The sequence below is a fragment of the Corapipo altera genome, unplaced genomic scaffold (assembly GCF_003945725.1).
Source record: "Corapipo altera isolate COAL_440 unplaced genomic scaffold, ASM394572v1 RXGC01000072.1, whole genome shotgun sequence".
In the NCBI taxonomy this organism is placed as follows: domain Eukaryota; kingdom Metazoa; phylum Chordata; class Aves; order Passeriformes; family Pipridae; genus Corapipo; species Corapipo altera.
The window spans coordinates 371,493-476,751 of record NW_020884943.1 but is presented as its reverse complement, the minus strand read 5'-3'; the positions used below and the strand labels follow the sequence as shown (position 1 = coordinate 476,751).

The following is a 105,259-nucleotide window of genomic DNA, read 5'->3' as shown; positions in this document are numbered from 1 at the left end:
CGGCGCGGCCCGGCCCGGCCGGCGGAGAGTCCCGAGCGCGCTCGAGCCGCTTCCGATCTCTGCCGAAGGCGGGCGCGAGAAGAGCCGATCTGTGCCGAGTCCGCTCCGATCGCGCCCGAGCCCCGCTCGCCGGCCCGCACGGAGACGCCCGAACGGGCAGCGCCCGAATCCGCCCGAAAGCGACCGAACCGGGCCGAGCGCTCCGATCGCACTCCGATCGCGCCCGAAGGCGGGGGGGCGGGGCCAGCGGCCGCGCGGGGGCTGCCGGGACGGCGGAGGACCGGGCGCGGGGCGGGGCGCTAAGATGGCGGCGGGGAGCCGAGGTGAGAGGTGTCGCGATAGCGACGCGACAGCGGCGGCGACAGCGACACGAAAGCCATTTCCGGGGGCAGGTGGGAGGGCTCTCCCACCGTGCGAGAGGGGACCTCTCGCGGGGGGACACGACCGGAGCGGCGCAGGGGCCCCGGCCGAGCCCAGCCCCGGTGCCATATCGCGACAGCCCCGACACGCTGCGGTAAATCCCCGTGGCAGCGTCAGCAGGGCCTTGGCGCTTGTGCGGGATGGGGAGAACCTCTGTCCGCGGGCAAACCACTGTCCTGAGCCCGAGAGACCCCCCCTGGAAAATCCAAACCTCGGCTTTACATCCCGAACCGCGGCATTGAGGGGCAGCTCCTCATTATTGGGCCAATTCTTTCAAAGGGGTCAGAGTTCTCTTCTAAAAATGTACATTAGTGGCCCGGGGAGACAGAACTGGTTTGGACAGGTTTGGGCACCCAAGCCCTGAAGGTTGCTCCCGCCGGGTTTGTGCAGGGAGGTGCCGGAGGTGCCGGCACCCGCAGGGCTGCGCTGCCTGCTGAAAGTTAAACCGTTCTTTGAGGAAAGGGGTCACGGTCCGGCTCCGGCACCATTCCCAGTGTCACTCACTGTCAGCTCTAGAATCAGCACCAGCCCCGATCAATAATAAAGGTGGTGTTGGCTAAAACACTGAACTTTTACGCTCTGGTGGTTTAATAATCGCCTTTTCCAGGGGTGCTGGGCCTTTCCCTGTGGGATGTCCCGGTCTCCCCGAGGTGGCAGCACATCCTCAGGAACAGTGGCTGCCACCCTGGCCCGGGCACTGCCCCCTCCCGGGAAAGGACGGAGGGAATCAGGGCTTAGAAATAAACCTGGGGAGCGAATTCCCTGAGGGAATTCACTCGGGGCTCGCTGTGTGAATTGTACCGGTGTGACCGGTGCTGCAGCTGCAGGTGTGGATATCGAGTCAACACAGAATCATGGAATGGGTTCGGTGGGAAGGGACCTTCAAGCTCATCCAAGGACACCTTCCACTATCCCAGGTTGCTCCAAGCCCCATCCAACCTGGCCTTGGACACTTCCAGGGATCCAGGAGCAGCCACAGCTTCTCTGGGCAACCTGTGCCAGGGCCTCCCCACCCTCACAGGGAAGGATTCCTTCCCAAAATCCCATCTAACCTTGCCCTCTGGCAGCTTAAAGCCATTCCACTGCAGTCCCAAGCTGGGCACCTTAACCAGGTGCCTGGAGTTCGTGGGGACTCATTTGGGCCCAAGTGCATGAAACTGTGGTGATGAGGACATGGGCCTCAGGGATCCCGGGATGAGGATGGGGATGTGACAGTGAAATGGCCTCTCACAGGTGGTTCTGCTCCCTCTGGAACAGAAATCCCAACTTTGCAATTCCTCGTGTGTCTGAGGCAGGCTGACAATATTAATGAGGAACTTAAGAGGTGCTGTAGGAGGTCAGTGCCATCTTGTTGCACGGGAATTTCATCTGGTTTTTACAGAAGATAATAAAGAAAACAGTGAAATGTGCTGGTTGGATCACTGAAAATCCTTGGTTTGGTTTCTGTGGGCAATGGGAACACGCTGAGGTTTGACAGGGAATGACTTTGTGAAGGGAACCGGTTTGGAGGGGCGGTGTTTGCAGGGATGGTGTGTGGAGGAGTGTTATTTAGGGGCACCCGGGAGTCCTGTGTTCTCCACAAACTTTCTCACCATTTACAAGCAAATGGTCCATTCTGGTTCCCATGTCTCCCTCCTTCCCGCATAGTTAGAGGGGATGAGGTGTCATCTGCTGGGAAAGGACAGGATGAACAAGTTCTGGATAATGCCTGTGCACTCCTTTAGGCTTTGAAGGAGCCTCAGGTTCCTCAGTGAAAGTGGCTTTTCCCAGCAGGGATTTCCCCCAAATTATTTTAGGCTTCATCTACTTGAAAAGGTTATTTTTGGAACCTGAACTCCAGGATCTGAGGAAGTAGCAAATGTTCCAGTGAGCTGAAAAAAGAGATCCCTACAGCATCCTGGTACTGTTGCTTGAATGTTTCTGCTGCACTTCTGGTAAACATTTAGACTTATTTTCTTCTCTTTATTTTCTCCTTCTCCGTGGAAAGGAAGAACTTCAGAGGTTGTATCCTTTCTGTACCATTCCTCCCTCCGTGTGGGAATCCTTGGGAAGGCTGGCTGAAGTGGATCCACATCTCCTGCCCAGGAAATCCGCACGGTGATGGGTTTGTGCTCCTGAGTTTTCCATCAGCACCATCCACAGGAAGCAGAACTGGTACCACATTTCTTCCACGGGAAGATGTTTCGTGCAGGTTTAGCTGGGATCTGGCCCTGCTGGGCTCCCACTCCTGCAGAAACCCCTTTAACCCCCTGCAGCCGTGGCAGAGGGCTGGAAGCCTCCTTCTGTCGTCACTTAACTCTCATTTTCTTAGGAAACAAGGCTAAAAGGTGGATTTATGGAGGGGTGGCCACACCCCCACGCAGCACAGCTCACAGACAGCTGACACAGCTCACAAGGGGTAGTAAAAGCAGCTCTCAGGGATACTTCCTCCTCTCTCATGGTAATTCACCCCACCTTTACTCCTGCCAGGATCCAGGTAACCTAGGAGGAGACACCCTCAGCTCCAGAGATTTCCATGCTTAGAACCTCTCTAGTAATTTTTTGCTCCACCTTCCTTCAACTGGAAAAACTCCCAAACCTGGTTCTGTGTTAAGGAAATGAGCTGCTCTGGGAACTGGAATCCATCCACGGCACGTGGGTGGGTTCAGGAGTGGGATGGGACGTTCCTCCAAAAGATGCTTGGGATGAAATCCCTGCTTGGAGATATTCAGAGGATATGAGAAGGGCTGGGGGAGAGAGGGGAGTGAATTAAGTCAGTCTGTTTCTTAGGGATTTGCCTCTCAGAGTAGAGCTCAGACAGATGAGAGCACGGCTTTTCCATGCTGTGGGCAGGAACGGGGCCTGGCTGCTGCACAGAGCCACCTCTTCTCCAAACTCCCAGGAATTTGATGGATTGGAGGCTGCCAACCCTCTGTCAGCTTCCTTAAGGCTGACTAAGAGGTGTGGAATTTGTCTGGGGCAATGTAGACGTGCACCCCCCGTTTCCTCAGGCTGACAGATACCCGACTACAGACCAAATAAAGTGCCTTAAAAAAAGGAACTAAAGCCAAGCCTGAAACAGCAAGCTTTTATCCCAGCTCCTGGTGTTTGCAGCCTCAAGTTCCTTCCTGCACCCTCCCCACAGGCCAGGCATAGCTGGGCCATTGAGTATAAAAAGGCAGAGCAGTATATTTTGGGAAATGGTGATTTTATGGAATAGCTCCCGTCTCCTCTGAGAATCCTTAACAGCAGTTCTCAGCTGTCATCGCTTCCCTTACAGATCCTGTTCTATGTAAATGGGATTTATTACATCTTCTACTTCTTGGCAACTCTTGCAATGATTGTTTACAAAAGTAAGTCGCAGGTAACCCAGAGCAGGCCTTGCTTGTGCACAGCTGGGATTTGCCCTACTCCTGCTGTGTTTTCCTGCTCCATTTACCCTGGCTTATTCTCCAGGTCAAGTTTTCAGTTATCCAGATGATTTCCTGGCTCCTGATCTTGCCGTGCTTTTCCTTATGGCCATGCTGGAAGTGCCTCGACTATACCTGGGTAGGTCATGTTATCCCTGCACCTTTTTGTGGAACAGAATCTTTAAACATGAATCATTTGGAAATAGAGTCTGTGTCAAAACATGTCAGTTTAGCAGGTATTTGGAGACACCTGCACCTCTCCCTTCACTCCTGAAGTCTTGGGCCAGTGCCAACACCCTCCTTTCACTAAGACAGAACAGTGTGAACAGCCTCCTGTCCAGAGCTTGCCAAAACTTCTTATAGTCCTTTTTTTAACAAAAACCAAATCACTGTTAAAATCTGCTTGATATTCCTAAGACGTTTATGCAGGGTGGGGCTCTTGAATCCAGCTGACTGGCTGTAGGGGGGGATTTATCCTGCTGCCTTAGAGCTCTCTGTGTATTTGCTTGGAGCCTGGTCCATGAGTAAAGGAGTGAATTTCAACTCTAATGTAGTTAAACACCAAAATCTACTGAGATGAGCCTGGAAATAGGCTGCAAGGAAGAGATAAGTGCAGCTTCTCCACACTGACAGTCCTTTGAAACAGGAATAGATTAGCAGGGAATAGAGAACTGTCTATATTGCCTAAGATGTGACAGCCAGGGTTGGACTCTGGGTGTCACCGAGGTGTCCCACTGAGCCGGTGGCCAGGGGGAGGTTTGATGGTTGATTAAGAAACTGAGTGATCAGAAGGACTGCAGCTTCAGAACTGATTCTTGTGGTAAGAAAATGTGCCCTGACTGTGACTATCCACTGATTGCTCTTTATTTAGATTACCTTTGAGTCATTTCTCTGTTTTGAAATGGACTGTCCATTGGTGTTCGATTTGCTGTTAATTTGCTGGCAGAGCCTTGATTCAGGCTGGTATTTCAATGTATTCTGAGCATCTGTAAGGCTCAGCAAGAGCAAGGTAATAACCAGAGCCCTTTTGAGCAGGAATATTCTGGAGCTATGGCCTGAGCTGCTGTCAGAAGGAATCAGGCTCCTCTTGGCCTTTTGTTTCCTCACAGGTTGCAAGGGAAACCTGAGGGAGGAGGAGGCTCCGCTGGCGCTCAGCCTGGGGCTCACGGTGGGCAGTGTGGTGCTGAGCGTGTACCTGCTGGCCTGGCAGACCTACGTGCTGTGGGCAGACGTGGTGCTCACGGCGCTGCTGCTCTGTGCCTACGGGCTGGAGTCGGGGCTCAAGGTCACGGCCATCGCTGCCTTCGTCAGCTGAGCCCAGCACATGGCCTGCCACACAGCTGTGGGCTTTCCTTGCAAGGAGTTAATTCTTTTGTATGGAGAAATTCTGTTTCAGTTAGAAATTTTCAGGGCAGAGATGTCCCTGTGTGGCAGGTGAGACGTCCTGCCCAGCCCCTCCATGACACTGTCCCGCTCGTGGCTTATTTATGGGCAAAGGATGAATCAGCAAAACCCTCGATGCTCTGGCATTCACCAGGGATCAATACTAAATACCCATTGCCAACACAGGACAGGAGCCAGCACATCATCCCTGCTGGGATGATGGGAGTTTTCATGGCACAGCAGCAACGTGCAGCCCAAGTGAAATGAACCAGGCCAGGACTCACTCCTGCCTCGCCACTCACACGGCCGCCTTCGAGGGCACAGCTCCTCTGCTGCTCTCATTTGTGCTTCCAGACCTCAGTGGTAATTTCCCTGACTTTAGTAGGGCAGAACCTGGTGTATCCCAGCGGGAGACAGTGGAACTGGGTTTTGTGCATACCCAGAGAGCTGAGCTGCAGGGTTTGGGCTGCTGTTCTTACTGACATGGTGTGTGAGGGGATGTTTGGTTAGATACGATGGCCTCAAAATGAACAAAACCATTCACTGCTCACACTGACTTCTGTCCTGTTTACAAGTCCAACAGAACGTTGGCAGGTGGATTCCTATGTGGTGTTAAACGTGTTGATTTCCACTATTCTGCAAAAATCACTACATTCAAGCCTTGTCTTTTAACTGAACAACTTGTGCAAATTCAGAGTTTTTTACTGTATCAAAAACATATGCTAATGAAAAGCTTGGGGAGTTTGTGGGGTTTTGAAGAAGCAGGTTTTATATTCAGAATTTCCTATTTTTGTATTTATTTATTCATTCAAATAAATAATGGTTTAGATCTAAGGAGTGTTTGAAGTGCAGAGCATGTTGTTCAGATCCTCGGCTCCAGCTAAGCCACCCAAAGGAAGACGCGGGTGAGCTGGATGTGTGTGAAAGCCTCTTCTGATCCTGATCCTGCTGCTGTGTGTGGGCCCTTCTCCTGTCCTGGGAAGGTCTGAGCTAATTTGCACTCATCAGGGGCTGAAAATTGAGGGGTGCAGGCCTGAGGCACCTCAGCTTATGCTGCTCTTTGCTTCCTGGTGGTGGTAGGAAGGAACAAAAGGCACTGAAGTTCCTGTGGAAGGGCCCAAATTCATCCCTTGGTCATTCAGTGGTTGAACTTGATGATCTTAGAGGGCTTTTCCAACCTTAAGGATTCCAGTTCCTAAAGGGGGCTTACGAGAAGGCTGGAGAAGGACTTTTCATAAGGGCCTGTTGTGACAGGACAAGGGGGAATGGCTTTAAGCTGAAGGAGGGTGGGTTTGGATGAGATATTGGGAAGAAATTCTCCCCTGTGTGAGGGTGGTGAGGCCCTGTCAGAGGTTGTGGCTGCCCCATTCCTGGAAGTGTCCAAGGCCAGGTTGGACGGGGCTTGGAGCAACCTGGTCTAGTGGAAGGTGTCCCTGCCCATGGCAGGGGGTGCTATGAGATGAGCTTGAAGGTCCCTTCCAACCCAAAGCATTCCATGATTCAACTCCCAGGCCAGGTAACAGCAGGTCCTGTACACATGACACCACTACAGTCACAGCCAAAGTACCCATTGGCACGAATCCCCTTGGACAGATCAGTCCGTGGCACAGCTGACCCTTTGCTGCACCCATGAAACAACATCTCAGCAGCAGAACTGGGCCTGAGGAGCACCCAGAGACTGAATCACCAAATGTTTCTGTGTTTAATCTGCCTGAATCGAGCCCCCACCTATTTGTCCTCCCAGATTTGTTTGGCATGATGGAATGTGCCATCACAAGCTTGTTACGAGGAGTGACCAACATTCCGAGCTGTCCCTGCCCCTTAATGAGCAAAACCCTTCCTGGACGGGGACAAACACCAGCACAAACTTTTCCTGGTGTTCACACCCGCCTTGCACAAAGGTCTGGCTGCAGAGCATCTGTCAGGCTCTAAAGGACACGCTGCCAAGTGGAATTTTTACCTGAATGCAGGTGATACAGCAGAGGGGGTCACACAGGTCAGCGTTGAGTCGCAGCCTCCACGTGACACCTTCCCAGGGTGACCACTGCAAACTAAATAAATACAAAACAGATGTCACAAAACGTGAGGCTCCCTGTGCTCCCTCCCCACTGCCCAGATGAAAAGCAAGGGTCAGGGGAGAGTGCCAGTGCTTGCTGATAGTCCACGGGGTAAATATGCACAGAGGATAATAACCATGAGTTTTGGGGCTCATTTCAGAGCAGGGCCTGATGGCTGGAACTGGGCAGAGCTCTGGCTGGCTGTCGGTGCCTGCTGGGGTCAGCTGGCACCAACCTGGACTGGCACCCTCACCAGGGCAGGACAGCCCTGGTGCAGTTTAAGATAAAACTGTCCATGAACTGTTTTCTGGGTACTGCTGCTGCTGACAGCCCTTCACTCTGTGATGAAGGATGAAGTCTGGAAGCTTCAGACAACTCCTTCATCTCGGGTATTTCCAGGCTTTCAATGGGAATTGTCATTATGCTGCTGACCCTGATTCCATGACAGCATCTCTCCATGCTGAGCTGGTACAAAGACTCAAAGTGAATCAGCTTCAGAGAGCTCCCCTAGTCAGGAGCTCCTTTCCAAACCGTTCCCACTGCTCAGAGAAGCAGGGAACACATTATGAAGCCATTGATGACATTTGCCAGACATAAAATCGCTGGAGCTTTTAATTATGAGGCCCAGCCCTTCTGAAACAGGACAAGCAAGTTGGATGCAAACAGCATTAAAAATTGAGAGGAACACACATTTTGAGGAGCTGGGTTTGGGTGGTGTTTACTTGACAAGTCTTTGTTCTCGAGCTATCCCAGGGGTGTCTGCCGCCAACCTGATTTAAAAGGCTGATCCCAAAAGGAAAGTCAGCCCCCTGGGATTTCCAGCTTGGAGATACTGGGAGATCGGGTGTTATTGCTCCATGACTTTGTAATGTCCCTCAGCAGGCAGGAACAACGTGCAGACAGACCCCAGCTGGAGCAGCCCAGTGCTCAGGGAAGGAGGGAGGCTGAGGATTGCACTCGGTCGGTTCCACACCTGGGAGCCGAGGCTGGAACCGCCACTGAACCATTCCATGATTCCACAGTCGCCTCTGGCCCAGCTCGACCGGCACCAGCTGTTGCAGGGAAGGTGTAATAAGCTCCGTTGTGGTTTCCTTCCCTGCCCAGAGGAAAAGTTGCCTCCCTGCTCACAGTTAGAGATTTGCTGCGGGCGCAGCAGCTCACGGTAGCCCTGTCTGCACTGTGCATGTGGAGCTGGATGGAAGGCAGTGCCTTAAAACAGAATCCTGCCAACTCCCTGTCTGCATCCCAGGAACGTGAGCCCAGCCCAGCAGTCCTACTGAAAACCCTGGTGATGCACTTCAGGGAGTGGGGATCTCCTGCACAAACCCTTCTGGCCGGGCTCCGGCACAGCTGACATTCCCACTGTGCTTCCCTTCGGTTGGACCCAATCCCTTCCTCTGCCTGGCAGTGTGGCTGGCATTCCCTAAATCCCGCATTTCCTAGGGCTGGCCGCGTCTTCCCAGTGCACTCCCCTGGGATCTCGGCGAGAAGGGTGCTGGGGCGCCGGGCGGCCGCGTCACTCCGAGCATCATCGCCGCTCTGCGGGGCGGAAGAGGTCGTGCTCCTGTCAAAGCGAGCTGCCAAATCGCCCCTGTCAGGCCGGGAGCTGGCTCTCCCTTCCCGCCCGGCTCCCCCGGCACATTCCTCCCGCAGGAACTCAGCCGGGCGGCTCCTCGGAGCGGGGCCTGGACACGGGCCAGGCTGCGAGCTGGGCACAAGCCCCTCCAAGGGAACAGGAGCAGCATGGAACTCACAAATGTCCAGCTAAGGAACTCGGGCTTTCCCCAGACGACTGTCCCGAGGTGGAAGCTTTTCCTTCCTTCTTTCCCTCGTGTCACAGTCACAGCTGTTTCTTCCCGGGCTGGTAACACGGGGTCTCTCTAGATGTACATGCCAGGGGTTCAACACACACCCTGGGGTGGGGTGGAGGCCTGCAGGCATGAGCACTTTAAAATACTCTCAAAAGCCCCAATTTTTGGGAGGACTGGCTAACCAGAAGGATCCCACCCTGCCATGGACATGTCAGTATGACACAGCTGATATTTTCCAGCCTAATGATCAGTTCATGAGCTGACCCCATCATTTTAAAAAATGTTAAATCTTAAGACAAATGAAACCGGGCACTACAAAACTATTTCTTTGAAAGTAAGAAGTCTGCCCACACATGAGACCGTTTCCAAGAGTCCAGGGTCCCTCTGGGCCCCAAACACAGGGTCTGCAGGGCAGACCCAAGCACAGCTTACACATCCTCTCTGCAGTTTGGCTCAGAAACTCCAGACTGGCCTTGCCAGCTATTAAAATTTCCCTCTGGCTTTTGAAGAGCAAGAGAAGAGCAACAAGAGATACTGTGATAAGACTGCAGCTTCTAAAAATCCTTCCCAGAGTGCCCAGGAACAACACTCACCTTGGCACAAGGGCTGGAGCTCAAGTCCTACCTCTGCCACTCCAGCAAGAAGCGGCTCTTGCCTTCTCTGTGCCCCACCTGGGGCCCAGGTGAGAAAGGGAGGGTGGTCTTAATCCTGACAACAGTGATAATGGGGCCTGGACATCCCCAGGGAGGGCTGATGGTACTGCAGTGGCACAGGGATGCTCCCTGCCAAGGCTGCTCCCTGCCTCACCCCTGGAAGTGTCCAAGGCCAGCACTTGGAGCAACCTGGGATAGTGGAAGGTGTCCCTGCCTGTGGCAGGGGAGTGGAACTGGATGGGCTTGAGGGTCCCTTCCAACTCAAACCATTCCAGGATTCTGTGGCCGAAAGGGTCATGTGCAGTTTCTCTCTGGCACACAAGTACAGGGGCACACAGTGTGAGAGAGGGGCCTGCACTAGGTCTTCATCAGGGATGGGGCAGCCACAGCTTCTCTGAGCAACCTGTGCCAGGGCCTCAGCACCCTCACAGAGAAGAATTTCTTCCCAATACTCAATCTAAACCTACACTCTTTCATGGAAGAGCTGGGGCAGGATGAGGGGCTTTATGGCCAGGTAACCCCAAGGAGCACAGTGCCATGGAGAGAGTACCCTGATGGATGCTCTCCCCCACATCCCTCAGTGCTCTGGGGACCGGGAGAGAGGGGACACTTTGCCCTCTCCCCCCACCTCCCGGCACCTTTCCCTGCTGCAGACATCAGGGAAGGGAGAGAAGGCAGGAGCGGCGCTGGAGGAAAACAAGCCGTGAGCCGGCGCGGAGGAGAGCCCTGGGCTGCACAAAAGGGGCCTTGTTCCCCCACGAGGCGATCGGGCAGCACGTCCCCTCCCTCACCGGCGATGGAAAACCGAGCTCCAAGCACTCCTTCACCTCCCCTCGCCGCCTTAACCTCCCCATTGGGTACAAAATGTTCTCGGGTGCAGGAAACCTGAAGTTTAACACGCCCTGGGCTCTCGGTCCCCTTGCCCAGGGAGTGGGCGAAGGCCGCACAGCCCCCGGCGCTCCTGGGGCCACGAGCCCTGGTTACACAGTAACCTGTTGCTCCGGGTCCCAGCTCCACCTCTCGCTGCCTCCACATCCCTCCCCTCCTCTCTGCTCTGCCAAGAAACCTCTGTCACCTGCTCTCAGACAACCGGGGCGAGCGGCACCGGGAGGAAAGGGCAGCAGGAAGCCACAGCACGGGGACCCCCAGGCCGGGGTGCCGGGTGGGCTCTGCCTCGGGCTCCCCTCCAGCGGCTGGGGCACTGGGATCGCAGGCTGTGCAGGGAGCAGAGGGAGCTTGGCTGCTGGAGAATGGCAGCAGGATTTAACTAGGAGGGCACGGAAAACTGGGAGAGAACACGCGGGAGCTGAGGGAACTGCGGGAGACGAGAGCGGCTTCTCAGCACCGGTGAGTCCCTTCTCAAACCCTAAAACTTCACATCCCCCTCCCCAACATTTATCCACTTCAAAAGTCTGGCTGATTCCGCTGTGGAGGGAGTGTGGCTGGGGAGGGGCTGTGGCTGGGAGAACTATCTGAGTAGTTTTCTGTTGTTACAGTACAAAAAAAGGTAAAAACCTGTACTTTTCCCAGTGTTGCGTTTTCTGGGTTTGTTTCCCGTCCTGGCGATTCCCCACCGGGAGAGATCCAGTAGGTGGCACTTTCTTGGCAGCAAAATGTCCATTTGGCACAGAACGAGGCTTTTTTTTTGTTGTTCCTAATTAAGTCTGGAGACGTACTTTTGAGCAGCTGTTTGTTTGCAAACCTCGAGGTTTCCTCGTTTTGGGACACGCGTGGAATTTTCGCCGTTCCCCGCCGGGCCCCTGGACGAGCCGCTGCTCTCGGTGGGTGTGCTCTCCCTGCCCCGAGCCTGGCAGGACCCACCACCCCGTTTGGGCACGGAGGGGAGCTCGGAGCGGCCGCGCTCCCCGCCGTGACAGCTCTGCCTCCCTCTGCGTTAACATCGGAGCGCAGCATTCCCGTCCCCTTTCACTTCTGTTGCCTGGAAAACGCCCGTGCAAACTGCACCCAGCACAAGGCTCAGGGACGAATGATGTGACTGCCACTATTTTTAAATACTGGAAATAACTGTGACACAGCACAGGAGTAAAATCCGGTGATTGCCCCGCTGTAATTAGGGCAACGGGGAGTAACGCTTGCGTTGCTGGGCTGCTCCGAAACGCTGCCACGGGGATCGGATCCATCGGCGGTTGCTCGTCCGGGAGCGCCAGCGCTGGGCTGGGATCTGCCCCTAAAAAGGACTTTTTCTTAGTAGAAATAATGACAGCCAGAGGCTCAGCCCCCGGCTGACACAGCAGGGACCCACGCAGGGCTTCGCCCGCGGATGCCGCAGCCAGCAGCACATTCCTGGCTCCATTTCCTTGAGTGATGGAGTTTTCAGTTGATTAAGAAAGAAAATTAGTCCTCCACAGACAGAAAGGGCAGGCAGTGGTGCTGAATCAAGGAGCCCTTTAAAGGAGGACCGGGAAGAGGGGCTTGGGATTCACTGTGGGAATGTGTCTGTGAGAGGCAAAGGTCGGTGCTCGGCCCGGTTTAAAACCGAGGCTTGGACGTGCTTGGAATGTGCTGGGAAACAAAACACTTTTTGTAGGGCCACAGAATCATTCTGGAAATGAAAGGTTCTGAAGAGACACTAATGCACCACAGGACTCAGGAGGTTCCAGTCCTTGTGGCAACAAAGGAAGGAGTAAAACAGGGAGAACAAATGCGTTGGCTTGTGTGGGCTTGAGAAACATCCATATGAAATAAGCCCGGAGTGTGTGAGGGACTCTCGGAGTATTATTCCCAGAGGGCTGGATCCAGGGGTGCTTTGGAGCTGTGTCTCTGTCACACTCTGTTCTCTCCCTTCCGTGCCAAGGTGTGGAGTGCTGGATCAGGGCAGGTTTGTGGCTTTGAGGAAGACTCAGTGTTTTTCTCCTTGCGTGGGGCTGGTCTGGCCTCGAGTCTCCTTTCTGTAGGTGCTGTCAGTGCTGCCCTTCCCCGGGGAGACGGGAGTGCACGGCCTCTATTGCTTTGGCAATAAAAATATCACCCTCTAAAAACAGTCAAACCTTATGAGCCTGCCCTAGTGACCCCAAGAAGAAGTCCACTGACTTCCTGGACTGACGGGGATGGTCTCCTGCCCTCCGGTAAAGCTTTATCAGCAGTGAGGTGTCTGCCTGGCAGGGCAGTGCCAGCAGATCCAGCACCATGTGACTCTGCCAGCACAGCCTCCTGAGACACCTGCTTCGGCCAAGGTTCAGCAGGTGCCCAGGAAAACACCCACCTGCCTGCCAAGGAGCTGCTCAAGGCTCCCACTCAAAGGGAGGGGAAGGATGGTACCTCTAGAAACCCTTCCATTTGTCCAACTACATTGTCTTTGCACCACCAGAAGTGGTGCCAGGCACTGTACGACGCCTGAGTGACACAGGACACGAGATCCAGGGAGGTTCAGGAGGCCTGAGATCACAGTGTGGCTCCAGATCTCCATATGCTCACAAGACCACAGTCAGGAACACAGCAGAGAGGAACATTAAGGATTTTCATGGAGCGGGGAGGCTCTGAATAGCATCTCTGTCCACTTGCAGAGGGTTTGAAATGTCAGGCTCAGGAAAAAATATGCTGTCACCTATCCCTAAAGTATTTAGTGTTCCTGCATCAAATGAGTATCAAGGAGGAGAGGAAGGGGATCCTGGGAGAGTTGATCCCACACACTGGTGTCATGCTGTTCCCACATGGACAAGGCCACCTCTGTGCACAGTCACAGGCAAGAGTCTGTCCTTTCCCAAGGCAGTGAGAGTTTTCCTGTCTCTTGGGCTGGCGACAGTACTGCCTCCAAAACTGAAATGCACACTGCCAGAGGGGTAACCAAAAAAGCCCTGGCGTTTTATTTCCTGATAATCCAGGTAAATTAGGAGGAATGGCAATTAAGAAGGGAGGGAAGGGTGTGGAGCTGAGCTGGACCGGTTTGGAGATCTTCCCCGTTCCCCTGCACTGCAATTCCCCAGGAGAGCCCAGCCCTTGTTCCCACTCCCCAAGTGCTCCCGAGGGCGTTACTGCAACGTGCTCACTGCCACTGAGGATCTGCTGAGGAACAGAACAAAAGCCCCTGGGAAGAGGTGGGGAGTCACAGGCTCTGCCTGCTCAGCTGCCCTGGGACAGGGCCTGAAGTGCCCAGACAAGCTGCCGGGGCCCTGATTTGGTTGGAAGCACCAAGTGAGGCTGGAGGTGCCTGTTCCTGCAGGCACAGTGGAATGAGGGGACCCTCACAAGGCAAGAGGGTGATGGCAGAGGCTGAGCTGCTCTGGCCCATCTGGCACAGTGTCAGACCCTGCTCGGGATGCTCTGCCCTCACATCCATCCCCGCCTTCGGAGCAGGGTCCAAACAACCCCTCTCACAACCATCTCCCACAAAGGTTCTCCTTATCCTCGAGAGACTGGCAAATACATCTCACATGTCAAAATCCTCATCTCCAGTGCCAGGGGCACATTCCCACATCCAGTCCACAGCTGGGTCTTCACCTGCTGAGCTATTAACCCACTTCTCCTTTCCCACTCCCTGGACACTGCCATGGTTTCTCTCAGCCATTTCAGCTGGATGGAGGAGCCGAGTGTCAAGACCCAGGGCAGGAAGGGGCAGGATGGGATTTTGCAACAGCCCCGGCTGTTGTGATGGGCAGGTGTGGCACAAATGAGCCCTCATGGCTCATGGGCCTCTGACCCAGCCTTGCCCCAGGTGAGGGCAGCTCCTTGCCTGGCTGGTGGAGCAGTAACACTCCACATTTGTGGGTTGGGGTCTTTCAACACCACTTTGGAACAGGCCAGGAAATTCTTTCCTATTTTTGGTTTCTGGTTGGGGCACTGGCCCCCAAAAGCTTTTCATAATTTGAACTTGTTTAAGTTGAGTCCTTCCTGGATCCTTCTTGGTTTTTTTTCCCCTCTGTCTTATCAGTCTCAACCTGTCCAGATTTATATACTACAAAGGTAAAGTGCAGCCCATCCGAATGGCAATAAACCAAAGTTCAGACCCCTCGGCTGGTTCAGAAAGTGAAATAGTGCTGCTGCTGGGACGGCGATTAAGATCAGGTGAACAGGCACAGGCTGAGTCAACACCACCCTCCCCCAGACTGTTTACACCTAACTTCCCTCTCGCTGAAGATGACCAAAAGTGGGAACCATCCGGGAGCCAAGATAGCTGGAATCTCTTCATGCCTTACGGGTGTTGGCTATCGGAACTGGAGCTGCCACCCAAAGCCACGCGTCCCCCAAATTCCCTCACCAGCAAATACAAAGGGAACCCCAAACCTGATTCATCTCACTGCTGTGGACAAGGCCAGTGGCTTGTCCTGGCCTGTCACTGCTCACTGCCATCATCAGGACTCCCCTGGGTTGCTCCTCATCCCACCGCTGCCACCAGTCACAACTGAGACGTGCGGACACAAAGTCTCCGAGTCCTCCCAACTCCTCCATGGCCTTTTCACAAGGGCATGGAGTGGCAGGACAAAGGGGAGTGGCTTTAAGCTGAAGGATGGTGGGTTTAGGTTGGACAGTGGGAAGAAATTCTTCCCTGTTAGGGTGGTGAGACCCTGGCACAGGTTGCCCAGAGAGGCTGTGGCTGCCCCATCCCTGGAAGTGTCCAAGGCCAGGTTGGACGGGGCTTGGAGCAACCTGGGCTAGTGGAAGGTGTCCTTGTCCATGGCTGGGGGTGGCACTGGACGGGCTTGAAGGTCCCTTCCAACCCAAAGCATTCCAGGATCTATAGTAAGTCAGGTGTGAGGCTTTCAGTGGTGACTGTATGCAGGCAAAGCAGTGACTCTGCCTTCGCTCTCAGTGCCAAGATAAACACAGAGGTGTCCATTTGCCTGAGCCCGAGACAATCCTTTCATCAGTAAATTCACTTCATAAAAACACCGGGGAGAGTAGGAGAGAGAAAGGTAATTGCACCCACGATATCCCTTAATAAATCACAGGCTGGAGCCTGCTCTCATTTCTGATACTGCTGCCTCTTAATTATAGCTGTGTTTGGCTGAGGAGACAGGAGGAGAGCCAGGCTCTATGCAGAAGGGAGCACTAATTAAAACCTCTTTTCCCTGGAAAGATATTTAACGTCTTCCTCTGGGGAAGAAGCAAATGGACTTGTCTCTGGCCATGCCTGTGGGTTAACCTGGAACACTGACTTTCACACAGTCAGGCAGTTTGTCCTGTTTTCAGTAGCTGATGCTCCTGGCATTGCTCCTGGGTTGAGATATTGGACTTTCAAAAGTCCTTGGAGAAGGAAGAGGAATAACATGTACCCAGGTAGGCTGTGCAGGTGTGGATGTAAGGTTAGGAGCAGGGGTGGCTCCTCAGTCCATGTACACTGACCACAAAAAGGGTTTTGCACGTTGTCCCTTGACATGTGACACAGGCAGGACCTCTGTGATGGGGAGGGTAATCCCAGACTGCACCCAGGCAAATCCTCTGATTGGAATTCATACATGGACTTTACAGGCTTGATCCATGCTCAGTTCCACATGAGAAGAGAGTCCCTCAGGCTGGCAAGGGGAAGGATCTTGTACCACCAGGCACCTGCACTCCAGCATCCCTGCCTGACCTTCTGATGGGTTTGGGACCGGGCCACAACAGGACAGGTTTATTCACCTGGAGAACACAAACCCCTCTGAACTGCAGGAGGGGAATGGTGCATCTGAGCTGTGGAAATGACAGTTGGCCCCACTGAAGTCAAAGGGCTGATTCCGTGATTGTGTCTGTTTATTCTATGTTTCCATGATTCCCAAAGGGAGTAAGTCAGCAATCTCCAGCTGCCCCTGCAGAGTTTCCACAGCAGGGAACCCAACTGGTGAAGGGAGACTCCAGGTGCATGCTCACTCCAACCTGGCATTCCAGCCAGAACAGGCTGGATGTGAAAAACACAGAGAAAATGTGGGGTTGGATTATTTTCCTCCTGTTTTGCAATAGAAGGGGCAGGGCAGGAGTGTAAAAGTGACATGAAAGGCTCTCAGAGTTAACTCCAGGACTGTCAGGTTTATTCTGGGTTGCTGCTGCTTGGAAAATAAGTTGATAAAGTTTCAGTAGCTAAAAAAAAAGGCAGAAAAGTTGCGGCTCCGTCAGAGGAGCTGCTGCACAGAGCAAGGCAGGAGCAGGTTCAGCAGGATAAATTGAGAGCAAATGTACCAGAGCTGTGCAGGTAACACCCAAGGTGTGGTCAGGCCATCAGCTGCCTGAGCAATCTCTTGCCATGGAAGCACCTCTTCCCACTGCTGCAGCTGCTCTGAGCTTAAAATCAAAGCAGGAAGAGCCCCTGTGTCTGTGACTTCAGTTATGGAAACTCCAATGCTCTTCAGCCTGGGAGAGGGACACTGAGGTGCTGCTCCCCTTGAGATCTGAGATACAGCCTGTGGCACAAGACGCAGAATGAGGGAACAGTTGCTTCCTGCTGACAGAGCTGGGGGCATCCCACGAAACCAGCAGCTGGCAAGTGTGGCAGGAACAAAAGGAGGTGGCTGAGAACACCACGCAGAGCAGAGCATGGAGCACCCTGCCACAGGCCATTCAGGATGGGCCAGAGTTTAACAGCCTGGTCAAATGCAGCTGGAGAAATTCAGGGCTGACAAAGGGCACCGAGAGCTCTTCACCCCCACTACTGGAGGCTGGGGAACTGTGCAGAGAGGCTTCCCGTGCTCCTGCGCTGTCTTGGCCTCTCCTCTGGGATCCACATGTGCTGCAGCCGTGTGTGTGCTCCCAACCTGCCCCTGAACAGGAACTGAGGGCAGGTGATGGGAGAGGTGATGGACCACCCCATGTCCAGGCAGCTGCTTCTGGCTCCTCTGAGCACAAGGGAGGATGGAAGGGAGGAGAGGAGCTCCAGCCCCAGTGACTGCTCTGTGGAAGGAGACATTGTGCCCAGGAAGTGAGAACTGAAACCATCCGAGCAGTCAAAGCCCTGCCACATGGAAACTAGACCAGACAGGTCCCAGAACATCTGATCCACACCTGGCATGAGCCTGGAGACACTCCTGCTCTCTGCTCCCTGCTCCCTGCCTGCCAAGACCTGGTGAACAAACAGTCAAAGGTGAGAAGGAGTCAAAGGAGAAGGCTGTGGGGGAGACCCGGGCTGCCACCACTCTCGGCAGTCCCTGTTGTTTCCCTGGAGCTGACTCCAGTGGGATCCGTCCTTGCCAAGTGCCTGCAGCTGCCAGGACTCTGCTCACAGTGGCCACGCTCCACTCCAGGGCCAGTGATGGGCACTCAGGTCCTCATCTTGGAATCCTGCCCTCAACAACTCGAGCTAAAGGACAACTTGGGTAGCTCAAGACATCCATGAGCTCAGCAGCAGGTCCCCGGGCACGACTCAGGGGCACCAGGAACAGCACTTTGTCCTTCCCAAAACCATGGATATTCCTGTGCTCTCGGGGCCACCTGCCTCTTTCTTCAGAACGACCTTCCCAGAATATGCCAGGTTCTCCAATGTGCATGTTTAGGCACAACCCTGCTTCTGCCAACCTTCTCCTGCTCCAAAGGTGACCCATAAACCTGTGGCTCATTTAAGGATCAGACCCTAAAGACAGGCCGGCGAGGAGAGCTCAGTGTTTTAAGCCCAGGCTGTGGAAAGCACCACCCCGGCTCTCCTTTGGCTGCAGGAGCATCCACGTGGCCTGTGTGGGCACCACCATGTGCCCACAGCCCTGATCCTTGCAAACACACCTTGCCCACGTGGCAGAAAGGGCTTTCTTGCTCCTTGCCCGTCCCCTCTGAGGATCACAAGGTCTCAGGAGGTCTCCAGTCCAACCCCAGGCAGGGTCAGCTCTGCAATCAGAGCAGGCTGCACAGTTCCCTCCAGCTGTTCTTGAAAATCTCCAAGAACGAGGCAGCACAACCTCTCTGGGCAAACCTGCTGCCCAGCGCCGAGGCTCCCACAGCAGAGAGCATCTCCTCCGTGTCCCCCCGCACAGCTTCAGCTTTGTGGCACTGGAAATCCCTGGGCCGAGCCCTGGGGCCACGCAGGAGTGCCCAGGGAAACCTTCCCTCCTTGGGGCACTGCAGGAAACTCATCTCTCCCTTCCCAGCCCTGGAATCACTCCGGTGCCTCCTAGCCCAGCTCACACTCCCATCCCAGACTCTGCAGGGACCAATTGTGCCTTTTCCTCCTCGCCCTCGGAGGAGATTAATTATTTTGTGGCAAGATTGTTAAAACATTTCTGCACCACAAGATTAGAAACTGCCATGTGAATTATTTTGATAAACCCAGCCTCACACATCCTTCTATTCTGTACGAAACAAAGGGCAAAGGGAATGGGTTTTATTTTGGTTTTGGAATGACCTCTCCAGGGACTGTTCTGGTTAATGGGTAACTGGATGTTCAGGCTGCAAAACCCTCCCGTGGCCTCACCCACAGCTTTACTAAAAGCCCAAACATCAGAAATCAACCCAGTGATTTCCTGTGACTGTGCATCTTGTCTTCTGACCCCAAAAGCAGAGCAGGGCTTCCCCCAGCTAGGTGTGAGAGTTTAGTTAAGTATTGTACAACAGAACATGTTTTGCAGCAGCACTGAACATTATGGTTCCTAAGGGAACTATCTGTGAGAATCCAAAAACCTCAGCGTTTTGAAGGTAAAACAAATAAATAATGGACAGCAAAACTCCCATTTCTGCCTTTCACAGGTGACTGGGAAGGGATAATTCACCATTTTTTCCATACAAAATTTTATCTACCATGAGATATATATGAAAATACCAACCACAGAAGGAAAAAGCTACATTAGGCTACTGCTAAAAATGCCAAAGTGCTGCTGTCACACCAAAAGCTGACCTGAACCCCCACACATTTCTGGGGGCCACCACTGAGCTGGTTAAACTGGTGTCAGCCTGCTTTCCTGCAGTGACACTTGGAGCCCAGCTCCCATGTGCCAAGTTTTAGCTCCAATGAATTGTTACAAATGGCCAAAAATATACAGACAGGATATGAGTAGGAAGCACAAAATGGGATGGGAAGAGATGGCAATGAATGTTGTCATGATTAGCCTAAAAAAGGCTGCAAAAGCCTTAAACATCAAATGAGATTTTTAAGAGATAAATCTCCTCCCTCAAAACTTCTGCCCCACCATCCCAGCAAAAAGCCCAGGGTGAGTTTTACAGCAGGAAATGAAAAATATTGCTGCTTCCCAAGCCCCAACTGCTGTAGGCAGAGATTTGGAAAGGGAGTAGGGGCAGAGTGGAATAGCTCCTCACTGGAATAGGCAGAGGGAGATGCTGCCTTCTCCCTTTTTACGGGGAAAGATAGGATGCTGTGACCTTCCTACACAGGGAGAGAAGGATTTTTAGTTCAGATTTCCCAGTTTCTTGGTTCAGATTTACCAATCATCATCTGACTGCAACCCCAGAGACTCTGAGCTGACCATGCTGGAGGCAAACTGAAGCTAAATGTGGCCCCAGAGTGGCTCTGAGCCCAACAACAGCTTTTCTCTGGTGTAGAAAATCTCTGATGGAGAAAAGCTCCTGGCACAGTGGCTGCTCTGCTACATGCCTGAGTTTCTGCCAGAGAAGTGAATCAGCATTTCAGGGAGTGACCACAAATGCCCTGCCTTTAGCAGGAGGTGGTGGAAAGGTCCCATGGATCTCAACACCTCTATTTGCTCACAAACCAGGCAGGATGGGGGAGTCCACTGACAAGCAGCACTCCCTGTGCCCCTCTTGAGAGGGTGAGGGACCAACCCTATCTCCCATCCACCCCTCCTTGAAGCACTGCAGCCCAGCTGGGGCTGGCAGTAGCCAGGCGGGGATGGTCGGGTGGATCATGGCCTGCCCGGGGCTACAGGTTGGGAATTAATGTGGAAAATTAATCCACCTGCCAAATTTCTCTGTTAGGATTAGAGGTGCCATAAAAGAGGAGAGGAAGCAGGAATGCTGAGGCTGGCTCGTAGGGATCGCCCAGGACTGAGGGGAGGGAGGGCACCCTGTACTTACACATTAAAGCAATGATTTAATGGACAATTAAGGCACTTGAGTGATTAACTGAAAGCAGTGCTGACAGCAAGGCCAAGCTCTTACACCTGTACACCCACACCTGGGCAGAAATGACTGATCCCCACCGGGATGAACCAGGACCACCCTGGGGTTATCGGCACGGTCCGTGTTGGACCAGGCAGCCTTGAAGCTTCTGGAAGAAGAAGTTTTGCTGTGGGTGCTTTGGTAAACACAGCATCACCTTCCAGCAAGGATGTGACAGCCCTGAGCTTTGGTCCTTGAAATTCCACCATGAAAAACACCCCTTTGCTGTGCTTGTCTCCATCAGAGCTGAGACACCACTGCAGGAAGCAGCAGGAACCCTCACAACTCCATCCCAGTTCAAGCCTATCCTCCTAGAATCTGGAATGGTTTGGGTGGGAAGGGACCTTAAAGCCCATCCAGTCCCACCCCCTGCCATGGGCAGGGACACCTTCCACTAGCCCAGGTTGCTCTGAGCCCCGTCCAACCTGGCCTTGGACATTCCCAGGGATGGGAAGTCCACAATCCCCACCAGTGCCAGCCTTTCACTGATCCTCCCAGCTGTTCCAGAAATGCCTTCAGGCTTGGAAAAAACCTCAGAGAAATATTCCAGCTATACAGGAGGTGCACATGAGGAACAGCTCTGGTGCCTGCAGCCAGGGACATGAACACACAGAGGTTACACACAGGATTTTGGTGTTTTTCCTGAACACAGAGGCAATTCAATGTCCTCCTCCAGCCTGGGCTGGGGCTGTTACCCATCCTGCTCTGGAGTATGACACACACAGGCAGAGTCACTCCCTGTTTTTACTGGCCTGACGTCCGAGTCCTGATTTCTACCCAGAGCAATGAAAAAGGCTCCCTTTCAATCCTTAGCACTTCTAAAAATCCCAGCTCTAACCCCCCGCTCCCAGTGATCCACTGCCCAAAGCACAGCTCCAGGACAGGACTCGGGATCATTTTTGGGGTGTGGGGTGAATAAGGACACAGGGCAGAGAAACCTTCAGCATGACAACCACCTTTCTTCCAGTGTTTTCTTCAGCAAACTTTCTGGGTACCAGGTGTGCTACACCCACAGGTCCCTCACGTCCTGCCCAGACAGTCCCACAGCCAGCTCCAGCCTCCCACAGCTCCTTGGCTCCCACCTCCCAGAAGCTGGGTGGTGCCAGGGACAGGCTTAGCTCACAGAAGGTGTGGGTACAAAATAAAAACAGGACAGAGGAAAAAAGTTACAAAATTCCTCACGACTCTCCTCTCTTCCTGGGAAGCCGAGGGAACGTGTCATTGTATTGGGTCTGGCTGGTCAACCCACCACAGTCATGCTGGTTTCTGTTCCTGGGGAGTACAAGTGACTCATGTGACACTTTCTCCCAGTCAGGTAGTTTTGAACTGGGGTCTTTTAATTTAACCATTTAATGAGCTTTTATACGAGGAACACTCATCTGTCTCCTTCCATTTTCCAAAAGCATCCATTAATATTTAACACACTATTTCTGGGCCTGGCTCTCCAGCTTTCTAAACTGCAGCCCAAGCGTGGATAATGCTCACCTTGGAACCCCTGGCAAGACACACAGCAAGCCCAAACCTGCTCCCTGTTTTCCCTCCACCCAGCCTCTGCGGAATTCCTCCAACAGAGAGGAAAAGCGTCAATCCAGGAGCTGTGACTCAGCACAGGGCCTCTGAAAACAACTCTTTCCAAGGGGTGGTGGAGTCAGCTTCCAGTTTTTTCCCAAGATCTTGGAAACTGTGGCTGTTTGTGCATTTTCCCTGGGTATTTATAGAGCAAGGGTGCTGTCTAGACTTGCTTTTGGTTGTAGTTCCGGGAGGAAGGTTTTATTTTCTGTCAGGAGTATAAAAGCTCCTAGTTTTTGGTTCAGTGCCTTCCTCTCCCACTCCAGCCTGTGGCCACTGAGGGCCTCCAAGGTCTGTCTGTGGATCACCTATGGACACACAAGGGTGTGTGTTTGGGTGGGCACGGGGTGCCTGCCCATGCTCTCTCCAGGTTCTCTGTGAATCTCCCATCAGGAGTTTGTCAATATTGGCACTTTGCTCCGTGGTGCCAGTTTGTGTTTCCGAGCTCCAAAGGCTCCATTTCAGCCCCCTGGGGTCCAACAGTAAATCCAGAGGGGACTCAAACAAGGGTGGTCAGTGTCCACCAAAGCTGGGCCAAGGGTGGCTGTAGGTCTGAAGTGCCTCAGTCCAAAAGAGCTGCTGCCATTTCTCCCACTGAAGAGGCTGAAGAACACTTGGTTCCTCTCTGCCCAGACCTGTTGGGCTGGGCTATATTTATCCAGGTGCTTGTCTTTGGAGAATCTCCACAATGTGAAAAATCCGATGTGCAGAGCAGGGAGTGTTCCTGCCAGACCCCTGGCAGGTCATACCTGGTGACTGTCACTGCTGTAACGTGGGACGTGCCACGCACACCCTGCACCTCCACACGCTCCACAAGCAACTAAAAGCAGGAGCAGGGTGGTTCCATCATTAGGAGGCTGGACCAGAGACCCATGTGAAGTTCTCAGGTCAACCACGGGCCCCCAGGGTTCATCTCACAAAGACTTTTAGAGATCTAAACTAGTTTGTGTGAATTTAGGACTCTTGGTATGACATGAGCAGCCCTGAGCACACAGATGCCCAAAAGCTGTTTTGTTAGTGGACTGTGGCCTTCCCAACCTGCCAGATCCTTCCAATGCATCCCAGCGAGCAGGACAGATTGTGGGAGCCAGTGGGATATTCCCAGGGCTGGGAGGGCTGTCTGGAGCAGGGAACAGTGCAGGACACACGGACCAGGGTGCCAGGGTGTCAGTGCTCCCTCTGCTCTCCTGTGGGTCTCAGCAGCCTGAGCTTTGCAGCTCAGCCCATCAGGCAGCTTTCTCCAGCACAACATTCCCAGATGGAAACACCCAGCAGCCCCAACAGACAGCGCTTTGTTGGCCTGGGAAGTGTAAAAGATAACATCGTGTGGTGCCCAGCTCGTGTTGCTCCCTGACGCTTTATGTTACTCCCCGAGGCTGTTGCCAGCCCAGCATTCCTGCCTGGCCCATCCCGAGGGGTTGGGATACGCTCACGGAGAGCAGCACCCGCCTCCTATCGGACCCCTCACCCCGGCAGGACGTTTTCATCACATGTATCTCACCCCTGCCCAAGCCCCAGAATCTCTGGGTGCAGAGACTCCCTTCCCCATGGCTGACAGGGAATTCGGAAGTCCTGTCACCCCAGGCAGATTTCCATGGGATGACTGATGGAAACACAGACAAGGTCTGTTAGAACTGGGTTAGAGCATGCTTGGAAAAACTTGCTATTCCTCCTAGGTCACTTAGCTTAAGGGTTTGGGGGTTTCACCGTATTTTAATTCTGTTCCAGCAAAAGCTGTAGTGTTTTGACCAGCACTTCCCTGCTGCTACAATCACTTCCTAATATCCTCTGATCCCAACAAACCCAATCTCAGTCTTAAAGGTCTTAGACCCATCAAGAAAAGCACTCACAGACACCAGATGTTGCTGCTATTGGCAGTGATGATAATAATAATAATAGCCATAAAAACCCACTAGGATTTCACATTTTCAAATTGTCCAGCTTTTACCCAAATCCAGAATTTTTCATGTTCTTTCCATGTCCTATAAGAACAAAAATGTCTGACCACAGCAGATAAGAGACAACTATACCTAATAAAAATAAAGTACAACAATAGCAGAAATCAGCCCAAAGAGGAGAAAGAGATATTAGTCTTTCCCCTCTCAAAGAGCTTCCCCACCCTGGGAGAAGAGGGATCAATGTCACAGTTCCCTCTTCAAAGAGACTCAGGGAAAGTCCAAACAATGCATGGCCAGCATCCATTTGCTATAAAAGCACAGAAGTGCAGCACAGACAATGCCAGGCTCCCGTCACGGCTCCGTGTGTCTTCGGGAGGATACTTGACCTCCAAGGATAAGACTGGCCGGAAAGTCAGGGAGTGAGGTTTCCTGTGCTTTAAAGTACAAGATGACTTCACTCACCTCCATGTCCTTCAGCACTGAGTTGTGCTGGCCTCCCTAATTCCCTCTGGGATCGCCTGTCCTGGGACAGATCACAGTGCCAGGCTTTAGCCGTGCAGTTGTACTTCCCTGTAGTCGCTCCAGTAGAAGCGACCAGAATGTGAGCCCGCCTGAGCTCCTGGAGTCCCTATCCCATTCCACACTGGGCAACAGTGAGCTGCCTTGCCTGGTGACACACACAAACACTGCCCTGCACCAGCAGAAGGGCAGGTGATGGTCCCAAAATTGGATTTGCTGAGGATGAGTCAAAGATGACGCCGGCACAGCCGCACATCGCACGGCAAAACCTGCCTCTCTCCTCCTGCCCTGCAGTGACCCCGCTGGGGGAGGAGGAAGCAGCCACACCTGCTGGGAGATAAGAGGGAGATGGGAACCCTCTAATCAGGGCAGGGAGAAGACAACATCTGGAAGAGGCTGCAGACTGTAGGAGCTCTTAGGGATGCTCCCATGGGGAGAGGGAACCTGGGGAACGCCAGCCACTAGCCCACAGCTTCATCTCTCCCATCTTTGGCTCTGCCCACACTGAAGGGGAAGTGCTCTCAGCCCCTGCCTCACCTTCCTCAAGCCCAGTTGTCTCTTGATTTAGCAAACTCATTATAAAGTCTCCAAGCCCTTAGAAACGTGCCCTTCCCCCTCCCAGTCCTCCAGCTCGAAGTCAATTAATATCAGGTAATTTACGCTGAATTAAAAGCTCTGGCACGAGGCTCTGGCCTGGTTTAACTTGGCCAGCACACACCACACCCTCCCTACGTCCCACAGCCTGGGCACAGCGGGGAGAGCTGGGCAAAGGGCAAGGCAGCAAAACAGCAGGAAAAACCAGAGAAAAGGGAGCCCAGCACGATAAGGACGTGCTGACTGGGCAGCCATTTACACTGCTTCTAGTTCCATGGCCTTTTTGGGACACAGGCACCCTGAAAGGGAGGACAGCCTTCCAGGCTAGCTTATCCTGCCTTCATGGGGGGAGCCCAGCTTATCCCATCAGTACTTTATTGACCACCACGAGATGAAGAATTGCCTCATTTTAGGGCTGGTCCTGCTTCACCCACAAAGCCGAGCAGGACCTTCTGCCACTGCCATGTAGGGTTTGACCAGATGGGTCTCTCCAAGAGCAGATCCCAGTTTTTCTTTTGAACAGAGTTTGGGAAGGAGAAGCAAAAACCAGGGTGACCATGGCTGCATCCCTGGTTCCTCCTGTTGCTTCACAGCTGGGGCCTGGGACCAGCTGTGAGCTCCATGGGACTCAAGTGATTGGGTGGTGCAGAGGAAAGAGAGCAGAGCGGGGTTTTAAAGAGCACAAGTTCCCTTTTCCAGGTACCTTATGCTAATGCACACGGAGATCTGGGAGATAGGAACAGTTTGAGGACTGTAAAAGGAAACCAGTAGACAGCTATTAAGGGAGGAAAAATTCACAGGTACCCAAGCCTGGGCACGGGGATGGGTTTTATTACACTCAGAGGGGTTGGCGGAACACCAAGTTTCTATTCTAAGGTGAATAAGAATTTAGACCTGTACATAAGTGTGTGTAGGGACTTCAGCATTGACCACAAGAGAGATGAAAAAGGAAGAATATACTCGCTCCAAAATGCATGTGAGAGTCATTTCCAGCAGTGCCTCAGTGCTTAGGAGGGTTACTGGGACAGTAAAGAGGCTGCGAGTTGTGAGGCCGAGCCCAAAATGTGCCGGGGTTCTCCGTTCACTCCGTGTGCGGCTTCACCTGAAGAGCTACATCTCCATAAACACATCCCTCTGGCAGGGCTGATAAGATCAGTGAGAAAACTGTCTCTGCCCTCACCTCAGGGTGAAACACATGGAGCAAAATACCACAAATGAGTGTTTCCAACACACGGCATAAAAACGGATACGTAAGGAATCTAGGGCAGGTCTGCTGATGATACAACAAGCCCTGCAGCAGAGGGGAAATCCCAGGTGGCAGGGATGACTCCTAAGTATTCCCTGGGGATTACACACACTTTAGCCTAAATCCAGTGAAGACCGACCCTTGAGAGGAAGCTCCACTGCCTGCCCCTAGCTGTCAGGGCAGCCCCTGGCACATGCCAAGCACACTCAGAGATCCCCTGGCAGGAAATCCCACTGAGGACATTGAGCAACTTCTTCCTTCAAGCCAACAATGAGTATTTTAAAGAAACCTTTGATTTCTGACAAACTTATCAGGAGGTGAGCAGGGTCCAACCTAGGCACAGAGGTGCCCCTGAGCTTTCCTGAAGTGAACTAAGAAACCTTTCAGACTTTGCCTTGGCTGCCCTTCAGCTCACACACTGGAGCAGAGGTGAAGATCTTGGATGCCAATACAAAGTATTTCCTGAGATTTTTTTATACCTTGTTTTCCCCTTCCCCCCCTCCCCCCAGCCTTGCAGTTCTGCTGTCAGAGCAGTGCCTGGATCTCTCTCACATCTTCTCCCACATTATTTATGATTCTCATCTGAAAGAGGAGGAAAAAAATCTGAACTGAGCCTGTCTGCCCCTCACCAAGCACTCAGCCACCTCAGCCCAATTTCCTCCATCCTTGTGCTGCCAGTGGAGCAGCATTCACAGTTATTCCACTTTTCTTTATGAGGGTAATCCCCTCATAAAGGTACTTGAACAGCTGGTGTAGAGCTTAAAATGACCACATAACAAAAGCGAATGGCACTCTAGGCATGACAAATGACTCGGGACACACAGCCACGAGCACACGGGCACAGGGACACGCTGGGAAGGCAAAGGTCACTTCAGTCCCTGTTAGACCTCAGGCAGGGCAGCACTGCTGGGGAAAGACGTGCTGGAATGCCACCGATCTGGGGTGTGCCTGGAAGGGATGGGCAAGAGCGAGAAGAGGAAATAGGTTTTGAGAAAGCATCCTGAGATGTGTCACCTCCAGCCCAGGTCACAGCGGGGAGAGGTGTCTGGGAGCAGGGGGAAATCCCCCCCGTGCTCACCCGACTGCTCCATCTGCTCGGAGACCCCAGCTCGGAGCAGGAAGGGCAGGATGCACAGGGATAAATCACCTGACAGCCTGTTCTATAACCACTGACCCTGTCTCTTCTGCTTCTGCTGCAGTTGCCCGGCCTGTGAAGCAACATGAGTCACAAGGGATCCCTCAGCAGCAACCCCGGCTCATCCAAGTAAGGATCTCCATGGTGGGCTTCCTCCACCACTCCTTCCTACCATCAGGGGATGCTCCAGGTGCTCACGCTTGTCCCCAAAATGCCTGGTGTTTCTTTCACCCTTCCTGGGCACCTCAGAACCTGGCCCTGCCTCACACATCACCTGCCTGTGTGCTGTGGTTTGATAAGGCCACATCAGGTGGAGAGAGGAGAGGGACACCAGGAGCCTCTTCAACTTCAGCCTTGGGGCTACAGCAGCCCAGGGCAGCTTCCCAGTGGAGCCACAGCCACCAGGTCTCTCCCTCCTTCCAGCACAGTGTAAGAGCACCATGAATTGCTGTCTGCCCTCAGGGGGACACGGTGACAGAGGAGAAGGTGTCCCTGTGCACCCACAGGCTACTGCTCCGTGCCAGACAGCCTGACCAAAGCACCTCAGATCCTGCTTGGATCTTCCTCTGCCAGAGGAAACGCTGTTATTTCCTGGCTGCTCAGTCCTACCCATGACCCAGGCATGGGGGTGGCCCTACATGGTGGTGCTTAGGAACCTGACACCCCAAAACCCAGCTGTTTGCACACAGTTCCGTCCTCCCACATTTTTACATGGGATATGTTCTATACCTGAGCACCTGCCTTCAAAGGGGTACATCTCCAACAGGTCCATTCAGAAGGGATCATAATCTTGGCTCTTACACTGCCTCAGGTTCAGGGGTACTCAGGCATAACACGGAGGGGTCTCCATTTACCTGGGCTGTTCCCTGGAACACCCCCCCTTATGGCACACTGGGAGCCGGGGTCCTTAAAGCAGCCCCTCTGGAAGCACTGTCCTTCCCAGGACACCGTGTGCAGGTAACTCTAGTGGGACAGGCCTGGCTGGGCTGCTCCATCTCCTGTTTCCAGTGCAGGGCTCAGTGACATGTCCCTGTGGTGTGGATAACAGGTAGGGTTGCACAGGGAGCGCCTGCACAGTCCACGAGGAAATGCTTTCCCTGGTAATTCGGAGATGTACCACATCCGATGGATGTGATGGGGAGGAAAGGAAGGGCTGGTCCCTCTGGGACAGCTGCAGAACTGCTGTGTGAAAGCTGATGTTCAAAAGATCTGGGAGCTGATGGTTGATTTGTACCCTCCTCCTTTTCCAGTGGCAGCATGGGCAAAGCTGACGGAGCCTCCAAGCTGAGCGCAAAGGACCTGTACGGTGAGTCGTGTCCACAAACACATCCCAAGTTTCCTGTAGCAAAGGCACCTCTGGAGAGCTGGACGGGCTGTTGGGGAGTTCTAGGCTGGAACTCAGCCAAAGCCACATGAATCCAGAGCTCCATACATGACAGGCTGGCCTGACCTGGCGGCAAAAACACATCTTATGTCTGTGCCAACACCTCCCGCACTGGGGACAGCTGGGATTTTGTGGGAACGGAACACTGCTTCCCCTCATCCAGATCCTCCCCAGGTCTGTTAGCAAGATCCCCTGATAAAGGACCTCACAAAAGAAAGACTGTCCTCAGCAGGTTAATGATTATCCTCTTCTAACTACTCAGTGAACCATGAAAACTCCAGTGCCCTTTGGCTCTTTGGAAGTGCAGGGAATGGGTACGATGGGTGTTTGTGCACAGCCCAAGAGGCAGCTTGTTCACAAACCACCACAGAGAACATTTACACACCAAAAACAGTTAGTCTTGATCTGAGCAGCTCTTTCAATGTTCCCCAGGGGAAGATCTGGCCTGTGGGGTGGGCTGAACAAGCAGAAAGTCTTGTGAGAAATCGCCTCCTTCGGTTATTCCCTGGGAAGATGGGAGTTGTCTGGGGGAACACTCGCAGCTCCTGGGGAGTCTGAGCCTGCAAACTCTTCCTCCTGAGAGCTGAGATTTACCCGGCTGATGTTTAATTGGGAATGAACAGGATGTGTGTGTTTCTCTTTGGAGATCTATTTGATCAGAAATCACCCTCAGCAGCTACAAGCTGCCAAGGTGGTTTGTTTGTCCCTGGGAAGTGACTTTGGTTGCCACAGGGTTTTGGCTGAAGGTTTATCCAAGTGGAGTAGCCTGGAGCAGTGTCCCACAAGTGACTTATCTCACTGGGGAGAAGTGGGATGGCAGGGGCTGTACTTAGTGTTAAACAAAGCCATTGGTAACTAACTTCAATTAGCTGCCAATAAATGAAACATAGGGATACAGGTAGAGCAGAAATTTGGGCTGCCCTGGATGCTGCAGGATGGGCAGGTGCCAAGTGGGGGAGATGGAAGGACACATGATAAAGAAGCTGAGCCCAAGGCTGATGGTGCCATGGCACTGGGAGCAGGGAGCACCCCAGGATGCCTCTGCCACAAAAACCAGCCAGGGGAAAGGCTGACAGACCGCCTTTAGAACAAACACAGCTCTCAAATAAGCACTTTTCAACACAGAATTCCATCTTTTACATTTTTTCGCATGAACACACCCCAAAAGCAAATTTCACCAGGGTTGGGACCTCTCTGACCAAATTCCAGCAAACCTTAAATGAGGACTGTACGTCCCTGGGCCAAATCCTCAAGAGGAGCAAAGCAGCTGCCTATTATTTCCCTGCCTCTGCTGGAGCACAGAACAAGCCCTGCAGGCATTCCCTGCACAAATCCGAGGCTGTTGGCCAGCTCAGCTCCTGCACCAGCATATCCAGAGGGATTTTGCTTGGCAGCACTGGAAGCCCACCCCTTAGTTCAGGAAAGGGCACTCAGCACGTGCAAAACAATATTTAAATGTCTTGGTCCCCTTCCCGCTCGGATCCTCCCTCCCCCAGCATTAATTTCTGCTGTGAGCTGGCACATTTGGGGGTAGAAGGCAGGCAAGAATTAAAATTCCAGGGGGAATTATGTTTTATAATGAAACAAATCACACCAAGCCGAGCTGGCCTTCATTATGTGATTATGATGCTGCTTAGGGATGTTTGGAGCTGACAAGACTTTCCATATTCCCATTTTTCTCCAGCACAATCAGGCTGGACCCTCAGTCTGTACACTGCCAGCCCTCCAAGAAATGAGTGCAGTGACTCCCAGATTCCCAGCACACAGGCATCCACTGCATTTAAAACTTGCTGGGTAATGATCACAGATGCTCCAATGCACACAGGTGTCTAAATATTATTTCTTGGTGAACAAGGCCTTGGATTTAGCTTTCCAAAGATGTTTTTTTCTACAACACTACTGGCCTAATGTGACAGGGGTGCCAAATGCAGGTACACAATGTTACCTGAGGGCCAAGGTGTCCCTGGGATCAACAGGGGCTTATTGGGAATATTAAACCCACCTCAGGTGAGATCCTGCAGAGGGATATTTAAAATCGTGGTGGTGAGGCTGGAGCAGAGCAGCAGCTCAAGGCTGTGCACAGAAAGGCAACTGGGTGATGAAGGTGGGGGATTGCCCTGGGGGCTCCAGGACATAGTGTGAAGGTCCTCACAGGACACAGGCTCGCGGCCCTGGTGTCACCCTTGGCCTGCTGAAATTGCCTTGGTCACTAGGTACATTGCCCACCACCGTGTCTTCTTCACTCTGGTGAGCACAGAGGGATAGGGAGAGATAACCAAAGGGAATTCTGCAAAGAAATTGGCTTAAATCCCCGAGATACCCTCCCCTGGCTCTATCCCTACCAGAGCTGGATATGCTTTCTAACTGGTCAGCCACCCTCAGTGGAGTTTCCCAGCTCCCAGGGGAGCAGGACACTCATCCTTTCCTCCCCCCTTAGCACAACAGCATCCCGTTCATTCAGCTCCACATTCTGGAAAGGTCTGTGGCTGCAGGAGCTGAGCCCCAGCTCAGCTGGCAGCAGGGGAATGGCTGGCACCTATCAAGTTGCCACCTTCCTCCCCGCACAGCCAGCGGCTGAATAAATGTTAATGCACCCCACAAATAATTTAGGTGGCTTCTCGGCTTACAGATGGATGAAAGCCTGGGGGGGAAACCAGCGTGGCTGGGGCAGAGCCCACGGGAGGGGCTGGCAGGAAGTGTTTCTGCCCAGTGCTCCCCACAGCAGCAAAGCCGCTGCCACCCCTTAGTGCGGGGTCTCAGGTGGGCTCCTGCAGGTGTGCCCTCAGCTGCTCCCACGGCTGCTCAGACAGTGCTGGCTCTCCGAAGGGATCAGGCAGCACAGCCAGGAGAAGCTGCTGAGCCCAGGGCAGTTCGATGTGACAGTGATTTCTCAGGGGGCTGTGGGAAGCAGCAGTTTTTCTGTTTGGCTCTGTCTGTCCCTGCAGTGCTCAGCCGCACCTCGGGAAAACCTGTGAGATCGGGCCCGCGGGGTACAGCCTGCCTGCTCCATGCTCAGTACACTCATTTGTGGGAAAGAACAGAACCTGACAGGGCACAGGGCTGGAAGAGGGACTGTGGAGGCTGAGTGAGGCTGCAGAGCGCGGTGCTGAGGCGCAGCCACTCGACACTGCACCCCCGTAACCCAAGCCAGGCCTCGGCGCCGTAACAGGACACGGGCCACCAGCACAAAGAGAAGAGCCACTTCCTGCCCGGCCTGGCCCTGGACAGGGATCATCTCCCTGGGGAGCCACGGGCAGAGAGGCTCCACAGGAGGCTGCTTGGCCCTGGCCAGGCAGAACACACCGACAGAGAAGGAGTAAATTATGTTCAGTGGTCACGAACTGACTCTTGGAAGTCTCCACAGACCCCCTTGTCTCCCAACAGGGGCTGCACAGAATGGTGCCACTCAGCATCGTGTCTTTAAAGCTTTCATCTCACTGGAGAGAAAGCCTGAGGTCCAGCAAAGATCCAGCCTCCTTGCCCAGGCCATTAATTCCTCATCTCCACTGCCAGCCCTGAATAAGTCCCTTGTCCTCCTGCACTGCTCCCTCAGGGCCACTTCAGCTCCTTTCTTCAGGTCCCTTTCCCACAAGAGATTCCAGGTTCAGATTACCCGGCTCCCCTCCGACGCTGCCGTGTGGGTGACCCCTTTATTCAAAGCCTTGGACATTTAATACTCCAACTGGAAACAGGGCTGGAAGAAAAATCGGAAGCCAACATTCCTGATGGTTCCTGCAGGTCAAACCCCAGCGGTGGGTAAGGCAGGGAACACACTGGCTCAGCTCAGCCCTGACTGGAGCTACTGGGAGGAGCAGGCACTGCTCCACGTGCTGTTGGCTGGGAATTTGGGATGGGAGTTAGTGACAGGGATGCTGTAGGGAGGGATCTGCCACCTCTGACTCTGCTCAGCATCTCCAGGGAACCTTTTTTCTTTGCCACTTCAAAACTGTTGAGGGTAAGTTTTCTCCTTGGATGGAGTAACTGCTCAGAGCTTGCTCAGACCTTACTCAAAGGAACATTTTCCTAAATGGAAGTGGCATTTTGGATGTGCCCAATTACCTTGGGAAAAAAAGCTGTGGTACTTAATAACAATGAAAACAAACAAACAAACAAACCCAAAAAACTACCAACTTTTCATTATGAATTTTTTTGATCCCCAAGTAAAGCAAATTAATCTTTAACTAAATCAGGGTTCTCCCAATCTTACTTATTGTATTCTGACATTCAAAAAATGTCATTACCAGCTACGGGAAGTTTGGAAAACACCACTTTGGGTTGTTTGGTGAAAAATAATTTGGCAGATTTCTCCCAGCTCTGGTTGTAAAGGCAAGAAGGAACATCCCTCCCCGTGAGCCTCCCCCATAGCTCCTCAATCCCCCGCTGATCCTGCTCCGAGCAGCGTGGCCGTGCTGGACACAAACCCACACTGTTCCTCAGTGCTCAGTCCTTGCACAACCTGGGAGCTGGGTCAGGTTTTTGTTTGCTCTCCTGGAGTGGGTTGTGTCTTCAGCTAATAAACCAGGAATGTGAGTGCTGGACAAATAGGAAGTGTGTGGAGCAGGAATTCAGCCCTGTGGCACCTGGCTCCTGCTCCCTGCTGCCACAGCCCATTCACACCTCAGGGAGAGCCCGGTCATTCACTCCCAGAGCTTCCAGAGCTGTCCTCACACACCAGCCAGGAGCAACAGCTGCCCCAGGCAGAGATTCCCAGTGCCACAGCCACCAGTAGAGACCAGCTCCAGATGTAACAGCACACCCAGAGAGCTTGATGCTTCCTAAGCTGCAAAGATAGTCCAAAATGGAGCTCTCCCCATGCTAGCCCTGGGGAACAGGGAAGCAGCAAGGCAGGACCTGCAAATGCTTCCCTGTCTGGAGCTCAGGCACAGCAGGTCTGTGCAGGACCCAAAACCAGATCCTTCACTATCCCTGTGCAACCTGGAGCATCCCATCCTCCTGCTTGGTGAGGAAGGAGGAGCCTGGCAGATCCCAGAGCTGTGCTGCTGTAGAGCTGTGCTCAGACCACCACATCTGGCCCTGGAGGCTGGCCCTGACCTGCTGCTTGGCACAGCCCAGCTCATGCCATGCTGGCAGGTTACTATAAACAGCCTGGGCACAGCTGGATAACATAACAGAAAGAACTGGCAAGCTTTGGGAGGCACAGCCAGGACTTCCTTTAGGCTGCTCCAATGGATGTGGAGGCTGGGGAGGTCGGCAGTGTGATGCAGGGAATGGAGGAGAGATCCTTGATGTGGCACTGCCAAGGAAAACAAATCCAATACCTCTCTGATTCCTCACAGACTGCTCCAAACTTGTCCATCTCCCTGTTTTCTGCTGTGCCTTCTGCCCAGCAACGGCTGGAAACAAATATGGGGAGGGATAGGGAGGATCAGGGAGGATCCTGCGTGATAAAACTAATTAAGCAGAGAAGGATGTGCACGGAGGGGAGGAGGGGACCCTGCAGCTCTGCTGTAGCTGCCTGTGTTTGTTAGAGACACCTGTTTACCCCACAGCTGACCCTGGCCCCACACAGGGGAGTTTTTGTTTAGAGCAGTTCAGGACGGAAAGGGATGGAAGGAGATGCAATGTTGCACTGAGCTTTGCCATCCTGCCTGTAGCAGCCTGTAACCCCCAGCAGGTCAGAGCAGCCCCAGCACACTCCCTGGGTAAGCTGAGTCCCAGAGGAGCCTGTTTCCCTCCAACCCAGGCAGATGTTCCCCGCTGTGGATATTCCAGGTATACCACTGGGTGTCCGACTCCTACAACCTCCCTTTCTCTCACCCCTGGTCCCACTGGCACACTGCACTGGGGACACTGTGCCCTCTGGTTTGGAGAGAGACCAGCCTGCTCCTGCCCTCCTTGGCACTGCTCAGCATGCTCACAGACCTCAGCCAATTATCCCAGCTCCAAGCTGGTCCCGTGGGCAGTTTATCCCACTAGTTGATCTCTTGTGCTCACTTCAAGGGAGTGTTCACAGCCACAGTCCCTGCAAAAAAGGTGTTGCACAGAAATGGGGAGGGATCTTGGCTCTAAAGACGTGGTTTGGCTTCCTGGACCAAGCTGATAACCCCGTGTGCACTCGCATCGATCCTGCTTCTTTTCCTTATTTATTCCTCTCTTTCATCCCTTCCACTCCTTAACACAAAGCCAAACAGGGCACTCTCCTCTCCAGACAAGATTTTAGCCTCAGCATCGGGATTTCAGCCCAGCACTGTTTTGAGCCCTTGGGTAAAATCCACCCTGTACCTCTGCAGTGGTCTGAGCTTTTCCCATGTCCTCACCAGTGCCAGTGGGAAACACCATTCCCAAAGCCCTTTTTATCTGTAGGGTACTGGTGATAGATAACATTCTTTGCTGTTTTCCCCACGCCTCTGGGTGTGAGGCAAGAAGTTAGGAGGTTGGTTAGGAGAGAACTGAATTCCATTAAAGAACCATTTATAGGAGTTTTTCCCCCTCAAAGGACTGTCTTAGGGATCACTGGGCCAGATCCTGAGAGGCAAGAGATGAGACAATGAGGGTGTGCATGTCCAGTGTGTTATCCATGCTCAAGGCATTCAAAACTTTCTGGATCACCCATGCCATTTGTACAGTAAATGTCTGGGATCAGCACAACTGCTCCTCAGGCCACAGCAGATCACAGCAGCACCTTCCAGGATCCCCGTGTAAGACACCAGAAGGACAGGACAAAGCCGTATTGTTTTCCCAATTCTTTGGCTCTCTTGGCAGACAGAAGGAAAAAGGCCAGTGGTGGTCACTGTGGGCCAGCTTTATCACCTTGGGATGTTTGCTGGACTGGTGCCAGAGCCCCGGAGCTCTCCTTGCCCTTTGCCTGTGTCCTACCCAGAGTCCTGCACTGCCACAGCCTCTGAAGGTCACACAGGACATACACAGAGCTGCAGGCTGGGGCTGAGCTAATCCAAGGGAAGTCTTCCCTGTATTCCTGCAATGCTCATTTATCACATGGGGATTATGGAATTCTCTGCCTCCTGGGGCAGGTGGAGGGTGGGATAACACCTGAGGTGCCCCTTGCAGGAGCTGTAGAAATGCCAAGTGTCCCGGGTGAGGTGTTGGATGAACTGGGAGGAAGTTGGTTCCTGCTGCTGAGCCAGAGTCCCTCCATCCAACATCCAGCAGATGAGGACAGGGCTGTGCACAAGGGCAGCGGGGAAGCACACGGGACAGGTGACCCTCCTCCTGAAGCCTTTCTGGCTGGGGGAGTTCCCCTGTGCAAGGCAAAGGATCCCCCTTGATCCAAGAGTCAGTCACAGATCTCCCTGCAGGCATCACTTACAGGACCCCGGAATGGTTTGGGTGGGAAGGGACCTTAAAGCCCATCCAGTCCCACCCCCACTGTGGGCAGGGACACCTTCCACTAGCCCAGGTTGCTCCAAGCCCCATCCAAACTGGCCTTGGACACTTCCAGGGATGGGGCAGCCACAGCTTCTCTGGGCAACCTGTGCCAGGGCCTCACCCCCCTCACAGGGAAGAATTCCTTCCTAAAAGTGTATCAGTATCAGCCCAGCCCAACCAGAGCCAGATTTAAGCAAAGACTAATAAAGATGCATCATGGAAAGCTCTGCAGCTTTGAGGAAATAAACCCAAACCCCCTCTTTTCCTTCAAAGCACCCATGCTCCCCGGATAGCTGTGGCCCAAGACTGACTCTGTTGTGATCTGCAGCCTGGATCTTTAATTCTTCCTGTGTTTCAATCAAAACTAAGCGCTAGGAAAGGAGATTCCAGTGTTTTGGCACCCTGCTGTCCCCGGAAAGCCGGGCTGGTTCCAGACCTCATGGTTTCATTTGCCAGGAGGAAACACAAAAATAAAAGTTTCCATGGGTGTGGGGGCCAGGTAGAAGCCAAGGAGACAGAAGGGGTTTCAGGAGAAGGAACAAGCAGACTTCTTAAGGAAAGGGACAGGAAAGAGAATATGCAGTAACACCCCATTTCTTGCCCTGGGCAGATTCTGGGACGTCACTTGAATGACATGGTGAGACAAAATAGAGGCACTTTGTTCTAGTTCTGTGACTCTCGGAGGTAATGCAGAAATTCCCCCAGGGAAAATCAACAGAGGGAGGGGAAACATCTGCATTTCTCCCTGTCCCTGGGCTTGCTACTGTCTGGAAAAGGCTGCAAAGGGCTAAAGGGGCCTTTGCTCTCTGCAGTCACCAAGGGCAGGTGGTGGAAAGTTAGGCTATGCAGAGTTTTGAGGTTTTGGCCAGTCCCCAAGATTTCCAAGGGCTTCTCCAAATATTTTCTCAGGGATTCATGCTGAGATCTCCCTTGACCAGGACATGTGCAGCTTCTTTGAGCTTGGAGGAAGGGCCAAAGGCATTGGAGGGGATCCCAGAGAGTCCGAGGGCAACAAGCTGCAGCCCTGACCACTGCTGCAGCTCCAGGGGCTGTTTTCCTACCTGGAACACAGATCTGCACTAGCCTCCCTCTGGAAACCTCATCCCCCTGGTATTCCTTCCCTTCCTCACGGACTAGCAGCTCCCAGTGCAGCTCCAACCCTTCCTCTCAGGGCTGGAGACATTTGCCTGCCCTAATATAACCCCCCTTTGTTTCCAGACCACCCACTTCAGCCTCTTCCACTCCCTTTAAAAAAGGGATGCCTTTTAAGGGATGCCTTAAACTCCAGCTCTGCCTCCATCCCACACGGGTGCAGTGCTCTCATTTCCATCAGTGTCATCTATTTACACGAGAAATGCCTGGGCAGGAAATTGAGGTTACTGAGAGAAGAACAGTGCCTCACATCAGCCCCGAATCCCTGCGGGATGCGCTGCCTGTGCCCTACCCCAGACCTTGCCCCACATTCCAAGTAGGACAGACTGCAATTAAAGCCCCCAGCAAACAGAAAATGCCACTGAGCCTTCCCTGCGAGCCCGAGGTGGGAAGTGGCTGTGCTGCAATGTTAATTCTTTTATTCAAGGTCACTCTGGAATGGCTGAGCAGGGAGCTGGGCTGGGTGCCCGAGGTCTTTCCCCCTGAACTATCCTCACTCCACCTCTGAGTCAGTGCTGGTGGTGTAGGAGACCCTGGCTCAGAGACCTGCAGTCTCCAGTATGCCTCTGTCAGCCTTCCCACCAATGAACCAGCGTTCCCACCAACAAACCACTTCGACTGGGGAACAGCCACCCCTCCAGGGCTATCAGGAATCAGCCACAGAGGCAAAACACTGTTGTGTTTTCAGCCACAGAGACACGAGGTGTGAAGTACTCATGTGTCCTGCCAAGCTCGTGGCACACACCAGCCTTTAAGTGTTAGAAAAGTGCTAAAAAGCTTTAGCAATCAGCTTGAATGCAGCATCTGTCCACCCTGGCCAGAGCAGGCATCTCCCTCCAGCATGTCTGGGGTGTCTGTGGGTGCTCAGCACACTCCTGCAGCCATGGGCAGGATTGCCACCACTGCCCAGCCCTGTGGCTTCGGAAGAGGGCCAAGAGGAGCTCCGTGTAAAAGCTCTTCTCAGCTGGCCAAGGAGAAAGGGGAAATCCCCCGGGCAGATCCCATGGAAAGGCAGTGCCTGTTCCAGAGAGACACCTGCTGGCAATGCCTGTGGAGCCGGAGCTGATCCGTGCTCATTTCCCATGGAAGGCAAGGAGAAATAAAAGTGTAACAGATACAGGGGGAATGTGGAGGAAAGGCTCACAGTGCCAAGGTGGGACCCAAAGGGAAAACATGCTGCCCCTGCATGTGTGCCAGGCCCTGATCCCAACTCCGATTTTAGGACAGCCAAAGAAACGCCAAATTCCCACTAGATGTGAGCTAAATCAAAGAAAGCTGGGATGGGAGCATTCCAGGGGCTAGATGGGCTGGCTGGAAATCCCAGCCTGTTCTAGGCAGGACAAATCCAGGCACGAAGCTGTACGTCAAACACAGGGGCATTTGCAGGAATCCTGGCAGGCAGTGCCTGGAATACATGTTGACTCCTGTCAACTCACCTCTCCACCAAAAGCTCCTGGTTTTAACACATTTGGGAAGTGATGGAGTGAGTTCCTATCAGGACAGACATTTTCTAGGAACCAGCCTCTTTAATGTGAAATTTGTTAAATGAGGCCACGTGTTCTGTGCTCAGAGAAAAGGGGAGAGCAAGAGAGAAGCCAAATCCCTGAGAAGGTATTAAGGAGAGCTTTGAGTGAACCACAAAGAAATTCAGATGAACATATACTTCTTTAAAACCCAAGGATGTCCTCTGCTGGCCAGAAGGATGTTTCCAGTTTGGATGCTTCCAGATCACTCTGGGTCTGGATAGTTCCTCCTCTACCATTCAAGCAATTTAAAGGAATCCCTGGCCAAGGGCCAATTAAACAGCGAGTTAAGAGCTGGCAGGGTCAGTTCCAGGAGGATTATGTTCAATGGCCTCACAGAATACTAAGCAATTTTTTCCCTAATTGCTCTTTACTGCTGCTTTCCAGTAAGAAATGCAGGAAGTAATGAGGATTTGTTGCCTCATAAAAATACTATACAAGCAACTGGGGTTCCTGGCTGATCCCAACAGCCTTTTCTACCTGTAGCAACAGCCCTTTACTGTGGCTTGCCAGGAAAAAGGAGAAAGGAAACTGAAAGCATCCCAGAGCACAGAGGGTTCTTCTAGAGGACGAGTCAGAGGGCTGTCGTGTCCAAACTGGTGGGTTGGGGTTGGATTTTTCCTTCTGGCCTTCTGCCAGTCTTCCCAAAACACTCCTCACCTCTCCAGCCCTCTTCCAAAAGCTTTCCTAATCATTCCTTTTCCAGGGATTTCCTTTACACAAGGTTTAATGGTGCTGAATCAAAAGATGAGCAGCACGAAGGAATACAACTTGAACATACACTTTACACACTCAGTTTTCCAATCCTTCTAACAAAAGCTAATGTCTTATTATTCCCAATATTCCAATTGAAGCTGGAATCTCAGAAATTACAGAGCTGTAATTCTCAGACCCTGATTCACAGATAAACAATGACTAACTTGTTTTCTTCTTTTTTTGTTTTTTTTTTTTTTTTTACAGAACAAAGGAAAAAATACTCCAATTCCAACATCATTATGCACGAGACTTCCCAGTACCACGTCCAGGTGAGCACACACTGGAGCACTGAGGGGCTGGGAGGCCAAGGTCAGTGATAGATCCTGGTCATGGCAGTGTGTTCCCTGTGTCCTGGACCTTCACAGGGCCAGAGAGCAGTTGGGAATCTCCTTACAATCCAAGTCCTGAGTAACTGGGTAGAGGAGGATGGCAGGGGGGAATACTGTTACACAGGCAAGAGGAATTCTGTACAAGGAAAGAGGAAATGGAGAAGCTGCTGTCCTCTCCCTCCTCTGTGTCCATCCCTCCCATCACCCTGTGCTTCCAACCCTCCTGATCAGCACAGAGAGGTTAAAAGCAGAGTTCCCATGGTGGTTACAGGAACTCAGCTTCCCAAACAACAGAGACCACGTGGACTATCAGCTTTCAGCTCTCCCCAGCTCCTTGTCCTCTCGAGTAACTCAAAGCCCTCCACACACTCAGGCAATGAGCCAAACCCACCTCCCAGTGTCAGGCCCCCTGTCCCTGGGGAGGAGCCAGCCTGGCCACCCTGGGCTCGGCCATCCCTGAGCACAGCACACACTGGGACAGCCAGGACACCGCGGGGACGGAGGTGGCCGCTCACCACTGCTAAACTGGGCAAGGCGAGGAGGGAAGACACTTCAAGAGGGTCACATTTAGTACACAGGGCCCTTTAAAACTCTCAATTTAAACTTTTAAAATGCCTGTTTGGAAGGAGGTCCTGGTTTGCATCGGAGAAACCAACTCGATGGCCCAGCAGTCGCTCAGGGAGGCAGAGACAGGACTTTACACAGTGCAGGAATTCCTCATTAATTAGCCCATATGCCACCCATTCACCAGTCTCTCCCCTGAACTTTGACCAAGGCCAACAGGATTCCAGTGGCAGGCACTGACACAGAACGAGGTTTCCTCACAGAAGGCATTTTACACCCTTTGAAATAATCTGATCAAAGTTTAATGGTGGATGGACTCATTGCCCATTCTTACAAAAGCTGCTGTATTGGAATAGCAAGGTTTTAATGAGAGAAAGCAAAGACAGCAGGAAATTTCTGCCCCTCAATCCACCCATATCTACAGAAAATGGAAAATGAAAAATATTCTAATGAGTGAGTATGACAAGTAGTTTCCCCTCCATGAAAATCAGCTTGACAGTAAACAGTAAAGGAATTTATGAAGCTCATAAAGCTGGTGGATAAAATAATAGAAGAGATAAGAACGCCCGTCATCCCATGTAAACCATTCTCCTCACTGCTCTGAAAGCAGAGGCCTGTCACCTCTGCCCAGATAAGACTGACTTGGCAAATACCTTTCTGTGCACTGCTTTACAGTTCCAGTAAGACAGCCCGGTGTGTTTTCATCCGTGACTGCATTGCTAATCTCAGCTCAGGCAGTTTTATTTAGTCAGTGCCTCACCCCATACGTGTGCTTAGGGAACACGCAACGGGTCTGCACCCTGCAGAGCTTGTCCTCTTCTCTGCTCCTTCCTCCAGGATTTGGGAATCATCCAAGAGCAAATGGGGCACCACAAACCCTATCCACCCCTAATTCCCACCAGCATCAGCACCAGAAAGCAGTTGCTTGACCCCTGAAAAGCTTATGTCTGATCACTTGGATAAGGGAGGAAGATACGGGATCAGAGGGAGAAAAGTCAGGCAAAACTCATCTCTGTACCCCAAATTTCAGATCAATTTAGGACTTGCTGTACAACACCCCCCATTTTTCCAGCTCTTGCTCTGAAACCAGGCTGCAGGGCTTGTGCTTCAGAGAGAAGCAGGAGTTCACACTGCTGCCAGCTGGGCAGTGAAGGAACAAGGTGAAACAGGACCGGTTCCTTTTCCTTCCTGATTTTTTCCCCTTCCCTGTTGTCATCTGGACACGTGGCCTGGCTGTGCTGTCATGGCACAAGGACCACAGCTCGGCAAAGAGCCAGGCTGCTCTGAGTCCCAGCTTTTCCTGCCTCACAGTCCCCTCTGCTGGCAGACACAGCCAGTTCTCCGGTCCTCGGGGAGCAGCGCTTGCTCCCGCCTGCCGCTGAGCAGTCACCTGGATTTTTGGAGTGGCCTCCACGCACTGCTGGGAGGCACTGGCACCATTTGGATGTGACACATCTCTCCTTTCCACAGCTGCCTCACTGCCCTTCCCTGCCCAGCACGGAAGCTCTCCAGAGGGGCTGTTCCCAGAGCAGGGGACCCCACACAGCACACTTGGCACAGAGGACTGACACTTGCCCGTGGCTTGTGTGAGCTCTTTGCCTGGCACAAATCCCGCATAGGCAGGTCTGCTACGCCAGACAAGCAAATTCCAAGTGTTTTTAGCTTGGCAAGTGAAGCTTAACTACTATATTTAACCTTCCAAACCAGTTTCAGAAAGGCCAGGGCAGTAACTCGTGTGTAGGAAGCATTTGCCCCGCTGGATGGGGGCCAGAGCTGCTGGAATTGAGGAGATTAATATGCAAGTGGTGAAACTGGTTATGCAAACCCATTACAAAACCCAATCTTTCACTGCCATGGCCAGGCTGGTACCACCAACCAGAACTGCTTTGTGCAACAAAACTCCTTCACGCCTGAGCTCTGAAGAACTACAAACAGTAGCTGAAGCCTTTAGAGATGCTTTCACCACTGATTTACACACACTAACAAATGTTTTCTGCCTGTTTTTTCCTCCTTTCCCTCCCCATCTTCAGCACCTGGCCACCTTCATCATGGACAAGAGCGAGTCCATCATGACGGTGGACGATGCCATCCGGAAGCTCATCCTGCTCAACTCCAAAGAGAAGATCTGGACGCAGGAAATGCTGCTGCAAGTGAACGACAAGTCCATCCGGCTGCTGGACTGCGAGACAAAGGTACCTGGGGCTCTGTGGGAGCTGTGGGGTGCAGTGGGTGCCCCCCCTGTTCTACCTGGAGAAGGCAAGTTCTAAGGAACCCAAACAAGGGTGAGTCACTACCAAAATCCACTCCTGGATTAGAGCCAGCCCTGCAGCATGGGAGAGGGTTGGTTTTAGCAATGGTAAACTAAAGATCAGGACAGGGATCCCGGGGGTTCCTGCACAGGACCATTCCCCCTCAGTTTAATAGTTCCCGTTGCCTGATACCTTCCTCCTCCTCTTCCAGGAGGAGCTGGAGGACTTCCCTCTGCCGACAGTGCAGCACTGCCAGACGGTGCTCAACCAGATGCGCTATTCCTCCATCCTGCTCCTGGTGTGCCAGGATTCGGAGCAGCACAAACCTGACATCCACTTCTTCAACTGTGATGAGGTGGAGGTGAGCAGAGCACTCCTCGTTTGTCTTGCTGCCTGTCAGCCCCTTCCTGCTTTGCCTGTAATCCTTCCCAGAGACAAGCCCCTACAAACATCCCTGTTTTCTCTTTGAGGCGGAGTTGGTTCATGAGGACATAGAAAGTGCCCTGTCAGACCACAAGCATGGGAAGAAGATACGGCCACAGACACTCAAGTAAGTGCTGCAGGATACAGCCGGGAGTAACAAACCCAAAGCTGTTTCCAGTGGTGTATTCACACTCCAGTCTCTTGGAAGCAGGATCAGCAGCCACTGACAGGGTTGCTCTGTGACCTTTTCCTTGCAGGGCAAACCAAGAAAAGATCAAGCAGAGACAATCCATCCTCCCCCCGCCGCAAGGGCCGGCTCCCATCCCGATCCAGCACGACATGCGAGGCTCAGGGATGAACAGGAACAGGGTGGCACCTCCTTCCCAGCATGATCCAGGTACTGGGAGCACTCAGGAAGTCTGTCCTGGGGATAGGAAACTCATGAACCCAGACAGCCAACCCTCCTGAAGTGGTCTGTGGTATAAACAAGTGTTGTACCCACCGGGCATCTTCTGCTCAACAAACCAAAACTCCTAGAAAGTCCTTGTAAAAACACCTATGTTTGGGGGATTCTGAAATTCCCAAAATAAGCAAAGACCCCCCCCATAAAACTGAGCTACCACATGAAGTTTGAACCAAGCATTAGTGATCTTAAAATGTACAGACAAGATAGAGCTGGTCAGAAAGACAAGTTCCTGGCTCTGCTGACTTCACAGGAGCCGAGATTTCACACTCAAAAATCAAGTGGTTTCCATGAACTCCTGCAAAGTCGAGTGGGGAAAGGCAGCTCTGAACTCTCCCCTCATGTGCTAATCCAAAGACTGATTCCAAAAGCATCCTGACTTCAGCCCCTTTGGGCTGGCTTGAAAACAGAACAGAAACAAGTTCTTTCTCTGACAAAAGCTCAAACTGATGAGCAAACTGCAAGCATTTCTCATCCCTGCCTACCATACCACCTTCTCTTAGGATTCATTTCTAGTTTCAAGGAAAACATACAATAGTATACTATAAGAAACTCCAAACCACTCCTTTCCTGGGACAGAAGCTCTGGCTCCTGAGCGGAGAGCTTATTTCAGGCCCAGTTCTGCATCATGAAAGGAATATCTGTGTTTCTGAGCTGGACCATGAATAAACACCTATATTCTGATGCAGAGCAGCCACTCTTATCTCTGCCCTTCCGAGGGAGCTCAGCACAGAGCTGAGCTTACACTGCTCCCATCAGCTGAGCTGGGAATTCACCCAGGCAGGATTTCTGGCTCTGAGAGCACAGAGCCTGGCACGAAAGCAGATGACAGGAGAAAGCTTCGAGTGATGCCTGTTTGCTGAGATCACTTCTCAAAACACGCCCTACTGCTTTTTCTACAAAACCTGTCAGAACTAATCACTTCAGCCCCACACTTACAGATGACGTGGGTTTTTCGCGGTCCTTTGCCAAAGCTGCCTCCCAAGTTCTCCCACTCGGTGTATCCTGCTGTGCTGGCCTTTCAAACCACATTTCATTGAGCTGACAGAGTTTTCTTTTCACAAGGGGCCACCCCAGCAATTGTACACGCTGAAATATCCCCCCTCACTGAGTGGGTGTCTCCTGGAAGCCGGGAGGTGCCTGCGGGTTGGGTTTTTTGCAGGATGATTGGTATTTTTAACACCCATTAAAAACACTTGAGAGACTGCACGCAAGTTTGTACAAAAATGCTGATTTGTGCACGGGCCTGCCTAAACACCCATCATGCAGAATTCCTGGCATGCTGCTTTACAGCAGTTGTGTTCACTTCCAGGGCTTATCCTTTCTTTCTTAACTACTGTTCAGTTAAACTGGAACCTCTAGGAGAACGAAGGCTCCTGTGGAGATTAGGAGAGAGAGCAAAGTTAATCTAATTGCACTTGACATCTTGTTCTTCAGTTCCTCAGCACAGATCCAGCAAAGGTACAGGAGTTGCTGACTCAGGGGCTGGCAGGTCTCTGCTGGTTGCTCCTCCCGATTCATTCCCTGTCCATACCTGAGAACAGGCAGAGTGTTGACACAGGGGTTGGCAGGCAAGTGCTGTGACCTTGGAAGATTTAATCAGCAACTCTGATCACCTCCTGCTCCCTATGGTCTCCTGAGGTGCCCTCATAACCCAGAGTAAACACCCGAGTTGGGAGTTACCATCCCATGGATCCCTGCCTTTAATGGAGCCTATTTTTAACCTCTGATAGGAAATATCTTTTTCTCTCCCTCGTTTGCAGACTATGAACGACGAAGCTCCAGCTCTCATGACCACGAAGAGTCCCGGGCCATGTTAGCACAGAAGATTGAAAAGGAAACGGTGGGTAACCAGGACAGTGCACAGCCCACAGGCAGGAGGAGAGGGAGAACAGGGAGCAGACATTTAATGCATAATCTGGTCCTTTTTCAAACTGATATCTGCTGTGCATAAAGATAAGGTGGCCAAAAGCAAAGCTCCATCACCGGGTTAGTTACAACATCCTCTGACCTGAGGCAGCTCTGCTGATTCCAGGTCTGCTCCTCCCCATCCCACAGCCCGGTCTTGGGTTATTTTCCAGCCGTCCATTAGCAGGGGTCACTTGTCACATTGATAAGTACAGCACCCAGCCAGGCCCAGCTTTGTGTTTGGAAAGTGATGAATTCAGCTTCATTTCATGCCTGGATTGTTGACTCCTGTGCATTCTTCCAGGAAATGTAGCAGGCTCTGGGATTCGGGCTCCCAGCTGGGTGCAGCCCAGGCTCACTTTCACCTTGGTCTCCTGGGTTTCTGTCCCCACAGCAAATCCTGAACTGCACTCTGGACGACATCGAAGTGTTCGTCGCCCAGCTGCAGAAGGCAGCAGAGGCGTTCCGACAGCTCAACCAGAGGAAGAAAGGGAAGAAGAACAAGAAGAAAGGGCCAGCAGGTACAGTGCAGCAGCTGGAACAAACAGGGAATAAATACAGGGGCACAGGTGAAGGTGGGGGGACACCTCAGCTCATGCCCCAGCAAGGCCAGGTGGATGCAGCAGCACCATTATGGATCCAGCCATTTCAGAAGGTGCCGCTGGTCCGTGGGGGCCTCCTGGAGAGCACAGGGAGCCTGGTGAGGCCTCCAACACACAGAAAGACATTTGGCTTTCCCTGACCCCTGGATTTTTAGTAGTTCTTGTCTCAGCGTCCATTTTTGGTGTGTTTTCTGCCCATTCCCAAACAGGGATTCTGTAATTAACGTGTCCTTCTGTGCCCTTCTCCTGGCAGAGGGAATGCTGACTCTCCGAGCAAGACCCCCGAGTGAGGCCGAGTTCATCGACTGCTTCCAGAAAACCAAACTGGCTTTTAACCTCTTGGTAAGGCATGGAGGGAGCTCCCATCCCACACAGTGACAGGGCTTTTCCTTGCGCATCCCAGTAGCAAGAGTTTGGAGTGAAATTTGAATGGAAAACACCACCAAGGGACAAAGGTGTAAATCCCAGGATCTTCAGAACCCAGGACAAACATTGTGTCAGGCTGGTGCAGGTCTTTTGGGACAAGCTGTTAAACCAAAACTAGAAGCATGAAGTCCAGGATGGGACTGAGCAGCCAGAGGCTTGCAACACCTGGCATCTTTTCAGATTCAGGTCTGAGAAGTCTCTGCTTGACATTAACTGATGCCCCCCATTGCCCCCCTATTCCTGGCTCCTTTCTTTCTCCTCTGGAAGACCCTCTGTATTAAGAAGGGAGTGAAAAGTAGGAGCATAAAGATGTTCCCAGTGCTGCCAGCTCTGCTTCGTGAAATGTGTAACACCCGAAGGGTCACAAGCCACAAGGAATTCTGTCAGTTCTGACCATACCCAGCAAACACATCCTACAAGGTCCTTCAGGGAACTTATTAGTAAGGAAACCACAGAGATTGTAAACAACCTCAATGCAGGACACCAAGCTCCAGTCTTCTCTTTTAGAGGCAAATATGAATAATTTGTGCCTGCTCGGGGCCAGAAAGAGCAGCATATCTCCTGGGAAGAGCTCGGGGCTGAGCATGGAGGAGAACTGGGAATTCCGTGGTGGAGCACTGCCACATTCCACACCACATGGCTGGGAAGTCCTTGAGAAGGGCCATTTCATTTGGTCCCTTTGTTGCCATCAGTTGTTTCACACTTTCCACTCCACATTAATGTTTAACCACCAGCATTTAAAATACTTTTCATTTCAGGAGGAGCAGGGAGCCTGTTTTCCATGGCAGCAGTGCCAGGAGCCCAGGACAGGAGAAGGAGCTGAATGGAAGCACAAAGTGAAGAGGTTTCAGCTCAGCTGATCACTGCTAATAAAACCCCATTCTTACTCCCCCTAAGTGTTTGCTCCTCCATTCCAGCACAACTCACTCCAATAAATACCATTGGATTCGGAGCATTTCAGTGGCCAGGGCAGCTGTAGGTGCCACAGGCAAGACCGTGGTGGAGATTTTTCCTCTTCAGCAATTTGGCAAAGGACCTACAAAACACTTGTCCTGTTGTTTTCATTCATGGAACTAGCAGGGTTTTCAACCCTGGAGGAGGCAGAAGCCATAATCCTGGCCTTTCCTCACTAGGACTTTCATAACAAGCTGAGGTTTTCTGTGTTGCTCCAATTAGCTTCAAAGGGACTGATTTAGCAGAGGAGGTATTCCAGCCCTCCTGAATTCACCAGGAACTAGAAATGGGCACAAAAGAAAAATGAACGATTCCTACTCCCCAGTCACTTGCTCCTCTTATCAGTCAGCAGCAATCCCTCCATGTGACAGAAAAGAGAAGGCACACTCAGGTTAGGGTTAAACCGGGTTTCCTTTCTCTTTCCAGGCCAAGCTAAGGAAGCATATCCAGAACCCCAGCGCTTCGGAGTTGGTACATTTCCTATTTGGACCGCTGGAACTGGTAAATCCTATTTCCACCCCATTAATAAAGCCTGACTGTGAACAAAAGTGCCAGCCAGCTGTGGTTCCCACTGGGAATCTGCCTGCTCTCACCTTCAGGCAAACATGGCTCAGTATTTGCACTGAAATAGGAAGCAGAAATCCTGACATGGAAAAGGACAAGATATTTTTCATTTTTTGAAGTGCCAGCTTGTGATGTCTCTACCAACAGCTCATTTTTAGATCAGACCATGCTTTGACTCCAATATAAAAAATTCTCACATTCCTCTGAACTGTCCAGTCTTCTTCAAAGATTTAGGCTGATGTTTCTTGAGGCGACTGAGCTGATCTCAGGATCAGCTTTGTCTTTGATTGCTGCTCCTTTGTGTGTCTCTGCTTTGATATTTTGACCGTTTCCTGCAAATTCTCTCCTGTTTGTGTGGTTTGTGTGTAACCCAGATCATCAATAACTGTGGTGGCCCCGAGCTTGCCCGCTCTGTCGTCAGCCCACTTCTTTCTAAAGACGCCACAGATTTCCTCAGAGGACACCTGACACCCAAAGAGATCAACCTCTGGGATTCCCTGGGGGAGACGTGGACCAGATCCAGGTGAGGACAGAGCTGCCATCTCACCAGGTTCCCAGTGAAAGGATGATTGATTCTATCAGAAGGTCAAGGATGCCCTGATGCTTCTGCTTCTCCCTCACATGCCTTCAGACACGTTCCTTGTGAATCTCACCTCATATTCCCACTTCATGTCCTAGAGCTGAGTGGCCCCGAGACGCAAACATCCCCACCTACATCCCCAAATTCCGCAACGGCTGGGAACCACCCACAGAAATCTTCCGTGGAGCTCCCTGGGAAATAGACATCGGACACCTGCAGGAGGAGGTTAGTCCTGTGTCCCTGGGGACCCTCTCTTCTCCTTCCCCCTTTTCCAGAGAGATGGATCTGTGGGGGGCGTGGTGGTGTCTAACAAGTAGACAGCTCAAAACTCAGTTGGTTCCGGTCACTCCAGTTAAATACGGAAAGAAAATAAGGCTGGAAAGGGGCAGCAATAACCAGCCCCTCCTGATCAAAGGCCTCTATCATGTAACTGAGCTCCAGGGGTACAGGTTTGCCTGAAGAACATTTTGGTGTGCACCTCACCGTGACCAAGAGCTTCCAGGCCACGACTCATCTCCCACTGTCCCTCTCCTTTCCCCCTTCCCTGGTAACGCTGACTCCACGTCTGCCTTCCCAGCTCTCCTCAGCCAACGGATATCCCTACCGGAACTCCTCACTCAAGCGTGGCCAGGCGGCCGACCAGACACAAGCCGTGGATGCCTTCAAGCAGAATGTCACCCAGCACGTGAACAGGTCAGGGATCCTCACATCCCAGCTCCCCCCCCCCGGGAACCTCACGCACACACAGGGACAGGTACCACAACACCGGGATGTTTGGGCATCCTGGAGGTCACTCTCTGCCACTGCTCATAACCCCCAAGAGAAGGTACAGGTCAGACAAGGAATCATTCACCTCAGCACTGTCTGCTGTTTAATCACCAGCAGCTCTGCAAGGAAAACACTTCCAGGTGTTTTCCACCACAAGAGGTGAAAATATTGCCTGACCTCATTAGTCCATCCATAGGTCTTGTTCCCTGCTCCCAGCCCACCAAAGTGACACTGTGGATGAGGGGCCACAGGTGCTGCACTGTGCTTCTGCTCTCTGTATGTTTAGAGACACTAGAATCATGGAACCACAGAATGGATTGGGCGGGAAGGGACCTTAAAGTTTGTCCAGTTCCAACTCCCACCTTCCAATAGACCAGGTTGCTCCAGAGCTTATAGCTCAAAATCACAGCAAAATACCTTAAATCCAACTATCTCAGCAAATGACTTATTTCTGTTGTTCACCACATCACAGGTCCTGGTGGGACCATGAAGTGGTGCAGATGCAGGAGAAGAGTGTGAGGAGCAGGGAAAGAATGAGGATCATTTCCCTTCTCCAATTCCAGTTTTCTCAGGCTGGGAAAAACACAGAGAATTTTGTTTAAATGAGAAGATTTAAGTCTGGGTTTAGTGACTATTAGACAACACACAAAGGCAAACACTTCCACGTCCATCAGCACAGGCAAACTATAAATAGCAGTATGGAATCTTGGGATAGAAGTTATCAAGGTGCCTTTCACTAAGGCACTGCTTCCCAGGACACCCCCCAGTCCCAGCACAGCGTGGGCTCACGGAGAGCAGCTGAGGATCTCAGGTGCTGGGCCTGTTTACCTGCCTTTCAGACTGTCAGTGGCAAGTTTTCCTCACAGGTAACAGTCAAGAAAAAAAAAAATAAATTCAAGTTCATTCATTGTGCTGAAGGTGAGCCTGCCCAGGGTTAGCCACGATGACAGTCCTGGCACAGACATTTTTCTGCTGTGCTCGTGCTTTTTTCAGAAGAGTCTGAACTCGTTTTCTAGCCAAGAGACCCCATATTAGCAAAAACACCCAGCACATCAGTACTACAGTTATACACAGGGCTTTTGGCTGCAGAGAAGTGTCCTGAAAGTCCCAGGCAGTACCACAACCATCAGCTCGGGTCCCTTGTGCACACGGAGTACACACCACGTCCAGCTCCTCCCTCATGACTCATTTACCTTCTGGAATGCCACAGAAGAAGTAATTCCCACCTAACTAACAGGGGCCTTCCTCCCCCTCCCTGCCTTCAGGGCACTGCTGGGCAAGGCCACTGCTCCCTTTCTGGCTGGGTGGATTCAATTTGACTGCTCCAAGCTCTTCCCCACGGTGGAATTACAACTTAAATACTACACGTGGGTGTAACCAGACCAAGAGCTGTCCCAGAGCATGGAACTAACACAACACTACAACCACTGGTGTGCATCAAACACTAAACCAGCAATTTCAACATTTTTCAGACCACCAAAAACATATCACAGAGGCAGGAAAATCAATTTAAACTTAGCATAATGGGGTCATTTTTCAAAGCCAGGTTTTACAGGTTCAGAAGAGCTGAGTTTCCACAGTACATGGATTTAAAATCACTGACCAAACCCAGTAAGTCAGAAATGGAAAAACATAGTTGCTGGAAGCACTGCTTTCACCACAACTTGACCTAAAGTGGAGGAGAACCTGAGCCCCTACTCCAAACCCACTGGGAATATGGCATCAGGTATCTGTGCAGGCTACACATCACAAACAAAGAGATCCAAGTGACTGAAATAGTTCCTCATATCCTTCCACAAGGCAAGACAGTTTTCCATACAGCAAACATTTTTTGAATTAAAAAAATAACACTACACTCAACTGGAGAAGAAAGTAAGTGAGACCTGCAAAATTTTCCCAAGTCAGGTAGAAAAAAAAAGAAAAAAAAATCATTTCAGTTTGGGTCAAAGAGAATCTTTCATTGTATTTTTTCACCATTTTCAGCAATCTATCATATTTATTTTGTCTCTCTTCAAACAAAAAGCTAATTCAACATTGAAAAGCATTATGTTCTAGTGTCAGAAATTTCCAAGCAGACACATGAATGCATTTGTCTTCCCCCTCTCCAAATGCATCTTAGAACAGAAACGTTCAAATGCACTGTTCCTGGAAACCTGCAGAATTCTGTGTCAGCAGCTCAGTGTTGCCTGATGAAAACCCCACAGATTTCCAGTCAGTTCTGCCTACTCTCATTTTCAGTTCCCTCTCCCCCAGCTTCTCCCTGTTCTGGCATCTGGGGCTGTTGTTTCCACCGATCAGGACAGGAGGGTTTCACACCTAATTTTTCCCAGGTACAATCAGAGCGTTTGGTTCGTGCCCTGTCAGCCCCTCCAGGCTCTAAAAAGCAGTATTTTCTTCACAGTTCCCCCAAAAAGACTATTAACCAAACCCCCTACAGCTTTTTGTTTGCTTGTTTGTCCCCAACACCAAGATCTTTCACTAAAATAAGGGGTGAAAATCTTCCTCAAAAAGAGGAGCAAAGGGATGCTGCCCCTCCACACACGAACAAACCTGCCATCACCACTCTGTTTTACCAGCCAGCCCACTACCAGCATCCATTAAAACTGGGGTTTTCCTCTGCTGCAGGAATTTTGAGGCCCAGGGAATGGCTCTGCCCAAGAGATATGCCAAAATCCGCTACGACTTCACGGCGCGGAACGCCAACGAGCTCTCCGTGCTGAAGGATGAAATCCTGGAGGTAGGTGAGCACGCTTGGCAAAAGCTGCATCCTCCCCTTCCCAGGGGCAGGAGAGACCTCAGGACACCAGCAAAACACCACCTCGGTTTTCCTCAGTGGTTTCTGAGCAGTTACACCAAGTTTTGCCCAAGTCTGAAGCTGCAAGAGACTGACTCTGTGTTGGGTCATTTCCTGAGCTGAAACACATCGGTCACCCCTTAATTACAACGAGGAGGGAGGAAAACAACTCACTGCAGTGCCCTGCTCACCTCCTTCCTGGGCCTGTGCTAGTTATTACCACTTCCCCCTCCCCAGGGAATTAGTTTTTCCAAAAACATCCTTTTTCATAACCTTTCTCTTACTGCAATGCTGTTGGCAGCTGGAGAACGTAGGACACAGTTTGGGCCAACACTCAGCTGTGACCTGAGGAAAAGGTTTCTGTGTAAAATACAGCTATTTTTACTTATTTAACGCAAAAAAAAAAAAATATGGAGAAACAGGGAAATTGAGTAGGAACTATGAGTTCTTCAGAGGTGCTCTCCTGCTCATCCATCCTTAGGACAAGATGCTTTCCAGGAAAGGTTTCACTCCTGGATTGCACCCTGAGAATAACAGATCTACTCTGAGCTCCTGCCCTCAGTGATGTTATTCTCACAACTTCACCTTCCATGTGGTCCCTCTCCACTATATCCCATTTTTGTGTGCCAGACATCTGTGTTCCCACCAGTAGGTTTATTTTTGTCCCTCTCTCAGGTGCTGGAAGATAACAAGCAGTGGTGGAAGTTGCTCAACCGGAGCGGGCAGGCCGGTTACGTCCCGTATAATATCCTGGATGTGGTGAAGCTGGAAGAGGTGGAACAGGTCTGTAGTCAGGTGGTATCTGACTGGTACCACCTGCAGGGCACCATCAACCTCTGGAAATAATGCTGTTGTTAGACCTCCCTGGATTTCTTAGGATGCTGTGCCCAGGTCAGGATAAACCCTCACAAGACAGACAAACTCAGGAGATCCCCAAATCTCCTACAATAAAACTCTCACACTCTGCCACGCTCACCTTCCCCTTCCCAAACAAGGGTATCCTTCCCATCCGTGCAGCAGCCCCTTGCTTTCCATAAAAGCAAATTCTTCCATGAAAGTGCCGAGGTTTTGGTTGGAGGTTAAAGGCAGAGAGTTCCCTCACCCAGTTCAGTGCAGAAGCAGGAACACATTGCTGGAGAGGAGGCAGATGCACACACCACCTAAGTGAGAATTAAGTGAATACTGCACCTTGCAGTGCAAAAATGTAGAGCTGGAGTGCTGTAAATCCTCTAAGGAAGCATGGAATTGCTTCCCCACTTTGGTACTGCAGAGTTTGAGCAAAGCATAAGGTGGCCCAGCAGGTCTCTGGATAAATCCCAGTGAGTTTAACCTAAATGTCAAAAAACTTTCCAGGCTGCTCCAGGAGCTGGGCAGCGGTCCTGCTTCACATCCCAGTTACAGAGGAGTGAGGCTTTGCCTTCCAATGGGATTTCTGTTTGTTTTCTCCTCCTGTAAGGATCCTTTTGCTTCCCAAGGAAGCCCTGTGAGCAGTAATTTCTGCATAGCAAGAGGCTAAAGGGCTGAGTCACACATGTGGGAAGTCATCTGCAGCAGCAAGGAAGCACCAACACCACATATGATAATCATGACACGGGATGTTAATTTTGCAGGGATGTTAATTCCCTTACACAATCCTCACCCTTTGGTTTGGGTTGCTCATTCCCATGAGAACCCAGAAATCACCTTCTTCCATGCAGCTCCACCTGAGGTGCCACCAGCCCCACACCAACACAGGGAGAACATGGCAGTTTGTCCCTCTGCGAGTGAGAGGCAAAAAGTTTAAGAAAGTGAAAAATGGCCAAAAAAAATTCTTACACCTTTTTTTTTTTTTTTCCCCCTTTTCTAACCAGTCTAACCAGAGGTACAAAGGAGACTTGAGCCCCAGGGGCTATGGACCATCCAGCCCAACTCACAAGATGCCTGCGAGCTACGCCGGGGACAAGTGGGGCAGTGAGATGTTATCGCGCAACTCTCCCCAGGACGCCAAAGAACGTACGTGTCCCACGTGTCCCACGCTGGGCTCCCCTGGCTCTGGTGCTCCGGGCAGGGGACAGACCTGCCCACGGTGTTCCCTCTCAACTGCACCTTTTAGTGATCAGCACTAGAGCAGCAGTGGGTTTGGAGGAGATTCCAAGTGGTACAAGAGCCAAGAGAGCAGCCCTGGTGTTCGTGACTCACCTCCCGGGCTCTCAGGGAGCCCAGGACAAGCAGGGCAATAAGTGATTACCAAGTCCTTCCTTCCAGCTTGACCTCCCTCCTCCTCTTCCCAGGGACAGTTTCTTTTCCCTTCCAAAACACTTAAGTGTGTCTAAGCAACCACACACACTCAGATCAATCCCTTTCTCTCGCTTCCTTTGCTCCTCTGCTGCCACACACACAGCACCCACGTGCCCTGTTCCTTCCTGTGGTTCCACAGAATTCCCAGACAAACAGGAGAACCACATCACAATTCCCAGACAAATAGGAAAGCCACTCCCTCACCCTGCACATGCCTTGGGGGGGGTCACAGAGCAGGAGGGAGACCAGGAGCCCCGCTCACCTCACCCTCTTACCCCAGCCTGTTCATCCTCTGTGGACTCCTGGAAGCAGGAGCCCTTTGGGACAGGGGAGAGCCCCATATACGAGTGGACACGTCTGTTAATAACACCAAGTTATTCTCCAGATCCTTCAGGAGTTTCATGGGAAAACTGATACTAGATACTGTGTCACTGGAGTTTTTATAGAATCATAGACTGGCCTGGGTTGGAAGGGATCTTGAAGATCATCTTGGTTCCAACCCCTGATTTTTATGAGTCTGTTGCTCACTCCCAGTTTGTGCTTCCTGCCACTGCTGTTCAGCTGTGGAGCAAAACCTGGAGCTCTGAGGACCTGAATCAGCAAATTACTTACTAGAAGCAGCAGTCAGGACTGGAAAAGAACCCAGTCCCAAATCTCTAATTGCAGATTCTCACAGAACTGTCCTTCCACATCAGGCAACAGCGAAGGGGTGATATGGGAGGAAAATAAATGGCAACGCAGGGGCAGACAAAAACGGGAACCTGGTTCCCTGAAACACCAAATCCATCCCTCCTGACCCCTGCTGCCTCACGTGGGCTGGGGTTCTCCCCTCTTGCTGCTGTGTCTGCAGGGCAGTTCCCTTATTTCAGCAGCCCAAAGGGAACTAAATAACTCAGAAACAGGAAGATGACCAACTGAAGCAACCAGACATCAGGGAAAGGGACCCTGTCCCTTGTCACCACCTGACAGCACCGGTGGGAGCAAAGACACTGCCAGATCAGGTTTACACCCCTGAGCAAACCTCAGGCAGAAGCTCGTGGGGGTTGTGGGGTTTCATGTCCCTTGGCTGAGGTGTGATGGACAGGGGGAAGTTACACACGTGAGAAACAAGACTGGTCTCAATGTAAATTTGTATCTAAGACAGGTGAAAATGAGGCTCTCGCCAGTCACACTGCAAGAAACCCAAAGCCAAAGCTTCTCAGAACACTCAGCTGTCATTTTTGTGATCCCTCCTCTCCATCGTTCTGGAGAACTGTAGAAATCCCAGTTCCTCCCAAAGAGAAAGCAAAGTTTCAAAAGCTGAAGGGAGGAATTGGCTTGGGAGGAAAAGGGAGATCCCCCACTCTGCTCCAGCAGCCTCCAAAACCACAGTGGAACCCTGTCCACATTTGTTCCTGGTGGAATTCTGAAGGTCAAAATGTCACTGCTCCAACAAAGCACTTAAGCTTGTTCTTTAGAACTAAAATACAAAAGTAAGCACTTTCCTGGGGTGTATTTACAGAGTTAATGAAAATGCTGAGCCACATTCCAATTTTCCTTACAATTTCCCTGCAAACACATTCGTTTAACAGGATTTCTGACTGAAGACTTGATTTCATTCCCTGCTTATTTCTACAGAACTTATTCACCAAATGGATGAGCTGAATGACGAGCTGCTAAAGAAGATCGCAAACAATAAAATTCAGCCTCCCCACAGGAATTTCAAAGTGGAAAAGCCCCAGGAAGTTTTTGTGCCCCTCACCTTCGAGTCCAGCACCGAAGAAGTCAAAGCTTGGCTGGAGGCAAAGTCATTCAGCAAAGAGTAAGATCTGCTTTTTTGCCACGTGAAATGCTGCTCCTTTATTGGAAAAAGAGCAGGGGAGGCCACTTGCAACATCTCAACTGGGTGACAAGTCACTTGTATTTACTTACAAAGCCTGTGTTGCAAACTGCATTTCAGTCCTGGTAAATCCAGGCTCTGTAACCAGGGCATTCGGAGCCCAAACTCACTCTCTTTCTTTCTTATACATAGTTTCCTGGAGAAAACTGCATAATAACTAACTAAACCCAGGGCCTGAAACGCAACTGGGATTGCAGCTGCCACCTTGGCACAGCTCCAGGGCCTCATGATGTGGCCCTGGTGCAGTGCCCAGCCCTTCCATCTCTGGCACAAAGCCATCATCTCCTCCCTTTGTGTCTTCCCAGGACAGTGGAACACCTTGGCATCCTCACTGGAGCTCAGCTCTTCTCCCTCAACAGAGAGGAGCTGAAGAAGGTGTGTGGAGATGAGGGAAACAGAGTATACAGCAAGATCACAGTGGAGAAAAACCAGCTGGAGGTAAGGATTTTTCTGGATAATCCCTACTTTACCAGTGTCAAATATCTCATTAAACAGGCATTTTAAGAAACACAATGGAAAGAAACAAAAAAAAAAAAAAAGCAACCAAAACCCACACCACCAATCAAACACATCTAAAAATTCTCAAGGGGCTTTTAAGCAAAAAGGCCCCAAATCCATAAGGCAGATCCCCATTTCCACTAATTAATCTGCTTTTTGCTAATATAATGTATCTCTTTGAAACTAGCTTGACCCTTACAGCATGAATCAAATGCTGTAATTTGCCTACAGCTCGGAGTTCTAATTCCAACTTCCTGTTTTGTTTCCATTGCAGAAAAGCAGAGGGGAGTCAGAGCTCCAAGAAATCATGAAGCGCCGCCAGGAGAGGATTGATTCCGCTAATTAAACCCTGTCTGCTTTATTTCAGCTCTTAGTTCTAGTAGTGCAGAGAAAAAGGGAATGAAAGCAATGATCCCCTGGCCAGGCAGGAGACAGCAGTGCTGCACTTTGGGTCTGGCTGCCAGCAGAGTGACAATCCCTCGAACACTGTTGATAAGGGTTGACAATACGACCATGTCCCTCTGGGAAAGGTGTTTTAATATTGCATGAAGTATTTTTTTTTATAACTGTGTATTTTATACTGGAATTTTACGTGCATGCGGTCAGAGCGGGACTCACACGGGTCTGGATGAACGACAAGGGCCGGATTCAAGCAAAAAGAGACCCCACAAAGCTTTTGTCCGAGAGCTGTCCCTGCTCCCACCCCCTCTCCAGCACGGCTCGGGAAGAGCAGGCACGGAACAGCACTGACTGTTTAGAGTCTGGACCACGGGAATAAGGCTCTTCCTAAAATCCTGGAACGGTTTGGGTTGGAAAGGACCTTAAAGCTCATCCTGTTCCAACCCCTGCCATGGGCAGGGACACCTTCCACCAGACCAGGTTGTTCCAAGTCCCATCCAACCTGGCCTTGGACACTTCCAGGGATGGGGAGTCACCACCTCTCCGGGCATCCTAAGGCAACCCCCTCCTCATTCCCTCCTCCCCCTGCACAGGGCCTGTGACAATTCCCTGCCCTCTTTCTCTCCTTCCCACCCCCCTTCCCATGCCCCCTCGTTGGACAAGGCTGGAATGGCAACACACATTCCCAAAGACTGTCTGCTTCCTTAAATCCATAAACCAGTTATTGCTGGCTTTGAACAGTGGAACTGAGATTTCATTGCCTAAAAACGAGCAGGAGTGACAAAGGAAGTGATTTGAATACAGAAATAGGTGAGTTCCCCCTGCTCACCCCTGCTTAGGCAGAGCCTGGGGCTCAGGGCAGCTGTGCAGCCCTTCCCAGTGACACTGATCCTGATTTGGAACGTTGTGGTGTTGCCAAACCCCGCCTCAAACCAGGAGAAGATAAGCCCTGACCATTTGCTCCCAACCCAGTTACACCCACAGCCCTTCCTAGGGTGTTGGTCACCTGTCCCCACCTTCACGTTTGCTTTGCAAAGGTTCAGCTGAAATGACTCCTAAATGTCTAAAACCCAAAAGCACGCTGGGAAAAAGGCTGGTTTAGCACAAAATAAATGGCCACACACACACACAAAAAAAAAATATATAATTTAGCACAGTGTTTTTCATCATCATATTATGTGAATATGTATATAACAATCTCTAAATAGAGGTGAGGAAAAAATCCCTCTCCCTAGAGACAGGATGAAGTGATTATGCATCAAAATTTTACTCAAGGTTTTAGAACTCGAGCAAGTGCAGAGTAGTTCCTGTCCACAGTAAGTTTGGCACATTGTATTTCTGTCTCTATTTAAACTTACAGACCTACCTGATGGCAAAGCAGGAAAGCAAACAGCTCCAGAACTGCTCCCAGCACAGGGAGAGTTGGGTTTTCTCCTTCACACCCCTTACCTTTGGCTGGATGGGATTCAGGTCCAGGTTCCACACCTGTGCTTGCCTTTACCTGTCAGGAATGGTCCTACCTCCTTTAAAGTGCTTGTCTTCACACATTCAATGGAAAAAGCTTTAAAACAGTGTCTGGGGGACTTGTGTCTAAATCTGAGAGCACCAACACACCTCAATTTTGGCTTTACTCTTCAAATAATGTGTCTTATGGATGTTATATTGTCTTTATTTGAAACAGGAACTGGAGTGCAGGCAGGGAACTTGCAGGGGAGGATCGTCTTTTAGCCCCAGCCCTGTTGGAATCTGTGAAGGGCACTTACCTTGTCAGGGAGGGATGAAGAGGACAATCCTCCTGAGAAGCCCTGGCTCTGGAGTAGGGTGGAGATGGGAAGCGGGATGGCAAGCACAGGAGGAGAAATAATTCCTGAAATGAAAACAAAACCAACTGTTGAGCCAGGAAACGCACCACCTTCCTTTCTTTGGGTGTAGAGGAAAACAAGTCCCACAGATTTATAGTCATTAGGGATTATAATGGGACTGTACATGACAGTTCTGTAAAGCTGGGAGCACGGGAGCACTTCCTAAAGTAAATATCTCAGCAGACCTTACTGCAGGAGTCACTTTTATAAATTTTCAAGTGACTGAGCTGTGCATCTGTTCTACTTGTACTGCCTACAGACAACGCTATAAAGTCCTGTACATTGATGTAACTGAAGGAAGGAGAAAATGATATAACCATGCACTGTATAAGATTTATTAAAATAGTTAAGTTATAACTCCATCTCCATCTCGTTCACTGGGTTTTCACAGTGGTTTGTCACTGAGTCTCAGAAACTCACCAAAATGTCTGAAACCACACGTTTCCTTTGGGTTTGGGGGACTGGCATTCAACAGGAAGGATGCTGTGGCTTCGATAGCAGTATCCAAAAATGGGGAGGGGGGGAGGGAGAGAAACCTCACACATGGTAGGAATTAAATGCCAGGAAAGCTGCCAACTCGTCACCTCGAAGAACAAATTTCTCTTACCCCTGGAACTGTGACAACACATCAGTGTTTTCACACACAGATGCTGTCCAGAGCTACATTTTGCACTGGTAAGCTAAAAATCCCCAATGCTGGTCAATGCCAGCTTAGGAACAGCACAGAGCAAAGAGATGCCACTTTACGTTATACTCTCTTGGGCTGGGCAAAGCATGAGAACGTTGTACAAAAGCACATTCTTGCTTATCAGGAAGGGAAACTCCAGTGGCAGCTTACACCATTGTAACAGTACAAAAAGAGGGGACAGCATGACTCGGAGCCTGTTAGACAGCCGAGTGACAGATTCTCTGACATTTCCAGCCAAGTGCCATCCTCTGTTTCAGGAGCACGACCGCACTAACAGGATGACCTTTTCTAGAACCTGAAAAAAGTTGGAGCGAACGAACAGCCCAAACCACGTGCCTTGCTGGGTTGGGGGCTCTCTCACAGGCTGGAGCTGTGGCTGCCTAGCCATTTCGAGCCTTGCCGCGACAGCAGGGGAGGAAACAGAAAGCGCTGAGCTCCTGCAGCGGGTGAGCACTTCCCTCAGCGCTGCCTCCCCCTCACAGCCCGGCCGCCATCTTGTGCCAGCGGCGGCGCCCCGACCCCGCGCGGCCATGAGGGACGGGTGGCTCAGGCGCTGTGCCCGGCCGTGGGGAAGCCTCCGGGGGAGGTCCAGGGGCCGGAAGATCCCAGCCCGGGAGATCCCGGGGTGAGGAGCTCCCCCGAGCCCACCCGCCGGGGGCAATGGCTGCATCAGAGTCGCCAAGGCGACCACCCGCCCCGACCCTCAGAGCCACGACCCAGCCAATCAGAACCGCGCTCCCTCCCGCTGCCCCGCCCCGGCTCCTCCCGGCCGGGTCAGCCGTGTGTCGGCGCTCCCGATTGGCTGGCCGCCCCCCCACCCCTGGCCGGGATTGGCGCGGGTGCCGGGAGCGCGCGGGCGGCGGGTGCGCGCGCAGGCCGGTCCCCTCCGGGCACGCAGGGTCCTTTATAGGTGGCTGGAGTCCCCCAGAGCCGCCGACATGTCGGTGTCCCCCGTGAAGCGGCAGAAGATGGAGTCGGCGCTGGACCAGCTCAAGCACTACACCACGGTGGTGGCCGACACCGGGGACTTCAACGGTGAGGGGCGGCGAGGGGGGGGTCCTGTCAGTGCACCGTCTCCTTAACCCCCACCCCTCCCGGCAGAGTGGGCGCGTCCGGCTAAAGGGGCGCTCGGCGGGGGCAGAGCGAACCACCCTGCGGGAAGGGGGGGGCCCGCTCGTCCACTCCCGGCCCCTGCAGCCGGCAGGGCAGAACCCGCCCGCCCGGGACATTTTCCAGACCCTCCCGTGATTTTCTGCTAGTGTGCCCAAACCCCCACGCTCAGCTCCGCGTGCTGTCAGTAAGAACTGCCACACTCTAACCGGGCTCTGAATTCGGGCTTTTTTTTTTTTTTTTTCCAGCGACCTGTCTGGATTTGGGACTTTTCTGGGGTTTTTTCAAACTCAAGGCCAGGTTGGACGGGGCTTGGAGCAGTGTGGGCTAGTGGAAGGTGTCCCTGCCTATGGCAAGGGGTGGAAGTGGATGATCTTTAAGGTCCCTTCCAACCCAAGCCATTCCAGGATTCCATAAAAATATTGCCAAAGTGCTTTTGGTTCCCCTTATCTCCTGGTAATGAGCCAGCGTGCTCCTTTCCGAGAATGGGAGGTGGCCTTCCATTATAAAGCCATTTGTTCCCAAGCTGTCACTGCCCAGTGCCCTGCTTGGTCCATCAGAGCCAAAAAATCCCTCCTGAGTATCTCTGGGTGGCGTAGAACAGCCCTGGAATCCCATCCTGCCCTCCCCAGGCCTGGTAATCCCTAATCCTGGATGTGTAATAATAACCAACCCCACATGGGAACTGTCAGATGTCTCAGGGCAGTAAATTTAAGGTGAAGGGAAGAGGCGGCGGCAGCTCAGACAAAAAATACACCGTGCGGTGGCCGAGGGGGTGGTGGCGTGCAGGCAGCAGGAAGGACCAGGGAATATCCCACAGGGATCACTAAGTCCAGCTCCTGGCCCTGTGCAGGACACCCCCAGGTTGTCCTCTGGCTGCCTGTTGTTACCTGGGGGGTCATTCTTAGAGCCCAAAACAAGGCAAGAATCCCACCTGGCTCCGCTGAAGGTGCAGTCTCTGCCAACGCTGGTTCCCCGTTGGGTTCGGTCCAGAGCAGGAGTTTCACTGAGGTGCTGCTCTATTTTAAGCCATGTCCACGTGAATTAAAGTTCTGAAGGATCTCTCCAGGATCCTGATCGTTGCCTGGGAGGGATCTGTGGAAAAACAAGACTTATTTTCAATACAGCTGGCACAGTTTCACAGTACAGTTGCACTCTCTAACTTTGGGGGTTCATCCCTTGTGCAAAAATAAAAAAAAAAAATACTGAGGAGAAGGAGCTGGTAATAAGTGTTTTGTTATTTTTTGACGTTTAACTGCGTTGTTGAAACTGCTGAGGGGCCTGCAGAGACTCTGCCCTGTTTGCCCAGCCAGGCTCTGGTGCCAGGCTGTGATTACAGCCAGACAGTGTAAGTCACAGCCTGCTTTGGTAAACACTTGGCATCACCTGGAATAGGTGCAGTCCAGGGCTTAAGGTAAGACAAAGGGTCAAATACCTTCTGGAAAGAAGAAAGCCTGGTAGTACAAGGAAATGACAAGGCCACTGAGAAACTACAACTATTTGGAAAAGGTTTAAAAAGCAGTAAGAAAAGTTGCTGTTCATCTGTCCTGGTCCTATCCTTGGACACAAACAAGAGCCTGAATTCCTGACTGCCAGAAGGGAAGATTCCCCTGGTCTTTACTCCCTTCGGTGATTCCTGAAGCTCAGTTATGCTGGCTGGGATACGGTTGGAAATCAGCACCACTTCATCATTTCTACAAGTCTGTATCTTTTGGGCAACGTCTGTTGTTTATAAAATTTGAAGTTTGCTGTCCTTCGTTCCTGCAGCCCAGTTGTTCCGTACCGCGGCACAAACACCTCTGAGCGCTGGTGTGCTCTGCCATTACCAGACCCTACAGCCACAAGCGTTCACATCCTCAGCCACCTGAGTAAAAATCCTTCTCGTTCCTGAGGCTGGCTGGTTGTTTTAAACAGCCTGGTTTTCCTTCCTCAGCCATCGACGAGTACAAGCCCCTGGATTCCACCACCAACCCGTCCCTGATCCTCGCCGCGGCCCAGATGCCGGCGTACCAGAAACTCGTGGATGATGCTGTTGCCTATGGGAAGAAGCTTGGGGGGTAAGTCAAGAGGGCTTTAATCTCAGGAGACCTATGTTTAAAATGCCTTATTTATACAAGCATCGTACTGGGCTTTCCCCCTCGCGCATTTGGGGGTTTATCTCCTGCCCCAAAAAAGGCTCAACACCGAAAGAGAAATTCCTTATGCTTGTTCCATATGTGCCTCCCCTATTTACCAGCTCACACATGGCCTTCCTTGCACAGGAAAACAGCAGCTTTATAGGAAATAATGTCCAAAGGCTAATCCTGCCAGCAGGAGCAGAGGGCAGGACACAAACACAGAGCAGAGTACAAGCGGCTCATTTGAACTCTGGAATTTGATGTTAAACAGGCTGTGAAATTTGATCTTCAAATCCATGGTAAAGCGTAAACGTACCTTTTTTTTTTTTCCCTCCTCCCATATGCTTTTGCTTCTTGTGGTTTTCAGGTCAGAAGAGGAACAGATCAAAAATGCTTCTGACAAGCTTTTTGTATTGTTTGGAGCTGAAATCCTCAAGAGGATACCCGGCCGTGTGTCCACAGAAGTAGATGCAAGGTTGGCTCTTTTCCCTCTGGGTTACCCTGGGTATTTTGTACATAGAAAAAGAGACATGATGTGAGCTGGAGAAAGGTGCTCTTGCCTATAAGACTGTCAGGATTTATATTGTTCATATTTAGAAGTGTGGCTTTCCCTTAGTTTGACTAGAACTCTGTAAGAAAAACAAGTAACACCGACCTTGGATTTTTGTAATCCTCCTGTTGTTTCTCAGGCCAGAGAAGCCTCATGCTTCCACTCTTAGTATTGCTCATTCTATTCTCTGTGATTGTATCTGCTCAATTTAGCAAGAGATCTGTTTGAACAGTTTATTTCAAGACTTGCACAGGATTTGTCTGTTAACCTGCTCGCTGCCAATTTTTTTTTTTTAATGCTCGGCTTCTGAATTCATTATGAAAAACTTCCTCTTTGGGGGGCTCAGAGTCCAGGAGGGACCCTAGAACAAAAACCCGCTGCTGGCACATTTCTGTCCTGATAAAACAGGACAATGTTTTTCCATAGAGGCTTGGGGGGGGAGCATATAAAACAAATGATCAGTTCTGAGCAGCCCTGCTCTTGTCTCAAAAGGCTGTCGTTCAATAAGGAAGGAATGATTCAAAGGGCCAGGCGCCTCATCGACCTCTATAAGGAAGCAGGAATTGGCAAAGATCGGATTCTCATCAAGCTCTCTTCGACATGGGAAGGAATCCAGGCTGGCAAGTAAGTCTTTGTGTGCCTGGTGTGCTGACTCATGGCATGCTCCTGCCTGTCCACAGGCACCTGACGGGCGCATTCTGACCTTAGATAAACAGTACTGCTGAAGGCACGGCATGAGGAAGTCTGTCACCAGCAGGGAAGGTGCTCTGCCACAGCTTGCTGTTGAAATAGGAAAAGTTTGTTCATACAAGGGCCAGGCCACAGTTTCCTGAAATGTCCTGCTAAGCTGGCTGCATTTGCCCCAAGGAACAGCATTACTAAAACATCTGCTGTTAGCTTAAAACCTCAAAGCTTATCAACTGTGCCACATTCCTAACTCAACTGAAGGAATTCAGGAGATTGAACCTATCAGCTTGTTACTGGAATATAAATTCAGTAGGGGAGCAAAGTGCTGTTCTAAGCCAGCCTGTGTCTGCAGGGTCCTGGAGGCAGAGTATGGGATCCACTGCAACATGACCTTGCTGTTCTCCTTTGCTCAGGCTGTTGCCTGTGCTGAAGCTGGAGTTACTCTGATCTCCCCGTTTGTGGGAAGGATCCTGGATTGGTATGTTGCAAATGGAGACAAGAAAACCTATGAGCCTTCAGAGGACCCAGGTAAACACATATTTAACGCTGTTAAGATGCCAATAGCTACTCATTCAAACAGTTTACTCATATAAACCCTCTTATGACAAAATGCTGGTTTGAGCCTGTTCTAAATAATCACTTAGAATCGTTCTTGAAGTTGCTGGCTTCTCCCTTTCAGGAGTGAAGAGTGTCACCAAGATCTACAACTACTACAAAAAGTTTGGCTACAAAACCATCGTGATGGGAGCGTCGTTCCGGAACACGGGCGAAATCAAAGCGCTCACAGGCTGTGACTATCTCACCATTTCACCCAAACTCCTGGCAGAGCTCAGCAAGGAGCACATCAAGTTAACTCCCACACTCAGTGTCAAAGAGGGTAAGTCCCCTCCTGGATCACATGGCTCCTTCAGTCTCCCTTTCTTCTGGAACTTTAAAAGAGGCTGGGGTTCCACTCAGTGCAGTGGTGCTCGATTCCATCCTGCTTTAGGGACAGTCTGATTTCCTAAAGGAAATATTGTAGCCTCAAAAGGAAATACTGTAGCCCCATTACAGCATCACTGCTACAATTGCAGACGCACCTTTAGGGTCTTGGGTCCACTGGGTTTGGAATGTGCTTCCATCCTCTGCAGCTCTCCCAAGGGGACAGGGAGAGCAGAGGGAAGTTTATCTCCATATGCTCGGGATGAAATTTCACTGAATATTAGCAAAGATGCCAAACTTGTTTAATCTTAAATCTCTAGACATGCCAAAAGGTGTTTTCCCTCCAGAAATCATACACAAGACTGAGTGATTGGATCTAGTGACACTGTGCCACGATGGCTTTGAATGCTTGTTCCCATTGCACTGCTTCAAGGCCAGGTTGGACAGGGCTTGGAGCAACCTGGTCTAGTGGAAGGTGTCCCTGCCCATGACAGGGGGTAGAACTGGATGAGCTTTAAGGTCCCTTCCAACCCAAACTGTTCCAGGATTCTGTGATGCTCTTCCTTTTCTGTAGCCTCATTAAAATGCTGCTTTGCATCTCAGCAAACAAGCTCTGCACAGCTGTAGTCATGGGTTGCTGCTCCCAGGGTGCTGGCTGGCCTGGAGGCCTGTTATCAAGCGAGCTTTTGTTAGTTCTTGCCAAATAAAGCCCTGATTGTTCAGAATATTTGCTCAGAACTCTCTCACTGCTGCAGGACTGTTGCATAATTCCCTAGAACAGGCCTCAAAGTGCTGTGCCATTCAGCAGCAGGTACAGGAACAGCACACACATACACTGTGTTTTAAGACAAACTGATTAGCCAGATTACCCTTTTTCTCCACCTCTTCTTCGCCCCCCCCAGCCATATCAGGAGCACTTCCAATCTCACACCCCAAACTGTGCTCCTGCAGCAAGTCACGTTGAAAGTATTTCAAAATCTTTCAATACCTAGAGGTGCTCAGAAGCCTAAATTTGATAAGAGTCCAATCACCCGGCTCGTCTCTGTTCCTGCTCCCCTTGCACAGCTCAGGCATGTGACCTGGAGAAGATCCACCTGGATGAGAAGGCATTCCGCTGGCACCACAACGAGGACCAGATGGCTGTGGAGAAGCTCTCTGATGGGATCAGGAAGTTTGCTGCAGATGCAGTTAAGCTGGAAAGGATGTTAAAGGTAGGTGGTGTGTCCCGCTCCTCCCAGGCACTGCAGCCAGCCTGCAGTTCCCTTTGATGTGGCTGAGGATTGAAGCAAGTCTGATCAGGCTTTTGGACACGTTCTGTGGGACAGGCCACCTGAATTCAGTGAGCTTGGTAATCTTCACTGCATGCCAAGAAAAGTGAATGCCAGGGGTGGGCCACACCTGCAGTTTGGGGCCTCAGGCAGGGTTTGGACTGGCAGCTCATCAAGATAACACCGCTGTCAAAGTGAGGAGTCCTTCAAGTCTGATTCTAAACTCATTAGCTGTCAGCAGCAGCACAAGACACAAATAATCTGCACATAGTGAGCTGGAAATAAATCATGTTTGTACTTGGAGGCACTGAGAAAGCACAGATCTGCTGTCAAAGTCACCTGTCAATTTATGGAGAGGTTTTCACATGGGATTCATTACACTGTGTGGGTTTGGGGGACAAATACTCAGCATCATACCTGATTCTAAGCACTTGGTGACTGACAACTCCTTGCACTGTTCCCAAACTCTTCCTCAGCTGCTCTTTGTTTGTTCTCTTTGCAGGAGCGAATGTTCAGTGCTGAAAATGGAAAGTAAAAGCAAGAAAAACCAAGCATTTCCCTGAGTGCTCCAGGCTGAGCAGATCACCTGAGGTTCAGTGGATGTACAAATGTCTTACCTGTAAAAGTATCATGCTGTGTATGGATAGATTTCTGTATCATGGTTGTTGGTTTTTTTTTTTTTTACCAATTTGCAAAGGGACAAATAGAACATCAAATCCTTGTGGCACTTTTGTCAATACATGCAAATTAACCCAGACCTGCCTGCCTTGTAACGTGGTCAGTTCACTTCTGCAGCAGACACCTGAGAGGATTTTTAATCTCTGAAGTTTTCATAATTGAACTCCTAGTTCAGTCTGCAGCCCTACCACATTGAGGAAAGCAGTTTTGAATTTCAGGCACCTTTAAAGGGAAAACACAGGTTTCAAAAGCCCCTCTCGGTACAAAACACACAGGTACTCTTATGAGAGATACATATGTGAAAATTATATGTATAACTTATTAGTTTATGTAGGCCCAGTTCCACGAGAAGTAGACAAGAACAAGTGACAGGACAAAGAAGGAAATGGCCTCAACTTGTGCCAGAGGATGTTTATTGGATATTAGGGTTATTCTTAGGGATATTATACTCTGGAAGGGTTTTTAAGCACTGGCACAGCTGCCCAGAGGAGTGGCTGAGTCCCCATCCCTGGAGGGATTTAAAAGCCATGTGGATGTGGCACTTGGGGACACTGGTTAGTGGTGGCCTTGGCAGTGCTGAGGGAATGGCTGGACTCTGTGATCTCAAAGGTCCTTTCCAACCTCAGTTATTTCACAATTCTCAGAGATTCCTGCTCACAGGTAGACACAGTTAACTGTTTCCTGACAAAGTTGCCTGAACTTTACTTTTTAAAAAAGGGAAAAAACACAGTACTGAGGCTACAACACTGACACACACGTGCTCTACCCAGCTTGAGTAACACAAGGGAAACAAGCCAAGGGATCCAGTGATCACTCACAGCAGTGACACAGCAGTGACACAGCAGCACTGTTGTCAGGACATCCATAACAGCCTGGGAACAAAGGGACAGCCAGCTACAACCAGACACGGACACCTGGGGCTGCATTCCCAGCCCTGCCCTGGGAGTAGTGCCAGTCTGCCAGAGGGAGATGAAGCCACCTCAGGGGACTCACCCAGCCCCTCTGTCCCTGCAGGTGTCAGAGGTGGGAAGCAGGCCAGGCAGAAAGCAAAGCTGTCCAAAGGGAGCTGACCTTTTCCCTGTCCAAGTCAAGCCAGCATTAAAAAGCTTCACCCGCGTGCATGGAATCTGTCACCTCAAAGCTGGGGCTCAAATTAAACTCAAGTGTTCTCAGAGTTGCCCAAGAGACAATAAAATACTGCAGTGAAAGGGGAAAAAAAGAGGCAGGACAAAGTCCCTCAATCAGAGTTAAACCTTACTCCACTTACCCACAGCCACCTCAGGAGCTGAGGGGGCAGGAGATGAACAAGTTATGCTTGAAGTGTCACAGGGTCCCTTACCTGCCTCAGTGGCAGCTGCTGTTCCCCTCTCAGCACTGGGGTTTCCTCTTCCCTGCAGCACAGGGGGATGTTGGGAAGTGCCTGATTTCTGGGGCTAAGCCACAAAAATCTACATCCTTCCTGAAATGGGGCAGAAACCCAACGACCACATGAACCTTCAGCCTCTACAGCTCTTCAGTCAGTCACACAAAGAACCTTTCCCCCCTAACTCTTCCTCAGCTTCACCTCTCTTCAGATGAAGAGATGTCCCACAGAATCCTGTCTGAGCCCAGCTGACAAACTCCTTCAGGGGTTTCCCAGATGCCCAAACCTCCTCAGATTAAGAAATCAGATGTCTGTCATCTCCCAGAAAGATTTTCTCTCTCACAGTCACAAGGACAAGCTTAGACTCAGGAATGAGGAGCAAATAAAATGTGTGTTTGTGGAGAAATCCCAAAGAATCACTACACACCCTGTAAAACTTGATTTAAAAATGCCCTTACCTTTTGTTAGACACACCCAGAGCCAGTAATACTTGCCAGAGACTCAACCTTTCCAACCTCTTGGGACAGGAAATCTCCCTTCACGACAATTTTTTTTCCAATCCCTGGCTAGAATTAGTCATTCTGTACAAGAACTTGAAGCTACCATCACTAATGGCTTCAAGTTGTGCCAGGTCGGATAATGGGGAAAATTTCTTCATGGACAGGGTTGTCAAGCATTGGAACAGGCTGCCCATGGCAGTGGTGGAGTCACCATCCCTGCAAGTGCTGCAAAAAATGTGTGGATGTGGCATTTGAGGACACAGTTTAGTGGTGAACACGGTGCTGCTCTGATACTTGGACTTGATGATCTTAAGGTCTTTTCCAACCTTAATTCCAAGACCCTATGATGTTAGTGGCTCCCAATTCATCAGCAGGATTTCTAAAGGTGACACAATCCAGCCCAGCATCCAGATCCACCTCAGAAGCTTCTGGCACACACCTGCACACATCACTCCATTCTCCCTCAGTTTTCCAGGAGCAACTCCATCTCTGAGGAGGAGATAAAAATGGCTGTGTGATGGGAGAGAGTGAAAACACACACACAGAAACTCCTCTCTGTCTGCTCTCATGTGGGAGGAATGAGGAAGCACCACAAAATCTCCAGGCACTGTACTTTGTCCATCAGTTTACTACCCAACAGAGGTACAAAGAGCAATTCCAACAGGTCCCAGATGCCACAAAACAAGGAAAAAAAAATAGCCCAGTAGTGAACTGATCAAAGTCTGCAGTGGCCCCAATGCTGTCTGCTCACCTGGCAGCTCATCCACAACAGAACTTCATGCAAGGAATGAAAACAGGACACGGGGTAGACACCAATATTCTATTTTTTACAGGCAAGCAGTGAAAGGTGCAATGGATTTTGGCAAAATCCCGTGGAAACAGTCCTAAAGGAGATACAGACTTGTGGCCACTCAGACTCCCACTTCACACTCAAGTTGTGGCTTTCCAGATGTAAAGTGTGCCCTGAAGGTGTCAGCATAAAACCCCTAAGGAGACTTGTCAGGAATGAAGATTTATCAAAGCCATTTGATAATTTCTATCAAAGCCCAATTTTCATTTCAAAATTAAATTCTCTAGAATGTAACAGTAGAAGAGCCAGCAAATCCCACAGCAGTTTGTCTTTTAAAAAAAAAAATCACACCAAATTCTTGAGACAGAGCTAAACAGTTGGGTTTCTACAGAAAGGACAAAGTTACTTTGACCTGAGGACTTGTTACAGTCAATATTACCCCAGTAAGAAAACAAAAATGTAAGTCCAAAGGTCCTTCCCTTCAGAGCACTGTAGAAATGTTGCCCACTATTGCAAGAGGGAACAAAAAAAATCGATTACCTAAAAGTTAATTTATCTACTTTCCAATATATTTATTGTGTCTGAGCCTGCAAGAAATATTCTCAGTCTGGTTATTCCTTTCCACACTCAGCTTCAAGCCACATGTGCAGCTCAGAAGGAAGGAGAAGGTCAGATTCCAGCCTGCAGCTGGTTCCTCAGATGTGATCCACGTTATCTGCCAGCATTTTTAGTCCCTTTTGTCCATGAAATTCCAGCAAGGGGCAGCAGCAACGTACTCCCAGAGAGGAATGTTTTAAAGAGAACAAAATCCACAACACAAGCAGCACAAAGGAGAACAAATAACCAGCTGTGAGATCACGTAAGAATCCGCTGAGCAAAACTTTTTTAAACACAATTCCAAGGATGTGAACAGGCAAGGGAGAAAACAAAGGGCACCACTGTGCATCAGAGTAATGCCAGCCCAGAGCAAGGCCTCCAGCTTCAGCCACTTGTGTTCACAGCACCAACTGGGGGACAGGTTTCAAGAGGACAGTTCCCTCACCCCTGCAGATTGAGGGTCTAGAGAAGCACTGAGCAAACGCAGCAGCAAAAAATGCAAGGGGGGGGTTGTCACAGTTGCTTCATCCACTTGGTACACACAGAACCTGACAGGGCCACTCCACTGTCACAGTCACTTCCCAGTCCACAACAGGGATGTTTTATCCAAGAGCCAAGGAAATCCTCAGCCTGCTGGCTCTTCATCCATCCCAGTTGCAGAGAGACCTGCTCCTTCATTTCCTGCTGAAGGAAACACAGCCAGACATGACACGACCCATTAGTCCACAGCCAGCACAGGACCTGTAACACACATTGCCCTGAGCAAGAGAGGATTTTTGGGGTTATCTACATGTGTTCTTCTGCCTGACAAGGTGACAGTCAAACAGCCAAGCCACCTCCAAAGGAATTAAGTCCATTCATTCCCAGAATCCTCAGTCAGAACTGACTCGGTGCTAACCTGACAAAGCTCAAGAAACAAGAGATGTTTCTCCTACTAAAAATATTTAGTGAAGCCTATTTAATATTTTATTTTACCAGTTCCACTATAGCTATGCACTTCCCCACGCATTTTAATGTTTTTCAAAACAATCAAGTGCTTTCTGCCAACAGATACAACTGCCTGAAGAGCTTGATCAAGAGCGATGCTCACTTCATTAGTTAACCTCTTTGTAGGGACAATATTCCTGAAACTAAAAGATGCTCACAGCCCTGGCTGCTCCCAGTTGTCACCCCCACCTTGCCTCACCTGACATTGCAGAGAATCAGGAGGTTCTGGACAGCAGGGAGGGTGGAATTCTCGTTCTGCCCCGTCACCAGGTGCCTGTCCAGCACGACATGAACAGCGCCGGGGCTGCTGGCTGGGCACAGGAGAGAGCACAGCAGGGACAGTCAGGGCACAGACACAACAGGGAACTGCTCTGACCTGACACACCTGCTGGGTGCTGAGCCCTAACCCCACACAGGGACAGCCTCAAGCCCCTGATCCTGCAATGATTTCCCCACAAAAACCTTTTCTGAAAGGACGGGACTGGCCCCTTTGATTTGATGAGCACCAGGTGGGAAGGCACATACAAGCAAGGAGATTTTCATTACAAAGACCTCAAAGTATGTATTTTAAAGTTTTGATTACCTTACCATTCTTATGCAAGTTGTAATCACCATGCTACAAAAATTAAATACTGATTTTCTGGCCAATTTTAATACCCCAATGTGCTCAGATCTACCAGCAACTGCTCAGTGCCCCAACCAGAATTTTTAAAGTTACCTCATTCCAGACAGAGTCACAGAATCCCAGCCTGGTTTGGGTTGGAAGGGACCTTAAAGCTCACCCTACCCCCTTGCAGGGACACCTTCCACCAGGCTGCTCCAAAAGCCCCATCCAACCCAGCCTTGAAAAATCACTAGTAAATTAGGGAATGGGAATGCCAGGTGAGATACCCTGGCAGAGTCCCACTCAGCTGGGTACAACTGGCACACAAACACCCATTTGCAGAAGGGAGACCCCAAAGTGTGAAGTCCTGGACACCAGGAGTTACATACCACTGAATGTAGCTCCAGAATCCTTCACAAAATCCTCCACAATAATGGACAAACTGGCAAAATTCGGCTCCCTCACCAGTTCATATACAGAGGGCTGAAAAAAAAGATCAAAAGGAGATAAGTTTGTCTGGTTTTTTTTACAGAAAAAAAGCCAAGCAAAACCCACACATTTCCCTGCAACTCATATTCCTGTTCCCTCTATGACTCTCCCAACCAAAGGACCACGTGCAGCTTCGATGGATTTCCTGCAGGAAGCAAACTGACAACTTTCTTTATCTCACTTGAAAGCAAACACCAAACAATTTCTGTACGTGTGATTAACCTCAGGGAAGTGCAGACCTGTCAGACACAGATATTTGGACACAGATGCTGTGCCCAAATAACAGTAATCCACCTCAGAATGAGCATGGGAAACAAATAAAGAGAGAAAAATTTAAGAGCACTCAGTTCAGCTTTTACATGCACAGGAGGAAATGTCATTTTATGGTTTCCATACCAACTACAGTTAGGCCACATCACATTTTAAAACATTTAATCATGGATAATTACAATCCATGCACAATCCATAAGTGAAATAGAAGCACATGAGGACATTGATAGCATCTGAGCCTCCAAAAATCTTGATTTCTTAATTTTCATGCAAATTTTCAACCCTAAAAGCTGTACTATAGAGATTTGCATCACCTTGGCACACCTGCCATTACAGATGGACTGTGAGGTGAGAGATATGGCTGCACATAAAATACATTATCAGCAGTAACTGGCTACTTCAATTACAAGACAATTTGTACAATCAGCCTTTTTCCTGAAGCTTCCTCTTATCTTTTTTCCTATGACTTCCTCTACCTTTTAAAATGAAACAGCACCTTGAGAAATAACTTGCCCTAGAATTCATAGAACCAATAAAAAAAAAAGCCTCTTAGAAGTCTTCAGCTATAAATCCAAAGAGCTGAAGTGGGAATTTCCAGCCTTTTATTGCTTCAGTTTGAAGTTTACTGCACAGTCAGAGGGAAAACACTCCACATGCCAGTCAGAGTGGGATAATCTGCCCATGCACTGTGTTGGGCCCCTTGTCAAAGACAACTCTACACCTGGGATAAACTCAGCATAGCAAACTGATGGTTTTTATTCTTAGGGAATTTTAGGTTAAGACCAAACCCACCCGAAATCACAGCAAGGGAAGTCCCCAAACAGCAAGTCAGGCAGAAGCTCAACTTACCCCTGTCAGGCTGTATCCCTGAAAAACCCAGGATTTGTCCTCATTGGTGGCACAACACAAAGCTGCCACTCCGTGTCCAACAGCACAGATGGGCTCTAGGGGAAGAGATTAAAGCCATTTGTGAGCATCTTCAAACAGTCAAAACACAGGAGAGTGTGAGGACATCGCCCTCCTGCAAGAGAATTACACTGCACTCTTCATATTCTCTTGGGCTCTAAGGGCTTTCCTGCACACTGCAGTAACAATTACTGTCTATGATAAGATTTATTATAATTATTATTATAACAATAAGAGGGAGAATAGGAACTGCCCCAGTCTTGCAAGAAGTTAACAGCTTGTAACTCCAAGTCCAGAGACAGCAGCAAAAGCTCAGACATGAAGCACACCCAAAGTCTTAACTCCAGCCATAATGATGATCCTGGGACATTCCACACTTGGCTCTGAACCTTGAATCCCACTGATTTCCACAGAGCCATTTCTGTATCACTGTAAGGAAGGGAATCCTCTTCTGAGACAAGCTTGGAAAAGCTACTGGTATTGCTTTAAGATACTTTAAGACCCCCTTTTTCCTTCAAGACTCTCCCTTTCAGACACTTTGGGAGACTTTTCTTTTAAGGTTTCCTTTCCTTTTTTAAAGACCCTTTTAAGATATTTGTCCCCCCCCCTTTTAAGACACTGGTTTTCCTTCCCAGCTCTGAATGCTCTTTAACTACCCAAAACACTGAAGGCATTAGAAGGCAAGAGTCCTGCAGGAACAGCACAGAACCCACTATTTTATTTACCAAAACGACCAAGGACGTTCACCTACTGCTCTCAGTGCTGAAGTGCTGCAGGATCTTGGCCAGGTAGCCGCTGTTGGCAAGGTCAGTCACAGCCCCAGGGCAGTTTGGGATCAGCAAGGCGTGGTACCGAGCCCCTGGGCAGGAGGAAAGCGTGAGCTCATCCTAACACAGGTTACAAACAAAAAAGCCTGACCATAAATACGCTGCAGGTTTGAAAAAAAATAGGACAAACCCACATACAGAGGTGAAAAATGAACTAAAGAAATCAACAGAGCTACGTGGGGTAGAGAAAAAGGTCCTTGTTAGGGCAGGGAACATATTTTTAATGAGCTGTGCTTACCCAGGCAACATTTACAACTGTTCTGTCTGCTCGCTTCCACTTCAGCAAAATATTTATTTTTAACCAATAACAATGTAGTGTGTGTATATATACAAGAGATGGAGATGTATATATTAAGAGAATTACCAATCCAAGGCAAATAAGAAAACAAGAAGGCAGTTGCCAGGACTTCCTCTTAAATGAAAAATAAAGAACTGCAGTTGCCACGGTCTTCTCTTGGAACACAAGTTTTATGCCTTTCCTGTGTCGTTCTTCCCTGAAAACCTGGCCCTGAGCAGCACCTGCTCCCTGGGGAAGCTCTCACCATCAATGGACTCCAGCTTGGCGGGGTTGGCGTAGGATTTCATCCGGAAGTCCTGGATCCAGCGCATGTTGCCCTCGTTCACATCCACAAAATCAATCGACTTCCCCTGGGGACAACACGGTTCACACGGTCAGGATCCCTGCACAGACACCCACCACGCCTCCTGAAGGACAGCCACGGGGGAGTTTGGGATGCTGCAGCTCTCAAAAACCTCAAGTGTTCCATTTTTCCCCCCATTTAATTCATTCTAATAGTTCTCCCTCCTGCCAAACTTTGAGTGCGATTCTCTCACATCAATCAAGATATCAACTGGCTCCAGACTGAAATCACAGCATTTGCCCATTTTTACTCACCCCAGGAGTTGCAACTTGCAGGTTAAAAGCAGAGCTGGCCAGGGTAAAGCAGTGAAGGAAGGACTGGGCTGAGACACCTGGAAAACAGATTCCAACACCTTAAGGAAACAACAGCAGTAGTTTACTCCCAGCCACACTAGCTCAGTTCATCTAGGAAGGCACATTAAAAAGCTCATCTCAAAAGCTTTACATTTTAGAGGGTTTTTTTAAATGATTTATGATTCTATGATTATAAGATGTAATAAGTGTACAATCTGCATTACAGGTGAGCTGTATACTGAAGAACAGAATCAGAGAATCCAAGAATGGTTTAGCTTGGAAGGGACCTTAAACATCAAGAAATTCCACCCCCTGCCATGGGCAGGGACACCTTCCAGGTTGCTCCAAGCCCCGTCCAACCTGGCCTTGGACACTCCCAGGGATGGAGCAGCCACAGCTTCTCTGGGCAACCTGTGCCAGGGCCTCACCATCCTCACAGGGAAGAACATCTTCCCAACATCCCGTTTAACCCTGCCCTCCTTCAGCTGAAAGCCACTAAAGGCACACGCAGGGGGTCAAACCAGCACGGCTGCACCAGGAGGCAGCACCTGCAGCGCAGGTGTCCGTGTGTGGGGAACAAGGACAGCAGCAGCAGCGTGTGCGGGGAGGGCACAGCCGCGACCGCGGGGCTCGGCACACACACACAGGGCTGGCAGGCCATTGCCAAGGCAGCTGCGGGGCGCACACACACGGAGGACAAGCCCCGCCAGCGGTGCAAACACACGCGGGAGCTCACTGCCCGAGCACGGCGGGGACAGCGGACACCGCACCGACGAGCGCCCAGGAGGGCGGGGGCGCGGAGCACCCGCGGCCGGAGCGAACCTGAGGGTTCCCCCCCCTCCCGAGAGCGCCTCACCCGCGGCAGCGGCGCTGGCGACGATGAGGCAGGAGGGTTTGGCGAGCCGGTCCGACATGGCGCGGGGCGCGGCGGGGCCCGGCCGCGGCTGCGGGGGGGGAGGCGGCGGGCACCGCCTCATGCGGCCGCGCATGCGCAGCGCGGGCAGCGCCGAGGGGCGGAGCGCAAAAAGGGCGGGAAGCGCTGAGGGCTTGGGAAGAAGCGCTGAGGGGCGGGAGGAAAGGCGGGAAGCGCCCTTAGCGGCCCCCAGGGTGCCTTTTAAACCCCCGCAGTGATCATGGGAATCACGTGGCGCCGCGTCGCACCTGAAACTCCTTGCACTTGTTTTTATTACTTTTCCCCTCGTTGGGTTGATATCGGCGCCCGGTGGGTCTGAAATTCAAGGGTTGTTGTAGGCACCACCCCGCCCCCGGAAGGGGGGAAGTGGGTGATGCCGTGGTGTGGGTTAGAAATGGGAAAAGCAACTTAATGTCAAAATGTTGGCTCATTTTTGATCTGAGTTCTGCCCTTCCACGCAACATCCCTCCTCAGGCGATTAGCACCAGAAGCCTCCCAGAAACCCCAAGCCACCACAGAGTGTGGTTTATTCCGCTCCTGACACATAAGGAGGAACAAAAATCCTTTGACGAGCCGAAGCTGGTTTTAAGTCACTGTTTTCAGCTGTTATTGGCTTACACTATTTTTTGAAGTTATTTAAATCTCTCAGGTTTTGCTCCCTCTCCCCCTGAGGATGAATAACCCCGGGGATGTTGTGGAGGGACAGATGTACATCCTGCTCTTTCGTATCCCTGAAAAAGTCACAACTGACCGTGTCCTATGGCATGGCAGGAGATGCACATGGATCTGTCAGAGTGGTTTGCTGAAAATAATAATAGGGAAAAACATGAAAAACTGTGTCATTTCTGTGATTTTGTGATATTCTGGAGCCACTGGAATGAGCACCAGAACCACAAACTAAAACAAGTCATCCCAACTTCCCTGGAGCTGTCCTTTCCATGCCTCATCTCTGCTCCAGATTGCCCCCTTTCCGTACATTCTTAACCTTTAACTGAGCCATTATTCTTCAATAAAAATGTTCCTTTATTGTGGGTGTCATTCCTTTATGTAGGGAAAAGTTTTTTTGTAAACCTTGTTCAGTTTCTGGATTTGCATTTTTCATCGCTGTGTTAACTTAATCAGTTTATCCCTTGCTGGTTGCTGGTGTATTACAGACACAAAACCATTGCAAAATGATAGATATAAAATAAGAGTGTGAAATTCCGCTGTTATTTTTATTTGTTTATTTGAAAGGGCTTAATTTCTAGCCTGGTTTCCTGAAGGAAATGTAGCTCATGCCATCTTGTCCATCTCTTCAATCATCTGTCCATCTCCTTTTCTCTCCAAAGCGTGCTCTGAATCCACAGGCTGGTTAACTGTGGAGATATCTGGATATTCCTCTATCTTTGCTCTGGTTTAGATACCAGAAAATTATTTTTAACAAACAAACAAACAAACAATAACAAAACAAACACCAATCAAACAAAAGCAAACAAAAACCAACCCAAACCAAACCCAAAGCAATTTCACTATTCAGTTTAGCTGTTGTTCAGGGGACTCAGGGACTTAGTGCCACTCCAGCAGCCTAAGCCTTTATGGCAGTGAGCATCACATTTATGCTCCTTATTCCCTGCTTGTGAATCCAGTGCTATTTAAACAAATACAAAACCCAGTGCTGTCTCAACCCCTGCTCCATCAGCCCTTCCTATCCTCCCTAGACTGCACAAAATACAAGGTGTTAGAGGACTTGACAGTGATTAAGGAGCATGAGAGTGTACAGTGATATCTTAATACTCCATCTCCCACTGCTCAGCAGGAGCCAATGCCTTGGGTTTGCCGGAGAAACATTTTGCAAAAGGTCTTCTGTTAGAATTTCCTTCTCTTTTTGAATATGTGGAGCGAAGGAAGGAGATGGGACACAGAACGTGTGGATGGGAGATAGGGCCCCCACCCATTCCAGCCTCTCAGCTTCACCATTCCCACTCAGAAAAGAGGAATTTATTTGCTCTCCTGTTCTCATGACTACTAAGGCAACCCAAAACTTTAGTGCTTAGCTGTGTTTCTGCAGCAAAAACCTCAGATAATTATGCTTTTGCAACTGAAAGCTGCCCCTTTTTTCTAATCCCATGGAATTTACAGGATTTTTCTTCCCACTTCTTGACAAATTAATATCCAAAAGCCTGCAGACTTCTGCAGGGACCCTGTTGGGAGCTGGGGTAATGTGACATCAACTCTTTGCAGTGACACGTGCTGCCAAAATCCTCCTGCCCTACGAAAGCTTGGAGGGAATTGATGTGCAGGGACCCCACAGACATCACTCAGATGCTCAGGAGATTGTTATTTTTAAGGAAAGGTGTTCTCAGGTCATCCTAGAAACAAAACCAAGGAAATCAGCCTAATTGGGCAGGGAAGAAGTCAGAGAAAGAACTGGAGACCAGCCTGTGGGACAGGGAATCCCTGGGATCAGAAAGGTTTCCTCAGTGGCTCTGGGTAAATGTCTAATCCTATCTAGTTCCAATGTGGGAATAACAATAATCATCCTCTGCCTGCTTTCCTTGGGCAGGCTGGAGTTTATTTGGGGCAGGAACTGCCTTTTCTCACAGTTCTCACTGGGATCACTAATCCTAGAAAATACTGAGCTTCCAGGAAACATGGACATTGAATCCCGGAATGGTTTGGGTTGGAAGGGACCTTAAAGATCATCCAGTGCCACCCCCTGCCACGGGCAGGGACACCTTCCACTAGCCCAGGTTGCTCCAAGCCCCATCCAACCTGGCCTTGGACACTCCCAGGGATGGGGCAGCCGCAGATTCTCTGGACAACTTTCCGTGAGTGAGGAGGGAGAGGGAGCACAGACATTTTCACTGGCACCCCCACGTACACAAAGATGCTCACAGGAGGAATTATACAATATCTCTATGTGTGTGTATATATATCTATATATAGTTTATTTCTCACAATCCTGGTAAGAGTTACAGGTGTATTTGGGAATCATTTACAGTTTCACAGCATATGGAGTGACCATACAGCTTGTGATGTGAGTAACATACAGTGTGTAGAGAGCACACGTTTCCGACCCATCCACCCACCACTCACACAATGGGTTTCCAAAGCTAATACTAGATTCAGCTACGGAGAAAGCCTGGAAAATGTTAGGGTACAGCGTTGGGTGTCATACAACACTGTCAGTCACAATGGGACAAGCTAAACTACTTTAAATTTTCAATCTAGTATTTCTAGTCTACCTGCATTATTGCATTTATACGCTTTTTTTGTTTTTTTTTTAAAGTCAAAGTAAATAGAATACTATATGGGAAAGGAAAAAATTCTTGACTATTTTAGGATTTGAGCTGCAGCCCATACAAAGTGTCCATAGAAGCATAGACAAGATTATAAATTCGACAAGGTATAAATTAGCTGGATAGCTTTGTGTGTAGGTAGGTGTCCATTTCCCTCCAGGAAATGTGTCCAGCAGCATATTGTTTCCGAGAGCAAAAAAAAAAAACAACCCAAACCTGTATGTTGAACACAGGTAAATACGTGCAAGTGACAAGCAGGTCTGTTTGCACAGGGAAGAAACCAAGGTGTCACTCGGAAAGTTCCTATCCTTTGGAAAACACGCTCAGGAGCTGACTCAAACCCCACCAAAGTCCTCAGAAAGGTGCCTGAGGCTTCCAAAGGAGCAGCAGGCATTTCCCTGCTCCCAGCGTTTGAGCCTTCAATCTGACTTCCAAGGGCTTTGGATCAGTCCCTGGAGAAGTAGCAGAATCCGAACAAAGCAAAAGCAAAGGAAAAAAAATCCCCTGTAATCTGACCTTCAAGTTCCCTTCCTACAATTTTTCTGCACAAATTTATAGGCAACCTGCACCTACCACCGGAAGAGAGTTGGTTTCCTGGGGAGCTGAAACTGCAACTTTTAAAGGCTTCAATTGAAATGGTCCTGGGGAAAGGCACCAGGCTGCTCAAAACTCAGTAAAGCCAAATTATTCCCCTGTTGGTTTGTTTATTTTGTCATTTTTTAACATGACAAGATTGTGTGGCACCCTTGTTCTCATCAATTTGCCCCAGAAACTTGGCTGCTTGAAGCTGTTGAGGCAAAACCAGGGATATGATGCAGGACTTTACTGATGCAAAGGTGATTAAAGATTCCTCTTGTCCTGGTGGGAGCTTTGGTACCGAGATGCTGCACTGGGGCTGAGAACTGGAAAAATAATGGAATTGCTTCTCAATTTCAAGCTGGGAGCAACCGGAAGAGAAACAGGAACAACAGGTTCCAAAGCTCATGTAACCCAAGTTATGATTTTCAACAGAAAAAAAAAAAAAATCTATTTAATTTGAAGATCATCAAAGAGCAGGGGGCACGAGTCCCAAAGTACTGCTGTCCAAAGGAGTGAGCAGAGTTCTAGCACAAGGTAGATCCAAAGTCATTTGGAAATCCAATGGCCCTGATCTCTCACGGGACTTTGAGGCTTTGGGCACGAGCTTATTATGGTGAACTGAACGAACTGTGAATTTTCAAGGCCCAGCGGTCCCGCGGTGCTGTGTCACACGGTAACACCCGAGCAGCCCATCCAAATGGGAAAATCCTCGTAGTTTCTGCGTCCTCAGCCCTGGCACACCACCTGATCCTTCCAGGCCAGCAGAAATGCAGGTCCTTGGCTTCGGGATCTCTCCTGCCCACGTGTTTTTGGCGCTCCAGAGGACTGAAGGAGCACTGGCTTCAGCCGAGGGCAGCGTTATGTTCACACTGTGTCAGCACCTCCCGAGCAGCCCCAACACCTCACACCTGACTGACAGCTTAGGACAAGGAAGGGACCTTCCTGTGGGTTTGCCATCCAGTACAAATCCTGTGGCAGACTGAGACCCTCACAGATCAGGGCACACGGAAGCTTCGTACGTTCCCTGCTGTGCCACACAGTCTGGGGGCCGAGCGCTGCCCGTCTGTTTTGGGACCACCCAAAATGGGCCTCATCATGAAAATGCAGCTTGCCCACCCCTATGGATATCTCCCGGCTTCGTGGTGAAGGGAATGAGACCACAGCAAGATGCTACACAGCTCAGGAAGGGAATCAGCATCCCTGCTCCATCAGGAAGGCATGGACTAAGAGGATGGAAGTGCGAGCAGGTTGGATTTTCAGCCCTTGCCATAGCAAAGCACGTGAAAAGAGAACACAGCCCCTCGAAGTGTCCTGGCAATTCCCCTTCATCACACAAAGCTGGTTGTAGAAAACTTCAGGTGTTTTTCTAACCCATTAACATTGCACAGGACCAGCAGGAAAAATTCATCTGGAAAAGGCAATTAGCAGAGGTTAATTTGCACGGTGTCAGAGCCGGTCGGTTTTGCTTTTTGCCAAGAAAAAAAAAAAAGAAATGAATAGGTTATAAAAGTTAACATGTCCTTACCAAAACTGTTAAGATAATTAAATAGTGCTTTTTTTCTCTCCAATTCTCTTCTCTGTTCTTTGCACAGTCTTCACTGACTTGAAGCTTTCCAAGGAGCTGATTGAAATTCCAGGAATTTCACCTTTCAAATCCATTTTTTCATTGCCTTCCTTTTTTGGTTCGTTTCTCAAAGCATCATTCTCCTCTCCAGTCTTCAACACTGTTATTTTCAACCAATTCTAAGAATAGTTGAAAGGCTGCTGAATTCCAAACCCCAGTAGCACTTCCAGGAAAAGCAGGGAATGTTTTAAGGCAGAAATCATCTCTCACTAACTCCAGGGGTTTGGGTTGTTGTTGTTTATGTACAAATCCTGATGGTGGGTATAATCAGGGCTGTGAGCAAAGCTGCCTCAGAGAAGACTCTCCTTATGCTCAGCTGAAGGGCTAAGGAATGTTTGTGTCAATTTTTTAAAAAAATGTGTGACTGATAAGATTTCGTGGTGACCTGCAATCGATATCCCTGGTGCCAACAAGACCTCAGAGGCCAGAGCGTGGTGAAAACATTGGAAAAACTCCCCTCGTTTTCAGTATTCTATGGATCATCCCCTAAACTTTACTCCAGCAGAGACAAAAACCCATGTTTAATTTATAACCCAGCTCGAGGGAACTAAGAAGTGCTTCAGGGCAAGTGCCTCTCCAGCGCTTTGAGTGGGCCCCGGGTGAACAGCACCTGCAGGAACGTGTTCTTACCCTCCCAAAAACGCTGCTGCGTTACCCTTTGGCTGCCACGTTTGTTTGCATCCTACTGCAGCACTGTTGGGAATAACGGGATTTATCCACAGGGTATTAAATCGGTAGGAAGAGGAAGCAGAAGCGTAATCCACCTCATCTCTCCTAAAAATAGAAGCAGCTAAAACCTTCTGCCGAGTTGTCCAAGGGAGCGTAATGACATCTTTGCATTCGACTAAAACTCAGGGTTCCTTAAAAACAGACTGAGATCAGGGTGCAGTCATCGAATCCATGGTTTTAGTGATAAGCTAAAAGGTCTGAAACCAATTTTGCGAATTTATGATTTCATCAACTTGACCGAAAAGAGTAAACTAGCAATCTAGATCTCTCCAAACCCCAAGCACAGAATCTGATTAGTTGCAAGCGTTAATAATTCACTCTCCCAACGGAGATGGCACTGGAAGGACTTCATACCACAAACACCACACGAGAAAAGAACGTCAAGCAAATAACGGCGTGTGCTCAGTAACGAGAAAAGACAACTATTTATTTAGCACAGCGAGTTCAGTCAGTTCAGCCTCCTGCTTCGAGAAATTCGGGGCTGGGAGAGGGGAATTCGCCCTCTCAGCCTAGTTCTCGCTGGACATTTTTGGCTCAAAAGGAAAGCACTGCACAGCCTGGCACATTAAGGCAGGACAGGAGGTGTTTGCGAGTCAGGACTGAGGTGCGTTGTGGCATCTACACTGGATCTACCCGACTCAACACCAGACCCACACTTCAAAAAGCGCTACAGCACAGTCCAGTATAGTCTAAAAGTGCCTTATTTTAAAGCAAACAGCCCACACGACTATCCAGGGAGGGGAACAGGGATTTGGAGCTTCTAGGACAGCGAGCACACCGGACATTCAGCAGTTCACTAGCCAGACGTTCTTTGCACTGAGGAGAAACCAGGACTGAAAAGGAATTGAGGCGCTGCGTGACATGGTGGGAATGGCACAGGACAGACATCACAGACACTTTGTGTGAATGCAGGGAGTGAAGGAAGGGGCATTTCCAGCTTGGCTTCCAGACTGCAGTAATACAACACATATGTATGTACACACACACGGGCAGGACATTCTCGAAGGCAGGGTGGTGTATTCACACACACACACACACACACACACACATACACACAGAGAGAGACAGGTGTTTCCAAACTGAACTGCCAAAGAGGTGGGAATCTGGACAGTAGACCCTTAAGTGATCACAGGACGTGGAAAGATCCCTTGGGAACAGGACATACCATGTTCAGAAATCCCTCACAAACAGGCAATACGACGTTTGCTGTGGGTTCAAATGAGTGACAAACCCAGATGAGGAGCTGCAGCCCCATCAGCACCTCTGTGGTGTGTTTCTGGATGAAATTAGTGGCCTTGCATCCAAGTGCTCTAAGGGCAGGCAGGGTTTGGAGGTGGAGAAATGTTTAAGGCCCATGGTTGGCTGAGAACTGTTTTTTCCCCCCCTTCTGTTGGCAAAGGTTAAGTCAAAGAAATAAAAACACTTCAGAAAGTAAAACTGGAGACTCAAATGAAGCAGGTGTTTCATTTTCCTCCCCCTGATCTACCTGTGCTGGTCAGGGCAGAAAAGACAGACGCTGTGTCTAATGTCACACACTGCTGAAAATAATCCTAGGCCAGGGCTGAGAGGGAGGGAAAGGACAGGAAAGGCAGAAATATCTCTTGAAAACAGAAGTCACCATCTGAAAATCACCACCCTGCTTGGCAAAACGTGACTCTGAGCAGGAGGGACTACGGTGTGGAATGGGGTCTCTCCCCAGGGTGGAAAAGGATGTGCCTGGGGCACTTTCAGGGTCTGGGGACATCCCATTCCCACTGTGTCCTCTGCCAAAGCCGTGCTGCAGTCACTGCAAGGGAGCTGAGCAGGGGCTGCTTCTGAGCTTCGTTCTCTCCCATCTCTGCTTTCCAAACACCTTTCCTGTTCCTTTGCTACCATTTGTCCTCTCCTCTCTCCCCTCCCCGCCCCAACTCAGAAATAACCTCTGGACATCTGCAAAACAGGACGAGGGGAAATAAGATCTCTAGAGAAAACTGGTGTTAGAGAAACACCTCACCATGGACCCTCCTCCCTCAAACCATTCCCCTGGCTGGAAGTGACACCCTGCCACCAGGAGATACATCCACAGTGCATGCCAAGAGTGCTTTAGGCTACCAGGATTTCGCCTGGAGCTGCAGCCTTCCTTCCCAAAGCCCCTGTGAACCCAACATGCCCACCACCCCTGTCTCTGTACAGGTACAGGTGGAGGTAGGCACCAACCTTCAGCTGCACCTTGGTCATCAGAACGCAGCATCTGATATTCCCAGAGGCCATGCACCTTTGGGAATATTTTATGAGCCTTGGGAAAAAGAGAGTGATAAAGCTCACCATAGGAAAGGTCAGGCTGCATCAGCAGACCTTTGGTTTGGGGAAGACTTGCATTCAGCAGATCAAATTTAGAGGTAAATAAGACAGACATGAGCCAAGAGAAGAATTCCCAGATCAGTTACACACTCCCACCATCCTATTCAGTGACTGTACCAGAGGCAGACACTGCACAGGCAGCACCTGAGGAACATGCACCTTTCTCTGGCCCTGCACCCCTTGAGTTTGTACATCCAGCTCAGTTAAAGGTGTCTGACAGGCTCTGGAACTGAACTCACTTCTCTTTGCCACAGCCTCTTACTGGCCCTCCCCCTAAACCCTGCCCACGGGCTGAGGCTGCTGCCGAGCTCCAGGTGCCACGGCTCTGACCCCATCTCATCTCTAACTCATTTAAAAGCAAAATGTAAGGTCTTTTTATGAGATTCTGTTTTGCAGCAGCCAAGAGAAGCCTAATGGACACCCACTGGTGTTAGAAGAGCATCAGCCAAAGCACTTAACACACTCTCTTCTCCCCCTCACAGGGTCTGGCTTTAGAGCCAAGGTACTCACCCATGGAACCAGGCTGATCCCGAGGGCTGGGAATTTGTTTCCATTTCCAAAGTGTGGACAAGTCACAAATCCCTGTTACTATGACAGGAGGGAGGTAAGAAATCCCCCCAGGGCAGACTTGCCCTTGAACAGGATTGCCCTGCTATAAAGCAGGTCAGTGTTACTCTCGTGGGCTCCCAGGTCCTCTCTGCCCCTAAAACCAACTCACGTCTCCCCTTTTCCTATCTTCCCATCTAATGAGAGACTACACCCTTCAGTGGGGAAAGAACTTGGTGAAAGGCCTGATCCAAAGCCCAAAAAAATGAACACAAAAAGTCCACCTGACCTCGAAGGAGCTTGGGCGGAGGCCACAGCACCCTGCAAAGCCCAGCCTAACTTTAGGAAATACTAGATCCAAAACAAAGTCTCTCTATCCCAAACGCTGCCCATACGACCCTGGGGAGCCCTGGGATCCTAAAGGCTGCCTGCCAACGTGCAAGGAACAGAGCAGGTGGCAGCTGCTGCCGGCCTGGGGTCAGCACGGCCCCTCTGGGACTCGAGGGGACACCCCAGGCTCAGGCTCAGCCTCCGCCTGCAGCTTTTCCTCTGGGGCACTTCCCAGCTGGGTGATTAGAGGTGGCTTGATGAGCAGCAGGTACACGAGACACCTATTGGAGATCACACACTGCTGTTTGGTCAGGGAGCTGCCTTCCACCTGCCCTCGCCCCAGGAGTGCTGGGCAAACACCACCCACCACACCGCGGCAGGCGAACCGGGCCCTGGCTCTCCCCTTCCATCTTCTTTACCACAGCCCAACTTAAAACCAAACCAAACAGAAACCAAAACACAAAGTGGGGACTCCAGATGGGACGTAGAACACTTTGGACTTGAAAACAGGGGACTGCAAGGGAGGTGGGGGTGTCTCCCAGGGAGAACAGCGAGGGAGGGGAGGGGACACCGTCATTTACACCGAGGAGAAGCTGTAACCTATACACGGTGGTATAAGCCAAGATATATTACATGAAAGAACACACTGAGTGCATGGAGTTACCCACACTGGGTCAAACTGGCACAGTTGTCTTGAACAAGACCCTTGAAGTTGCAGTTGGTGTTTGTCGTTGACCTATCTAGCTCGCTCTCTATATATATAGCTATGTATAGAATTTCTCTGCATGCATTTGTCTCAAAAGGAGCTGTACAGCTGGGCTGGGTTTCTCATCCCCACCCCGTCTCGGTCTTCATTTTTTCCGGGCTAGGAACGCCACTCCCACAATCACAGCCAGCGCAGCCACCGCCACCCCTCCGACGATGATCAAGGGCTTCATGTTGTCGAAGAAGCTGCCCGGTGACTCCTCGGAGCTGTTTCCCTTGTGGTCAGAGTCAGGGGACTGGCCGGTGGCCTCGTGCGCCTCCGTGCCGGCCGGGTTGGGTTTCAGGTTGCTGTGGTTGTTCACGACGGCGGCGTCGCCACCCGCCTTCTTGGTGGCAGTGGCAGGAGCGGGCTGCTCCTTGGGGACCTCCTTCTTGTCTGCATTCGTGGCAGGCCCAGGGTTGGGCTTTTCCGGCTTTCCGGAGCTGGCGGCCTTGGCGTCGGGTTTGTTTCCGCTTCGGACGTTGCCTTTGGAATCCATCCTGCGAGTGCTGTGGGCAGCGACTGGATGCCACGCGCTCGGGGCTGTCCCAGCTCCTCTCCTTTGCCCGGCTGCTGGAGGAAGCAGAGGAGCCACCCGAGCTCAAGCCCTTGGAGCAGCTGCCTTGGGATGATTCTCACGCTGGCGCTGTCCTACCTGGACATGATACGGCACCTGGAAGAGGAAGCAGAGCAATGAGAGCTGAGTGGCAGGACAGACCGAGCCAGTGCTGTTCTGCCTGGAGGAGGCAGTGGAGGAGGACAGGAAGGAATACTGGAAAACTGTTGGCTCTTTCTTTTGGAGCTGTGAGTTGCATTCAAAGCATTTACTACAGACTGCATCTGCAACCATCGCAGAACCATAGAATGGCCTGGGTTGGAAGGGACCTTAAAGATCATCCAGTGCCACCCCCTGCCATGGGCAGGGACATCTTCCACTAGCCCAGGTTGCTCCAAGCCCCGTCCAACCTGGCCTTGGACACTTCCAGGGATGGGGCAGCTACAGCTTCTCTGGGCAACCTGTGCCAGGGCATCATCCCCCTCACAGGGAAGAATTTCTCCCTAGTACCAAACTAGAACATTAAACAAGTCGGACTGACTGTCACCTATGGCTGCCACAACCAGGCAAATCGAGACAAGTCCATCCTGGCTGTGTATGTGGTGCCAGTTGTCAGCCATGAGAAACTCACATCCAACCAAACAGATCTTACTTTGCATTTGTTTACCCTTTACCATTCCTGTGGGGTGAGGAGAGAGCACTTTGTTCCACGGGAAAGCAGATCGATGGCTCCTCCCTGCTCGTGTCTCACCCTCCACGCCTCCTGTTGCAGCACTGTCCCAAGTTCAGTTTGGGAAGAGGGCTTTGAAGGGTTGCAGAACCACCACAAAAACATCCACCCCCCCCAAACCTCGTAGGGCAGGGTGAGCCAGAGATGGAGCTCCCATGGCTGCACCCCCAGGCGATGGAGGAGAGCACACGGCGCTGGGCACTTTGGGCACTTTGCCATCAGGCTCTGGCAGCACCAGGTCAGCTCCCAGCTGGGAAATAGTGAGTAAGCAGAGGCAGTGGAGGGATCCGAGCCGCCGGCTTCACTGCCTCCCACTGACCTTCAGGGCTGCCAGGAGCCTGCTGGGACTTTCTGCCTGCTAAGGGAAATCGGAGCTTATTACCTGTCTGGACTGAGAGCTGGAGAGGCTCCTCAAAAACCTCAGCAAATAGAGATCCCTTCCAAAACGGCTCAGAGCGCACGTCTCTCCTCTAATGACAGGAAGGAGGTCCCAAGGTTGCAGCAATGGTCTGTGCTGCTGACTCTTCTGGAAAATAGGCTGACAAATGTGGTGGTTTCATGTCCATCTAGGCAGGAACACTGTCCTGCAGGAAACCTGCTCACAAAAATGCCAGGTTTGGGTCTAGAGCAAAGCTTTACGGCTCAGTATGAGATGGAAAGAGCCCCCTCTCCTGCTCTCCCTTGTAAGCCATTGCTCAGTGGCCACCAGCTGCTCCAGCCCAGTCGCTGAGGGAACTGCTGCACCAAAAACACAGAATTCCATAGCTCTCATTGAACATCCTAAACTGGAGGGGACCCACAAGGATTTTCAAGTTCAGCACCTCACACTGCACCAGGCCTGGTGACCATAAAAACCCCACAGCCTCATTGAGTGCAGCTGGACAGTACCTGCATTTCTGAGTTTGTGATATTAAACCATTTTGGAAAGCCCAGACTCCACTGCTCTCCCCTCACACATCGCTGAAGGTGTATCAGACACTTGGGCACCTTGTACCACACAAACACCATCCCAGATGCTCACCAAGCTTCAGACCTTTTCTGTGGCTTGGGACTTGAGAGGTAAACATGGCCAAGTGCAAGAATATTTTCTTCTCACTGCTCATTTTGTAATATTTCTATAGATATCACCTGCCTCACCTTTTTCTACTGCTTTCAGAGAGCATTCCTACCGCTCTGTCAGTACAAATCCTACATGGATCCAGGGCTGAGGCTGCTCACAGTCACTCACAAGGACTCTGCTCCTCTGGTTTGGGATGAACTTAGCCTCATTTTCCACCCAGCACAAAGGGGACACAAAGAAATAGTAAGCGGAGCCCATGACTACAGCAGGCTCAGAGGTTAAAAGCAGGAAGAGTCAGATTGATCGTGGCATAAATATTGAATTACCTGCTTAGTCGCTTTGATATCAATTAGCTGGGCTACTCCCACACTCTGATATTCGTGTGGTTATAGCACCTGGATCAAGCATTGAACTTCTGCTCTTTCCCTAGGAAAGCCACATGCAGCCTATGGAAATGGGGTAAATCACAGAGAAGGCAAACTCACTTTTTTGCTGAGAAACGGGGGCCCTGCACAGCCCCAGTACCCCACAGTTTATCCACAGCCCTCACTGACCCAATTTCCAGGCTCCCGGGAGCAGGAGAGCTGGTTTTGCTCGAAGCCCATGCTGGGCCACGAAGCCTTGTCCTGCTGCCATGCCCTGCACTGCCACAAACAGAATTTCTTGATTCTAAGTGAATTTCCATCTAAAAGCAACCCAAACCCCTCACACAGCTCAGAAAAGGTTTTAAAAGATGTAGAAACCAAACTAAGCCAAAAATCAATATCTCCAGTTCTTAAGTGCCCACATAAAAGGGCTTTTGTCTGTGATTTTCCATCACTGGAATTAGCCACAGGATTGCCCAGCAGCTCTCCAGACCCTTTGGCCTGACTCCTCCTGCTCCTCAGGACACTGGGGACTCTTAACAGCACATCCTCTTGCATCACAGTACTGAACCCTCTCTTCATCCTGTTAAGTACCTCCCAGACTCCCTGCCTTGGGAATCATCTCCACTCTCCACTCGTGTACTTCCATGGGCACCACCATGTGCTGATATTTAGCACTTCTGTCTCCCACCCCAGACTGAAAAGAAAGGTGCTTTTCTCATATCCAAAAACTAAATCTCCACATGAGGGTTCCCCCCCCCCCCATCCCTTTGTCTCCTCTTCTTCCCTCATTCCATCACACAAAGCTTTTTCTCTAATGACACATTTCTCTACCTTTGCTTTCTTCTTTGTAGCTCCTCACATCTATTTATTCCTCCCTTCTCCTCATCAGCTGCTGCCTCTGCCTGGCTACCCATTCCTCCCCCTTCCAGCTCTGTCTCTGCCTCCTACACAGGCAGCAGCACTTGGGAATAAGGTTTTGTGGGAGACAGGCTTCATTTCCTCCCTTTTTTCCCCCCTTCCATGCCATTTCTGTTTAACAATCAGTGCCCTTTCAGGGAGGTTTTCATTGCCAGCAGCTAACCAGCTCTTTCTCAGGCTGGGAAAAAGGATGAGGCACGATAAAACCGGGGATAAAGGAGAAAAATGGAAAAAGAAAAGCCTTCCAAATTCCCGCTGCTGCAAGAACTGGCACGCAAACACCACGGATCTCCTGGGATGCTCCTGGTTGTTGCAGCTCTCAAGGTCAGTGCAGTCGGACTCACCCGGCGCAACAAGCTGCCCTCAGCCTGAGCAACAGGCAGAGGGGAGAACAGCTTTCCTTGGCTCCCTGAAGGGCACCTTTTCTGCCTCAGTTCCCAGCAAATTAGCAAACACATCTATTCATCTGTCTCCTGCGTGCGCAGATGAAAGCTGCATCAATCCTGCTCCGAAGGAGCGGATGAGTCATTGCCAAGCTGTGCCACAGCACTGCTCCGTCAGGATGGTCTCTTCCCGCTGCAGGGACCAGCCCCATCCCATCCCCAGATCCTCTCATCTTCCCCTCCTGCTTCAGTCTGGAAGGAAAAGCCAGTCACTTTGCAAGACCAAGCAGCTGCTCCGGGGTGTGGGGTGTGGCAGGAAGCTCATCCGTGGGGTTTTCCTTCTTTTATGGAAAGCAGCCCACTTCCATCGGGTCCTCAGCTGCCACACTGAGATGGTCAGCCAGGAAGGATTCAACCAGCACAGTGGGGTTGTGTATCAGGATTTATCCCATACCAAAGGTCCACCCCTACACTCCAGGTGCCCTCTGGTTGAAACCACCCATCTCGGAAATAGCTACGGACGACGTCTGAGCTGGAGCAGTGCTGTGCAGAAAGACCCAGAGATGGCAGGAAAGACTAAGATTATACCCTGATCTCCTCTTCCCTTCTTTGCCATTCCTCCATGTCTGGAAAAAAGGCACTCATTAACTAGTGCACGCAGCAGACAGACCTTTGCTTTCCATCAGGAAACACCAGTTGGCACCAAAGGTGGCTGAGCGTTTCTCTGGCACTGTGGAGGGAGTTCCTTTCCCAGCGCTCTCCCCATCCTGCTCTCCTCCACCTTCTTGTCTAACCCCTAAGGAATGCACCTGGGACCACCCTGTCCTTCGGGAAGTGTCCTCAGGGGTCTGTGCCTGCTCCCTCTGCCACGTGTGGAGTGATCGGAAGGATTTGTGTCCAGTCCCCTGCCCCTTCCCAGCCTCCTCCTGCAACTGAGCAGCACATTTTGTTTCCCAGCACTTCAACTCTCCGGTTCCAACGGGAGAAAAATAGCATTTCTCCCCTTTTCTGAGCTGCTGGGGGAACAAACACGTTAAAGGCAGGGAGATGCCAGGCAAGCACCCAAGAGGAGCCACGGCAGAGTAGTGACTAAGCCTTTCCCGTCCCCAAGAAGTGCTGTGAAGACAGATGAGGTAATGCACCGCCTCTTGATATTACCATAAATATTAAAGCAGCTTTACATAAGGAGCTTGTGTTCGCTCAGCTGCCGTGAGCAGCTCCCCAAGGAGGATTTTAGCTCCCTCCCGGGCTGTTTCAGCCCCCCACTCCTGACGCAACGCGCAGCGAATGTGATGAAACACAGCGCAAGCACCACGCCAGCGGAGTCACTTGTCACAGATGCTTTTAAACAGCCTCAGTGCACCAGGAACAGGCTGTGCAGGAGCCTGCTGTGCTTCCCAGCCCTCCCAAATCCAACCCTTGGAGACAGCAGCACCAAGTCACAGCAAACATCATTGACCCACTTCACTCTGATGAGATATTTATGAATCCTTTTCCCAATCTGTTGTTTGCTACCCCCCACCCCCCCCCCCCCTTCCCCTTCCCCGGCCCTGGATTAAACATTTCCCTCTCAAACAAGCCCTTTGAATCTTGACGTGAAGAGTGTCAGATGCTGAAGTATTTTAGCAGTGGCAGCAGCCTCAAATTGCTGCCACGGGGGGAGATTTGCCAGCACAGCCTCTGCTCCGTGGCTGCGGCATTCCTGCGGCTGCTCCGAGTCCCAGCACACTCACCACTGGTCCAGCTGGGGCTGGCAACGGCCAAAAACCAGCATCCACCACCCCCACAGCCCCCAGAGCATGGCCAGGACCAACCCCTCCTCTCTCCCACTGTCACTGAGCTGTGTCACCTCTCCCAGCCCGGGTGATTGGGTTATACCCGGTGCCAAGGTGAGATGTAGGAACAGGACGGGCTCCTGTGGCCCAGCAAAACTGGCAGCTTCTGCTGCACAGGGAAGGGCTGTGGGATGCAGACCCGGGGTCACCAACTGCACAGAGGTGGCTTGTAACACCGGTGCCAGTGTCCTCTCTGGAGGCTGCCCGGCCACGCTGCCCACACAGGTGACACAGCACTTCAGACTCCCCGCCAGGAAGAGCCCAGAGAAAGGACATTTATGGTCTCTTCCCACACCATGACCTCTGCAGATGACAAGTTCTGAGCCAAGTGCCACCTCTGCAAGCCACACACCTCCTGTCCCCAGAGGCCTCCTGGGATGGACGTGGCAGACATTTTATTCTCCAAGAGAGGGAGGAGGCGTTGCAGACACACCACACTCCTGCCAGGGGCTAAGCTTTTGTTCTTTATGGGTTTTTTAACCCCAAACACAGCTCCAACCTGTCCTGGTAAGCCCCCCCCCCCGCCTGCAAAACCAAGGCATTACCAAAACAGCCGTGGGAAACAGGAGGTTTTGTGCTCCAGCCACGTGCTCCGACTGACGCCCGTGGGGGTGGGCACTGAGGTACACCAAGCACGGCCCTGACCTGCTGTCAGTGGGAGGATTCACACCTGGCAAGGTTGTACAACCACCTGGTCACCCAGGCCACCAGCCCCTGCCGTGCAGCTGCACCCTCGGACACATCTCACAGGAAAATAATTTCCAGGATTTGAGAGGATGTGAAAACACTTTGCTGAGACTGGGTTGGAAACACCCCGCTGCAAAGCCTGGCTCCTCAGGGCCCTAACACAGACCACGTGCCCCCAGGAGAGGGTTCAGAGCACCTCACTTTGCTGTACTGGCCCAGCTTTAATCCTGGGTTTGATCCCCCCTCAGACACAGAACTAAATGCTGTTTCCCCCTTCATAGTTCTATTTTTTGTAGCAGAACAAAATGGTATCTTTTACCCTTCAGTGGGTCTTAAGCCTCTCCCTGACAGAACTGAGCACCCCTCACCCCAAGACAGACATTCAGGGAACAAAGGAAAGGATTGTCAGGCAGGATGACTTTTTTTCCGTGGCAGTTATTTGTCAGGACTCTGTATCAAAGCACTGGAGTGGTTTCAATCGGGAACAGTTCGGGAAATGCAGTGGAAGATGCGCAGCAGCAACAGGAGTCATGGAGCTTTAACCCTCGAGTGTGACACCTCACAGGGATCTGGGTGCATCCTGCACTCTACCCTGGGCACCTCCTCAGGTCTTGCCTTCTCCAAACACACTCATTTTGGTTTTTTATAATGCTTTTCCAGCCCTTCCAGAGCCAAAAATTCAATGCCAGGGACTCCGTGGCACTGGGGACGAGTTACTGCACTGAGAGGTGGTACAGCCCTTTCTGGGGGCAGTCTGGGACCTCCTATGACACCAGAAGGCAGGTCACCAGAGCCCCAAAGTCCAGGAGAAGCCAGCCCAGGAGCCTCCTGCTATTGAAAAGGTAACAATCACCCCACCAAGCACAGCTCCATCTCTTGGCATCAGCGACTCTCCCTCCTCCAGCCCCTGCAGGTCTGCAACATGTTGGCTCTGCTCAACCATACAGAGGGAGGTTACAGCCCAGGAGGGAGGTTACACCCCCAAAATGCTCCCCAGGGAATAGAGATTTCCCACATCCACCCTAACACCCTGGCTGTGGCCATGGGACAGGCCTCGGGTCTCTGCTCAGCTCTGCATCTGTGGTGCCAGCTCAGGGATGGCGTGATAGGGTCAGAAAGTGTTCCCTGACTCTTGGATAAGGGTGGACATCCATTCCTTCCTACCACAAAGCACTGCTCCTTGCCCCGAGCCTGCCAGCACTTGGGAAAAGCCTTTGACAAGAGGACAGATGCTTCCAAACTGAGCAGCCACAGGCCAGTTCCCAGCTGCAGAAGGCTGGTTTCCTTTCTGATAGATCTTGCTTCTAAGGCTTCTTCCTGAGGCCAGTATCCCAAATTCAGTACTCTCAAGCAAAAAAGGATGAGGACACAGTAAAAGAACCCCAACCACTGCAGGAAGCAGCAGAAAATTTATCATTGCTCCCCAGCTTATGGGCATCCATCCCTTCTGCCTGATGCAGGATCACACCAGGCTTTCATGGCATCACCCCCTTTGCAGCTCAGCTGTGGACAGCAAAAAGATTCTGGAGGCAATTCCACACGTGCAGAGCTGGGTCTGGAATCTGGCAGCCCCCGGATCTGCAGGCGTCAGCCTGGAAACTGTTGCTCTGCAGCTGAAACGTAAGAAGCCACTGCAGGCAGACAAGGGGCCAATTCCACAGGAGGCAGTGACCTTCCAGGCAGGCTCCTGGCATGCTCCGGGGTAAAACCCATCCCTTCTCTTGTGCAGTAAAACCAGAGCGCTCTCATTCCCTGCAGAAAGCTGGGAATGAGATCTGGGAAGGATGGTCAAAGCTCCTCCAGCATAGAAATCCCTGCCCAGAGAGCTCCATCCCTCCCTCTGCCCTGTCTGCCTGTCCCTACACCCAATCCAGGACGGGGAGACTGTGCCAGGGCACTCGTCAGCCCCCAGCGGAGGGGATGGATGCAGAGGGATGAGGATCCAAATGCAGAGGAAATCTGGAATTTCTTCCCCCATCCTTCCACAATATCACGGGGTTAGAGGCTGGTGTTGAGCACCGTGGCTGAGAAAGGACAGATGGAGAACGCTGAAGGTCAAACCTGTGAAGGTCAGACTTTTGGAGGTCAGGCTTGAGATGGAGCAGGGAGCTTAATCCAGCGGAGTCCATCCTCCCTCTCCTGACGGCATCCTGCCCAAGCCCCACCCAGGAAAGCGGGGCTGTGCCGGGGGGCGGCCGCGGGGGGGCTTCCTCCTCTTGTCCCAATACCCAAGTTTTTCCAAGCTGACCTCGATTCAATTTTAAAAAATCCTCCTCCTTCCCCAGAAGCCACCAGGTAGGCAGAGGAGTAAACAGGAGCACATAAATCAACAAGTCCCTGCAAACACGGGGATGCACATGGGTGCGCAGAGAGCAGGGACTGAAAAGCCTGAGACGTTCCCAAAGCGTTTCCTCCCTGGAAGCACACACCGTGACTCAGGAGCCCTGGTCTGGTATCCTTCTCCCTCCCACCCCTTTCGGTGCAATATTCTCCCTAAAAATAGGCACTTACTGGCTCTGTCATCTTTCTCCTTTTTGTTTCTTGGTTTGTTTGGGGGTTTTTTTTGGGGGGGGGTGGGGGGCAGATTTCCCTTTGTGAGCTCCTTTCCAGCACAAGCACAAGGGGTCATATCAAGGGATACCCTCCCTCCTTGATATCAAAGCCCCCCTGCCTAACAGAACATCCCCCTTTTCCTTGGAAAAGGTGAAGGCTGAGCCAAGCTGCTTGGCTGTTCCTGGGCACGCTTTCCTCCTGCCTCAGCACTGACGGAATTAAAGAAGAGCCGTGAAATCCAGGCAGAGCGAAGGGCAAGCAAACTTATGCAGACAGGAGGGGAAAAAGAAAAAAAAAAAAAATAAAAAAAAACCAGCTGGGAAAACCGTTCAAAACGTTCCAGGGAGGTGCACCAGCTTTCCTGCCAAGGCTGGAGCGGTCTAGCCGGGGATGCTGCTCCCCCTCCTCCCTCCCAGCAGCCCTGTTTCCGGCACATGGCCGGCTCCTTCCCCGGCCCCTGAGCCCTTCTGCCTCCGGAGCGTTTCTGCCGCTCCCGGGCCCTCTCCTTCCCCTCTCCGGCGGGGGCAGCGGGGCTGGGATCGGCAGCGGGGCTGGGATCGGCAGCGCGGCACAGCCCGCAGGGGCAGCGGCAGGTACGGGAGGCAGCGGGAAGCCGCAGGCAGGGAGCAGGCAGGAAGCAGGCAGGAGGCTCCCGTGCGTTTGCAGGAACAGCCTCTCTGGCTGCCTGACCTTCAGGGAGCAGAACACGGGAGCTGAGGGCGCGGGATGGGAGCCGCTCGGGGCCAGCCGTCCTCACCGGGCTCCTCGTTTTGGGTTAAAAAGGCGCGTTTTGCCTCTGGCGGGGAGAGCTGTGCGGGTCCCCGCTCCGGAGCCGGCCGGCACGGCAGCCCCGGCCTCCATCCCGGGCGGCTGCGAGGAGCTGGGCACTCACCTTGAGCAGGTAGCTCCGTGTCTCTGTTCCGCTTTGTCACCCCGGGCGGGACATCTGCACATCCCCCTGCCGAGGGCCGGGACCCCCGGCCCCTCCGCCCCTCACCCCCCGGCCCAGAGCCATCCCCTACCTCTGTCCTCCGGCTGGACGAGTCACACCTTGGGAGCTGGCTCTGCGCAGAGAGGAGGGAGGGAGGCAGGCAGAGGAGGGGGGGAAACTTGGGAGTTTCCCACAATGCACCTCTGCAGACTGCATGAAGATGGAGAGCGGGGAGGGGGGGGAGAGGGCGCTCCAATCCGGAGGGAAGGGCTGGGATCTGGGGAGGGGGGGCAGGATGCCAAGGGGGGGCCTCAGGGTGGTTAAGGCAGCCCAGCTGCATCTCCACATCCCCTGTCGTTTGGGGCTGAGCTGGCTCAGCAGTTCAGGGCTGTCCCTGCAGTGTTGACCCCTCTGCCTGCTCTGCTTGTTTCTCCTCCAAATCCTGCCTGGGTTTGCAGCAATTACAGGGAACAGGGCAACAAAGTGGGGGGGACATACTGGGCAGGAAAAATGGGAGGGGGCCAGCCTGATAAATTGGGATGCCTGTGTGTAGACCACAGGAAAAAGGCCAGGATAAGGGATTTCCAAGTGAGATGATCCCCAGCAGGGAGTTCAGGAATGTACTGCTAAGGAGAAGCTCTGCTTAGTGGAAGGAGGACACTGAAATGCTGCTCCTTGGGGTAGTTTTGTGCCAGCTCTGCTTCCCTTCTCCCCAAACTCCCCCTCGCCCCAGGGTGCTGGAGTCTGCCCCCCCTTCCCAAACTCCCACAAGGTCTGGGAGAGGCTGCAGGCAGCCCAAGGCCAGACTGGAGCCGGGCACACAGCCCGGTCCCGCTGCGGAGCGCTGTCATCCAGCCAGGCACTGCCAGGCACAGCCTGCTCCTCCTCCTCATCCACACCAGCTGAAAGCAAAGAGCCCTCCCTGTTACAGCCTCACCCCTCCAGCCAGGCACAGGGCTCAGATTCCCATGACTGGGTCACATCCCAAACCACAGCAGGTTCTGGGATTGTCTAGAGCTCTTTCTAGCCCTTATTTCAGAGCAAATCAGGCTGTGTGCTGCTTGCCTGTCTTCTTCCATCAGTTGCTTGGGACCCACTGACAACCCTCATGTAATTTTGGACAAAGAATTGATATTTTAAGGAGATTACACCCAGAAATCCATGAGAAACAACTTTGTCAGCTCAGCTGCCTGCAGAATAACTCACTTCACCTCTGTGCTCACTGAGTTTCCTCTCTCCCACGAATGGCAGCCAAGCATCAGCTCAGCCGTGCACATATTCAGTGCAGAAGGGCTGAAACTCCAGAGAAAATTCAGGATTCTGTTCCTTGACCCTCTCTGGCTCTGCCAAACTGCCCACCAGATCCAAGCCAGGCGCGTGTCGTGCCTAAAAGTACTCAGGCTGCTTAAATCCCACTGTAAAGGACAATTCTGCCCTCGTTTGAAGTGAACTGCAGAACAAGGAGCTGGATGCAAGAACCCAAATCTCCTGGGAAAGGCTGTGCTTCCAGGGGCTGGTTTCAGATGCAGCTCCCCATCCCCCCGTGGAGCAGGGATGAGCAAGGTTATCCTGCTGTAGTCCTTGGCTCCAGGAGCCAGCTGGGCTCAGACAGGCTGACACGGACAGGATTAGCTGTGGCTGATGCTGATGTTCCCTCTCTTCCCTGTCTGGTCCTGCACCCAGCAGTGCCAGCACTTCCTGCTCTTCTAGGGGCTTGTGCCAGGCACAGCCAGGACCTTTCCATGGCTGCAAACAGCTGCTTCCCCTTCCTAACACCTCCCAAATTTACTGATCTACTGCCAGCAGCAGAGAGGGGCTGAATTCCTGCAAAGCTGGTGGAAATCCATGATTCAGTGCAGGAGAACTGCTGCTTCCAGGACTAGTAAAGCATTTCTGCCACTTCTGTATCAGGCAGGAATATCCTCAGCATGGCAGGAGGAGGGAGGGAGCCTCCTGCAAGTGGAAATCACCGGCTCCGTTCCCCAGAGCCTGGATGAGCCAAGGCCAGGGGGTTCTGGCAGCAGTTTCCTTGTGTTCACACATGCTGCCTCTGCCTCAGGAGATAAACAGCCCCACGTGATGCTTTCAGAGGCCTCAGACTTGAGTTCGCATTATATTTAAATTCTGAATTTAAAAAACGTGTTTTACTGAGGTAGGAAAAAGGGAAAGCAAAGGAAATGAGCTGTAAAAACAATCACCTCCCCCCCACCCCTTCCCCATGGCAGAGAGGAGAGGGCAGGGAAGCAGCCCCAGAGCTGGGCAGGGCTCCAAAATCCTGTAGCACCAGGCATGGGAAGGACCCCCAGGAAGTGGGTCACATCCCCCCCTAACGTGGCACAGGCACAGTGAGCAGCAATCCAGACCGAGACACAGCAAGGTGAAAATGGCTTTTTCAAGGTCAGAGGGAGTGGGAAACCTTCAGAAATGGTGCCGCTGGATTTTCCTCCTCCCTCCCGGCTCTCACCACATCCCAGGAGGAGTTAGCAGGGATAAGGACAGCCCTGGCTCCTGGGCAGCCCCCCTACAAAACCCACTAGGGGACGTTGGGGGCAGCAGCGTCCTAGGGAAGGAACATCCTGGAATTGTTCGGGTTGGAAATGCCCCCTGAGACCATCGAGTCCAGCCATTCCCCCAGCACTGCCAAGGCCATCACTAACCCATGTCCCCAAGTGCCACATCCTCGTGGCTTTTAAAACCCTGGACAGCCTGTGCCAGGGCTGGACAGCCCTTTCTGTGAAGAAATTTTCCCTAATATGCAGTCTGAACCTCCCCTGGCACAACTCGAGACCATTTCCTTTAGAGAGAAGCAGTTATTCCCAGAATTATTTGATGTTCTGCAAGCAGGAGATGTTTGACTCTGAGCAGGGAAATAAAGAGTCAATAAGGAGTCCTTAAATTCCCAGTGTGCCTTAAAACATCCTTTCTCCCTTCCCCAGTGTCCCCTCAAAGGCAACTTTGCTAAACACATCATCCTGAAACATTTTGTTTTTCCATCATGGAAAGAAAATTATCGCTCATGGAAAATAAAATCATCCATAGGGTTACCCCCTCCTAATCCAGACACAGGTACCCAGTCCATAAACTAGAGCAGGAAAACCAGGAGATCAGGTCACAGCACAGGCTCACACTCATTTCATCCCTGAACATCCAAAGCTCCTAAAGGAGCCTCTCTCCTTTCCTAGAGCCCCAGTTACAACCCACCCACGGCTGGAGAAGGAGGAAAGGGCTACACGGCAGCAAAACCCAGTGGCTGTTTGGGCAGCAGCCATTTCTCCTTGCCTTGAACTCCCAGGAAAGCAGGATGAAGGACGTTTCTCACAGTGGAGTGACTTGCTGCAGCAGCCGAGGTGGGTTTACCTGGCAGCAGAAAGTTCTTGCAGTGAAAATCCAAGCCCAGCTACCCAGGAGGGGCTGTGAATAGCCTGGAATCCCTGAGCAGCCTCCCCACCTGCTGCCATGGGCCTGGGCATTCCCAGTTGGAGCAGTGCCACGGGACAGTGTCACCACCTCTGTCCAGGCAGCTCATCCTTGCACTGAATTACACGGGCTTGTAGCTCCTTGATAAACGCATTGTTTAAAATCATGGAGTCACAAAATGGTTCGGGTTGGAAGTGACTTCAAAGCTCATCCAGTGCTCTCAGCACTTCCCAGGCAGGCAGATCCTTTCCTCCTGGGATGGGCATTAAGGATATCTCTGCAGAACTCCGTGCTTTGGGGCCAGGGGCACACCCAGGAGCCCAGGCACGGTGCCTTTGTCCCCGGCAGCGTGAGGGGACAGAGGCTGCCGGTGGCCCCGGGCAGTTGCATTTGCTCCCAGGTGGATGAGGATGGTTGAAACAGGGGGTGGTGGATCAGGATGTTGAGGGCACCCAGGAGAAGAACCCCTGCAACCCTAAACCCTCACAGATTACGTTCTTATTGCCTCTGCCAGACTTAGGAAAGCCCTGAGCGTTGGAATGAGTGTCCGTTGGTGTGTCAGGAGGGCGGTTGGGCTGGTTGGGAATTCGTCTGGGCTTGGGACTGACTGTTCTCCTCATTGGCACAGAGTACAAGCGGAACTACAGAGAGCACGTGGTCCGGGAGTTCCTCCGAGACGGGGAAGGGGACTCCAGTCCCGGGGAGAACCCCTCCATCCGCAGCCACTACACCGCCCTGACCATCACCAGGGAGCCTCGGAGCGGGCACGGAGCTGAGCGTGGAGCTGTGGGATGTGCCAACACCAGCAATGGACCAGCCACCACCACTGTCACTGCACAGACGCTGTTCAGACCCGACGAGGACGGGCAAACACCGCGGGTCGTGGTGCTGGTGGGGGCCCCGGGGATGGGGAAGACGACGACGGTCAGGAAGGTGATGGCGGAGTGGGGAGAAGGGACCCTCCACGAGCAGTTTGACTGTGTCTTCTGCATTGACTGTAAAGGCATCGCCCTTCCCAAGGAAGCGAGCGTGGCAGACCTGGTGTCACAGTGCTGCCCTCACCAGCGAGTGCCGGCTGGGAGGATCCTGGATGACCAGAAGATCCTGTTCATTTTTGATGGCTTCGAGGCCCTGGGATTGTCCTTGGTTCAGCCTGAAGCTGAGCTGAGCTCTGACCCCAGGGAGGTGAAGCCGCTGGAAACCACCCTGATGAGCTTGTTGAAGAGGACTGTTCTCCCAGAGGCCTCTTTGCTCATCACCACGAGGCCAACGGCTCTTCAAAGCCTGGGGCGGTGCCTGGAGGGGGAATATTACGCAGAGATACTGGGATTTTCAGCAGCCATGAGGGAGGAATATTTCCACAGATATTTTGAGAATGCCAGCAAAGCTGACATGGCCTTCAGGTTTGCCAGAGGCAATGAGATCCTCTACAGCTTGTGCGTCATCCCCGTCATGAGCTGGACTGTCTGCACCATCCTTGAACGAGAGCTTTGCAGGAAGAAAAACCTCCTTGAGTGCTCCAAAGCCACCACAAGGATGACCATGTCTTACCTCTCCCAGTTACTGAAGCACAGGGACAGGGACAATCCGCAGGTCCTCCAGAGGTTCCTTCTCCAGCTTTGCTCCTTGGCTGCCGATGGCATCTGGAAGCACAAGGTCGTCTTTGAGGAGAAGGAGATCAGGGACCGTGGCTTGGACCAGCCAGACCTTCTTCCCCTCTTCCTCAACGAGAAAATCTCAAAGGAAGGTGGAGACCATGGGAAGGTCTACAGCTTCACCCATCTGCACCTCCAGGAGTTTTTTGCAGCGATGTTTTATGTTCTGGAGGAGGATGAGGAAACGGTCAGTGACTTGGGGGGGCTTGAGAAGGATGTAAGTAAGTTACTAGAAAGCTACAGTGAGTCCAGGAAGGATTTGAATGTAACAGTGCAGTTCCTCTTTGGTTTAGTCAGCCAAAAATCTGTGGAGTATGTGGACAAAACCATTGGGTGCAGGATTTCACCACAAGCCAGGGAAGACTTGCTGAAGTGGCTTTGGGGGAGGCACAGGAGCATCTCCCACCCCGGCCAAGCGCTGAAGATTTCGGAGTTGGACACTTTCCACTTCTTGTTCGAGATGAATGAGAAGAGCTTTGCACAAAGTGCATTGGGTCATTTCAGTGACCTGGACTTGCAGGACATGAAGTTGACTCTCTACGACCAAATGGCACTTTCCTTCTGCATCCAGCAGTGGGCTGGGCTGGGCTGTGTCACCCTCCGGGGATGCTCCTTCCACCAGCAGGATCCCAGGGTGGAGCTGGATGCGTTGGTGCCCTGGTAAGTCCTGTCCCTCCTTGCTTTGGTGACCCCAAACTGCAAAGATTTCTCCTCCTCTGCCCCAAAGGATGATTTTAAAGGCATTTCAGCTCCTTCCAACCAAACACCAGCTTTGCCTTTCCCTGGGGGTTTAGTTCCTCAGAGGAGGATTTTACCTATTCTTGGGGAGCATAAGGAACATGTGGGCTCCCCTGTCCACAGCATGTTGTGGGATTGGTGGAGATAGAGCATCTTGGCTCGACTTCCCAAGCCTGACCAGATCCACTTGTGTGCAGGTGTCACTCTGGCTTCACATCCCCCTTCTCATGTGCAAAGGGGAGATCCCTGGTGCAGAAATGTTAAGTGCACCCTGTGACTTAAGTCACCCCAGGTGGCTCCAGAAGTAACACTTGTGGTCCTCCACACCTCCAAAGCCACGGAGGTCCCTCCTGAGGAGCCCTCCTATGAGCTGAAGGCCCTGCTCGGGGGGGTTGTGTGCCGTTGTCGGAGCCGGGCGCTCCTGGCACCAGTGAGGGCTGCCTGTGCCCCACGGCTCTGTCCCCCTGCAGCTCTGGAACCTCAGGAGCTGGAGGACGTCCTGGTGCCATCACTGAGCTGCGGCAGGAGGAGCTGCACTGCCCCATCCACCTGCTGTGCCAGGCGCTGCGGCACCCAGGCAGTGCCCTGCGGGTGCTCCGGTGAGAGACGCGCTCGGCGCTGAGCCCAAACCGCGGCTGGGATGGGGGTGTGGGTGGGGGCACCCAAACCGGAGGGGAGTGGGTGGGTGGGTGGTGCCCTGGGCAGAAGGGGCAGGTGGGTGGGTGGTGCCCTGGGCAGAAGGGACAGGAGCTGTGCGGGCGCATGGTCACCCCTCGCAGTGCCCCGCTGCTCCCTGGGGACAGCGGCACGTGTCCGGGGTGGGGCCAGGCCCCGCTTGGCTGTGGGAGGGTTTGGTCCCTGGGGTTTGGTGGGCGGGTGAGCAGCCAGGACGGGTGTGCTGAGCCTGCCATTCCCCGCGGCTCTCCCGCAGGCTGCAGTGGTGCCGGCTGTCCGAGAGCTGCTGCGCCGAGCTGGCAGCACTGCTGGCGGAACACCCCAGCCTGGAGCAGCTGGAGCTGGGCGACGGCACGCTGGGCGACCGCGGCGTGCGCCTGCTGTGCCGGGGGCTGCGGCGTCCTGGCTGCCGCCTGCGCGTCCTGCGGTGAGTGGCCCCGGCACCCCCAGAACCCCCCGGCATCCCACGGGCATCTCCCACAGGCTGGAGCGGAGAGCTGGGGAAGTGCCTCAAAAGAGTCCCTTTGGGGTGGAATTGTCCCTCTATCCCCAAAAGAGTCCCTTTGGGGTGGAATTGTCCCTCTATCCCCACTGTCCCGGGGCAAGGAGCTCCAGAGCAGTGGCACCAGGGTGGGGACTGTCACCGTGGTGGGGTGGCGCTGGGTGCCCTCAGACGTCCTGGTGCCACTGGATGATCTTTTGCACGGGTTCCCATCAGGCTGCGTTATTCCCGCCTCACCAGCAGCTGCTGTGAGGACCTCGCTGCCGTGCTGGGCGCCAGCCCGTGCCTGGAGGAGCTGGATTTGTCCTTCAGCGAGGGGCTGCGCGATGCCGGGGTGCAGCTGCTGTGCCGGGGGCTCCAGCACCGCGCCTGCCCACTGCAGACACTGCGGTAAGGGGCCAACCAGGGCTCCCTCCTTCCCACCTGGAACAGCTCACCCGCCGGATGGTCAAACCCCCCCTTCCCTGTTTCCCTGATCCCACAGGCTGGGGAGCTGCCGGCTGACAGGCGCCTGCTGCCCAGCCCTGGCTGCACAGCTGCTGGAGAGGCCCCATCTCACCTGCCTGGACCTGAGTGACAACAATCTGGGAGCTGACGGCGTCCTGCAGCTCTGCCAGCAGCTCCGGCATCCCGCCTGCCCACTGCAGACCCTGGGGTGAGGGCTGGCACAGCCCCTTTCCATGCCCAGCATCCCCATTGCTGGGGGCACCAGCATTCTGGGTGGTTGAACACCTCCCTCCTAACAAGATTTAACACCTTCTCCTCTTTTCCTCCTTCCTCCATCCCAAGGCTGAACACAGACGGGTTAAGCCAGGACGTGCTGCAGGAACTGGCCACTCTCCGGGCCCTGAAGCCCGATCTGAAGATCAGGAACCTCCTGGAGCACGATGTGCCAGAGGTGGGGGCCATGGCCCGGCTGCCCTGCCACCGTGGGGTCCAGCCGGGTGGCAGGAAGGCACTTCCCTCCTTCAGGAGAGCTCCAATCCTTTAGGAAAGGTCCTTCCAAAAACCAGAGCCATTCCCAGCCTAGTTCTTGGTGCTGCCATGTGGGTCTGAGCCTGCGCCACACAGGGGGGCACAGGGAGGAGACCCTGCTGCACCTGCAAGGTGTCCAGCTCCTGCCTTCTCCTTTTTCCCAACAGTGTTGGTGGAAGTAACTGTATGGGTTTGTCAATGCCAAATAAAGAAATAAAGACCCTGGAGCCGATCCCAGGAGACTGTGCTCTTCCCCCTGATCCCATCGTGCCCAGGGATGTATCTGTGGTACCAGCTCCTGCCCCACATCCCCAAGGGATGGGTGATGTACCTGGGAGTGAGGTGCCAGCCTGGGAGTGAGTCTTCAGCCAGTTTGGGGTTTTAATAGGAAAAAAGAGAAATTCACTTTGATATAAAAGAAAATCCCTACACTAGAGCACTTTTCTGGCTGCACTGCAGTCCTGGGCGGGGAGAGGTGACCTCCATGGCCATAGCCCCCCTACCCTGCACACGTGTCCCCAGGGATGGGACGTGGCCGGGACATCCTC

The 105,259-nt window shown here is 51.6% G+C and overlaps 6 protein-coding genes across 11 annotated transcripts; 4 read left to right on the top strand and 2 right to left on the bottom strand.

The window, feature by feature from the left end:
* The first annotated feature begins 254 nt into the window (after positions 1–254).
* On the top strand, positions 255–5,955 carry TMEM80 (transmembrane protein 80). The gene is made up of 5 exons (XM_027662175.1): positions 255–323; positions 2,408–2,424; positions 3,659–3,752; positions 3,856–3,948; positions 4,919–5,955. The coding sequence occupies exons 1-5, from the start codon at positions 305–307 to the stop codon at positions 5,122–5,124; spliced, it is 429 nt and encodes a 142-aa protein (XP_027517976.1). The 5' UTR covers positions 255–304; the 3' UTR covers positions 5,125–5,955.
* Positions 5,956–10,780: 4,825 nt separating this feature from the next.
* Positions 10,781–58,696, top strand: EPS8L2 (EPS8 like 2). Of its 2 annotated transcripts, none has more exons than XM_027662117.1 (21): positions 10,781–11,060; positions 27,722–27,786; positions 28,908–28,963; positions 40,024–40,088; positions 42,743–42,904; positions 43,173–43,322; positions 43,432–43,511; positions 43,642–43,781; positions 45,611–45,690; positions 46,150–46,276; positions 46,611–46,699; positions 48,164–48,238; positions 48,676–48,824; positions 48,980–49,106; positions 49,459–49,574; positions 52,275–52,386; positions 53,119–53,226; positions 54,294–54,435; positions 56,338–56,521; positions 56,905–57,037; positions 57,372–58,696. In XM_027662117.1, exons 2-21 carry the CDS (start codon positions 27,743–27,745, stop codon positions 57,441–57,443), a joined length of 2,211 nt encoding a protein of 736 aa, XP_027517918.1. In that variant the 5' UTR covers positions 10,781–11,060; positions 27,722–27,742; the 3' UTR covers positions 57,444–58,696. The 2 variants fall into 2 exon arrangements, with proteins under 2 accessions (XP_027517918.1, XP_027517919.1); XM_027662118.1 differs by lacking the exon at positions 10,781–11,060 and adding an exon at positions 21,991–22,011.
* A 2,133-nt stretch (positions 58,697–60,829) lies between these two features.
* Positions 60,830–67,426, top strand: TALDO1 (transaldolase 1). Its single transcript, XM_027662148.1, has 8 exons — positions 60,830–61,081; positions 63,090–63,213; positions 63,641–63,748; positions 64,316–64,447; positions 64,863–65,038; positions 65,190–65,387; positions 66,497–66,642; positions 67,202–67,426. The coding sequence occupies exons 1-8, from the start codon at positions 60,985–60,987 to the stop codon at positions 67,232–67,234; spliced, it is 1,014 nt and encodes a 337-aa protein (XP_027517949.1). The 5' UTR covers positions 60,830–60,984; the 3' UTR covers positions 67,235–67,426.
* Positions 67,427–70,046: 2,620 nt separating this feature from the next.
* Positions 70,047–76,619, bottom strand: GATD1 (glutamine amidotransferase like class 1 domain containing 1). Of its 2 annotated transcripts, none has more exons than XM_027662160.1 (8): positions 76,501–76,619; positions 75,606–75,682; positions 75,253–75,358; positions 74,635–74,742; positions 73,827–73,921; positions 72,608–72,701; positions 71,814–71,925; positions 70,047–71,311 (listed from the first exon to the last, which is right to left on the bottom strand). In XM_027662160.1, the coding sequence occupies exons 1-8, from the start codon at positions 76,556–76,558 to the stop codon at positions 71,302–71,304; spliced, it is 660 nt and encodes a 219-aa protein (XP_027517961.1). In that variant the 5' UTR covers positions 76,559–76,619; the 3' UTR covers positions 70,047–71,301. The 2 variants fall into 2 exon arrangements, with proteins under 2 accessions (XP_027517961.1, XP_027517962.1); XM_027662161.1 differs by having other exon boundaries at positions 70,047–71,308.
* Positions 76,620–82,119: 5,500 nt separating this feature from the next.
* CEND1 (cell cycle exit and neuronal differentiation 1) lies at positions 82,120–96,970 on the bottom strand. 3 transcript variants are annotated; one of them, XM_027662179.1, is made up of 2 exons: positions 96,841–96,970; positions 82,120–87,401 (listed from the first exon to the last, which is right to left on the bottom strand). In XM_027662179.1, the coding sequence occupies exon 2, from the start codon at positions 87,225–87,227 to the stop codon at positions 86,835–86,837; it is 393 nt and encodes a 130-aa protein (XP_027517980.1). In that variant the 5' UTR covers positions 87,228–87,401; positions 96,841–96,970; the 3' UTR covers positions 82,120–86,834. The 3 variants fall into 3 exon arrangements, with proteins under 3 accessions (XP_027517980.1, XP_027517981.1, XP_027517982.1); XM_027662180.1 differs by lacking the exon at positions 96,841–96,970 and adding an exon at positions 96,711–96,819; XM_027662181.1 differs by lacking the exon at positions 96,841–96,970 and adding an exon at positions 95,327–95,404.
* On the top strand, positions 96,452–104,946 carry NLRP3 (NLR family pyrin domain containing 3). 2 transcript variants are annotated; one of them, XM_027662114.1, is made up of 8 exons: positions 96,452–96,719; positions 99,932–100,096; positions 100,795–102,481; positions 103,030–103,158; positions 103,491–103,661; positions 103,953–104,126; positions 104,221–104,391; positions 104,526–104,946. In XM_027662114.1, the coding sequence occupies exons 2-8, from the start codon at positions 100,051–100,053 to the stop codon at positions 104,725–104,727; spliced, it is 2,580 nt and encodes an 859-aa protein (XP_027517915.1). In that variant the 5' UTR covers positions 96,452–96,719; positions 99,932–100,050; the 3' UTR covers positions 104,728–104,946. The 2 variants fall into 2 exon arrangements, with proteins under 2 accessions (XP_027517915.1, XP_027517914.1); XM_027662113.1 differs by lacking the exon at positions 96,452–96,719 and having other exon boundaries at positions 99,626–100,096.
* Positions 104,947–105,259: the final 313 nt, after the last annotated feature.

Excerpts from the sequence above, each read along its gene's own strand:
- TMEM80 (XM_027662175.1), top strand. Across the intron at positions 3,753-3,855 it reads TGCAATGATTGTTTACAAAA|GTCAAGTTTTCAGTTATCCA; the intron begins GTAAGTCGCAGG and ends CTTATTCTCCAG. Across the intron at positions 3,949-4,918 it reads AGTGCCTCGACTATACCTGG|GTTGCAAGGGAAACCTGAGG; the intron begins GTAGGTCATGTT and ends GTTTCCTCACAG.
- EPS8L2 (XM_027662117.1), top strand. The coding sequence starts at position 27,743 with ATGAGTCACAAGGGATCCCTCAGCAGCAACCCCGGCTCATCCAA. Across the intron at positions 49,575-52,274 it reads GTCACCCAGCACGTGAACAG|GAATTTTGAGGCCCAGGGAA; the intron begins GTCAGGGATCCT and ends CCTCTGCTGCAG. Across the intron at positions 52,387-53,118 it reads TGAAGGATGAAATCCTGGAG|GTGCTGGAAGATAACAAGCA; the intron begins GTAGGTGAGCAC and ends TCCCTCTCTCAG.
- TALDO1 (XM_027662148.1), top strand. The coding sequence starts at position 60,985 with ATGTCGGTGTCCCCCGTGAAGCGGCAGAAGATGGAGTCGGCGCTGGAC. Across the intron at positions 63,214-63,640 it reads TATGGGAAGAAGCTTGGGGG|GTCAGAAGAGGAACAGATCA; the intron begins GTAAGTCAAGAG and ends TGTGGTTTTCAG. Across the intron at positions 63,749-64,315 it reads TCCACAGAAGTAGATGCAAG|GCTGTCGTTCAATAAGGAAG; the intron begins GTTGGCTCTTTT and ends TTGTCTCAAAAG.
- GATD1 (XM_027662160.1), bottom strand. The coding sequence starts at position 76,558 with ATGTCGGACCGGCTCGCCAAACCCTCCTGCCTCATCGTCGCCAGCGCC. Across the intron at positions 74,743-75,252 it reads CAAGCTGGAGTCCATTGATG|GGGCTCGGTACCACGCCTTG; the intron begins GTGAGAGCTTCC and ends CCTCCTGCCCAG. Across the intron at positions 71,926-72,607 it reads TTCTGGAGCTACATTCAGTG|CCAGCAGCCCCGGCGCTGTT; the intron begins GTATGTAACTCC and ends TCCTGTGCCCAG.
- CEND1 (XM_027662179.1), bottom strand. The coding sequence starts at position 87,227 with ATGGATTCCAAAGGCAACGTCCGAAGCGGAAACAAACCCGACGCCAAG.
- NLRP3 (XM_027662114.1), top strand. The coding sequence starts at position 100,051 with ATGAAGGACGTTTCTCACAGTGGAGTGACTTGCTGCAGCAGCCGAG. Across the intron at positions 103,159-103,490 it reads AGTGCCCTGCGGGTGCTCCG|GCTGCAGTGGTGCCGGCTGT; the intron begins GTGAGAGACGCG and ends GCTCTCCCGCAG. Across the intron at positions 103,662-103,952 it reads TGCCGCCTGCGCGTCCTGCG|GCTGCGTTATTCCCGCCTCA; the intron begins GTGAGTGGCCCC and ends GGTTCCCATCAG.